General features: G+C 40.4%; 2 protein-coding genes across 3 annotated transcripts; both read left to right on the top strand.

Moving 5' to 3' along the window:
- Window positions 1-11,038: 11,038 nt before the first annotated feature.
- On the top strand, window positions 11,039-22,431 carry hepacam2 (HEPACAM family member 2). The gene is made up of 9 exons (XM_053861910.1): window positions 11,039-11,254; window positions 17,206-17,565; window positions 17,632-17,919; window positions 19,567-19,866; window positions 21,204-21,326; window positions 21,412-21,445; window positions 21,536-21,570; window positions 21,647-21,720; window positions 21,801-22,431. The coding sequence occupies exons 1-9, from the start codon at window positions 11,197-11,199 to the stop codon at window positions 21,909-21,911; spliced, it is 1,383 nt and encodes a 460-aa protein (XP_053717885.1). The 5' UTR covers window positions 11,039-11,196; the 3' UTR covers window positions 21,912-22,431.
- A 2,187-nt stretch (window positions 22,432-24,618) lies between these two features.
- On the top strand, window positions 24,619-98,349 carry vps50 (VPS50 EARP/GARPII complex subunit). 2 transcript variants are annotated; one of them, XM_053861907.1, is made up of 29 exons: window positions 24,619-24,959; window positions 26,280-26,348; window positions 31,955-32,077; window positions 33,459-33,530; window positions 38,505-38,558; window positions 46,033-46,103; window positions 46,357-46,474; window positions 46,859-46,894; window positions 47,205-47,287; window positions 53,422-53,464; window positions 54,467-54,565; window positions 56,509-56,649; window positions 60,361-60,493; window positions 64,339-64,430; window positions 64,812-64,906; window positions 65,333-65,431; window positions 66,369-66,459; window positions 67,557-67,742; window positions 70,092-70,210; window positions 71,329-71,435; window positions 72,378-72,499; window positions 73,931-74,008; window positions 74,387-74,467; window positions 86,130-86,278; window positions 89,933-90,029; window positions 90,356-90,514; window positions 91,713-91,834; window positions 95,458-95,647; window positions 96,918-98,349. In XM_053861907.1, exons 1-29 carry the CDS (start codon window positions 24,927-24,929, stop codon window positions 97,035-97,037), a joined length of 2,982 nt encoding a protein of 993 aa, XP_053717882.1. In that variant the 5' UTR covers window positions 24,619-24,926; the 3' UTR covers window positions 97,038-98,349. The 2 variants fall into 2 exon arrangements, with proteins under 2 accessions (XP_053717882.1, XP_053717884.1); XM_053861909.1 differs by lacking the exon at window positions 73,931-74,008 and having other exon boundaries at window positions 24,620-24,959.
- Window positions 98,350-116,473: the final 18,124 nt, after the last annotated feature.

The following is a 116,473-nucleotide window of genomic DNA, read 5'->3' as shown; positions in this document are numbered from 1 at the left end:
TAGGAAGCTTATGCTCTGTATGAGCAAGATGGCATAACAAACCGAACGTGGAAAGATTGTGTTAACCATGATATGAAAAGAATAGCTTTTGATTTGGCTAACATGCTCCAAAGATATTGTCAGGCTTGTGCTTTTTTTTTGTGATGAAAACATGACGTTTTCATCATTTTTTGTTTTCATAATTACAAAATAAATATCTGGATTCATTGGCAAGACTACTTTAAATTAAGACTTCAGAATGGACTCACAGCAGAGGAAAGGCATCAAGGATGAGCGACAAGAAAAAGGCCATGGGTTGGTAGGTACAAGCACTTTGCATATGAAACATCTTCATATTTAAGAGGACTACAGGAGCTGATAACAGTAGCTGAGCCATGATTGGCAAAAGATCCTTTAACTCCCTCCTTCTACACCTCACATCATGTACCGTGAGTCATGACAACAACAGAACCAGATCAAACACAGAAAAGTTGGCTTAGACATCTACACAACCGTGTGGTGAGATCAGCGTTCTGTAAAAGCAACATCTTCCTTGGCGCTAAAAAGTGAAGGCCAAAATGACCTTTGTAAATCCTTGACAAGTCGTTTAATATAACATAATCGTTACTCACCATTTATCAAATTATCCCTGTAATAGAACTTTGTCTTGACTGTCTTGAAGCTAAGATTGGATTTGGGATATATTTGTGCGCGTATGTGTGTGTGGCAGCTGCGGAACAGCTCAGCCAAGAGAGAATTACAGGCTTCCCATGTGGAACTAGAGAGGCCAACAAGGGGCAGGTGACACCCAGTTGCTCCCAGATCTGCTTACACAGACACACACACACACACAAACGTTGAACTGCAAAGATTGAGCGTGGTCCGTCCATAACCCGAGGGGACGTTTACACCACGAGGTATTAGCGAAACTGATAATAGCCACAAGCTGTCACACCTGAGGTGGAATCTGATAGCAGATGCAATGTATCGGATTCCCTTTGTGGCTCCCCGAATCTATTGTCCGAAGTTAGCAGCATCACTTAGTTCCTCTCTTTCATCTTTGCCCTTACTTAGTACTACAGTCAGCAGTTCATATTCCCCTGCTTTTTTGCTCTCATGTCCTGCTCTTCTCCCTGCCACTGGCCCCTTAGATACAATCCTCCTTCTGTTGGCGCGTTACTATGGCAATGGAGCCACTAAGTTGAGGAGGCAACATAAAAATCTGGCCTTTTTTTTTTTTTTTTTTGGTGGACACTGGAACACCTGCCACTGACAAGGATGGGGAGGGCTGCGCTGAAGCAAGGCATACAGATACAGAAGCATGTGGTCAACGAACCACCCCATCACAGAAGACTAGTCCACATGCAGGACATGGAGTCTAACACTCAAGCTTTCTTTCTAAAACACGCTTTGGCCTCAAAAAGCAAAACTGAATTCGCTTTATTTAATGCAGTGTAATGGGCATATGGCATGGCAATGGCTCGTGTTAAAAAAATAGAAAATAATATATTAATCCATGAATGAATCGATCTTTTCAATTGAAAGGGTTTTTTACTGTGCGACTGCATTTTGTACAATTGAAATTCTAATTTTATTTCATTGTTTAATATATTCTCAAATTCTTCTCATTTCTTTATTCAATTACATTTTATTTATCTTACTTACAAATATTCTTACTGAAAGATACATTTTCAATACTATGATTGTATTTTAATATGTACATTTTATTTATTAAGTTTACTTTAATGTTTTTTCAAAGTGAAAACATTTTGCAAACTTTGTTTTTCTTTTTAATTAGAAGTGAATTTTTAAAAATGTAATCTAATTTTCAATTTTTCTTTATTAACACTCCTTTCTTCCTACATTTTGCAACAATAATTTTGCAAAGTACTAAATTTCAATTGAAAAAAAAATATTACTGAATCAAACTAGTTTTAAGTTTTTTTTTTTGCTCTAGTGTGATATTACATAACAATTTTATTTCTTCTTCATTGTCATTTTTTTTCATAGTCTGACAATATCTTGCAAAAAAAATATTTTTTATTTAATTAAGTCTATTTTATATCAATCCTTCTTGGTTGATATTTCTTCTTAGTTTTCTACTCTTTTAAATAAAAAAAATGAAATCTCATTTTCAATCATTCTGCACTGGAAGACACACAGACACAGACTGAGGAGTAAGCGCTTTATCACGCACCCACATCTCCCGCCGTCTCAGTGAAGTCCACAATCTACAAGTGTCAGCTGGGGTCACGTGGCCTGCTGCTGCGGTGGTGGGCCTCCTCTGGTTGGCAGCAGAGTTTTCTGGAGCGACTGTCAAATGAACTTCTGCTGTTGATTAAGTGTATTAATGATTAACTGAGAGTGCTATTGTCCCAGCAGGCCCAGCTGTCCCTCCTCTCTTGCTGATCCATGCCTGTGGGCCACCAAACGGGCTTCATTCATGTGCTAAACTGACAGCTGCTTCTCATGTTTCTCAGAAAATTAACCCTAATCGCCGGAAACCGCTCGAGGGCTGTAATATCATTTTATTTCTTCAATTTTTCATGAAGAAAATCCTGGTTATTGGAAGGCTGACTCACAAGAGTGGCTTCCTCTGGTGCTTGAGGAGACTGAAAGAGGCGGTTGTGTCGGCGGGCCGCCTCTTAAATAACCACAATAAGAAGCTCAACGGAGGAAACACTTTATTAAGAATCACAATAGGAAGGGTTTATTTTATCACCTTACCTTGACAGTTGTTGAATGAGAGGTGTGGCTAGCCGTGTAGCATTTCAGGAAGCTCAACACTTTCTTCCAGAGATACTTTCTGCCCTTCTGATGTATGTAAGATTTGCAGGAACAAACTCCCGGATATGGATTGAAATTCAACAAGGAAAACTGCTTTACCTTAACTGGTTTTAGAAAGTAACACCAAGGATGCGTATCAACTTTTTCTATGGAATAGCACGGGCTACAGCGGATTGTTGATTTTTAACACTATTAGCAAGGCATTATTTTTACCTCTTGGCTCAGCTCAACTCAAAGGGAATAGGTGATTAAGAAATGCATTTCCAATGAGAAAAAAAAACGGAACTCATATTTGTCAACATCAAACCTGACAACTTAAACCATTAATAACCCATTTTTTTCTGAATTTTACTTGCAACTGAAACCAGATTTAAAATCTGCGACATGCTCCTACTGAGAACCGCTTGACAGGTCTGCCATCATCTTGATGAATTCTAACAAGACTCATGCAACAAAGTCAGTGCAACAACAACCCAGAGGAATACCAGCGAGCCTTTTACTGTGAAAGCTGGTTGTAATGTTTTGCAACCGCCTCCTTATCTGTTGTGGGAGAAAGCTTGAAAGGTGCCGCTGCAGTTTCACTGCTGCTCTACCTAGTCATTTATTGTTGTCTCACCTGCTAACTATTATGCATCTTCTCTGTAATGAGGGGTTTGGTTAAAGGTAAATGCCTCCACTGAAGCTGTGTGTGTGTGTATGTGTGCTATGGTAAACATCCTGGGGAGGGGGAGATAATTACGTGATGGGGGATTTTCAGCAATGCAATTGCAATTATGCATGTTTTAACACACATGAATGTTTACCATTCTTTATAGACAGTCCTGTAACTCAGAGTGAAGACTATAAAAGAAGCAAGCGCATGCTCTTCTCATGGCAGTCATACTAAAATGTAAAACTATGTGAAATTATATCAAAGTATGACTCAAATTTATTGATATTCCACATAAAAAATGTTTAATTTAGATGCCACAACACCTTTGAATTTATCCCAAACAGACATGCCAACCATAACTAGAGACATAACAGGAGAAATGTTTCAAAACGCTGAAATATGTTTCAAAGCTGCTTTTTCGTATCAATCCATCCACTCCTGGTGTCCTTGAGCCTATCCCAGCTAGTTAGGGTAGGAACCACGGGACTCCACTTTGCAGGAGTTCCCATCACAAAGGCTACCAATGGTGATCATTGCTGCCTCTGAGCAAGAAGGTTCATGGTTCAAATCCAGCTCCAGACCTTTCTGGGTGGACTGAAGATGAATGTATATATGCATGCTCGTCAGGGGTGGGAGGAAACCAGAGTGCCCTTGCACAGGAGAATATAGGAATGGAAAGAACCTGTGTTCGCATCATTTAAGCCACAATCAAACTGGGACTTCATGGTCTTCTTTCACAAGAAAACATGGGTGTTTTTCTGAAGCCATGTTGGAATTTTTACATGTGGTCAGACAACTCAGAACACCATTACAGTTCAGTTTCAAATTCATTCATGTTGTCATAAGTGTGCTTGAATGTGTGAGTGGTGTTGATAAACGTTGACTTTCAGTTGGGCTGCGATTGTGCTCTGTTCTAATTCTTCATTCACATATATTGATGGACCTTAAGACGGTTGTCTCAGGCTCAGGCAAATAGTTGCATATTCATGGGTAAAACATCGGGGAGGCTGGTATCTGGTATCTGTCCGATTCTGGGCTTGAGTACTCATACTCAAAGAATAGCCACCAATACAGTAAAACCGACAGCACACAATTTATGCATGTCATTTTATCACAATTTTATAAAATTTGTATTTGTACTGCAGTGAAACCTGTGACTGTCACCCATGTACTGTACAAACTGAAGAATGAAGAGTATATATATATATTGAAAAATATAGTAACTTTATGTGTAATGGCATAAGTACTCTGTATCGGTGAGTACTCAAATGCAACTACTAGTACACTAGTACAAAACTTGTATCTGTGCATCCCTAAATAATTGTTTTAAAATGTTATTGCAGCATAAAGCGAGCATGTTTGTTTTTTCAGCATCTTTCCCATCCAACTTATTGACTGAAGAGCATTGGAATGTTGACGTCTATACATATTAATTGTTCCTCTTGTTCTGTCCATTATCTTATCTAAGGTTGTTCACCGATAAACCAAGGTTGCATTCTCTGTATTTGCCACCCTCAAAGACACCGCTTTCACAGCTGAACACCTCCAAGCAGAGATATCAACACCACACCAGTGACTTTATTACGTAAACAACGATTTCACAGGGGTTATTAGCGTTGGGTGGCACATGTTTAGTCACCACCCAACCGTTGCCAACTAAGTATCTAAAAACAAAGTGCAGCCAGCAAGTCAGGTTAAAATATTCTCCGCAGTCGCCTTCATGTTCACACTTGAAGCGGCATTTATATCAAACCCTTTCACTCCTCTCTGCTGCACGTGCTGCGTTGTTTTCCTTCATCCCCGGCTTTACGACCACACAACGCCGAGCGGACAAGCTCAGGCTTGAGCTCGGGGAACAGTGGCTTCCAGTCTCGGATGTGGATGTTCCGTCCTCAGAAGTTCACAGTGAGGGAGGCATAGAGGAGGCTGTGTCAAGGCTGCTTCGTGTTCATGAATGCCCCCACCTGTACACACACATTCATGCTTTTCAGTTTAAAAAAAGTAACATTTTAATGAGTTTAGTTGACTTTTTTTTGTGTAATCTTTTTGGAGTATAATATTTATATATTCATTTGCGTTAACATTTTTTTTATATGAGCAGAAAAGCTGCCAAAAAGAGTATATAGTAGTACTAGTAGTAATAGTAATTGTGTGAGAGAAAACCAGCACCAGCAAAGCTGCACCATCGAGATCTGGGCTGATTTTCATGTAATTTCCAGAGACTTGCAAGATAAGGCAGAATGTATTTGATCAGTCTGTAAGCTGTAAGATAACAAAGCTTTTTTGACGATGACTCACAAGTTTCACGCAGTCTCTCCTACCACAGTTTTTGAAAGCAGTTGTTTCAGATCTTCATTTTCAGTGATAAACCTGGCCACGTCCCGGTGGTATCCGTTTGTGCTGGAGCCCGGAAGATTTTCCTGATTGTCGAGCCACCTTTCTGAGCTCATCCTTAAATCCTCTAGAAAGAAACCTCGCTCTTCCTTTCTAATGTCCAACCAAAAGTATTTTGGTTTGGGTTCTTGTGAGAATTGATGCCTGACCTGCGCCTTGGAGCCAACAAGCCCTCATGGTAATGTCAAAAACAAAACACATTTTGCATCCATATGAATTTTGATTTATTTCAGTGCTTTCGATGTTTGTTATGTTTTATGAAGTTGAATTTTCCGACATGTTTTTGCAGCAGCTGGTCACATGGCCATAGAAATGAATGGGGACACAGAAGAACATTTGAATAAAATTTCCTGACAGTTTCTGGCTGCTGGAAACATAAAATGTCTGTGCACGTGTCTGATAGAGACTGAGACGTCCTCACAACTGTGGACCCAGAACCAGACCAAAATCAAATCATGTGTACCTTGCCTCATGATCAACATTTCCTGGAAATTTCATTGAAATATGTTTATCTCATGTTCACTTATTTTGCTAACAGACAGACAGAGACAGACAGATAACACAGACGATGGCATAACTTCCTTGGCGGATGTAAATATTGCACTGAAAATGTGTTGAAATGAGCTTGAGTAACGTCATGAACTGATCGGGGTTTCTTTTGCAGTTAAGTGCAACTGAAAACTCTCGAGCTGCTCGAAGAAAGCAAACCCAGGGAGGACAACCACTGACAGCCAGGTTGAGTTATACTGTCTCTCATCAAACCCAAATGTGCATCGAGTGAAAGAGAAAAGAAAATTTCCCCTCTGATGCTAAAGCCAGCGTCTTGCTTGTGACTGCAGGCAGAAGAAGATCTGGGTCACAGGCTGTAGGAATTGACTTCGGCTCATTTCCTGTCATTGACGGTGGGTCACATGTTGGATGCGTGGGTGCGAGATGCTGGAATGCAGTTGAGGGTGAGGCCAGACACACGACTGCACACTGCAAGAGTCAATGCTTGGAGTTTAGCTCATCAAATACACAAAGAAATGACGGATATTGAGCTGGACGGAGCCTTCAAAGCTCCAGTTTTAGTTGGCCAAGAAGAAGCTAGATGGTTGTAATGTTTTGACTGGTGTTAAGCCAGCTCTCATTTTGAGTGAATGTATGTGTGCAGGCCTACACCAGGAGGCTCCACTGTAGACACATCCACACACACACGTGCCAGACCTTGATGTGGGCTGCAGTGCTGGGGAACATTTCTCCAGGAGAAGAGTGGTAGACATGGAATCCGCCATGAAACAAAAGAACGAAAATGGGCCAACATGAGAGCGATAAAGCAAGACATTCATTTTAAAGAAGCATACGCGTCACGAAACGCAAAGCCAGCGGTCATTAGTTTAAGGCGTGATGAGGAGAGAAAGTGTTTGTTTTTGGTGGAAAACCAACCTGACCAGAAACTGGAAAAATGACATCAATGTTCTGAAATGTGCCTCAGCTCAGCAAGAGGGCCCCCCTTTTGAGGTTCCCTGTGGGTGGGTGTGTGTGTGGGTGTGTCTGTCCGCCTTCATAACCTGGTTTTGGGTTGGATGCCACAAGAGGCCGCACAGCACCGTTCATTTTCATCTTCAAACAAGTCGCCTGGGTGAACAGAACGAACCCACTTCATGTTGAGATTCCAGTCACAGACGCTCGCATCACTAGCGAAAGAAGGGTCAAACTTATTTTACTGGTCTGTTTCTCTTCATTCCATATAAACCTGCCCCGCTCATCCTACCTGGTCAAAGACACCCACCATGTTGGATTATGAGGTTGAAGTTTAGATCACTGACATGTTCCAACTCAACAGAAGATTTGAACAGTGCATGTTTTATCATTGATGCACTGATGAATGAGTGTGCGGGAGTTTGGCCACACGGGGAATTGGCTCTATCTAGTGTTGATCATGAGAACTACACGATGGAAAATTACACTTTCCTTCGCATATTTCAGCCAAGATTTGAGCCCGTATTCCACACATATATGTTCGACAGGCCCCTACACGCATTATGAATTTCAATGTTTTTTTTTCACCCTGCAACGCTCTAAATTCTTGTTTAGAATTTTGACAAAAAAATCTAAACAAATAAATCATTTAACAGTAATTTAAATGTTTACCTTTAAGAAAAAAAGAAGAATGAAAACATATCATCGTGCTGTGTAAAATCAAAGCACATTTTCTTTCACAGTCAATTCACAGAATGACGCAGTCGTTGTAAGGAAAGCACAGACATATTTAAAGGATGAAACGCTGAGTCAGCTAGACACCTCATGGTGTTTTCTCCACACAAACACTACATTGATGTGTTTTTAGAAGCACAAGATTGTTTACGATTGCAAAGCTTGGTGAGAGGTTCATATTCTCTGAAGGCGCTGGCATCATTGGTAAGTGCCAACAAGCTAGCGAGCTAGTCAAAAGGCTCTGTATTCAGGTGGTTGCTTTTTCATGAGTTCTGTGAAACAGAAATAAACTATGACATCAGATAAAAGTATCGTATCGTGCTTATCATAACCTGAATTGTCATGTGCTTCTTCTGGAGTATTTCTCTGCATCGTAATTTAACAGTCCTTCTCGCTGGCCTTTGTTTTCCTGTGCTGTGTGGCGACATACTGTCTCTATACACCCTGTGTTTTGGGGTCACGAGTCAATGGTGGCCCCCGTTTTACTAGTCATCACCTCTCCAGGTGTATTTAGAAATGAACCAACACTGATGCTCTTTTTAAATTAAAAAAATATATTTTTGTATGGCACAGACTGAGAGCTGTGAAGTGCAAAGTGAATTAAAAACTGAAATATGAAAACTATATGAGAAGAATTTAAACAAGCAGAAGTTGACTTGAGGTGACTACAAGCAGACATGTTCTGATAGCACCTGAAAAAAATGTAAAAGAAGGCGCAGCCTTGAGAACATGTTAAAACAATGAAATCGACATTGGCTCTTACATTTACTTGGGAGGGATTTTTTTTTCCATTTTTTAAAAATTTCATAGTGTGCAGTGCTCTTACACTACAAAACAAAAGGCAAATCTAAAGACGGAAGTAACAAAGTTGTTGCATTTATTTGCGCAGTACAGAAACACTCAAGAAAGCTCCCCACTACTGTGAGAGCGGTGGACGTTTTAGCAACATGGATTATATTTGAGTTCAATTCTAAAGCCTGACTACTTAAGAACCACTTTACTTAAACCCTTCGTACACTGCAGACTGTTGTTTTCGCTGTGTTAATCATTCTGAGTTCATTCTGGAGTTATTTTTTAATATGGCAAAATGTATTCAAATTCAAATATTCAACAAGTACCGCAAGTGCTTGTTGAAAATGTATTTATTTGTTTTTTCATTGTATTTGTGTTTGTATATGTTACAAGTATTTATTTATTCATTTATTGTTGTGTATTTTTTTTTCATGTAGCTTTGTGTTTTTATGTTTTCTGATGATTTGTGAATGCCTTTGATGTTTGTATCTTTAATGTCATGGGCATTTTTTATGTCTTTGTTGTCTGTTACCGCTCTGGCACGTTGAATTTAACCACTGTAGGACAAATACAGTGTGTCTAATAAAATCCAAGATAATATTCAAATCCTAGCAGTCACATTATCTCATGAGGCCCCTGGGGCCAGAACATGTAATAGTTAACTCCAATAGTAATTAGCAAATGGATTGGCCCCTTAAATCATGAAAGTGTGGGTGGAACATGATAAACTTCAGTCTTCACTACAACATTTGTCACTGCGGCAAAACGTCCATGCCACTGTCGGCATGCTGCACACACACACTGACAAGTGTTTTATCAGCCACAACAACACGAGACAGGTGTTTGCAAGATGATCTACCTTTCTTTCACACAGGTGTCTGTCCACACCACACCACACCACCCCACACACTCTTCAACATCAACGGCCATGAAAAATCCCCAGGTGACTTTGTAATCCTTCAGGGCAACTAGTCTCAGATAAAGCCCCCATATAAGGCGAGACATAAAAAAAACTAGGACTGGGACTTTTTTAATGTAGTATTTTTACAAAAAAATGTTACATAAAAATGCTACATAACATTTTTTATTTTTTAATTTTTTAACTGAAATCTTCCATCCATCAATGCAACCTCATGGATGCTTTGGTTATGATATTTGTGTTGTATAATGTGGCGACTCTGGAACGGCATAATTTCAAATTCAGTCCACACATCAGAAAGAAAACCGGTCCCCAACAAGCATGTTCATTTTGGAACTGGAAAAGCAACACATACTTCCAGAACAACTCGTTGTATAAATGTCAAACAGATAATCCCAAAATGGCCAAGTAATAAATAATATTGAAGCAAATATTTGTTTTTCAATCATGGAGCCTTCTGTGTTTTTAACAGGGTCTGTTTAGATGTTTTGACACCAAACATGTAAACAAGCAATTGGTATTATATTTAACGAACAAAAAATAACTTCTTTCTGTGTACTTTCATATTCCTCACCAAAATATTGTCAGTTGTAGAATCATTGGATATTTTCTAAAGTAATTCATCAATGTGTTTTTGTGTGATAATTTTAAGTTTGCAAATATCTAGAAGAAAGCATCTTTTGTTCATTTGACATTATCTGACATCCCGAGTAAAACATTTCTAAACTAACTAAAATAAAATGAATCATCCAAGGTAAATGGTGAAGCCTAAAAGTATTTTGCGAAGTAGCTTGTTAACTCCAAGTAGCTCCCAGCTTGCTGTTATTGTTAAGTTGTTTACCGTAAAGATGTAGAGAAGCTTATGTAAATAGTCAACTTTCAAAACGTTGTTTGTGCTCAACATCTGCGCATGAGCGGTGGAATAGAAATACATGTCAGGCAAAAGTCATAGACCCGAAGTGACACAAGTGACATGGTTACTTTGGCATTGCTACATTCTACAAAGCGCGGGTAACTGATTTATGGAGGGTTTTAGCGGTTAAAAGCTCATCACCATCTGCCAGCCATCGTTGTTGCCCTTGTCGGCCCGAGGGAACGCAGCAGACAGCTGGTGTGTTACAACGTAACGAGAGCAAAAGATTCACCTCCATTCTGCTCCTCAACTGCTCTTTTACAATTCTTTGACTACATGAAACACTTGGCCTCAGGGCAAGTGTGTGTGTGTCAGGAGCACACTGTCCTGTCACTGTTGCCTGGTTGCTCCTGGTGTCACATGGGAGGGGCACTCGTGTGAGGTGGTGGTGTGCAGCCAGGACTAGCTCCTTATTTCCCTGGCAAATGCTCTAACCACGACCAGTCACATAACTCTCCTCCTCCTGCTGCTACTCCTCCTTCTCAAAGTCATTCCCTTCCACTCTTCCTATTTTCCTCAGTCCTTGTCTGAGACGTACCGCATTTTCCCGGAGGATAAGATGCCATGGACGCCACAGGAAGAATGAGACTTTACTTCTGTTCGTTTATGCTCCTCTTGACAGGTGAGTGTGTGCACTTGAGCTGTCAAAGTTGCTGCGTGTGTTTGTTCAGTTGGCGGGGAAAGCCTTAGAAGTCAGGCAAGAAGTTTTAGCTTGTTCATATATATATATATATATATATATATATATATATATATATATATATATATATATATATATATATATTATCTGACATCCAGAGTAAAACATTTCTAAACTAACTAAAATAAAATGAATCATCCAAGGTAAATGGTGAAGCCCAAAAGTATTTTGCGAAGTACCTTGTTAACTCCAAGTAGCTCCCAGCTTGCTGTTATTGTTAAGTTGTTTACCGTAAAGACGTAGCGAAGCTTTAATATATGTGTGTATATATATATATATTAAAGTCAATTTAAAGGCTGATCACGAATGAGAAACAATTTCTCAAACATCATGTATGCAGTGTGGGAGGACAGGAAGAGGACAGGTGTGACCAGGGAGGCAGATCAATACAGGTAAAGGTGGAGGAGGCTGACTTTTTAGGCAACTCCATACGTAGGAAAGATCAAAGGAAGTAGAAGATTAAAAAAGTAAGATATTAAGAGATATTGATTGATAATATGCACCGTCAATTCGCATGAATCTAAATGAATAAATTAGAAACAACCAATTTCTGATCAACTCATACTATTTTTGTCAACGTGTTACATCTGTTCAAACTCATGAGCAGCCGAACAGAGTTTGTTTTCTCTGCTGGCTTGTTCTCTGTTCGCACTTCAAGGGAAGAGGTCAGTGGAAAAGAGAAGTTGTCACACATCCGTCATGTGAGCATATATAACCGACCATGTCACACATGAACTGTGTTAATGTTTTTATCATAAACCCCACACAGAGGCGGAGAGTTGTTCCTCCGTTTGTACCACGTGACTTTATTTAACACCCAAACAGCTGAGATGTGTGTGTTGGTGATAAGAGACAGGTGCCTGTGGCACCGACAATACGTGTAATACACACATCCTCTCTCCCAAAAGCCCACTGCCCCTCTAATCTCCGTCAGAGTAAACCCTATCACCAGGACAATCTAGCCTGCTGTTTGGGGACAACAATGGAGAAGCGGGCTCGGCACACTTCTCTTAAATTTGCCTTTTCACCAGGTGTCAGGCACACTCGGCTGCCGACAACACACACAAACCGGCCTGCAGGCGACGTCCACAGCGAGACGTGTCACAGGGCGGTGACATTGCATGTATTATTTAGGACATAACAGCAGAGAGACAGTGGGTCTATTGTCATGAGCAACATGGGCTGCAGACTCCAGAAACAGGAATTGACTGGTCAGCAAGGAAAATGTGTCTTAGAGATTTAAATGACATACAGATTTGATAAAAGCTTTTAAACTTTCAAACAGTGGTTGGATTTTTTTTTTCTTTGAGGGATTTGTGAGTTTTTGAAAAGTGCAGGGAAGTTTTTATTTCATTAGCACTTCCCACTCAAATTCTGCCACCAAGCTCAACCTGGCACTCAAACAGACAGAAAAAAAAACCTCATCCAAAATGTTTGGACAACAAAGTTTCAACATTTGTTGTCACTTAAATCAGGATTGTTTTGGTTCAGTACAAGTTATTTCCGTATTAATCGCTTTGTAAGGTAACTTTATTTGGTCCAATATAAGATTTATTGAATGATGTCTCTGGTGAAGGCCATAAAGCGGGAGCTCCCAGCATGCCAGCATCTCCTTGCTGCTACCATACACTCACAGCTCAACCTCTGACCTCCTCTGGCTGTTTCCTGACCCCAAGTCTTCCAGCCTCTCTTAGAACACACATGCACAGCTCCTCTTCTAAAATCACAGAGTACCAAGAGAAAAGGTTTCATGATGAATCGACGGTAAATCAGTCATACAAAGGTGAAGGTGAATGAAGAGTGCCTTTAGACGGACCATTGATTTCCGATGTTCACTTCAACATTTGCACCTAGGTCTTAGTGGAAATCCCGTTGAGCGTCTTCCTTTCCTGAGTGGCAGTGAACCTGTTCGTTTCTTTAAGTCAACAGCCATGTCAGGTGAACCTGTTCGAAATAAGTCGAAAATTTTGACCGTAAAGTAAAATACAGTACCAGTTGTACAAAATTATTGTTTTCAATGCTGACATAAATGACTTATCGAGGGAAACTAGAAAACTGGCGGAAAGGAGAACAGAAGATCACAAAGGTGACCCACTAGTACACGTTGAGATGACGTCTCCACAGGCTTTGAGTTTATATTATGTGAGTCTAGTAGAGCACTGAAAAAAATGCTTACCGTTGAATTGGTAGCTTTTACCATTTCCTTGCTAGCGGTTCCATGCATTATCCACGTAAAAAACATCCTTTACTTTGGTGTCATGTAATTTTAACATGTGGAAATGACTTGGCTTTTATACATGCTGCAACAAGAATTCCAAGTTTTTTTGATCCTTTTCACCACTGATAAACATCACACACGTCCACATCCTAAATCTCTGTGAGCACTTAAACTAAGGCTTGATTCTGATATTTTTGAAATATCTTATATTATTTTTGATATGTTTGAAGAGTTAATTACAACAATATGTTTTGTGTAATCTCCTCCAATTTGTAGTGGAAATGCTATTTTTTTTAAAGGCTCATCCATTTAACAGCCAGCTGTTTACTTTTTAGTATGAGCCTTGAAAGGTCAAACGCTTCTGTTTCGGTCCTTATCAAGTGTTTCGACTCGGTCAGCAACCTGCTTGGCAACAGACTGGGACCTAAACAAACGACAAGTCACGGCACATGATCAGCTAGTTTCCTCAGACAACCCCTCTGTTTGTTTAGTGACACAATGGTTTAAAGAAAGACCTTCTCCCCGTCTGGCAACAGTGATGCCTACTACTCAGTCAATATTAACTGTACAGTTGCCGGACATGGATTATCTCGGATGAGGATATAGATGATATTGTTGGTGAGTTTATGTGAGCATGAAATTCTATTCTCCAATATGCCCTGTTGAATTATATATAGAAGTCTGCCATAGTTCCATAATTCCCTAAAAATGAACTCATATTTCAGTTTTACATATCATAACATAACTTTTGTCGGTAGGGTTTTCTGACGTATTCAACAAGAAACAACACACACACGCACATAAACACTGCTACATTTACACAATGTCTCAAAGACAGAGAAAGATGTTTGTTTTGATCTGGCCAGGCACATTGATGGTAAATATTTGATCTGGCCTAAGATGACTTGAGGAGAAAACAAACAGTTTGGCGAATCAAATTGGACAGGACAAACTATAAATAATTAAATATAAATAATTGAGCACCTGTTGACAGAGGGGATTGAATAAATCCAATAAAGGCTGAGTGAAATGACGGTTTGTCTAATATCTTCACACTGGAAACTGTTGATGCGGAAAACCCCATTTTAGTATGTACATCGGTTGCTCATGCTAAAATTGGCTTTCCCAAAATTGCTTTATTTGTGCCAAGTATACTGGATTCATATATGCCCAACTGACACAACTTTTTTGCAGATATTTGAAGTATTGTTTCATGACATCTATGTGGAAAACGGCTGTTCAATTTATATGAGAAAGTATTGGTTTAAAATTATGTTTACCAAAAACATTTATTTGAAATGTATTCAGCCCCTATATGTTAAATTATCATAATATTTTAGCTCAATTAAAAGACTTATCATGTACACAAAACTAGGTCATGTTGAACCAACATGACTTCTGTATGTATGTCACATATCATCATACCATGATGATCAACATGACTTTTTTATTGTACACAATTGCCATCAGTTAAAGAATTCATGGGAAGTATTTGCCATTTTATGACTTTACTTCAATATGTTCAAGTAGGTCAAGAGCTATGACGCGTCTGCATACTGTCAATACTCCTGACCATTAATTCATTCATTCACACATTCATTCCGTCATTCAAATCAAGTAGCGCAGCCAAGCCAACCAGAAAAATTGCTAACCTGATTTTCAAAACCAAAGAGACCATGAGAAAACCCTTTGTCTTAACAAGATGATTATAAATTGTGTAACGAAAAACAACTTCAACATTAAAGTCCAAACATAACATAACGTAAACTACGCAGCTGCAATTCTACCATGGCAATTATCAGAACTAACCATGGTGAACAACTTTTTCATTGTTGGCAATGGGTCACTGAAAAATGGACTCCAATTCAAATCCTTTCAGCACAATCAAAACATTATATACAATTACATTTTCCTTACAAAAGCTGCGCTTTTCTTACTTTGTTGAGTACACAAATAACAGGATGAAAAGTAACATCGTCCTGACCACTGAGAACCTGCTGGGCTTCGTGGGCATCACTCATGTCCTCTGGTTTACTGTCCTGGATTGACACTGTCTAGACTCCAACCTCCAGCCTTTTTCAGAGCAAACAATCCCTTGAAAACAATAAATAAATGTCTGCACCTTAAGCTGGAGGTCATCGGGGCACCTCACTTTCTGCCAAGACTTATACAAGTCAGAAACGTGGCGTGTCAAATAATTGAGAATCACAGTTTTAATGTTTTAAATCCTGCTGTATTTCCTGAACTCATCTTTTTAGATGATCGATTTAAATATAAAAATGAGTGAGTCAGTGTGGCACCCAGAAGCAAAAGTAGTCTCTCTTCACTGCAGGTGGAGTATAATATATAAAAAAGTGATGTTCCAGTACTCACCTCCTGGTATCGATAGATATGCTCTCTCAATAATGCATTCTCATCCTTGATCCATAGGATCAAAAAGGATAAGCAGAACAAATCAATGACAAAATTAGAATTATTTTTACTCAATAAGATACCTACACTGTCAAAGCTTCCTTTTTCCAGAATGCATTCTTACTTTAGTAGTAGAGTTATCGATATTCAGTAGCCACTGGCCCATTTCTCCAGCTGACTTTTCAACAAGTTTGTCAGATGAGAGAAATCCGTACAGCCAAAGTCAAATAAGGAGGAGGGCTGGTTTAGATGTTAGATGGACAGGATTTCAGCTGCTGAGTTACATAGAAACAGTAACATATTGCTGTGCTCCATCATTATCCATGGAATATGTTTTAAGGGCTCCTTAAATCACCATGACAGGCCCTTGTTGAATAAACATGTCTTGCTTCTTTCATGCGAAACAGTGTGTACTGGCTTCTTTCTGCCTCTCAAGTCATGCATAACCTGATGGGTTAGATTTGAACAGCCATTTCAACTAAACCTTGGATCATTCTTATGCTGAGCGCCACCTATTGAGCTCTGAGGACACTGTTTTATGGAGCCACGTCGGCCCATCACTGCCGTACTTTACACCGCATATACAATGGTGACACTCAGTGAAAGCTGTTCTTATGTACGGGAATTACCATGTCTGCAAGTGTGACTCGTGTCTGAAAGTGACGAGTCATGATATGTATATGTTCTTCTCTGGGCTTTAGCAGTCTCATGACTGAGCCACTCCAACTGTCACCTGGCCGGTCAGACGGCGGCGCTAGACTTATTAAGTTCAGTGTCTCCCACTTCTCGCTGCTTCCTGCTGAAACCATAACTTGTTGCTTTTTCTGACTTAGTTCTGGGTCTGGACCCTTTGTATTTGTAAGCACTTAGTGAAAGTCAGCGGGAATAAAAGCATTAGCTCTTGAATTTAATGTGATTTTTGGGATATATTGCTCATCTACTGGCACCACTGTTTCACTGATGTTGTCATGAACACTGTGGTTTATCTTGTGATTTAAACTAGTTAAAGCAAAAAAATATTATGGTTTTGCGTGGTTAAATGATTTACCCTATCTTAAAATCATCTGGACTGGGATTGTACACTGCTTCTGTTTTTTTTATTTTCATTTGTTTCTTTATTTTTCACAAATGATGAAGTTTCATTTACAGCACATGTGACTTCCTTTTAAGTGCTGACTTTCCATTGTTCTTCAAACTTGTTTTCTGTTTTGACGACAATCTTCACGTCTGCTTATGCACTTAGGAGTCACATCTGAGTTCATCCACATCCCGTCGCTGCTCCTCCATGGCGTCGAGGGAAAGCGCCTGCTTCTGTCTGTCTCCCTTTACTTCCCATTAGAGGAGGTTGAGATCCAGGGAACCTGGTCCCACACCACGGCAGACGGCACCAGAACCACATTAGTGACGTTCACCCAAGACTCCGCGATCACGAACATGGTTTACAGAAGCCGCCTCCTCTTTAAAGAACCCGAAGTTTCCTTGATGATTCGGAATTTAACCCGACAAGATGAGGGCGACTACCAGCTGAATCTCAACATACAGTTCCACAACAAGACAGGGAAGGTGATCAAGGAGTCAAGGACAGTGCATGTAACTGTGGATGGTGAGTGTGTCGGACTTCTTCACAACAAAAACCGTCATGACAACTAATTTCCCATTCATTCTTCAGTCCCTGTTTCTAATCCCGTCGTCTGGAAAAGTCCGGCACATGCAGTGGTTGAGGACAAGGCCAACGTGACTCTGACTTGTTCTGTGGACAAGGGAACAAGGATTGAGTATCAGTGGCTGAGGAACAACATCCCTGTTGGTCCTGGTGAAAGACACTACTTCACCAAGGACAACTCCACGTTGCTCATCAGCCCTGTAAAGAAGGGAGACAAGGGAAGTTACCGCTGTGTTGTCAGAAACCCAGTGAGCCAGCATCGCTACAGCAGGCCGGTAGAAGTCAACGTTTACTGTGAGTACAGGCCTATTTTTGTGTCTCACTGCTGGAAATTGCATAAATTGAAATCCCTAAAATGGTCAACCTGTGTTGCAGTTTAGTTTATGTGTGGTGAGGCTTAATTCCCAACATTCTCTTGGCTTTATATCGTGGCATAAAAACAATTATTGGGGGGAGTTCTAAGCAACCATGGCCACTAAATTGACACACTGCCAAACAAGTTTTGGGTTATTGTCACAGATTTATGGAGCATATAATGGCTGAACCAAAAACAGCAATTAGTCAGGTTAAAAGGTCATTTCAGTCTCATGGTACTTCAGTAACATTGATCTCAATGTTGATTAAATGTCTGTGCGTAGTAATGGCAGGAATGTACCCGAACATCTCAGTGAGTTAACCAAGTTAGTAGTTATACGTCCCTCTTTTGGTTCCCAGTGCAGCCACTGATAGGGAGCTGGAAACCTGTGCATGTTTAGTAATGACTGTGCAGGAGCCTGGAGGTGTTGACAGATAACTTCTCTGTTCCACCCAGTGAACTGCAAAAGCATGGTAGAGTTGAACGATTTGATGTGGCTCCAACACGTACAAAGCACCATCTCACCTCTAAACACAAAAGATTCATAGAAACATGAGGGAGACCTTCTTCATCACATGTTTTCAGGAACAGCAATGTGACTGCAGTGGCATAGTACATTTTGTTTCACTGTGGAAACCCTGCATAATGCTACAGTTAACTGTCCGATCTAGTACATTTAAAAAACAACAGTGATTGAAATGTTTTGGCTTTCAAAAACTATGATTCATCATCAGTAGCATTTTCATATTTGAGAAGTGAAAGGTTTGTACTGAGGAGACACACAAAATTAGGCCACACAGGCACGACACCTGATGGTGCGGACCGATCAGCCTATGGCCAAAATGTTGAACATTTGTGGGCTGAATAAGACATTCCCAAGTACACATGTAGACGCATGTACAGCCAACACCATGCACATGATCGAACATGGCTATGGATGTGCGTGAGTGTGGGTGGTGGCCAGAGGGTTGTCCAAAAGTTGCATGTTCCACATGTGCACTCCAGCTCAGCCAGTGCAGTCTTTGGCACAAATCGACATTATATAGGTGTTGCTGTGAGATTTCTCTTATGTCCTCCTGAGGCCACCATAGTCTGGAGAACTGGTGGTGGAAACAGCCAGAGCACAAGTCACTAAATATTAGTGAAGCAATGATTGTAATGATTGGCAATATTTTGTCAATATATTTTTTACTTCCACGATAAAGACATTATTTCATGTCACTGGCCAAAATTGTAGTTTGAGTAGATAAACTACCAAAGAAGAACCTAAAAAGTTGTTTGAGAAAACAAGCTCAAGAAAAAAAACACCCATAGTAAAACAGTAGTATTTAAATAGACATTTTGAAGTCAGCAAATATGTATTATATCACAAATTAAATATGACTGTATACTTACTTTATCAGTAAATATCAAGTCATATTTAAAGTGAAAACAAACTTCTCCGCTCTCTTCAGTTTACCCTCAACACCATTCATCAAAGAGTGTTCTGTACTGGCACTTGAGATTCCAATACTTCCTGTCTACTATTTTGACTGACCAACACCATAAACACACTTGTTCGACTGTTTTTTATTTTTAATTTTTAGATGGGCCATACAACCTTGAGGTCAACTCAGACCAGGGTCTTCGCACTGGGGAGGTTTTCACCATCAACCCTGGAGAGCTAGTCTTCTTTGAATGCCAGGCGGATTCTAACCCGCCCAACAGCTACATGTGGATCTCCAAGAGCCGCAACAGCACACAGGTCATCACTGAAGGTCCTCGGTTGGAGGTGCGCTCCTACAGATTGGCCCAGGCTGAGGAGTACCTGTGTCGAGCGTTCAACAACTTCACACAGAAACAAGATGAAGCTCAATTCACCCTGGTGGTGGCCAGTTTAGGAACAGGTGTGTACGAGGGAGGATCACAGCAGGAATAATGTGGGCAGGAGACTGAAACCTTGCCAAAGGCCTGCTAGATTTCTGCATTTTGATTGGAGCTGTGGGTATGTGGGCGTGTGGAGCAACGTTACGGATGTATATGGATCTCTAGGTTCCTCTTTTTATATGGTTGAGCAGCTGGGAAAGCAAACAGACGACAACAGCTGCGGCTCTGTTTACTCAGTTCATAAGAAAGATAAGAATATCGTGGGTGTGGAATTGGCAAAGGAGGGAACAGCATCAAAATATGAAATGAACAACCAGATAAAAACAAATTAAAGACTGTAAAATATCAACCATCCTTCATCATTACATCCATTTTTTGATTTAAAACCTCTCTTGCACATTGGTCACCCATTTGTTATTTGTTGAGCAACAGGTCCTCAAATGCATTTCCCTCGAGTATGTTATGGATTCATATATACTTTCAAACTGATTTCATCATAATTCTCCAGAACAACGACGTCTCTGCTCAAAAGTGCCATTTGAATAGCACATATTGTTGTTTATTTACTGATAATTATCGGTAACTATGGTGTTGTTTGGAGTGAACCTTCAGTGACTCTTCTAGTTATGCTTAACAAGACGGTAACCAGTAGTTTGTCAACAACAATAACTGGCTAATATGATTCAACTGTAATACACAAACAAATAGTAGTTTGAGTAGTTTATTTATGGTAATACTGTACATGTTCCCCAAAGTGTAATCAGTGTTGGTTGATAAGCAAGTATATTTTACGCCAGATGCAAAACAATATTGCACTTATATTAATAAATTCCTCAAAATGCTTGGTGAACAGATGAGGAGCTTTGTCAGTAATAACTTTCGCAGTTTGTAAATCAAACTATACGAGACTCATGAGGTCTTTTCTTGCTTGTTGACCCTGAACCCTGGTAGACTCTCATGTCAGTGTTATTCCTCCCAGTGTGAACTGTTATGGGAGGATAGACTGGCAGAAATCAGCTCATTGGCAAGAGGTTTAGTCGCACCAGTGACTACATTCTGGTCTCTATGCTTTCATTCTTCCCCGTCTGAGATGAGGTAGAGAACTTTTTAAGGAAAAGAAAAGGTACCAGGGTTGTTCTCTGTGGAGCCCCTTCATAGCAATTCTCCATCTGTAAACAACCTTCAGCTCATGTGATGCTTCGTACCCATGCGCTCCGCTTGTGAGAGAGTACTGTTGAGGCAGGTGATGATCTAATCCGCTCTTCATAAGTCAACAGAAAACATGACATCATTCAAAAGACAGAGAGCGGCTCACCTTTAATTTGAGTATCAAATATCCCGATGTTTTTGGTTTCAGGAAAAGAAAAACGTACACAGGAGAACAGCGCTGTATCACCAACAGTCATCGTGGTCTGCTCTCTCTTTGTCATCGGCGTGATGGTTCTCCTGTTCCTCAGGAGGACCTGTCACCCAAAAAGAGGTGAGATCATGTTAGAATTGAGGTTTGTTTATGCATTAAAATGGTAGAACAAACATTAAGCTTGTATTTCCTTTCGTCCCTTTAGCACTTGAAACTGTGTTCATGAATATTTACAAAAGGTAAGGGAGTGTGATGTTTAATTAAAACAAACTAACCAGTCTGGTTTTCGTGCAAACATTACCTCACTTTCTTTTGCCTATTTTGTGCAGGCCTCTTTCAGAGGGGAAACTGCAGCATCGTTCAGGTAAAGCTAGTTTGCTAGCAAGCAGGACTTTTTCATGTGAGTGACTGAGTACTGAATATTGGTGTTTGTTCTCCAGGTCATGAAGATGCAACAGAAGACTTCGGCATCTACGAGTTTGTTTCCGTTCCAGGGAAAATGGAGTCTGCGCAGGTACTGTTCGTCAGACAACCCACAAAGGAATTTGTGTTTATTTTAACAAGAATCGATCTTCCTACCCAACTGTCCTCCAGGCATCATGCAGATCTCTGGCTCGCCTGGAGTCAGTTCAAGACATGCACACCACCATCTACGATGTGATCCAATACGTACCTGAAACCCCCAACCACACTTTGCTTATGTAAAATGTGACATTCCAGTTAAGGCGTTACTTTCAGCTGTTCCACCATTGTAGCTTTTGTCTTCTTCATCAAAGCAATGGATTTTGTGGTTTCACTTTGAAGGATGAAGGACTTCAGTGTGAGTATATGCAACTTCGCTGTGCACTGTTTTGCAGAGACGCTTCAAAAAAGTTAATATATGATGTCTTTATTTAAATGTTAAGTGAATTTCAATTTGTGTTGTATTCTACGATCGGCCAGGGATGCAAAACATTTTCTTGTGTCTACCTGGTCTTTATCTGTGCAGACAGAACACCGTTTTGTAAGTGTTATAAAAAAAGCATTTTTTTTCTCTATTTAAAATATGTGTGTAAAATAAGTGTGTAAATATTGTAAATAATATGACTGCAAATCATGTTCTCAGCCTGTGTCTTAAATCTATTCACTTAGTTCCCACTAATGTAGCATTTTATCAGACTTCTTTTGAATGTGAAAGCAGGACCAAGGGAACTTTTAAATTATTCTTAAATTATGTCTATTTGTATTCAGATGTTTGTTTTGTACATTATTAAATTCACACTGTTTACTACTCTTGGGCGTTGTATCTTTTCTTTTTTTTTTTGGCAAGGATGCAAAATATACAGAATATATATTTTTTTTAATTCAAAGTTTAGTCTTTGGAGATCTGCTAATATACTTGAAATATGCAGTAGTGAGTCTCTGGTCCTTCACCAATCGACTCCCTTTTAGATAACTGAGAGATGGAGTTGCACTTGTTCAAATTCAGAAAGAACAAACAAAAGAACTGGAAGTGAGCAAAGATGTCAGTTGTTCTGCCACCTACCAGTTGCTCACTGATGTCTCACAGGCAGTGAAAGCAACTCTAACAATTGAGACTTCTCGCAGTTGTTATTTATTTCATTATTTTTTGCATTGGTATGTTGTGTATTGGAAGGATATGAAGCCTGGCCGGAACAGATGGATGGTTCCGTGTGTGGCAGCGAGCTCTCCACCTGCTCCTGCTTGGCAACTCGTGTCCAAAAACCCTGTTCGTGTTTTGGTGTGTTAATATCAATATATCAGTATATCAATATATATATATTTATATATTTTTTAGGAATATATATATAGATATAGATATATATAGTCCTAAAAAAATTCCTAAAACTTCTGACCTCTAGTGGTGCTTTTGGTTGCGTTCACACAAAATATTGGGTTGATGCTTTCTCGATTAAAGAACATACAAGGAATGTTTGACCAAGTTAGAACAAATTCCATGATCCTAGTATCCCTGCAGTTAACCAAATCAGATGATTTTCTCTTGTGACAGATTCAGGTTCTTAACTAACCAATATGGTGCATACAGTATTTTGTTCAGTAGGAGGTCACCATCTGTTCCTGAGTATTTTTATAGGGAGGCTCCACACTGGGACTCAATGGCAAACAACATGAAATTCGGCAGAAGAGTACAACCCCACCTTCATTTGACTGGGAAATAGCCAGAGGCCGAATTAACCAAGAACTGAAGCAGACTTTCTCTTCACTGCTGCATGTCACCTGCTTTTAAACAAGCGCTTCCCAAAAAAAGGCAATGATTATTGAGGGTGATCCGAGTGCCTGCAGTTGTTTACTGATATCAGTGCTCTGTCTATAGTCTGCCTATAGCCTATATTCATTGATGATAAGTCTAGGTTGAGTGAGCTACACTCCCTCCAGGGACATCTAGTGTTTGTGTAGTGGTAGTATCAGATCACTCATTTGTTTTACTGGAAGAGCACTGAGACTAGAAGGATGGACTGTCCAATCCCAATTCATCTCAGTGTTTGGTTTTTGGCAACAGGTCGGATCTGTCCGCAGAGGATTAGAGAGTGATAACCAGGGTGTGTCATGTCAACAATCTTACATATGAAGAGGATTCTACAAAGTAAACTACAATTGTTTGCATTTCAACTGCAGACATACATTTTTGGGATCTGTTAGCCTCATTAATCTGTGATCAATCCGTACTTAATTGTTAAATTTGGCAGAAGGTTAAAAAAATAATTGGGGAAAAATAGCAATACAATTAATTTCTGATATTATTGCGATATATGTCTTTTTTTCTTCATTTTATTGAGACATACTTTATTTTACATTTTGCATTCACTTGAAGAAAAAAACCCAAAAAAAGTATTTTGTTTATAGTGCTAATTTTGTCCACCCTGGTATTTTCTAATGATTCTCACCTCTGCCCTGCCTCCTGAGCTGCTGTCCCTCGCAATCTTTGCAGGTAAGAAAACCTCAGAGATAATAATAAAAAAAAAAGAAAAGAAAAAAAAAAACACGATATAAACTAAAACACAATAAGAAACAGAAAAAATAACTCAAAAGAACAGAAAAAATAATGAAAAAAAAAACAGCTACAGATAAATGACAGTTGTATTTGCCTAAGTGAATCCAATATGCAAATTTCGTTCCATTCTTGCTGTCAGCCAACGAATGTACCTTTACGTTATGAACTACCTTTCCCAGAATGCACTTATGTTTCGCACTAAGACACGTGACATGAGCTGTCAAAGCACCGCGGTGCTACCCAGAACAGTTACGCTTATACTAGCTTTAATGCACTGGCTACAAATCGGAAAGTGTTATGCAGTTGGCAAAAACAAATCTCGTCCAGAACTAAAGACATGGAATCAACATTTCTACTTCATCAACCCCCAAAGCCAGCGCAATCGCGAGACGCGTGCTCCTCCCACTGTCATCGGAGCGGAAGTTTTGCTCCGCATGTCCCTCGCAAAGGATTCTGGGGATTTGTAGTACAGTCCTTCACATTTTTATCCCCCGAATTTTCCCTCGAATGCGACTCTAGCTCCGTACTTGGATATATTGCTTTGTGTTGTTGAATGACGTGTTGGTCGATTTTCTTGTTTTGTTTTTCATGGTGGTTAAATATGTCATTTGAGAGAGCTTCCTCCCAGTAGTGATGGAGGCTCTTCGTTGACACCCAGATACACCAGAGACTTCAGACATTTCACTTTACAGTCGGACAGAAACACAATGCAGAAGATCAAGTCGCTGATGGGCCGCCAGGTAAGACGGAAGACTGGAGAAGACTTGTCATCCACCTTGTACCCACCTCACGAATTTACAACTAGCACCTAACTGTCTCAGACAGATGTCTTACATTTGTAATGCATTCACAGCAATTGTTTGATTTGTGGCAAGATATTGAAACTCGATCTGTGTTGCTGTCGGGCTCGTGTGTCTGTGATAATAGCTGTTTTAAGCTAGTCTCTCATGTTCTGATGTCACGTCGACGTATAAACACTGCAGCCGTAATAAGTGTTTCCAAATCTTCCAAACAGATTTACTAACACCACTAACTAGCAGTTGTTTTCCCTCTTATCTGTCGCTACATTTCTGATTCCCAATAACACAGTTTGTCAGTGGACGTTGCAAACTAGCTTAGCATCATCTGCTAGTTGCTACCTTCAAGTCAATCAGCTGGTCCGCACCAAAAGAGGGAAACAGCGACTCTGGTGGTGGCCAAGTGGAATTGGCTGGTTGTTTCATGGCAGGTGCACTACGTTTCAGTCTTTCTCTGTTTACTGGACGGATCGACCTTAACCGTTTGTATGAGTGTGGTAAACAAATCGATCTAAAGTGGTCTCACAAGTGTTCATACCAGCTTCCCATTGAACCATTGTAAAATGTTATCATGTCAAAGTAAGAGTGGTGGCACGTCCATGTAACTCCGCCCTCTGCCCACTGAATGTGTCACTTATGTTTAGCATTTTTAGCTGTATTCATTAGAGGTGGATGACAAAAATCAGTGCACTCGAATGTCATGATACTTTATTGCTCTACCTTGAGTCAACATTTTAAGTCTGCTATATCGATATTTAATACATAAATACTGGATATGCATCATTCGTGATAGACCAAACAATATTGTATGAGCATGTTTGATATTATGAACATTGTCCATCTGTGCTTTGCAGTTATTTTGTTGATGAAGGCAGCTGTTCATTCATTTAATTGAAGGCCTTTCTGCTCTGAGTTCATAGCAATGAACTCATTTTCATGTTAACATTTTTATTGCTTGATGAAAATAAATGCTCTTGTTAAAAAAAAGCAAAACACTGATTGGCAGTTAGTCACCAAATGTGTTACCTACAAAAGCTGCAAATGCTCATTGTAATTGTGAAGTGTTGTCATCAAGTGATCAAACAGGGAAGTTTTCAGTTTGCTGTCAATGTGTTTGTTCCCTGCATGCTTGTCTGGTTAATAATTTCTACAATCTTCTTTGTTTTGTTTTTTTTCCTTTTTTTTCCTCTGCGGTGACTACAAGACTGAATGTCACTGACTATATCACGACTTGCCATTCAAAAGAACGCTTTGTTTTGACAGGGTCCAAAAAGCCCCCAGGAGAGTATGACAGACCTCAGTCCAGTGGAGAAGATGAGGATTCCAAGCAAGGTACTGAAAGCTTTTCTGTTTTATTGCCGATATTTGAAGCGGTTTCTCTGTCTTTGTAACAATATCATAGAAACCAAGTTTAATTTGAGCAATCCAGCCCACTCTTTTTTTATTTTTTATTTTTAATTTAACTATTTACAGTTTGTGTTGCTGTCCTTTGCGTGTCATGTTACCTTCTTTAAACAGTTGTCGTGTGGAATAAAAACGTGTTTGCGTGTTGAAGTAACAGTGTTTAAATGCCACATTTAAATGCATGTGGCTAATATATCTTTTACCAACTGTTGCCGTTGAAAGTTGTGTGAACTCTCGCATTGACGATGAATTTGCGGAGGCTTAGTTTTGCTTGCTGCCTTCACGGCCCACTCTCAGATAACTGGAGGGGCACATGGATATTATTTTAATGATGATGATGTTGTTTAACAGAAGTCTCTCTCCGTGTTTTTCTTCATAGTATCTTCAGTGTTTCATTTCAGTGGTGATGACTGCCTGCCTCAACTTCTGCTATTAGTGCAACGGTTGCTACTGTTACTTCTAATCTTCCTCCTTTATGTGTTACTACCACCATTTATATGACCAAAACATCAACAGCTTCTATTGCTATTACTTGTCTACCTGCCACACTACTATTGGCAATGCCTCCATTTATACAAATACAAATACTTCTAACTATTGTGTGCCCTCTGAAGTGTGTTGACTTTTGTAGTCAGGCCTGTTTTCCCCACCTATCTATTGAAGATCAAAAATTGAGATATGAAGAAAGTGTCTCACTGTTGACGTGTAATTTGAGAGCGAAACAAGATATACTTCCAAAGACATGCAGGTTGTCATGGACACAGGCTGTCTTGTAGTTAGTACTGTGTTTTACAATGACGAAGCTAGACTGGATCAGCAAGGTTCTAAATCTCTCTGTGAAATGCTTCAAACATGGCTTGTACTTTCCCTGCATTACTTGGCTTCTGTGTACCATATTCTATCCCTTTTGATTCAAAGCAAAATACAGGTGTGATAAGGTCTAGCTTGTGATGGTTGTGTCGTGCTTAACTTATTTTTTTTTTTATTAACACTTTGGACATTTGTCTTTACTGTTGATGATGGTTATTATTATTATTATTATTACATTCTGAGCAGTATGTAAGGACAATAAACTCACTTGGTAAGATGTAGTAACTCTGTCATCATCCTCTCATTGTCACTGCTGATCATAATTCATTTCTTCTGTTCAGAATATCATTCTGTGATTATTGAGTAGCTCACTTACCTTCTGTGGCTGAAATTCATCCTGGCATGGTTGTGCGCAACATTTGGTGCGCTTTGGGCCATTATGTGTTTTCACACGTGCTCATCAAACTGTTATTTCACCACTGAATGTAATTCAGTTTTCAAGACTGTTGTACAAAAGATTGATATGTGAACTTTTATGGAACAGCTGCAACGCCAACCCCTACATACGACTTTTGTTGGGTTATTACTTGTAGTTCTCCAACTTATTACTTCACAATTTATAGTAGCATTTTTTGGCAACTATTTATAATTATCAAAATAAATTCTGGCCTTATAAATGTTCCTGTTTCCAATAATCATTTCGGCTTTCCCCCTGCCTTCCTTCTGGAAGGAAGTTGGGGAGCATCTAGTGTAGGACCACCAGGCTCATGGGCAGCTTCTTTGCCTCAGCTGTCAGACTGCTGAATGCTGGTCCTGCTCTGTTGGTGCAGAGCTTATTACTTATTAATTACTCTGCTAATTTTCTTAGCTGTGAAATGTCCCTCATTATTATGGTTACACTCAAGTTGTTGTGTCTCGCAATTTCATTCTTATTTTGGTTATGTTTTGCCTTGTTTTCAATGATGTCAGTTCAATTCAGAGATTCAGTTTGACCACTCATCAAACTACTCATCCTACGCATCACTTTGCTTTTCATAATGCCTATAAAATTTCAGGGTAACACTTTAGATTAGGTAACATTTATTACCCTAAATAATATGTGTGTATTCATGGCATATTACACAGTAATTTGTAATTATATTGCATTGATTAATCTCCTGTTAAGACTGAGTTGATTTACCCTGAAATAGTCAGTCAAGTTCACTCTAAACAGCACAATAACTACAGTATAAAGTGTTTTAACCCTAAATAAGCAAGTGATTACTTTATTAATATGTGTTCCCCAATCTGAAGTGTTTCAGTTTCAGTTACTACTGATCTGTCAAACAATCTGCACTGCTCTGGCCACTGCTTTCCTTACTGATACTGTAAAACACTCTAAACAAAACACACTAAAAAAAGCTTTATCTCTTCTTGTGTTGCGACTGCTTCTAGCACTTCTACTGCTGGTGCAGGTTGCAAGTTAGATTCAAAATGAATGCATGTCTTTCCATAGTTTGAAGTTTCAGGATGGGCTTCATAAATTTGTCTTGAAAAGAACAAAGAAGAATAGAATCGTGGAACTGTTTGACTGAAAATATTTAGCGTTCAGTAACGATGTAATCGCAGCTTCCACCAGACGGGGGCAGTCTTGCTCTTCCCACTACACCTCACTCGCCAGCTATGAAAATACACAACTACTACATTTGGCTACATAAGCTACTTACTTAGTACACTGTTGTGTGTAAATGCATTTGTCAATTGTTATCATTTTTGAGCTGATGATATAGATTGAATCTTGAGTTCTTGATGTTTTGCAGGACAAACTTAAAATACCTTGTCCTCTGTCATCGACAGCCACTCATTCATTTTTGTGTGAGCTGGCTGAGCTTGTTGTGACTGTAGATCAATATGTGAAGTAACAGATACAGGATCTGCAGTCAGTTAATAGCTAATGACTGCTAAGAGAGAATAATCATGTGCTGGGGAGCTCAAATCTCTAGCAGGCGACAACAGCCAGGTTGCTGCTGATGGATGCGATTGCGTCCTTCACACCAAAGAGTTAAACCCTTGCTTTAGAACTGCTGGGCCTGCATAATGATTCATGAAGGGATATGTTCTTATTGGAAACTAGAAAGGCACTTGGTTAGCACTTACCTCCACCAAGCCTCCCATTTCCATGCTGGGATTTTTGTTCCCGTCATTGTCGCCTTTGTTGATGATATCCTGAGCCTCGCATTTCTCCAAGTAGGGGGCGGCGGGGGGTTCTGTCATCTTTGTCAATATGTGGTCAAGCGTGATTTGCCGTGACAGCGCCACCATGTTGTTGGACGTAAGAGGTCAGGCTGTCCTGTGTTCTTCTGTATATCCTCCATGTCTATCTTCACTTCACACTATCTTCCCACTTCTGCGACATAAAACTTTTTAAAAGAAAAACATTTGAATTACAAATTTCTATTATCAGTATAATTTTCGACTCCCAAGTATTTAGATTAGATTAGATTGGATTCGATGGCATTTATGTGGTGAACAAAACTGAGACGCAGCATCATCGTCAATCTCCTTCATTTACACTTGTCATTCGTTTTCCCCCTCAAGTCTTGAATACAAACTGCCCTTTGATTCTTTGATGTGAAGTGGTTCACCTTCCCACCATCCATTGATAATAGATCTTATATTTGAACGACAAAATGAGATTTAGAATTTGTGTCCATCAAAGTAAAATCTGATCAAAGCCCTGCAGTAGCTGAAGTGGGGATTCACTGGTGGGGCACGGGGGCATCTGTTTTATTTTGTTCCTGCTCAGCACTTGTGTAGGAAGGGAATTAATTTAACCCAAGGTAGCCTCTCCATGAGTCATTCGCCTAAAAGATGTCTAAAGTTTTGTAGCTCACTGTAAAAAGAGAGCGAGAGAGAGGAGGGGGTGTTGAGTAACTCTTTGTGCTATGCTAGAGTGGCACATCATTCTCATTTATTTCTCACATTTTTTTTTAACCATGCGCCAACTTTTTTCCAGCGATGAGTCATCCACATCATCCCTCCCTTTCACTTTCACCTCTCATTTGAGCTGATTTCCCACCCACCTTTTTTGATGCTAGACCGTGATCTTCTCACTCTGCCCCTCCTCACTGAGCTCAACACACTCACCCACACATTTACCCTGAAGCTAACGCACTCCTTTCCCAATGCATACATTCACACTTGCTCGAAGGTCTGCAAACACAGTAGCACATATTTTAATCTTGGTTAATTTATACCCTCCCAATTACCTCTGATGAAAGTCCTTTTGTTGTGCATGAATTGAATTAGGTGATTTTACTTTACTGCAATGACTCACAGCTCACAAGTGTCTTTCAGCACAACACTCTCTCCCACACCCTTCCACTGCTCAATGGTTTTCACTTGCTGTGGGTTTGACAGGGAAGTTCCTCTGGTTCACAACATGAGGAGAAGCATATCTATCTATCTATCTATCTATCTATCTATCTATCTATCTATCTATCTATCTATCTATCCATCTATCCATCTATCCATCTATCCATCTATCCATCTATCCATCTATCCATCTATCCATCTATCCATCTGTCCATCTGTCCATCTGTCCATCTGTCCATCTATCTATCTATCTTCATTCATTCATTCATTCATTCATTTACCCGGGCATAAACCACTCACTAAGGCTTTCCAGACAAACTGCGGTGAGCCGTACATGTAATGTAATTCTAATCTATTTTGTCATGATTTTCATTATTGCCATTACAGTTTGTGCTAGAGTAGAAAAATTGCAAAACCTGGTTATGACACTTTGGCCGCAACCACATGCGCCAAAGTAAGAGTCTACCAGCTGTTTCAAATTTGTTGTAAAGCAATTGGAACACTTTTTGCATTTGCAAAGTAACTGTGACAGCGTGTTAAAATAAACTATTAATTGCAGCACAGTTTTGCTGACAACTATCCAGAGGAAATGGATGCAAATGTGGGAGGTGCTTAATCTGGTTAGAGAGCCTGGGACGCCATCTGATGATGATCACGAGTGACTGTTGACCAGCAAATCACTTTAGCTCAACCCACTGTGGGTAACTTGAGTCCTTATATGTTGTAATTCGATCCAAATTTTTCGTAATTGTATTCCATTAACTTCACTGCTCTATCAGTCTGTTATTGACCTGATACTAAATTACTGCTTATTGCAGCAGCTGGGGCAGATGTGGAGTTCAAATAAGAGGAGGCTCATCGCCACAAAGAGCCTTAATGAATACACAGCATGTTAATCGATAAGGCTCAGATGTTTCTGACATGGGGATTTTAGTTTATTCCTTCATTTCTTATCTCCTTTCCGCTCAAGCCTGCGCCCCTCTTCTGATACCCCACTTGACAGCAGTCCTGTGAAACAGGCTGCAATCGTCTCCCAAAGCCTACCGTCTTCCACCGTTTTCCCTCTTTGCATGTTTCGTTCCAGTCTTCTCTGCCAGTTTTTTTTGTCTCATTATGATTCCGTCCTCTCCTCACAATGTCCTTCACCCTTCCTCTGTATCGACACTACTCTATATGCCTTGTTTTTTTAAGCCTATCTCCTCCTTCTGTTGTTGCCCCCTTTAGCATATATCCTTTTTATTCCACATTTCCCCATTTATTTCTTCCTTTGATGCAATTTTCCCATGTTTTTACTTTTGGCTTTTTAAATGATGCAATATTCTATTTTGAACCCGTGGTTGTTGATTTATTTTCTCTCTGTGTTCTTTTAGGAGGAGTTGCGCGAGCTGAGAGAGCAACCCACTGACCCTCTGGAAGAGCAGGAGATCATCGACAGCATCGAGGACGTGTACTTCTCTAACGACTCCTTTGACATGGTCCAGCACGAACTACAGGTCAGAACTATTCCACAAGGGGCCACAGTGGGTGCAGGTTTTTTTCCCAACCAATATAGAGGACACCTTTTCACCAATCTAAGAAGTATAACAGGTTGATTATTAGTCTGATGCTGCTTGTTTCAGCTGACATCGGTTAAACGGTGTGTGATCGATTGGTTGGAACCACAACCTGCACTCCACCCACACTTGCTCCATGCCTTTCGATGCGTCCGGTTAATTGAATGAGCTGGCACTTCTTACCTGGGAACTTGAGGACGAGAAACTTTATCGATCTAACTAAAGTTCAGTAAGCGGCAAAACGGCTGCATTTCTTATGAGAGTACAAACACTTTTTTCCACTGCTTTGAGCTCCATCGTCGTGGATTCTTTTAGAGCTTCCGCCGTGCTGCATGCATACCATTGACTTCCAGATTGATGGATTGCAACTGCTGAACAGAAGAAGGGTGTGAAATCTAATTAGATTTATCAGGGTATTACTACGCCATCTGAAATGAGACTCTCAGTCAAGGGGAAAGTAATTACCTATCATCCTTAGGGGCATGGATTTGTAATATCGTCTTTGCCTCGCGGAGTTTGTTTGCTGTTTACAAAATATTGGCCCATACCTTCATGACTAATCATACTGAGTCCGATAATATTTATGGATTGAGTGAAATTCTTTTCAATTGAAGGCAATACCTTCGATGGCATCAGCAAACGTTGGTTTGAAAAGGCTACTAAGAACTCTTTTGATGTCAGCAAGCGGAAAGTTGAACTTCAAAATGATTGAAATTCTACATACGAAGGATGGTGAATGGTCCTGTGGACCCAAGGGCCGTTCAGATTGACTGATGGTTCACTGATAAAGGCAGGATCAAACAACATTCTTGGGAGATCATTAAACGGGTCATTTATCATTTGAATACATTCAAATTCAAAGTGTGAGGTTCGTGTCCCACATATATAATTTATTAGTAAAGGACAATATGAAGGGAACTCAACTGGAATATTCTTAGAACTCGCTGAACTTTCAGGTTTTCATGATGTGATTTAAAACTTGATGTTTCAGCTTAAAAGACGGGTGGTTCATCCTTAAATTTTAAGTGAATTTGACATTATTTGAATGCCCATTATGTGAATGATTAAATAGGTTCAATTCTACCGGTAGTAACTTTGCTGTAATGACATTCTGTCTTTTGATTGTGGCTGCAAAAAATGGAAGGTAACATAAAATTCTAATTCATTTTGCTTGAGTTCTTATAGTCATAATCAGAGCATTGTCCATCTGAGTGCTCAGCTGAAGATTCGACCCTGACATCTTTGGCGCCTTAACTTGTGTGGGATGCTACTTTGCTAATGGTGTGATAACATGTCTGACTATCTGCTTGTTTGATTCCAGAAACTCCCACCTGAGCTCAGTCTGCTGGAGTTGGAGGAATACAGGGACAAGCTAAAGAGGCAACAGGCAGCAGTAAGACAACACTGCACACTCACGAATACTTCTAGAATATGCATGATGGATGAAGTTAGTTACACTAAATTAGGGTTGTGAAAATATCAAAAAGCAGTACTTCAAGTTCACTACATTATTAAAATGTTTCAAATCGTCAAAATGTCTACAGTATTCACGTGTACTTCACCATTATAAAACAGGAAAATGTTCTTATAAAAGGACTTTAAGAAGAAACAGCATTTACACACAATGTCATTTCATCAATGATCACATTAATCGGATAATAAGAAACACATAAAAGACCAAGTGTTTAGTGACTTTGTGCCTTCATCTTTCCTGTTTCCAACATGGGCTTAACTTGGATTTTAGAACTCTTTATTTTCCTTTCAAAAACGTGATGCTTGGCTGAGTTAGCGTATGACTCAGACTGATCATGAAAAGGAAAAAACAAAAATAATGTACAGTACAAATGACGAGCACAGAGACCATCATACAGTAGAGCAACTCATAATGCCTTGTTACATGATGGTATTGTGGCACGACTTTAAGTGGCTGTCAACGTAATGTGACTGAGCGAGCATGAGATGATGAGCTTCTACAAGTATAGCGTGCTCCTTCGCCCTCCCTCGCAACGTGTGTTCAGGGTTCGTGTAATGTGACACAAGCGACAGTAAACTGAAGCTCACTGACTTCGGATCCGCAGTGACCTACTTCAGTAGTTTAGCCAGGTTTGATGTGTTTCCACCTTTTGCACATCAGTTTTAGTGAGTATAAAACGGCTTCACATCCTCTTCTTTGTTGTGGATTTTTCAGTGTGCTCATGTGTTTACTACCCCGTTGATGAGCAAAGAATCTGTAATAATCTGTATTATATGACCGTTGTTTCAGGTCAGACTTGTGTTGTTTTTCTTACCTTCCTGAAGACATTATGTCTGAATTCTGATTGTGGGTAATGAAAAACATCAAACCGAATTTAGTTTCTGATGTATTTTTGCCAGCATATCTCAACTTAAAACTTGCAAAATGTGGCTAAATCCTGTACTGTCAACATGCTCTATTTATAGAAAGAGGTGTTTTTTTTGCTTTATAAGTCCTTGCAACTCCATTTTTGTGACATGCTACTGCATTTCTGCACACCTAAAAATCGCTTATGCCCCTTTGGTGTGACCCCCCCTCACTCCCCCGTTTCTAGATCGCTTCCTCTGAGCTCTTATCTTGTCGTTTCGTACATGACTCATATTCCCCACGGCTCTCAGTCTAACATGTTTGGTAGCTGCCCAGTGAGCTGTCTGCTGAGCACAAATGAAGCCCCAGACTTTGTGTGGTCTGGGACTGCAGGGCTGCTGCATTTGTAATGACTGAAGGGAGAGGACACACAGAATCCTACTTTGGCTGTCCATCTCCTCAGTGACATCTGCTTTTATAGTCATCACAAGTTTTGATGATCATCCATATCATGGCAGACTATATCTTGATAAGTCAACTGTAGTGCAAGCAACTATCTCTCTAGTACAGCATGGCTTGATACCACGTCTGAGACTAGTACCAAAGCCTTTAGGATGGGGAGAAACTGATCTGATACCTTTTTTTGTCACACAAAAAGTTGTGACACTGTCATTTAAAAACACTATATATATTGGAGTTATGCTGAACCGCTTTGGCTGTGATAGAACATGAAGCTTTTGACTGTATTAGTAAGCACAACAGACCCAGCTGCTCACCTGTTTGTATTTCAGTGCACTGAGTGGATCTGAGATGGAGGGCTGATTTGGTAGTTGGTGCTGTTCCAAATGCTGCAGCAAATCTCCAAAACGTATAATTCCCACTATACAAAGTGGCTCATCATTCGGTTTATGGACGACACAGTTTTCTCCATTATCGTTTTGGCATAGGAACTTTCTGGTTTTGCACACTTCTGTAGTGTGTCCTCCAGTGATTCCCTCTGTACTTTCGACCGTAAAACAAAAACGTGTTTATTCTCATTTTCATGATGCATCTGTACATTTTCATCAAGTTATTTGTGTTAATAATTTCCAGCTCCGTTGCCACCCTTCATGAAGCCTGTTTAGCACATGCAATCCTCTGGCGTTTTATTCCTCTACTCCATCACCATAAAGTACTTCCATACGGTATACACAACTGTCATTCTGCTGGAATACAATGGCACCTGCATGGCGGCAACAGTCTGCCTGCGTTCATGGCATGTCATGAAAAGTGGAAGTGAGGACATGCAAGTTCGTTTTGGGATGTGGATCGATTGGAGCGGTTCCTTTTAAAGAAATCTGAAAACTGATCCAGTCATTTTGGCCTTGACCAAACCTGATACCGATTGGTTACCAGTGGATTCATCATGAGATTCATTATGAGACGTGTTAGAATTTACTCCCTGGAGCTTTGTCTCATCTGACAGCTTACTTCTTGTTATGACGAAAAAACAAATCTTGCGACTTCAACACTTGTACTTATTTGTAAGTTAATTGGTGTGAAAACAACACAAGAAATTATATTTGGTATTTACCGCTTGGTACTAAAGATTTCCCTGCTGACCAGCATTCTGATAAAATGGTACATCAGAGCTGACGCCGTAGTTATACGGCTGCAGCTCTAGATATACAAGTCACTGTTTTGATTTAATTATGCTCAGCATCTGATCTAAATTACATGTGTCGATGCACAGATGTTCTAAATTATTGCTTAACTATTTGAGTGTTTTCTTTTGTCCGTCGTAGCAGTCTTTGCAGCAACTTTGGCCACTCACTGTGCGGACTCATCTGTCTCTATATTCAAGCCTCTTCAGCACTTCAAGCTGTACAAAGCCAGTCCAGGTAGCTTGTGTTCCTGTGAGAACACAAGAAGTATCGAGAGGACACATTATCTTGTGTGCTGAAAACCTGTGCTGTCTTTTTGAGGTACTGACTCAACTTCTTCAGTGAGATGACACAGCAGAGGGATTCCAGAACCTTTACAATTGAATCCCCCATTTTCTTCCAGAGTCATAGGTGTTTCATTTCCATGTCGATTGTCAGCTTTGTTTAACATCACCGTAACTGCATAGTTCCTTTTTGGGGGGAAAGGAATTGATTTAAAGGGTCGTGCTCAGTTAAATAATACGGAGCTGTCGTGGACCACTGTGATGTTTCTTTTAATGAAATACTCTAACAAGGTATATGGCCAGGTAATTTGATTTAGATCCCAACCTTTCTGATTGGTCAAAAGTTGAGTCCGCTTTATTGCTCCTCTAAGATCTGCTGTGTGCTCCACTGTTACTGAATAGAAGTGAGCACGTTTGTTTTGAATTTGCTAATTTCCCTTCAAATGGAAATGGGAAGTCAGTAATGGAATGTAGTGTTACAAAAATAAAATATTCAAATATAACCTTTGCTTGATTGACACTGCAGATAATGTTTGGTGTTTTTTTTCAAGTGGTGATGTTTTCATATTTGAGTGCAAATTGTTTTCCATAATCATGTTTTGGTTGTGACTGGCATTGTATAATGTGGTGCCTCCAGAATTGGACTACCATAAGCCATTTAGTTTTCGTATCAGTACCAGCTATTAAGGCTCAGATAAAGTTGTGCATTTTGCAGTGGCATTCTAGAATGTATATGTTTGAATATATGCACCATCCATAATTTGCATTTTTAGATAATAAGAAAGTCACATGAAGTCTTCAGTATGAAACTGGGTCACTTGGACACACTCGTGTGGAAAGATTAGTTCAGCCTATGGAGGCCTGTGTGGGGGGACCTGGCAAAAGCTGAGAATATGTGTGCATGGATTAAAGTAGGAATTATCACATGTTTATTCATCATTACATTCGCTAAGGTGTCATGTTTTTGTATGCTGTTATTTAGAGATATTTTGGCAATGGTCTTGTAAACTTATCTATACATTTCAAATACTGTCTTTCTGATCACTTAGATGGGAAATCTAACTATTTGGTATAAATATCTGGTCACTATTCTGAACTAATGCATTTGCCAACTGATGTACCAGACCAGAAACACGGTGAATGCTGGATGTCTACCTTGTGTGTGTTTTCCATGTCCTCAAAGTTATGTGAATGGGATGAATCACTGCGCGTGGGTTGCATCAGTCAGATTGTTTGTCTTTAGTGTTACTGCTGAAGACTTTTCTCTCTCTCTCATCCCAGTCTGCTCTGCTCATATCGAGGAGCATTTTGTCAGTGTACTCTGAGGCATTGCGCTTTCAAAGGTTCATGCCTGTCATTGAAACTGATTGAAACTCGAGTTTTTCCCCCATGAGTGCTAGAAGTGAGCGCTTTGTGGAGATTCATTAAGATCTTTATTGCTACATGAAAACCCCACGTTATGCAGAGGGGTTTGTGCTAAAGGTGGTCCAGGAAGGATAATGGGTTTGTTCTTTGTATGTCAGCTCCAATCAGTAGAACCTGTTAGGCACTTCAGATGTACTGTAGTTTTCTAAAAAAGGGAGGTACCCTCCACTTGTAGGTTTGCTCATGAATGCTAAAATGTGTGTAGAAACACCTCCAATGATGACCAGATGAAGCCTGTAATGGTGCCATATGCACAACGTCTTTTAACTGTCCTGTCTTTTTCAGTGAAGTGTTTGCAAACCAACTCTACAGGGGTGCAGCTCTGCAACTGACCTTGTCGTCAGCTAGCTATCGTGGCTGGTGCACTCTTTCTCAGGGACCTTGTGTGTGCACTTGTATTATGCTTCTGCACCACATTTGACTCCGATCGCCCTTTCACTTTCACTTTCAGAACTTTTCCTTGATACTCATCAAGGTGTTCTTAAAATTAATGGCATGTCGCTTCACTCTGAGTCCAACTTTGGCATGATAACCAATACAACCAATATTAAATACGAACAGAAGGATGGAAATTACACAGGCACGAGATAGACAATGATATTATTTAGTGATGATATTATCTAAAGTAAAGTTATAATATGTCACTCTTGTGTTGCTTTTTATTATTTTTCTAATTTTACTCTCTGTCACTGTAGGTTTCCAAAAAAGTCGCAGATCTCATTTTGGAGAAGCAACCTTCTTATGTCAAGGTGAGAGATGGATCATCATTTCTTATATTTGTTTGATTCAACGTGTCATAAAAGGTTCTTAATATTTGAGTGTGGGACATGAGAGATGTGGTATATCAACAGAGACATTTAAATAGATTCTGTATTTAGCAACCACTAAACAAGTGTTTTGCTGTTAATGTGGAAAAATGCACAACACCACGGGCGTTTGTGGAAAAAAAAAAAAATCTCTTGCAAGTGAACATTTTGTTCTCGTATTTGATGTGTTAATAGCAATAGAAATAGGGAGGCGTAATCAGACAGTCTTTGAAGGGGGACAAAGTGTGACTGTTAGGTGGAATGCTTAGAGCATCTGTGAAATTACAGATTTGAAGTGGACTTCATGGTTCAAGTGACCACTGCACATCTATGGTCCAAGGAGCCGCCACCGATGTCTGTGTACTCTCTAAAATTCATTCACCAATTAATTCTAACTGTATGTTTTTTATGTATGATGATCGATTGAGGATTTAACTAGTCTAACTTTTTTTGTCTGGACCCAGGAGTTAGTCACAATTCTGAATTCCCTGATGGCAGCTGACTCCTTGCGTTGGAGGAAAGATGGGAGGAAAACAAACCAAAGCATTCTGGATTAAACTGGCGGCCTATGGGATGAACTGTTCAAACAAGAGCGTCTCACTTGAAATGAGGTCTTAGTGTGACCTTTAATGGTCTTGTGGAATACATGCATATTTACAGGTGATATCTGGAGTTGGTAACATGGGAAGTAGATGTGTATAAAAATGACTCTGCAATTATAATTGAATTATTCAGTTTATATAGCGGTGTTAATGTACTTTCCTTGCCTCCTAAATCAGACATTTCTAATGCCTCAAAGTCAAAATGTATAATTAATCTCAATTTAGAAATATGACATGAATCCCAAGCTTCACTTGAGCGCATCTCTTTGATCCTTTACTGATGCTGCAATGATCTGGGGAGGATGACGAATTTTTCTGGATCGTCAAAGAAGCAATGACTTACGCATTTTTTACTCTGAGCCAGCAGACACTGGCAGGTTATCAGTTTCTTTGATCCAATCTGAGCCCCTATTAACAGCTAATCTCCTGAAATAATCTGAAAACGACAGCGTTTAAAATGAGAAAGCAGATTTCTTGAGGACTTTATAAATGTTCACTAACCGTGTTGTGTTAAATCCTACCTGAAAACTTGAAAGTTTATTGGTCATCACTTGTTCTTGCTCTGTATAATTGTGCTGAGAGAACGATTCAAACAAAATTATGACAACAGAACTTTAGATCTCGGGGAGACATCAGAGAAGTGCAGAGCAATATTTGCATACCTCTCTACTAAGATGCTCCTCAGAAAGTGTCCTCTGAAACACCTTGCGCGAAGGTGAGTAATCGATTTACTCTTAAACGTCGACTGTATGGCTATATTTGCTAACTTCCTTTGACAGTGTCTTTCTGCTAAGCTTTCAATTGATTCTCTTTCAAAATCAGGGTATAAAAGGGTCTTTAACCTTGTCTACCATTGTTGTCCCCCTTTGAATAATAAACTGATCATTATTTCGATGACCTCTGGTGACTCTGCCAAGTCATAATGGCAGCAGCACATAATGGTGAACTCCTCTGGCAGGATTTCAGGGGCACTTGCGATGACCCTTCTCTGCTGCGTTTGTCCACCACTGCCCGATACAGTTCAGAGGTCATCTCATTTCCCATGTTCTCTGCATTAATTCTGGATTGAGTCAAAAAGTTTTGTCCTTCCCTCTGAACATTTCGGGCCACTAAACGGGAAACAGGATTGGTGCAGAATGTTGTCATCCTCATTGTATGTGTATGCGCCTTTGATTTTTCAACAACCTGGATGATAAAATACCATTGTGGAATACCCGAAATGGTACTTGGTTCAGGTGAGCTATGTTTCATGGATTACTCCAACGACTGTACATCATTGCTCAGTCATGTTACCCACTTTTTGGGATTTAACACACTACACTCACCATTAAGGGAAAATGCCCCCTAGCTGTCTTCTTCCAAATAGTTCATACTTACCAAACTAACCAGCCCATGTGATATAGTTGACCATCTGCAGATTCAGTGCATCATGCATTTTTCCAGGGCTGCCTACTCTCACTCACCAAAATGAGGCTTTTCCCATGATACACTTCTATGTCATAAATGCAGTCTGTGAAACTGCAGCAAGACAATAGCCGATTCAGGTCGGTCATGGCAGCACGGTGTTCCCTTCTCTCTACCATCTCATCACTCTCTTTATTCTTAGAAGCAGCTTCATGACTTTATTCCTGACTTTGTTCTGTCAGCTTTAACTACGCAGAACAGGAGCAGAAACAAGTCACCTCTCACACATGGACAACTTCACTCTTCCATCCTGCCTGTGCAGCCCCTTTCTCTCTTGTCACAGGCTCAAACTCTTTGAGGAACAGTAACACACATAGAAAAATTATGGTGCTGCTACTTCTCGTACTTTCAACTATTGTGGCTACTCCCGGAACATATTGCCCGCCTTAAAGGAGGGACTGCTGTACATCTGGATTACCCCCCGTACATTACAGTTACTCAACACAGTTTATCTCAATTCTTACATAGAGCTGCCAGGGACACACCTGTATTCATGTCCCAACCGTGGTTGCCAACTATGTGAAAAATAAACGCGGGACATCTGGTTGGCAACGCTGCCTACTGAACTATCTTTACCACCACCAGTGTGGGGAAATACCCTGATGAAATGCATCTTTTTTCAGCTCAATGTGGGACACATGACTTTGTTTAAGGAGCCAGTTGGCACCAGTTGGCTACTCTACTCGAGTCTAGTCCAGGGGCTCCCCCCAGGTTAAAAGAAACTAAAAGGAAAGTCTGAATGTCTTCACACAACTTTAGGGCTATCTTATTTTCTTTGCTTTAAATTGGATAACGATGATGCTTGGACATGCCAATCTAAGTTATTAGAACTATATAACATTTCTATCACTTTTTTAATGCTCTTTGTAAGTTAGTTAAAATGGGACAGAAAAGACCTTCAATATTGTGGTTGCCACTGTGATCATGAAAGAAATAAACTCCTTAGGTGTGTCTTTGATCACCCTTTTGTTTTTTTGTTCTTATGTAACTCCTCAATGAGTTATGTGGAGCAGACGCGAAGCCATAGCTATGGGCTTTAAATGGCTAGATATAAACCGTAGCGATGGAGTGACTAATCCTGTGAAAAGCCTGTCTGATCGCAGTCACATCCTTCTAGCGACACATGGCTTCCCTTTCCCCTGATCTGCCCATTTTGGATGTTTGGAATTTCTCAACTGATGTTTCACATTATTTACATTTTTTCCCCCTGTTTTGTGCTTAAATTCTGTTCCTGCCATCGCAAAAGGTTTATTGCCTGAGAAACAAAGGCCACACTCGTACAACCTTTGGAGAGGAAATTGTTTTCAGTCTCTAATGGATTTGTACCCGCCGACCATGAGCCATTCAGAGAAGAATATCGGACAGATTCTGACTTAATAGTCCTGCACTAGCAGTTTCTCATTACCCAACTGGCCTGTGCCTTTGGTTGTGCTTCCTTGTTACTTTCCTGAAAGAAAGCTCAGTAATTAGTTCAACCTTGATGGTAGCGCCTGCCAACTATAGCGGGTTCCAAAGGTTGTTTTATTGGGTAGATAATGAGATTGACAAGAAACACTACTGGCAGCCAGGTAATTGGTGTGAGCTGGGATGCCGCACTCATTTGCCTTGAGTTATTCTTGGTTCGTGACCTTTCACATGTCACGAAGATGTATCATGAGCAAGAAAGTTGTTTGTGATTTTTTTTGTGATGTTTTATTTATACAATCATCATTTAAATCTCTGTGACTGATGGAAAAACTGGTACCTATAAATTATACACAAGGCCCATTTAATGTTGAAACGTCCCACTTTTAAAAAGTTGAATTAAATCTGGTCCCTCACAACCTTAACTTTAAAAATATTCCTGCTCTGGACCATTTTTTCATCTCGTCGGACGCACTTGAAACGGCAGCATCATTAGAATGTATAGTTAGTGGGTAAAATGGGGCTAGTGCATATTCAATGTCCGTAAAGGTCAAACTGAAGACCTTTTTATGAATATATGAATAAATACAAAAGTCTCATGCATCCAAACATGTCTGCATCCATTCCTCACTTAACACTTAACAGTGGCTTTGGTTTTTTGGGTTTTATTATTGTCAGAAATAGCAGACTGAAATATGCATTTCAGTTTGTATGGTGGTCTTTTGTTTCTCATTGCAACATTTCCCACTCTCTCCTCTATATACAGATTTGCCACCACTGTACACAGTTTGCTTTGTCTACTGTATCAGACAGGTTCAATTGATCGAAGTTAAACAGTCCAGAACATGTAGGCAGCACAAATATTGAAGGTATCCTGAGGTGCCATGAGCCTGTGCATCAGAATTGAATAAAAAGGTAGTGAGTTCTGAGACTTTTGCTGCCCATTTTTTTTACCTTCCTGGATCCTGGTTGTTACCTATGTTTTATCCTGACTGTGATTATATTTCTAGACTCCATTTAAATTCGATTAGTTATTATGACCTCTGTCAAGGACACTTTGTTTTTGTCTGTGTTGACTGACAAAACTGTTCGTTCAAAATCATTTGAAAACGCCTGCTATTCACATCTTCTGCAATGTTCAGAACATAAATATATATAAAAAATATCACTGAAATACAGATATTTTTATGTGTAATTACAATATGTATTGTTGGTCATGTGACGTTGATAATAATGGAAACATGCCCACTGTAGGACATGCTAAACGTTCTAGGGTCACATTGAACAATTTTTTCGTTGTGATATATTCCTGTTTCTCCAGTTGAAAATTTTCTTTGAAATGGAACCTATGCTGTCACATGCTTGGAAAAACAAATTAATATGTTCGTATTGACTCTCTCCTCACTGGCATCAACAACAGATTTCTATCAAACTTCCAGCTGGTCCAGAACTCAGCAGCAGGCTGCTAACTGGCTTTAACAGACAGAGGCACATCACCCCAGTGTTGGCTTCTCTGCATTTGCTCCCTGTCCACTTTAGAATTGACTTTATTGATAATTTTAAAGCCCGTCTTGCATGGGCCTCAGACTACATTGTAGTACTGCTGACACCCTACGAGCAGGCCAGGAAACCTCAGATCCTTAAATGGGTCCTTGCTTGTTGTCCCAAAAAAAGTATACTTAAATCTAGAAATGACAGTCCCTCCACAACTCCAGAACAGATGGGCAGAAGAGAATCAAAACATGCAACGCCACCTTTAAATCCCTTTTTTAGGCTCCCATTTATGTAATATCCCCCTAACAGTTCCTTAGTTCTCTTTCACTGATGGTCTAGCTGTCTGTCTTTGTGGTATTTTATATGATTATTGTTATTATTATTATTGAAAATTAGAATAAAACAATGGGAACTTTAACCTATGCACTAGTGACTTCTGCATGTACAGTATTCCTGTCACGCTTACATTGTCCAAGATGTGTGAAAATGCTCCCTAACAGTATGTTGCTGGTCACTGACACTGATGTGTGCATCAGAGCGTGACATAAACACGACTCTTGCCCGAAGATTGCATGCATTATGTTTGGATGTGCACTTCTGTCTGTGTTTTTATGGAAAAAAAAATCTCAGCTAAACTCGCACTCACTTCACTGCCGCCATAAACAGCGTCTTTATCGACCAGCTGAGCGCTGCTGGTCTTAATCTGACATGATGTAAGTTGATCACCCTGCCTGCTCATTGTACCAGTCAGACCACTCATAAGGAAATGCCCAACTGTCTCTTGTCTTGTTTTCTAGACATTTTTTCATGAATGCTGTCATCTCCCATTTTGCTGATAATAATTACAGTGGGCAGATTGCTTTTCTCTGTCAGCATGAATAAAAATTACAGTACACATTTGCCATAGCTGAATGTAAATAATGAGAGACTAAAACGCAACATTGCTCTTCTTTATTGCGGTGGAACTCCATTTGGCTGAGCTTTTTTCCAGTGCGATGAATGGAAAGGACTTAAAACTTGATCCCTTTCTTTTTTTGCCCTTTGTTCTTTTATTGTATAAAGCACTGCAAGGGACTTAAAATGCTACATTTATATGGAGCGGAGACAAAGTATGGGGATTTAAAGTGCAATACAAATTTGCTCAGATATCAGTACACGAGGTGATAAGTTTGACAGAGAAGAATTTGATCCTTTTTTTTTTTTTTTTTTTTTTTTTTTTTTTTTCTCATTTAATCTATGCATTGAGTTTGTTTTTGCCTTTTAATTTGCTCTTCTTTTGTCAAAGCTCTTCCTTCATGCCCGTGTCAAAATATTGTGAAATGTTTTATTGTATTGTAGACCAGGTGTATGTTTATTTTAAATGTTAAAGAAAGGGCAAAAGTGAAATTGTTTTGACAGGACATTGGTGTCATGACAACATTGTTGCCTATGGTGGTGTGTAAAGTTCAAGACAGGCTTTTCTCCGATGCTGCCTTGTGAAAAATATGAAGTATTGTATCTATATTTGAAGGAATTATAAAACATCTTTGATGCACTTCAATCAATCATCTTGCATGTAATCGTTGGATTTTATTAGAAGAGCAAAAGTCAAATTTCACCATGTGTTTTTTCCATACCAGGGTGTTGGAATAGTTGGGTATGACTTATACGTTGACAATACATTTTAATTATCCTTCAGGAGTGTGACCTCAGAATGGAATAGTCTTGCATTCCTCTCATTTCTGACATTGGCCAGAGGGCATCTTTGTCAATGAGACATCTTTTGGTTGACAAGTGTTTGGATCAAGGGACAGACTTACCTCCTTTTAGCAGACAGAAATAGAAAATAAAATAGTAAATCAAGTTCTTTCATTGTGTTGTTTGCCCAGGCTAAGGTCAGTGAATTGTTGTATTGCCTGAACTCACTCAGCGAGGCAGGTATTGATCCGTCTCCAAATGTCACAGCTCCAACAGGGAAGACATCTTTCACTAGAGTTTGGTGTGCGTTTACCCTTCAGTTAATCACTGTTTGCTCTTCTAATGTGGAGCCATCTGTTAGACTTCATGAAATGCACTCAGCTGGTTATAACTCATCGCGAAGCTCCAAACAGTTCATGTGGCCGTCTCTAGTCAAGTGTGTGAGTGAATAATGAAGGGAGCGATTTGCTTGATAAATGGCACTGTTGGAGTCAGCTGCTGCCCAAATATGACACTATCTCCTTTTCCCTCCTATGGATTGCTCTCCACTCATCATTTATCATATTTGCCCATGAAAGAAATGCTGGAATTTTAAGAATTTTAAGTTGAAACTCACTTGTGTAGACATAAATCCTACATCATTATTGACCCTTTCTGTCCTGTCCTGGAATGAATCTCCCCCAAGGGACCAAAATATAACTAGAGTGTATTTTGTTCAGCTCAATTGAATGCTTGTTTGCAACATTTTCTTTCTTAATGTGTCTTTTTCTCCCTAGGAATTAGAGCGAGTGACTGCTCTACAGACCAACCTGCAACTGGCTTCTGTCATTTGCACGAATGCAAGAAGGTAATATTGCACCGACACATCACTGAAATTCACTATGAATCCGTTATATTCACAAAAATGTGACTTACATCTTGATTGGCGTAAATGTTGAACCACCTGCACTCATTCTGCCAGAATTACATGAAACCTACCATCATGGTCGGCTTGTTTGTCATATAAAATAATTGAAATTGTTTAAAGTTCTACTTTCAATTATTGGCATTTTATGTTTCATTTATTTGCATCCATATATTTTTGTTTTGTTGTTTTTAAGGCAACTGAGAGTATCCAAAGAAGGCTTCACAGAGGCCAGTCTGGGTTTGTTGGCCAACCAGAGAAGACGGCACCTTCTGACCGGCCTGCTTAAGTCCTTGAGAACCATCAAGACCCTGGTAAAATTCACTCAGAAACAACTGAGCTGCACACATTTAGACACCATTTAAAGTTGCTGACCAAGGTAGATGGTCCTAGGGCTTTTGTGTAATTATATAACTGAAAGAAAGAAGCATTGATTGTGTTTAAAAGAATGCGCCTATTTTATGTTTTTATAGTCAGTCGTATTTTTCTCACTTCTCTTCTGAGCTCATTTCTTTCTTCCATCTGTGTCTGGTCTGGTCTGATAATTCTGTAACAGGGAATTCTCTAGAAATTAAGTTGTATGAACACACATCAGTCACCCAGCATAGATACGCGAATGTTCTTTTAACTGTTTATGTTCAATAATTTTTCGAAGCTACTGTGGGCATCATTGAGAGTCTCCCCATTTTCTATTTCAGCAAAGAACAGATGTACGGCTCAGTGAGATGCTTGAGGTAGGTGCAGTCACTGTACACCAACACAACAAAGTCGCATGCACACAACATTAATATATAAAGGTCAAATGTCGGGAAGATTTCTGAAACTAGAGACGGCAAATGTATATCTGCTGTGAAGGTCAAGTGAAGCCCATTTTCCAAACAGTACATTTGAAATGTTGAGACAGATGGTAACCACATGGTGCTTTATTTGATGGATGTGTAGGAAAACATTTTTAAATGTCATTTCTACAATGCTCAGCTTAAAGTGAAGATGTCAAGAATATATTTTTACAATCAGTACGGTCGTGCTTCTCTGTTGCCTCAGGAGGAAGATTATCCTGGAGCAATCCAACTCTGTCTGGAATGTCAGAAGGCTGCCAGCACCTTCAAACACTACAGCTGCATCAGGTACTGCATCTCTGGAAGATCTGTGGAATCTAGTGCTACACATATGTATGATATGTATCAATGCTTGCCATGTTTAAGCACGCTTTATTTTCTTCTTAAACTGCTGATCGGTAATAAAGAGCAGTAATAGAGTGGGAGAAAGAGAAACAGTGACTATGACTAAAAGATCTGACTCAGGTGCGAGATATCATTTAGGCAAGTGTAAGAATTGTGCTCACCATGCTAGAAAATTCTAGAATACAAATACAGAACAGCACAAAAAGATCAGTGTATCTTTCTGATGACACATTTGGGTTTCAATGGCTCAAAACACAATGAATCAAGACAACTGAGTGAGCGAAAAATAGCCCCTTACGTAGCGTCTCGCACATCAATAAGTCCAGTCATCTCGAAAAAAAAAAAAAAAAAAGTCGACTGTTTGATGTAGTTGCTTAAATTGTCAAAAGTTTGATGTTAACTATTGGGAAAAAGATGTGTAACTTCAGTTGCAAAAAGAATTTCATGCATGGAAACAAGCTATAAACCATTTCAGGTCTGGTCTCATAAGATAAGCGTCTCATCACAGCCACCCAGCCTGCCTGCCCAAAACAAAGACAATGCTTATGTATTGTGTAGGTTTGGGTTAAGGCACGTATGTGTCTCAATGTGCCTAATAAATAGTTCCTCACATCATTGCATTTTTCATGAGGGAATCCAACCATGGAACTGGAACGCCCACAATGTAGCGAGCTCTGTGATAATGCTGCTTAAATGACAGCGTGATTGATGGAAAATAGTTACTGGATTTTCAATATTATGCACCAGGTTGTGATGTGGAAAATGCCCTTCCTTGTCTCCTTGCAGATACATTTTTTTACTGGTCGGAAAACATTATGAAGCATAGAGTTTTTGGTGGCATCGTATATTCATGTTCGTCGAGATTTATATAATGGTTCTTCAGTCATTTGTGCAGTTTGAGAGCATCTCTACAAAAATCTCTTCTCAGAGTTCACTTATATTTCTCATTTTAGCAGCCTGGGCTGCAGTTCCTCCTGGTTCTCAGCACCACGCTCTCATTGCACCACACCCCTCTCCCACCTCCGAAGAAGTAATCTTGTTCATGCTCAATAGACATAAGCTGGTTTGTGTCAAACAGCCAGCCAAGCAAAGTCCATTGGCCTATTTCACTGTCTGACAGGTTTCGTGTGAGAGCTATTTTCCCTCTGCCAGTCCACATTTAATGGTCAGAAGTTCTCACAGAAGCTGAGAGTTTTAGTCATTGCAATGCAGAAGGCATGCATCGCCAAACATGCTAGTGGCAGCTGGGTGGAAATTTGATTGCCCTTCTTGTATTTGCTGTCCTTTGCAATATGCTAATCCCACTTAAATAATTTGTTCCCAGACTCTACAGTACCACATTGATTACAAATCTGTCATGCTTTTCATCAGCATTCATGTCCTATGCAGTGACTCGAACAGCTGACAGCAGATTTGCTCAGTTTGTTGCTGCTCCGGTAAGCTCCAGTGTAACCTTGCGTCTAGGTTTTTCCTTGCTCCGCTCACTGCCCTACACGGAGGATTTTGCCTCGCCCGCTATTGTCCAGTGCCTCTTAAATGTCAGTATTGTTTTATAAGGAACTAAGTTTCACAAACTTCTCTCTTGATTTCGAGCCACAGATTTAAAGGTATTATCTCAGCCCTTTACTTGATAGAAACTCAACTTGAGTGAAACCACTTCATCTAATACTTTCAGAGTCAAACCGAGTCAAATACCTAAATATTTATTCAGGCATTGATATTGGAGCTTTTAAGTTAGGATGTCTGTTAGGCAATATTTTGTCTCAATCCAGGGTTTCTGCTCTGTGTAACCGATGGTGGCACATCAAAAAGCGATGAGATGTATGTAGTCAAGGGCAGGAATGTCAAACTCAATCTCACCAGGGGGAATTGAAACAACAGATCAAACAATCAATCAATATGTAATGTACTGTCTGTTGCTGCCAATGGTTAAACAAGAAATATGAAACTGGATAGAAGTCATCACTATGACTAATGAGGCGAGATGAATTTCATCTGGTCATTTTTAAGTGTCTCATTGGCGTATGGTTTGACGACTGTGACTGCCTCACAAAAGACACACATGTCGTGCTCCCTAAAGCCCAAATCTACATTTGATCTCCCATCTTCTCCAAAACTGCCTGTGTTTATGTACATTCACAATCTGCCAATGAAACATTCAGGTGGAAACGCAGAGACCTGGGCCAACAATTTTCCATGTGGCTCAATGAGAGATAGGTCTTGTTCAGCCTCTTCGTTGTTCTTGTAGTCACATAGACCCTCTTGCCTGCAAGGATAGGAAGTTAATATTTATATAAACATTGTTGTGTTACCGCAGGGTAATGCTTTGACTGTAGTGGATGAGTGGTGGAGAAAAACAACTTGGTTTCCTTTAATATTGGTAGCTTATGGTAGCCAGGAGGAGGGAATTTAGTGGCTGCCAAAACTCAATGTTTGTGAAGTGAAACATTGTTGTGGATTGGATATTTCTCTTGTTTTTTTAATCGTTTCCTTTTTAAAAGCAGCAGCATGTTGACCTACTTAAACTCTGCATCTTCTTTGTCTTTTGGCATTTCCCCTCAGGGGTTGCCACATTAAGTCAGCCTCCTGCGCTTTAACCTGTCTGGTGCATCCTCCCTGATCACGCTTATCCCCTTCATGTCCTCACTGCAGCCATGTATCTCATTGGTTGTCCTCCTATTCTTCTTTTGCCTGGCACTTTTTTCTTTTGCCTAGTATTTCTAATATTCTTTGGCCAATAAGTTCCCAAACCATCTCCGTAACTTAGTCTCCAGACACCAGTCTCTGTTCCTGGGCAGTAGGAAGACCAGACAGGCCTTGACACTTGTAGTCATATAACCCTTTATAAGCTTTACTGCTTCCTCCTCTGCTTCACTGTTATTGACTCACTTCTATAGGCCATTTCTAATTACAGTTCACTTATCTAAGGACCATCTTGTGTAACCACGAGTCGCTTTGACTGGATTTCATTCCCCAAATCCTGCTCTCCTCCGACTGTCCTCAACTAGCTCTGATGACTACGGTAAAACGGCACACTCTGAGCTCGCGGCGGCACCTCTGAAACCATATATTGCTTGTTTATCAAGTCAGCACGCAACTGTGGAGGGACCAGCTCAGAGGCACCATGGACAGCCCGTGCCAGTTCTAATTGAAAAGATGTTGAGGAAAAAAAAGAAAAACCCAGTGATTCCCACATAATTCTGTATCAGTCCTCACAGTCCCTGCAGGGAACAGATTGTTAATTAGCTTTTTTCTCCCCCCTCATCTGATATTTATGCATTCTGTCTGATGGTGGAAGGCTGCCAGTGTGTGGGGAGGAGATGCATCTGCACACACATGCACCGGACAATGTGATAGTAGTCCTAGAATGAGACTTAAAGGTAGGCTCCTCTTTAGCCACACACAGCTTCTCAGCATATGTAAAACACTGGCCTTCCCTACTTTCAATTACATTAGAAGAGACTCAAACTTAGCTTTCACCACCTTTCACATTTGTTTTAATTGATGACTGCATTATACTTTTTTTTTTTCTTGATTGAACTTCAATATCTATCTATGAAAATCATATTTTGTTTTTCCTCATCAATTTGCTTTTAATATTGGTGACCCAATAAATAGACCCAATGTTTAAATACCTACTTAACTTTAAATAGTTTCTGCCACTGTAATCATTCATTAAATCTTAATCTAAATCTCTGGGCTTTTTGGCCATTTCTGCACATTATTGTTGTATTTTTATTCATTTATTAATTGATGGTTCACTGATTGGTTGATTTTTAAAAATATATTTTATTATTTTTAAACCCTATTTTAGATTTTTTTTATTTATTTATTTTTTATTTATTTTCTGTGTCCAATTACATTTCTACAGTGTTGACTGTGTTGTTTCTGTGCTTTGTTGTTGCTTTCTGTATGTCTTTAGTGTTTGAAGAATTTCCAGATCAATCAATCAATCCCTGAAATTTTCAGCTTTCTTACTATAATGCAGAAAGAGAAAAATAATTTTCCTTCAGTTACTCTCGTAGCACTTTGACCAGTTTCTCATACTGAGTTTCATCAGCAGCCTTCTTCAAATGGCTTTTTCGGAAACCATCTGTTCCACCTCTGACTGGGGCCACTGACACGATGGCGCTTTAGACATCACATCACAAATCGCTCTACTTGCTTCCTGACCATGTAAAAGTCGATTTCAAACATTTAGATCAGTTTAAGGAGTTGTACTGACCTGCCTCTAAGCTATGTCTTTGAAGCTCGGATCCAACATGATTCTGCTGGACTTTTGGATCTTATGGTAGCAGCAGTTTCATGGGCCTAATTCCCAGGGTTACCAAAAGGGTGCCTTGACTTTGGAATGTGTTGCCTCCGGAAATGAGACTTGAAAATTCTGTTCCATGCTTCCCGTTTCCATCTTAGCTATAATTGTCTGCTCATTTTATCATTTTATGGATATAATTTACTTGCTCCACCAATCAATGAGTGAACTGACCACCTTCACTTAAAAAATATTGATCAGAAAGTCTGACAGAAGTGGTGATGGGGCAGAGCAACTGCATTGCACCGGTCTCTACGTAGGTAGCCAAACAAATCAGATTCCTTAACAAATCCATCCTGAGACACCATGATATTATTTGTCCTTCAAAATAATAAATCAGACTGCTACGGGTGGAAAACTTAAAGACATGGAATGCTCTCAATAAAAGCATGTATATAGCTATCGAGTCACTCTATATTTTTCAATCTACTTATGTAGATATGTTTCATGGGGACCTTTACATTTGAGTTGTAGTTGAGTTGAGTTGAATTTACTCTGAAAAGGATGAAGATGCAGATTTTATTTTGGTGCATGAACAGAAATTATGTATCCGTTAAGTAGTGCCCGTGTTGGAGTTTATGTTCTAAATGAAAACAGATCATGTGAAGCCGGTGGAGACCTGATGCTACAGATGTGGTGGTCAGTGGGTTATGGTTAGGTAGCACCTAGAGAGCCTGCAAGTCTCTCCGCAAAGCGAAAGGATGCTGAATATTGTCAACAAGTGCTCGAGTTATTCCAGGCCCATGTGTTTCGTTTAGTGTCACATAGTATCCTGCTTTTCTTTAACCAGGCATCTCAAAGCAGGTTGCTCATTTCTACATTCATAAGAAGTTGCTTAATTAACAGTCTTTTTTTAAAGAGCACTCTTTCCCCTTGGCTATCGGAGTCTCACAAGACATGATAAAAAGCGTGCTGACCTGTGAAGGAACCCAAAGTAAGCTGTGACAAATGCTCAGAAACAGAGCAACAGAGAGCTATTATAAAAGGTTGCAACACGGCAGAAACAGAGTTGAAAGCGGCCCAGCATGAGACAGTTTGCTCCGAGCATGTGTTGGTCACAGGGTAGTCATCAGGTGGCTGCAGGTATATGAGGGAAATTACGGTGCTATGGTCTATTGGTGATGGGTTTTAAAAATGTATTATTGCCCAACTCCCTCCCTTAAATGTCATGTAATTTTTAATATAGGAGTTTAATTCTGACGTCACATGTAGTTATTCTAAAATGTTATGAACAAATAGGGGAGAATTCACTCACAGCTCTGAGAACCTAAAGAATTAAAATGCAGTACTCTCATTATATATATATATATATATATATATATATATATATATTTACTCTCATATACAGGGCCGCTCTAGCAATATGATTGGATGTCCAATATTGTACATGTCCTCTTTTTGCTGGCAACCCTTTGTTCAGGGCCACCAGTTTACTGGTGCTACTACAAAAGGTCATCAATAAAAGTTTTGAATGGAACATTGCAGTTTACTGCTTACTTTGGCTGTAATGGAGAGATGTCTGAACACGCACTGGACTGCTGGCCACAGCAGAAGGTGCCCTTTCTGACTCCAGTCCTCTCCTGAAAGCTCCAACAATGGGTGTGACAATAAATTTATATTTTATATTATTAGTTTTTATTCAGACTTTCTTGTTTATTTTATGAATCATTTCTATTGGTTTGTTCTTTACAGTTTGAATCCATACTCATAAGTGTTTGATTTGATGTAATGCTGAAATGTTCTGTATTTTCTTTCTACTTTGCAGTGAATTAAATTCCAAACTACAAGACACACTGGAGCAAATAGAGGTATGAGCCACTCCTGACAATAATAACAGAATATAACAAGGTTTTTCACTTACTGTAAGCTAACAATTTCTTCCATCTCTGTTGTACCTCAGCAGACTTATCTGAAAGATGCAATTCAAACCCAGTTTAAACCTTATCACACTTTGGCTTTATAATTCTGAGCTAATATCGATAGGTTCAGCGAGTCATTATTGTCAGTGCGGCGGTTTGTAAATGATCTCACTGTCAGCTCATGGTGTTTTGTGGCTATGATAGATGGTATGCAAAGCAATTTTCTCTGCTCCGCTGTTGCTGTTCTGCAGTTGATCAATTACTTTCAGCCGTTGTCTGTGGACAAGGAAGCGCATGCGTGCATGCTACTGCTCACACTGATGTGCGTTTGTGTACCTGCCATCTTAGATTTGTGACCATGGGGAGATCTGATTTATTTAACAACTGTACAGATTCAGTACAGATAATTGAAGGTAGAGTAATGGTATAGGAATTTACATTTCAATAGGAGGTCAATGGATTCATTCATGTACAGACGTATTTATATTAAGAGGAATGATTTTAATGCATAGGTAGTTTAAATTAGATTCATCTTAAAACTTAAATTGATGCTCAGATTATTCTGTTTCACCACTGTCATGAATGCATCAAACACAGAACTCGGTCTCAACAAGATGAACCCAAATGGATCATAGACACTGCTGTAAATTGGCTTCTAGTCTTCTTGGGAACCTTTAACCCAGCGGCATCACAGGAAGTGCTGGAGAGCAACGTATTTGATCGTTTGGCCTTTGTCAGCTCCTTTGTCTTCGAGGGAGGATTAATGTGTCGGGGTCATTAGTTATCTTAAACAGCTGACTGCTACCTTTATTATACTTTCCCACCTCTCACTCCCTCTTTAGAACACAACTTTCTCCTGTATATCTTACAGCTTGTACATGTACAGCTTCACATCTGGCCTTTAGATTGATGTTGCTTGTCTTAATTCTTACCTCTTTTTATTTTCTTCAGGAGCAGCTTGATGTTGCCCTGTCAAAGACTTGTAAGCACTTTGATGTTGCCCATTACACAAAGGTCCAGCTGGCTTACACGCTCCTGGGAAAGACACAGGTTAGTCGTTTGACTCACATCAAGTCCATTGATAACCGAAGATGGTGTGGATGAATTTCAGCGTCACATGTGATGTTTTTGAACATGTGGTCCTGAATTTCTTTACGGGAATAGATTTGGCTGAGTGCTGCAATTGCTATCGAGGTTTGTTTTGTATCTGTCTTTGTTTAAGTATGTTTCATCTGAATGTTTTTGTAAATCATGGGGAGCCTAAGTCATCTACTTCCGCCTCAAGAGACGTGAGTTAAGAAAACATATGAACGGGCGTCAAAGGTCTTAGTACCTTTAGCATCTGCCTCAGCGCTGGAGCAGTTGGATTCTGCTGTGACGTCATACCTGCAATGTTTGATTTGTAGTCCAAATAAAGTATTTTAACTAGTGAATAAATCATAAATTACATGATCAACATAGTCGAAACTCACATAATTTTGATGAATGTGCTCCAGGGCATGAGGGCAAAGTGGACCAGAAAATAACTTTACTCTCCCCATAACCTTCCATTCATTTTTTTTCCGATCGGAGAAGAGATGCAACATTTTTTTGGGCTTCTATTCTGAAATTTTGGAGCTTGAATTCATCAGCCGGTCTCATTTCATCATGGGTGTTTTAGTTATGACATCACATCATTTAATATGGCGCACCTGCGACTGGTGACTGAGGTGACCCAGATGCAGAAGCACAGACGAAGAAAAGGGTAAATCCAGAACATAGCATGACATAAATAAAAACCAACAAAGACCAAAATCCAAAACGCAGTCGATCCAACAGAATCTATATGAAGAAAGTCTGGAACACAAGCACGGGGCGAGGCACATTTTGAGATGGAACTCTCACCGACAAAACAAAATAAAAACCAAAAAAAAAACTTGCATTTGAGAGCTAAAAGAGGTGATAATGTCAGTAGCAATTCAAGGCCAGTTCAACAATAGGTCACAGTGCAAACGGGAAGCCCTCATTAAAATATTGATAATGTATTTCTTGATTTCCGTAGTTTAAGATCATAGCAGGTTAACAATGAGGCTAACTTGGTTGACATGCGCAGCAGTTGGCAGGACTTGTCTCACACTCAACATGCTGTAAGAAATGACTGACCTTGTAGAAAACAGCAGTTAAATTTTTTGGTTGCGCCTGAAAGAGTTCTCTGAAACATTTCGATAACTTCAACTCTTGCATCAGCCTCTGTGGATCACACCAAGGGTGATGAAGTTTTTGACGTCTCTCTTTGTAATGCTGTTAAGTTTAATCCGAATGTGCCATTTGGAAAATCGGGATGCTAGATGAGTCTTTTTTTTAAATCAGCCTCCCTGAGCTGGCGGGTTCATTTCGTCCCAGAGTAACATGGCTGTGTGATGCAACAAGCGGACCGCTCCAATTTGTCCAGAAAAGTAAAAGCAATTACAGTGGTCTATTTTACTTGTGTTTTCTTGTGTGATTTGAAGTGTGTGTCATTACATCATTGTCCCAGAGCGAACTGCTAATGCTCATAAAATCTGATGTATTGTCACTTGGATGATAAATAACATTGGCCAGTTTAGTCTCCACTGAAGCCAGAAGAAAATTGAGTTATGAATCGATGTTTTGATGTTTGCTATTAGCTTGATTTTTAATCTACGCCTCATCCCAAGTGAGGCATTTGTGTATCCTCAAGTCACTTCAGACCTACTGCAAAGTGAAGCAAAGCTAGTGAACATTTGATGAAATTGTCAAGAAGGAGATTTGGGGACAGAAGTCGGATTTAAAAGGCCAAACTCTAAATTTATTTAGCTTCGCTTGGTGGGTTTCCTATTAAACAGTTTAGGGCCAGTTCTATAATTCATTCATCGTCCACAGTGACACAATTGATGGTGTTTGGATGCCATTTGTACATGTTGGCTTCATTTTTGGGCTTTGCATTTCCCTTTTTGGAGAAGATTGACATGAAATTTTCATGGCTGTGTTGACAGACTGCCATGGACCAGCTGCACATGCACTTCACCCAGGCCATCCACAACACTGTCTTCCAAGTAGTTCTGGGATATGTGGAACTCTGCGCTGGCAATGCCGACACCAAATTTCAGAAAATGCAATACAGGGACCTTTGCACGGTAAGATTTGTCATTTCATTTTTTCAAATGTTTTGGGTTTACTTAAGGATTGGTTTCACCAGTGATCATCTGCAGGGGTTAATACCTCTTTATAAATCAATATCAGAATAGAAATAGAAATGTTTTTTTATGTCAGGCCTATTATTATTATTATTATTGGCAAGGTACTACAATGACACACATTAAATGTGAGGGGGTGCATCATCCTTGGCACATTCAAAGACTTAAGAGATTCTGAAGCAGCAGAACCTCGTGCTTGAATTGAATTGAATTTCAATACCATCACTGTCATGTCATTTATTTGTTTGATTGAAAAACAATTACATTAATAATTTAATACATGGAACATGAAATGAGGTGCCCATCTGGACCTAGAATGGGTTCCCTCCTTGTTTTGCAATATTGCTGGAGCGACAACAGTAGTGTCTGACGAAAAAAAAATAGATATAGTGGATAGCACCACTAAACTAGACAGGCTGGTGATTTGTGCCTTTTATCAGTGCAGGAATGTAAAGTACCACAGAAAAGTGAAGGGAAGTAATGGTGCACATCTTCTTTATATTCCAGGGTAATCAGCCTCACTCTCTAAGTCTGAGTTAGAGCCTGGAAAAACTGATGATCATTTTCACCTCTCCTGCTATCATTTTGAAATTGATTATAAGGGAGCAGGGTTGAGAGGTATTTAGAAGTTGGAGCTCCTACTCAGAGGGAAATTTTCAAGGTTATCTTGTGAAGAAAATAAAAGGATAAACTTCGGTCATTCTCCTCTGAGATTTGATCTGCAATGCATTTTACATGCTAAAAATAGAAGTCTCCTGATGTGGACTTACACCCGCTTGTCTCTGGGCATGAACACCCACCACTCATGCCTTTAATAATGTGTGCAGTGTCATTTTTATGATGTATGTTAGCAGTACCACCCACAAAAACAAATGCATGACTTTGTCTATGAAGCTGATGTATATATTTGGACTGAATTATATGGGGATGTAAATCAACTGTTGAGAATCTTGTTCTCGACCCATACACATCACATAGACCCAGTTGTTTACCTGAACTTATCATTCTGAAAAATTCATGAATGTTTCCACCCACACAGTCTTCAGTAGTGTGTGCATTTTAACCCTTCTGCCTTGGCTACAAGTAACATTCTTGTCCACCCACACATTAAGCATTGTTTTTGAAGTGCAAAAATAGTCATAATCAGCGTCTATGTATCTGTTCAAGGTCAAGTTACCATAGTGAACCAAGGTAATCGTAAAATTGGCATAAATCTAAGAAATTACGAGCGTACTTCATATTTGGGGGGATTTGTGTTGAAGAACTAGGTGACATTCCGGGCTCACTGGAGAGCATTCGAATCTGCCTTTTAGTCATGCATCTTTAAATTCCACAGCAAGAAAAAAAATCTGGCAAAGGTCAGTTCTGATTGTGAAAGGGTCCTATTAATTTTGCATCAACATCTCATTGAAATTGGCGACACTGACTTTTTTCTAGTACCCCCGACTATAACTATTTGATCCCGGTTTAATTCCAGCCAGCAACTTCTATCTCCCCGTTTTGTTCTTTAATGGTGTTAGTCGGCAAATTATCCTGCCTTGGTTTCTGTTTAAAATGGCTTCATTTTCTTTTGAAAAATTACATTAAAAAAGTCATCACCCCCATTTTTGCATCTTCATTGAACATTAAGCAAGTTTATGTCTCTATGTAATTACAAAGACATATTTCCAATTTTAATATCTAATGCACCATCAGTTGCTAGTTTTTTTTCGGTCTGTGTTGCATATTAATACTATGTGGGGTATTTTATCCTTCATTAAAATCTTTTGCATACGGTGAATGATTATGTCCTCCACTTTTTAATTTCTGCTCTGTGCATATATACATTAAACTATTTTGTCTTACACGACCTCAAGGAACAGGTAAAATACTAGTCACCTGGATGTAACTCCAGTTCTATGAGCACATGCAAAGCCCTATAACTGATTTCACTGTTGGTTTATAAACCATCCTTGATTTGATTTATGAATAGCATTGCAAATCCGATTGGTGAAATGCTGGGATGACACGCCAGCACCCACATTCTTACCCCAATGGTAGACAAACAAGCTTCTGGTCTTCCAACAATTGGTGATACGGTGTTCCTGCACTGTATGCCACCACCTGGCATATCCTCATGAAGCAGCGGATGGAGGTTGGAAAGAAGGATTGGGACACAACCTGACCGATTCCTCCCCACTACCAAAAGAACAACAGGTGGAGTCAACGGAAAAGGCATTTCGCTTTGGTTACAAACCTAGAGGAAAGTCCATTAGAGGGCGGAGCATGTACAAAATAGAAGTCCTAAGTATTAGGACAAACTTTTTTCCCGTTTCACTGTATATCCTTTGTAAAATTGCTGTTTAGAAACTGTTACATATTATTGAATGTAAACCTGAGATCCATTGAATGGATCAAGGTTTAAAATGGTATCAACAGCAGACTAATGGACCGATAGCCAAGTTACATGGAACAATAGCAGGATGTATACTTGAAGCATTGATTGAGCATACATACATGCATGCTTGTACTGTATGCATGTTTATTTTTTGAGAGATGAAAATGGAAGCAACATCATCTTCTGTTCTCCAAAATGTCCAAACACTCATTATAGTTTCCTGATGGCCTTGTAAAAAAGCGCACACACACACACACACACACACACACACACACACACACACACACACACACACACACACACACACACACACACAGACGTAAGCTGTAGTTGTGTGGGCAAAGCTGAGGTTGCTTTTTCTCATTATACCAGCTAAAGATCTAAACCCACACACATCTTACCCCCACATTGTTCCCTGCACCCCAGTTGCTTGGCAACATGCTGCTCTGGTACACTTGACAGAGGAAGAGCATGGAGTGTATAATATTGAAATCTGTTCTTTCGACTTCACATTTGTTGGCTTACCTGTCACATGTGAGCGTGAAATAGATTTACTGTTTTTTTTTTGGACAAATCCCAGTTTGGTTTATGATCAAAAACACAGGGGAAAAAACAGAGCTGGATACCGTCTTGCAACAGGTTTTAGCACTATGAATCACTGATACCACACACTTGCAATCCATTACGGTTTTTCCTCTAAACAAAACTAGATCCAGTGCACATTACCCCAAAATATATCTTTATATTTTGTTCTCCTGGTATTAAATCCAAATCCAAATCTGGATTGATTTTTTTCCCTTAACATTCACAAAAAAATCATGAAAAAAATCACAACATATTATTTATTATATATGCTGTATATGACTATTACTGTTTACTGACCAGCCATTGTTGACCAATTTAACTTCATTTAAGTGTGTTTTTATTAGCAAAGCACGTCACCAAGATCTTAATTCAAATGAGTGTTAGAGCAATTGCCACTTGCATAAGATGAAAGAGTTAATACTGGCACGCCCATGTTGGACACCATAGCTGGAGGCTACAATGAAGATGAATTAATTAGATTAGATGTAAGGGACACATGTGGAGCTCTTAGTCTCTGCTGAATTATATAATTTTGTTTAAAGTAGTCCACATTGTATAATAGTTGTAATTTATCCCTCTGAGAGAGATATGTTCACAATAAAAGCTGTGCTGTATGTTGTATCTCGATAAGAGCCTCAGTAACCTTGTTGTCATCACATTCCTGCTTGTGTGTGTCTGTGTGTGCGCAGCACATCACTCTGGACAGCTACATTCCCTGCCTGACTGATCTGTGTAAGGCTTTGTGGGAGGTCATGCTGAGCTATCACTGCACCATGCAGTGGCACGAGGAGCACGACAAGCAGGAAACCACGCCCACTTCAGGTAAAGTTAAACCAGAGTGCACATCATAAAGTTAAAAAACACTGAAGCAGCCGGACACTTTCAATCTACACTCGATCGTACGCTCACATTTCAAAGTGATTTTTGTAATGGACAACTCAAGGGTTTTGCATTTGTTTCTTATGGTGCTAGTTTCCAACTGTGCGTCTTCTTTTATATTTTCACATATTATGCACCTAAATAGGCAGTTTTTAACTTATATTGAAAATCTGTTCCATTGTTTACTGAAAGGGGATGATCACATTGTGCATTACTATCAAGTTTAGGGTGTAGATTTTTACTTCGGACTAAACGATCTGAACTCGCTCAGTTGTTATGTCTAACCTGCAAACACATGCTACTTTCTTCAGCCTGTGTGATTGTTGTCTATAACCTAACCCTAACATCTCTATATTTTATGCAAATATTGTGAATATTGCTACTTTTTCAAGTTCCGATGTATGTTAGTGTATTTCATTTATTCGCCTGTTTCATTGCAACCTGCATTTTCCTGCATAGCTTATTCTGCTTCCAAGTGAGGTACAAAAAATCCCTCCACCAGTCCTTATTTTGGTCTCTATGCCACAACCACCTTCACATTTCATCTGAGAGAAATGGTGGTGAAAGTCTGGAACTGTAGATGAGCACCTTGCTTCAATGCTCAGGGATACCAACCACCCATCAGGAGGCGCTTCAGACCTTAATCTCTGTTGCCTCCTCCAGAAAACACGAGCCAAAAACACTGAAGCCTTTTATCATGCCGTTTCTGACTGGTGTACATCAGTTCTGGGTTTTTGAAGCCTTTTAATCAGCCATTTGCCTCCCACAAAAAGTTAGTCAAACCTGCAAACCCTCTCCATTAAAGCAATGAAAAGTAGTGGCTGGTTCTGTTAAGAACAGTATTGAATCAATGCTTGTTCATGTTAAAACTGAATTTGCACTCATGCTAGACCTTGGGATTTGACTTGGTCTGAAGACTTCTATGATGTGTGGTTCACCTCTGCTTTTTCTCTGGGTGTCCCCTGTCTACCTCCACACTGGTCCTATTCGCTGTTACCAAGCATTAAGATGGATTATTTTCTGCTGCTGTTCTGTACTCCATCCATCACACAACTTAACCATGTCCTACACACTGAGCGAATGTACATTGGTTAAGTCAGCTCTCTTCATTAGATACAGGGAAAGGACAAACGCCTCGTTCCCTGTCGCAAGTCTCATCGATCTTCTTGCTATTTGATTGGCTGTCACCTCTGTGCTCTCGTGTGAAGCTGTTTCTGACCCTCGCATCAAATCTGTTTTGACCTTTCAACTTCTCAATGTGTGTGAGGGTCAACCTCATGGAGATGTAGTGCACAGGCATTTGAAACGGCAGTGACCTCTGTCTCGCACTAAGAGGTCACTGTTGAACTCCTGTGAAGGTTGGACAAGGTAAAGATTACTTTCGTCCACATGCAATTTCCTGTATTGAGTTGATATATTTTGTCCAACACATGGGTAATTAATCTTGTCGCATGATGAAAGTAAAGGTTATCTGAGTAATGAAGAGAGGCCAGGGTCAACCTTAACCTGGCAGAAGGAATTTGCTGTGGTAGCACGTGCTCTGACAGGTTTCAATGACAGTACATTCTGTCAGACACATTTGTGGAAGTGTGCATGAGCTCATGTTGGTGTCTGCGCTCCCATGATAAAGAAAACCCAGCACATTCGACTAATTATCTCCGTCTCCAGGGATCGGTAACACATTTAGAGCTGGAGCAACATTTCTACAATATTCATGGAGTCAGTCGTGTTTGTGAAAACCTGATTAAAAGTCATGCAGTTGTTGTGGAATGACTCATCGCCGAAAACAGTGGGCATCTTTCACTCCTGCCGATGCTTGCCCTGCAACAGTCCCACTAAAGGTCATATACAACTTGCCACCCACAGGCAGGAAAACTTGAGGGTGTCCTTATAATTGACCTTAAGATTTTTATTTTTGGGCACACTGTCTCCTAATAGTGTACCCCACTGAGTAAACCAACTTTCCCCCCTTTTTGCTTTTCTTAAGGTCACTGAGAACCTTATTTTTTGATGTCTAAGAGGACATGGAATTTATAAAAAACAAAAATTTGAAACACATTATTAAGTGGGATATTAAAAGTAGGATATCATGGATGTGATGCAACTACTAGATGAAACATAATTCCAAATGATAATTCTCAATTTTACATGCTAGATCCAAAGATGAATACCTGATTAAATCTGTCAGTGGCAAGAGATTAGATGTTCTGATCTTCCATCTGAATCAGTAGTTCTTTATTTTGACATGCCACAATTGCAACACTTTATATCAGGGTTATATCAGGGTTCCTTTTTGATTATTGTATTATCTTTTTTGCTGTTTACATTTCGCTGCGCCAACTCGAATGTAACTGCTATAATATACAGTACAGGCCAAAACTTTGGACACGCCTTCTGATTCAGGGTTGTTTTTTTTTAATACTTTCTGCACTGTAGATACAGACTATGTAGTCATTTCAACATTGTCATCCAAATGGTTTAACTCCTACAATTGAAGCTCTCATGGCATAGAAGGTGACAACTAGACCAATGCAAGAACGACAAATCAGTAGAATATATACAGTTAATTTGATGTTCTTGCCTTGACACAGCTGAAATGGCACTGTAAAAAACAGCAATTGACTAAGTTTAAGTTTCCCATTTGAATGACAGCATGTCAGGTACCAATCAAAACACAAGTGAGTTGCAAAAAGTAGTACACGTCGCCAGAGAGTTTGGGATAGTTCCTTACCACACTGTAAAAGCTTGCTTCGCCCTGAAAACTACTTGATGCACTTATGACTTCATGACTTAATGAAAAAAGTCCGAGAAAAGACAACAGTTTTGTTGATCAATGATCAGACGAACTAGAACAGCATGCCAGTATTTTTGTTGAATCAGTGACAAGCAGTTTAGTTTCTAGGTGCTCAGCCCTCGGTTCTTCTTCCATGCCCCCATTCTCGAATTTGAATTAATAAAGTTTAGATCCAAGTGTTATTGTTTCCTACAAAGTCATTTTTTGGAAGCATCTAGGGGTGGCATCAGTTTTTTCCTCATTTTCTTAACATTTTTTTTATTCATAATGAGTTGTCAAAGTTAACTGGCAGCTGTCTTCTTCTGCTTCTTCTCACCTTTTTGTCAACTAAATGAAAATAGTGGGTGGTGGATAAAAATGAGCATCATGCAGCCCTCATGGCCCACAGGTGTCTGATTTATTTATTTATTCATTTATGTTTAGGATGTGCCCCAAAGTTAAGAATCACTGCTCTAATTGCATCCAATGTGTCTTTTCGGAACTTGCACCGGCGTTTTGAAAAGTTTTTGTGGCTTGACACAGTGGAGAAGTCTTTGTCAGCATCCTGACAGCTCAGAGGACACACTCCTAATTTAACTGTCATTGGTTGTCCATCTGAGCCACAGGAGCTTGACGGACCCTGTGTCCTACACTTTTGTCTGATGCTAAGACTGTTGTAAAAAATGCTTAATGATCAACCCTCAAACTCCTTCAGAAATTGTACATGACTCTGTGCATCATCCTCATCAGTTGCTTGTCTTTGCAGAGATCTCACTTAAGGATCTAAGACTCGTAGAATTAATAGTGATAGTGTCTTTGTTACGTGCTTACTAACAGTAATAATAAGAAACTATAAACATTTTGAGACTGAAGTTCTTTGACATTGGAGAAGTGTTTAAATATGCAAGAGTGGTTTGCTGATTTTTAAAAAATAATATAAAATTCATTTGAAATCTTTTACTTGTACCATCAAGTGTGTTATTTTTCTTTGTACTGCGTTTGATTAAATGTCTAGATGATCCAGCCGCAGCAGAGAGAGACAAGTCAGTGGTGGACCGCAGTTACGTGAAGAAGAAGCTGGAGCACGGATTGACAAGAATTTGGCAGGTCGGATACTATTGTAGACTGCAGAACAATGTACGATTGAAGTACTATTATAAACTATAGGATAATGAATGTCACATTTGTGAGCTCACGCTGTTGCGGACGTGCACTGTCTCTGTGTACAATCGATTGTTTATGCTGTACATTTAAAGAAACTCAGTACGTAGTTTCTACAGCTCAGGTATATGTTGTACAAGTCTATAATCATGTACTGTATAAACACTTTTTTGAGGTGTGCCTCAAGTTTGGATCCCAATGATTTCAATCTGGTATCAAGAAAATTCATGTTTACTTTTTCCTTATATTAGTTATGCAAATCATATGATTTTGGTTTGGTATTGTTTCAAACTCTTCAACAATATGGCTTCTCTTTGCTCTTGCCAGGACGTCCAGTTAAAAGTGAAGGCCTACATCCTGGGCACAGATATGTCCAACTTCAAATATGATGATTTTATTGTGGTGTTGGACGTTATCAGCAGGTGATGGCTTTTGGTTGTATCTCTCCTTGTTGTGTTTCAGTCGTATGTTTGTTTAATGGTGAAATCTTAACTTGCATATATCCATTTTCCATTCAACACACAAGTACGTTCACTTCATTGTCAGTTTGTTTCGGAGATGTTTAATGCATGAATGACATTAATTCCGCTGTCCAGGCTGTAGTCATTTCCTAAGTCTCAATAATACCATATGAAAAAGTAATATTTTTCTAGAATCGGGTGAGCCTCAAGTAAATACCTGCATTTGTTTCTTTTTTTAATTAAACATAGGATTGTAAAATGAAACTGTATGTTAGTCGTAGCAATTCTATTTGTTTGTTTCCTTCCCGATTGTGAGTAAACATTTTAAGATTTTAAAGTGTTTCATGAATGGTTGTTGTGTCCTCATTCGCTCATTATCTATTCTAGGTTGATGCAGGTGGGTGAGGAGTTCTGCAACAGCAGGTCAGAGGTCCTGCAGGAGTCCATCAAACGCCAGAGCGTCAACTACTTCAAAAATTATCACAGGTAGGAATCTGTGAAATTATCACAGTTCAAGAGCTAAATACCAGACATGCCAGCCTGGTGTTTTGCCTGTTTGTGATGTCACAGTTTAGTTTTATTTTATAAATGCGGTACACTTTTTTTTTTTTTTCTTTTTTAACCTTCTGTGGTTGACAACAGAAAGCGTGGCCACTGACAGATAAAGAGCATGGGATGTGACATCAAGGGTCTCAGTCCTCGCATTAAAGCTTTATTGAATGGCTTCAGACAAGATAAGATTTCTCATCTATGTGGATGAAAGCATAGAGCGAATCAATCTTTCCATTCAGTGACAAGTGAATGTCAGTCAAGATTGTTTCTTTATGTCAACCGCCCTGCACATGGTTAAGGATCACAGCATCACCTCTGTGAGTGAACTCTGGTCCCATCATGACACTATTATCAGTGAACACTTGCTGAGAGGATCTTGATTACATGTTGATAATGGCATGAATATGTATACTTTGACGCAAAGTTCTATCATCAACGGTAATTTGCCAAGTCATTGATTTACATGAATGAATATGATAATGACAATTACCTTCCTGCTGTACCTGGGGTCGCTTGTCAGTCAGGATTTTAAAGAGTGTGAAAGGTGACCTGACCACAGAGAGAGAGGAGGAGATTGGGCTGCGCACCAAGGGTCACCGAGCTATGATTTGATCAGCACCCATCTCCACCCCCATGAACATAGCCAACAGCAATGTGAAGGGCATCTTCTATGTCCATGCAAGCTCGCAGCAAACACAACGCTTTTTCTCCTAACTAACCCAACCTACGTAGAGCTCTGCCACAAAGACTATTGTATGATTTGAAACATTTAAATATGCTGTTTGTGTGAAGAAATATACAATGTATCAATCTTTTGTTAACTGCCTCCTGATAGACCTTTGAAATTATCTTTTGTCTCCTGCGGCTCCAGGGCACGACTGGAAGAACTGAGAATGTTTCTGGAAAACGAGACATGGGAACTCTGCCCTGTCAAGTCTAACTTCAACATCTCTCAACTCCATGTGAGTGTGACTGCCATTACTGTAGCAAGAATCATGTTTGTCACTTCAATTCACATTTATCTGACTCATCTAAATAACAATGGGGGTGGTACACAATTTCATTTAAAATTTAGTTTCATTTAATTTGGGTTTTTATGAATCAATATAAATATCACATTGTTGGCTGGTGAACAAAAACAAATTATCCTGAGATTTTTTTGTGACATGTTACACTCATGCATGTGTTGATTTATATGACTGAAAAATATTTTATGATGATCAGAGTCATTATGTACAGTTCAGTCTAGGTTTAAAGTCAGCAAGGTCTTGTCAGAAGGTGATGTATAAATAACAAGCTCCGTCGCTTTCTCTCTGCTTAGCGTCTAAAACAATATGACGATGAATGATTGCATGGAGTTCAGACACGGAGAGGCGCATCTTCAGCTGATGTGGAACACTCATTACCACCGACAGTACATCTCTTTTTATAGGTTCTAGTGTCATCAATTATGAGTCACAAAAGGCATTCTCACTTCACACCACATTATGTCATGCATTTGCGTATTTCTTCCCAAGATGTGTAATGATGGACCATGATGGACTGCGTTGATTTCAAAAATTACTTTTTCGGCTGTTGGTGATATAACACACTTTTATGACGGATTTTTTGCATAATGTAGGAAGATGGATGGACAGGTTGATGCAAAGTGGGAGGATGGATGGATGTATTTGAAAATTGGAAAATGATTGTATTAAAAATGCAAGAATGAATCTAACGCTGAACCGATGCTTAGATACATTGGAAGGATGACAGACAGGCACAAAAAGATTCTCTGAGGGATGGATTGGTGAAAGCATGGGATGAAGCAAGGATGGATGCCAAGAAAGATTAATGATGAATGCATATATGAATGATAAATGAATTTGAAAAGGTACTGATGGGGAAAAAAAAGGGTGGCTTGTGCAAAAATGGATACATTTAGTTTCATTCTTTGTGAAGGGACACACACAGCATTCCTAAAAACAATGAAAGTAAAAATTTAATTTCAGCTGCAATACAAAACCAGTCCTTTTTAAGTTTTTTATTTTAAATCTTCTTGTCATCTCTCTGACTCCAGGAGTTTAATTTCATGGCCCAGTGTCGCTCCCCATCCATCTCGCCGAGTAGGCAGGCCTCATCGTCGAGCAGCCAGACACAGGAGAACCCGTCCCTGTTCCAACAGTTCCTCCAAGATGGAAACCCCTTTGAGATGCACATCGAGCAGAATGAGGAGGAGACGGAGGATGTTTTGGCCTCGAATGGGGTAAGAAATTGTCTTATTCTTATTGTCGTGGATTATATAATAATCTTGCCATTGTGTTTTTGAATTGTTTTTCTTAATATTCATGCACTGAGTTTAACCCCTTGGTCAGTGTTGGCAAACAATGCCAGTCAAATATTTTGGTTGCCATGTACACCTGGTATACACGTCAAATACTGCATTATATGTTCTTTGGAGGACTTTTTTGGTGGAACAAACTTCCACAGCGACTAAAAACCACATACTTTTCTTGGTCATTTCCAATGCAGAATGTCCTGCTGTATGCCTCTTACGCCACTTAAACCACTGCCAAAACAACAAGATAATAACTGTTATTCACTTCGCCAGCCATAGGCTTTATTATGAAGATTATTTGAAAATCACATCTCCTTTTTAAAGTGGCAAACGTGTGCTCAGAACGAATGAAAAGTAAGGGAGGGAGAGTTAAGGCAAACTTGTTATCAACAGTGTTGATGAAGCAGCGTATAAATCTCTGGAAAGTGAAAGTTTACCAGTCTTTGACTATAATCTTATTTCAGCACTAGCAGTTATGTGGTTGCCCTTTTTTCTACAACACAAATCTTTCAAATAACATCCTTATGCATGTAGTTAGTCTGCTATTTTTATGATGCTGAGTAACTCCCACTTATTAGTGTCTGTTCCATTGTTAAACTTTAGCAGGACAGATCCCTAGATCCCTATGTGTGTGCTTTTTGCTCTCTTGTTAAAAGTGGCAGTGCTTCACCATATAGGAACTCATCCAGGTAGGTGCTGAAGGGGTTTGTGGTGAAGTAAAACTACTGGATGCGCCACTTTGGCTTCATATATAATTGAAATGGAGAAGCGTTGTTCTCCTCTTCTAACAGCTTATTCCACTCCACATCGGATGCTGACAGATGATGAGGTGCTTTTTAAACCACCAGCTGAGCGTGATCAGGCTCTTAAGTTCTGAAATCATATTTGCCATAAGTCCATGTACTATGAGTGTGTACCATAGGAGCATGTTACTTATCAAAGGGCATCTTGCATATTGTTGTGGAAGGTCAATAGTGTGTGCCTGAACTGGTCGAGTATCTGGAATGAAGAGCAAAATATCAAAGAATGCCCATCTTCCTCCCTGCTGGTCAAACTGTCAGGACTTCTAGCTTGCTGTGAAGCCATATGTGTAAGGAAACCACATGAGAAATTCATCACTGCGCAAGGCTCTCTTGGGTGGAAGTAGGGTCACTGATGCAGTGATTTGCCTCATGTTCAGGAATGAAGTGTACATACTGTATGTTGTACAGAATTCACATTCAGATGGAAGGAAATAAGAGACTAACTCATGAACTTTGACCTTTTTTCTTTCTTATTTTTTATGAATTGACAGTGAATCTCACAGAGGTCAAATAACATGTGGTACATTCAGTGTGTATTTTGCTGGCTGGATCTGCTTTGGACTCTGCCCCATGGGGGAACCTCATACTGGTGCAAAATTCTTTTAGAAATGGAAAGTTAGTTTAGCTTGTTGAAACCATGACAGAATACATGTATGGAAATGAGAGAGAGGATGGAGAACTTGTGAAATGAGTAGAGGAAGTGAAAACACATGAGTTCAAGTGTTGAGCATCAATTATACACAACAATGGACAGCGAGTAAAAGAGATGAAGAGGAGACTGTAGACTGGGTAGAACGGATAGAGACGACTGTCAGGGTTGATCTATGACAGAAGAGTGGCAGCATAGGAGCAGAAGGTGATCCGGTTTTCTTTGGGAGTGACTAGGAAGGATAAGATTAGAAATGAGTAGATCAGAGGGACGTGCAGAGGAGTTTGGAGGAGAAGTTTGGGAAGTGAGATTCAGGTGGTTCAGACGTAGAGTGGAGAGACAAGGAACGTGTTGGAGGAATGTTAGTGATAGAATTGCTGAGCTTGAGGAATAAGCTAACTACTGAGGTTGAAAAGCCGTTCAGCAAGTCAATTCTGCTTTACAGTCATAAGTGGCCCGAGGGTTGTTATAAGGACAAAAAAAAACTCAATGAAATCTTTTTTTATTACTCGAGGTGTTTTTCAGTTCAATACAAAGTTAATTTGATCTTTTATATTATAACATTTTCTTTTTTTCATTTGACTTTTTTTATTGCTCTCTGTGGATTATCAGTTGTGCCAAAACTGAATAAGGAAAATTAAACTGAAATAAATACTGATACGTGAACGGAGATGCATTCACATGTATTCAAATCCATTTCATTTTCTCAGAAACTACCCAGTATACATTTACTTACATCTGATAGTTGCAGTTTTTTTTCATGCTCTTGATTTTTCATTGGCTTTGTATTTTTCTTGATTGTTTTCCCCTGATTCTGTGTGCCAGTATGAGTCAGATGAGCTGGAGAAGAATGTGTATCAAGATTATGACAGTGACAGCGACGTCCCGGAGGAGCTGAAGCAGGACTACATTGACGAACAGACGGGCGACGCCCCCTTGAAAAGGTCAGTCATATTGCTTCCTGTGACACACAACTCTGGGGACTACAGGGGACTCGCACAACATACCATGTGGAAATCATTCCCCCCTGCAGCTATTAAAAAAGAGAGAGAAGAAAGGACAGACAATGAATTTAATTAACTAGGAATGCTCTTTTATGTGTCTTTTTCTGTATGCACCGCCCGTGCCTTTTCACCCTCATGTGCAGGCAATATGCTCGAATACAGCTTTTTGCTGTGAATTTAAAATACAGATGATGCTGACTAGAGGATTCGGAAAGAGGCATTTTTGCTCTGGAGGAAGATTCTCATGAGTTTGTGTTGAAATGTCAAACGTAAGCAAGATATTCGTAAATATGCATAAAGTTTGCTGCATTTTCCAACGTAAAAAACGCACATCTGGTTCTGTTCTGTTCACCACCTTGCAGCATTACAGATTAGATTCAATGGTTCCATGGAGAAAATGGCAAACCTTGCAACATGTACTGCTATTCTGGGAGTGGATTGATTTCTCCTTTCAGGCGAACGTACCGTCGAGATGATGACTTATCTTACACATATCACTTTCAGTTTGACTAATCTTCTGTAGCGACGCGTTAGCAATTATGCCATTTGTTCCTCATAATCGTGTACCGTGGAACAGACTAAAAACATCAGCATTACTTTTTCAGAGGCTGCCAGAAAGAAACACGGTCTGCCTTGTAATAAACTGTGGCTTGCGCATGCTGTTTGTAGCCAGAGTTCATTTATTCATGGCTCTGACACGGCTGGTATTTTTGCCCGTTCTGAGTCGTTTCCCCTGCGCTCATTAACCTCTTGTAAGCTGGTGCCACTAACAGTTAATAATGAAACGGGTCGCATAAGCACATCCTGGCATTAGGCCGTCCATGTAATGATTAGAGGCTAATAAATCTCATAATGAATGTCAGGGGTCCGGATCTCCAGATCCAGACACTTGGCCACGAGGTCCTTCTATGTCACACACTCTGTCTAATGGCTTCTGATTGAGCAATTATAAGACATGAACCCACACATGATCGACTCATTCTTTTAGTGCATGAATCACAGAATCATAATGTCTTTTGGAACTTACACGGTGAACCGTCTTTTGCGCTTCTCATCAGTGTTTCCCGAGAGACGATAAGAAGCAAGAAAAGGTCTGATTATAACCTGAATAAGTCGAACGCACCAATACTGACCAACACAACCCTCAACGTCATCCGGCTGGTCGGTGAGTGCTCCATGCGCACGCATACTCTTATCGATATAGCACGTCATTTGGTTCGTCATCCAGTTCCTGTTGTGATGTGACTTGGCTGCTGTTAAGAGGGTTAGCCTTCGCCCTCTGCTCTGACCTTCAATACTAAAGCACTTATCATGTGGCTTGCAGACATTCCGACTCTTGCTTCACCAAGTTTAACATCCTGCTAAATTACCTTATATAGAATGGACTTCAGTTCAGTTGTAACAGAGTGATCCAATATCAGTAGTGCTCGGAGAAATGTTTAGTATCTACTGATGCGACTATAATTCAAATCACTGGTCTATGACAAGAGTTTTTGTCATTTTGACAGTAGGTTGAATGTCCATTTAATTTCTGCATATAGATTGTACATTTTCTTATCATTTATTTTAATGACTGAATAGCTTTTTGTTTTGAATTCAATGAATCGTCCACGTAAACATTTTCTTTTGGAAGAGAAAATACATAAAGCCAGATTTGGCTCCTCTTGAGACACGAGTTGCAGATCACCAATATCACAGTTTTGAAGTGAGATTAAAGTTTGCAAACTGTGATTGTAATTCATTTCTGCTTTTCAATAGATAAGGTCGATAAAAGTAGCATCAACATAGATGAGGAAGGAAATATTGCCTGTTTTTTTATTTCTCTGAGCAGCAGAAATAACTACAGAGGAGCATCGCAGCTGAAGAAAATACTTTATTTTTCCTCCGCAATATATCAGGAAAACTATTAGTATTATTATTTGTAGGAGTAGTAGTAATAGCATTAGTAGTAGTAGTAGCAGCAGCAGCAGTATCATCATCAAAAATGAAAACAAAATGAAACTGTTTCATTTTTTGTTTTGATGTCATCCTGTCATGTGACTCTTCTGTGTCATCATACATGAGGATATCTCACTCATGACCTGTAATGGCTACTGTGTCTCTTCAGGCAAGTACATGCAGATGATGAACATCCTGAAGCCGATTGCTTTCGATGTAATCCACTGTGTGTCCCAGCTTTTTGACTACTACCTTTATGCTGTCTACACCTTCTTTGGACGCAACGATATGGTAATACATTTTCATTGGTATATTTCTCTTAGTAGGTATTATTTCTATTTAGGAGTGCTCCATTCTCCATCCCTGCTCCCTCAGAGCTAAAATGTCTCCAGTTCAAATCCACCTTCAGGCTGCTTAAACACAACCCTCGTGGTTATTTCTCTGTGGCATTTGTATGTGCATACATGGGTTTTGTCCAGCCACTCTTGTTTCCTCTGACAGCGCAAAAACCATCAAATCATGAGTCATAAATACCAAAGTTACTTGGTAAAGGTAGACAATCTACAGTCTCTGGTAAAAGGAAGAGATAAAAGACAGTCTTGCCCTCTAGTCAGTGGCGGACTATGGTGACTAAATTTGACCTCATGCTCAAGTCAATACAACTCATCTATTTATTCATTTATCCCCGTTTTGTAATAACAGTCTGAGCAATCACTGCTTGACCTGCTTTCTTTTGTTTTGCTTATATTTGTCTTGTAAATACTTTGAGGCATCTCTTTCTTCCTCTGTATTATTTAATAATCTCAGGTGTATCTACATATGTGACTTGCTGTAAACCTTCCAAGTGAATTGTAGTTACAGTTACATCATTCAATGCCCCCACCTCCCCCCACTCTCCATTGAAACACTGTAATTTCTCACAAAGGAGGACCGCAAAACAAAACAAAACAAAAAAAAAGCACATTTGCGTAAGTGCTAGCCTGAGGGAAGTGGTAATGATCACCACCAAACGCGTTCATATCCCATCAAAGTCGATGAGATTCTCTGTAGGGGTTAGCCCAGCATACATTAGTAATTTGCGTCTTTATGTTTCTCCTGCAATGTCACAAGTTCCAGCTCGCGATGCCTGCATTTTATTACTCACTTTGTCGCTCATCTGCAATTCGCACAATGTTCTTTTCTTCAGGACCTTGTGTTCTAATTAAGTGTCATTTTTCTAAACTCACACATTTTACAGGTCTCTCCCACAGTGAAATACTAATGACTTCATAAATCTTTCAGCGGTTTGGGAAATTGTCATGCACATATGCAGCCATTTTGACCTAGGCACTGCTCTTCATACGCCTGTGGAATAGAAAATTAAATGCTGCATTTTTGAAAATGCAATTAGTTAGATGTATAAATTTCTATTACCTGACAGTGTGACTGTAACTGCATAAACTCAATGCACTTTACCTGCACATTATTTGCCTTTTGGATGCTATTAAAGGATTAAACAGTGTTGATGAAATAGTTGCGGATTACAATTTGAAATATTGCATTTATATTGTTAGAATTTTTTTTCATATTGTATTTATTCAAAGGCTCCTACACATCATCACTGTTTGTTTTTTAAAATGTTTTTTTTAGCCCATATTGTTTATTTTTTTTATTTTTTTGTTCTTGCTTCTCTGTTCTTAAGTTTTTTTTCCCCCTTTCTATTGTGCTTCCGGGCATCTTTAGCCTGTCCCAAGCCCGTCTTTGCCAACCAACGGTGGCAGGGATGGGGGCTCTACCAGAATGGTGGGGCCAGCTTGCTTGGTAAGACTTGGGATTAGACTAGCATCCCCCTCATCCTTTCATTGGAAGTAGTTCCCCTCAGTGAGCCCTCAGGTTTGTGTGTGTGAAGTGCTGTCTGGAATTGTTTTCAAAAGTGTTTGGTTGCTGATTCTGCTCTCACCAACCTCTTTTATCCTTTAAGTAGTAGATTTTGTTGCAAATATCTTTCCTCTTTTTGTTGGACTCAAGTTGGTGTGAAGTGGCCCTGAAGTAAAGATGCTCTTGTCTCCTTCGTGAGGAGAAACCAGAGCAATGTTTTGAGGCATGCCATCACACAGTGAAATGTTTGTGCTCATTGATGGAACTGTTTATGCCGTTTAACTGACAAAAACTATGAATATTTGTGTGTATTTCCGACAGTATGAGTCATCAGGTGTGGGTCTTATCAGCAGCAGACTGAGAACCACACTGAACCGAATCCAGGAAAGCCTCATTGACATGGTAAGTCTGTAGCACAATCCCTTTTTCTGTCTTTTCCCTTCATTCCTCATTTCCCTCTCACTCGCTTTTTCTTTTTACCTGTCTCCTTTTTTGACACAAACATGCTCTCGACTGTCTGGTCTCTCTGTCCTCATGCGGCTCTGCTGGCTTTCTTTCTTTTTTTCGACAATTCTCTCTGACCGTATGTGCAATTTTACTGTTAAAAGGAACCCCGCTGTCATAAAATGCATTATGGCTTGCTATTATGTGGCCTGTGGTCACTTAAATACCTGCACCTTTCTGTCTTTAACTGACCAAATCTCAACAGATGTGTATTTTGTGCGAGTCCATTAGGGCTTTCCATCCCTGTCCTCCACACTGGTATTTAGTAGTAACAATTAGGTTAATGCTGTTCGCTGTCTGGAACACAGTGATGCCTGGTGAGCATTTTGGGCGAATTCTGCTTGTCACATATCCAGTGTGAAAACAATTGCAATCCATTGAAGAATGAAGTAACAATGACATTAGGGCTCCCAGCTGACAGTGGACGGTATCGGCAACAAAAAGGCACTCCTTTCGACACTTCTTCTGCATTCACACCATCTAAAGATTTTGCTGGTAGCTTGGCGGCTCCTTGAGATGGTAGATAGCCAAAGACACTGCAACGACCACTGTCCTTAAGCCCTCTAATGAACGAGGCCTCTTACACGAACTATCTTGAACACCACAAGTTTTTTTTTTTTTGTGTGTATTTTGTTTTGTTCCGGGCAAGGGGAACCCCGGAGGAGGCCTTAAAATGCCCCTGTTCACAAACAAGAAGAGTATGTGATGCCCCTGACAAACTTAAGCTCAAAGATCTTCCCTATGTCAAACAAGTCCACGTTTTCAACAATTGCCATGAGTTTATTACCCACCTAGGTGTTTTGCTTTAGTTGCCAAACTTATTAAATACAGATAAGAAGCTGAAAGACATCTGGAGAAAGTACAGCAACAGTGGTACCATGACTCTGCACTGTTAGTAGTGACTACGTGTGACGCATGGTTTTGAACTGACTTATTCAAAGTCATGCCACGTTTCGAACCATAACTTCTCCTTCACAACACGGAACTGCCTGATGATAAGCTTTAGTGGCTGCAATCGAGCCATGCTCAGCTTTAATCTGCATCCTGGCAGGATGTTTCATAAGATGAAGCTATTGAATTGTTCTCAAGCCTGAATCTCATTTGCATGTAGATATCATCAGCAGTTTTCAGGCTATATCAACGCATTTATTTGCTGCTGCGTCTTAGCAAAGCATTGATAACTACTCTATTAATAAGTTAATGATACTCCGCGAAGCTGAGGCTTGAATTGAAAGTAAGAAAGCATAAATCTAATAATTAAGTGGCCCTGCCATCATTTACATATCATTTGTTCACCGGTCAGACTGTGAGACATTTTCAAATGTCAAACTGCTGCTTTCATACACCGTCTGTGGAGAAAGTGCTCGTCCTCTGTGCTCCAGCACAGATGGACAAATGGACGGGACGAGGAGAGAGTAATACTCTGAGCTGTGCAGATTTCCACTTGTACAAATGAACACTCCCAAGAGAGGAAAAGTGTCCAGCCCTTTGACTCGTGAATGCATGTGCTTGCAGTTTAAATGAGCATGATGGTATCACTCTGGGGCCATTACTGGCCCTATGATTAAGAGCTGTTTGAATCAAAATGAGAAGGGCTCAGTTGGGGTTTGCAACTACATTTGTCGTCTCTGATGTATTGGAAAATGCTTTTAGCTGGCCGTTCCTCATATGAAAAAGCATTTTAGCCTCTCTGTAAATCATTCATTGTTGGAATAAGCTGGAAGTTTCCTAGGAACCCGATGCTCCCGAGCTTTGTGTGTATCGAATGTCATCTCCCTCACAACTAATGGTTTTCTTTTGTTTCACTTCATGATTTGAAGATGAAATCCTTTCAATAGTTTTGTTAATGTTGTCATTTAATTCTGTTTTCTATTCAAGACGATGGAATGTGAAATCTAAACGTCTGTGCGGTAGTGTTCTTTTCAGTGTTGCAATGGCCTCAGCAGAAAGTAACTCTGACAGTGACGTAACATGTAGTCTTGCACCTGAATACTCATCACTCACACTCTCTCCTGAGATCAAGGGAGGGTAGACCTCATTTGTAAACAGATTATAAAGTTAATTGCACACTGCATTGCAATTGCGCAGTCAAATCCTCATGGTTTTCTTCCCTTCATTTGTTGATGCAACAGTCTGATTCTAAAAACCAATGTACTGTAATGACTCCGCGTCCCATGTGATCGACGGAGCGATTCCATCTCATCTTGTCTCGGGGACAGAGGTGAGCCGATATAAATTGGGAGCTCTGCAAGGAAAAAAGAAAAACACCATCAGCTACTTTATACTTTTTTTTTCCCGTTGGCCCTTTTCTTAATTACTTTTTCCTTTTTCTTGGTTTCTTAGTTTGCCGTATGCACAAAAAAAACAGTTGACATATTAATTGAATAAAAATGCCAATTAATTGCGTTAAATGCGTTAATACTGAATTTTTTGTTTTATGTGTATGAAACTCTCTGTAACATGGAGTATGTCAATGTGCTGTGTGTTGTTTGAACATTTGTTCACAACAATGTACTCAGCAATATATTATCCTACAATAAGAAGAATGGAAGGGAAAACAAAATTTATCTGAAGCAAGCTTGAACTTATTTATAGATTAGCGTCAGGAATCTTCCGGGGAATATGTCGCTTGGTCATTGTCTGTGAAACAGCCTGAAAAAATGTGATGTTGTCCGACAGATGAAATTACGTAAGAGACAAGCCAACGTAAATGAATGATTCAAAACACAGTGTGTGGTGAAGCATATTTATCCTGATGCAATGGCACGCTAACTCCCTGATGACTTAGCTGAAGTTCAATGAATCATTTATTTTCTTTGCCCCCTGCATTCCAGTCTGAAATTTATAAACAGCCATACGCAAACAAAAAGGACATGCTGTCAAGCTTAAGCCAGTTATTATCGCTGTATCCCTCATGAGGCCATGTCACTGTCCAATCTCATCTCTCTATTGTTGCCTTGTCTCTCACTACAAAAGTGCAGAAAGCTTGAGGGAACAGCCATTTGACAAGGATTATAGATCATAATTACTTTCACTGATGTTGGTGGAAATCTAATAGTGTCTATGGTCCAGATTCTGCTGATCTTTATGTACTGCACTCATGTGCAATTTGGGTTTCAAGTTGTCATTAGATCACATTCTATTAATGATCACAGATGCGACTTTCTCAGCTGCAGTGTCATGACTTGTTGATGTGTTTGCCTGTAAGCTCTAACTAGACCTCTGTGCACCCCAGTCATCTGCCTCATGCTGCGGTATGGCTTCGACACGCTTCATCAGAGTATTCTGTCTTGCTGCTCGCTGCCTCCTTTGGACCACATCACGCCTTTGCTTGTTCACAATCTGCGCACAGAAGAGTAGATGCACAACTTTGAGGCTGTCCCTCATTTTATGGAGGACACATCTATGAGGCGTCTCACTTGGAAACTTCTGGTAACTGGGTCAAACAGGCTTGTACTGAACAGTAAGTCAACATTGCGTTCAATTTTGTTCATCATTGAGGGTGATTGCAGTTAATCCAAGTATACCAACAACTGACCAGTTCATTGGTGAGTGCAATGTTCTCATGTTCACATCCTGTATCATGGAGCTGGTGTTCCATCAGCTTTTGAAATGAGAAACATCTCACACCTTAGTATAAGCTAAGCTGTGACTGTTAACAGCTGAATAATAAAAGAAATGAATAAATACACATTGCAAAAGTACAAAAGACATACCTTTCGAAGGATAGTGGAAAGTGTAACATACCACTTCAACTATTATGGTCATGCATGATGAAACATTGCTTTAACATATACTGAAGTGTGAAACAACAGTGTTCGGCCTTTTCTGTGAAGTGCACTTCTATGTACTTGACACCTACAAAATTGTTCACATTCCTTTTGCCTACGGCTCCAACAATCTGATCAGAACTGAGAACTGACTGGTGTGTGATGTCAACTAAAACTGCTCGATCAGTTGAAACCGTAACATAGTCACTAGCATCGTGCATCTCCCATTTTTATAGTCCTTGTCAGTCATTCAATGTAAACGGAACATTTTGAGCCATTTCGGTCATTTTGTAAACTTTAACTAGATATACATTTGAATTACAAATGGTATATAAAGCGATGGGGGGCCTTTAATATGTAAAAATGTCTTTACAACAAATGAGAAAAATGGAAACAGTTGGTCAGTAGTCTTTGAGCTCAATAAATTTCAACTGAGAGTTGCTACTTACTGAAACACTATGAAAGAAACAAAGTCCTTTCATGTCATTCTTCAAAGATCCAATACTCACTAACAACCTTGAAGGAGCTCCTGCTTTCTTCCCTGAAGAATTTACTTCTCTTCTATTTCATTGTAGCTAGCGAATAAATTAGTAATTATAAAGCATTTGATGACCGTGTGTTGCTAACATGGATTTGAAACCAATATATACTATGGATGGGGACTACAGAGTCGATGTTGTTTAGTTGTTCATTATTGAGCTCAAATGTGAATTACATACAATGACAATATGGTTGTTTGTATGACATCTGGTATGACATTGATATGTGTAATTACAAGTAATGATTGATTAAATAGTCTGGTAAACAGTTTCACTGACAAAATCTAATAATTATTCAGTTCTTCTGCGTGAGAAAAGAACAAAGATTCATAAAACACAAGTTCTATATTGCTTGTCAAAATTGCTAAAATATGTTGCAGCTTGAGGAAGATTTACATGAGCGTTATAAGTGTGTACTACACTTTTGGGTAGCGCTTGAAAAGTGTTTTAAATGTGATATAGCTCAAAGTTATAGGATTCTTACAGTAATTGTGTTCGCTTATACCATTCATAGACCACCCTGAACTAGCAGCGGACACAGGAAGACAAGAATTTTAATTTAGTGAAGACAATGGATCACAAATGTAAAATGGGAAGTGACTTGAATTAAAATATGGGAACGCCAAAGTGTCTTTTTACTCAGTTATAATTACATTTTAATAATTCCAAAGATGTTGGAAAACTACATTACTGCAGCTACAGCTACAGTAGCTGAAGTGAAAATGTAATGCAAGTTTTGTGTGTATGGAGCACTGTGTGAGAGCAGATCATTACGCTTGGCCGTGAACTGGGTTCTTTAAGTTAAAAGTTTGAATCGAAGGTAAGCAATTGGCCATTTTGTGAGCTGTGCAGCTCAGATTTTACTACTGTAGAAGTGACAAATCTGTCCAGTTATTACTATCGAGTGTGGATAAGTGGCACACTTACACCTCCTAGCAATTTCCTTCTCATTAGACAAATGTCAGAGGAAATTACAACTTGTATTGATTTCTGCGAGGGCCGCCTTCGTCTGTGTGCTTCAGTGTGCCTCCATCTCCACCAGAAGGACGTCAAAACAGACAGGATACTTTTCATATTAACAGGATGCATTACATTTTAACACATTCTTTTAATCACAAGGGCAACGGTTAATGAAAAGTACATATATATCATATCTAATGTTCTTTCAAGTCTTTTCTTTTCTATTTTCTTTTTATGGAACATTCAAAATCAAGTGAAGATCTCAGAATTTATTTTACATTTGTCGTTGCACCATTAAATTGAGTGTCTGTGTAAATTGTTTTAGTAGTATTTTAGTGGTATTTCCTCCTCAAATACTGCATCCTGCACAGTTATAGATTTTTCCTGATTTATATTCTTTTTAAATAAAGGAAACATTGGCTGACATGTTGATGACAAAACTTTTTCTGTTCACTTGCTTTTTATGTTTTTAGACAAGCCCTAATAGATACAGTATATTTCTTATCCAAGGGTTTGTATTAAAGTACGTCTTTTGTCCTCAAATGTATGGCATATGGCTTTGAAGTATATTCATAAAACATTATACAATCTGATTTGGATGATGCTGTATTTATGGACCTGATAAGTTATGACATAATAAAAACATTTATTGCCATTTTGGATACATCATTCCAGCTATCTCTAATATTTCGTCAAAACTATGTTTCATAATTATACAACAATTTTCTTTTCTGTCATGAATGCTTTGTCCTCTCATCTTTTGTGTATGCGTATGCATGCGTGTGTGGGCTTGTTTATCCTACTTTGTGGGGACCAATCCTTGACAAAACACTATCCTTGTGAGATTGTGGGGACATTTGGCTGGACCCCACAAGGTTAAGCCTCAATTTGAAGATGAAGACTTCAAAATAATTGTGTCATTAGAATAATAAGTTTCCGTTAGGTTCAGAGTCCTGGTTAAGGCTAGCCATTTGTTTTGGATGGTTAGGTTTAGGGGAAGAGGCTGGGGAAAGCATTATGGCAATGAGACTTCCTGACAATGTCCCCACAAGGATAGAAAAACAATCAGCCTGACAAAACTGGCTCCTTGTGAGGACCATTTGGCATGTGTGCGTTTTTGAGCGTGTCTGTGTGTGCACATTCTACGCTGCGATAAAGTCATTCAGTACACTAATAATAATAGCTCGTGGAGTTCACTGCAAGTGTGAATGTAGCCCTTCTGGGTGTATCAGAAAAAAGAAAGTCATTGAGTGGGAGTCGGGCAGTTCCGGAGGATCGAAATTAAAGTAACATACTAGGGCCAAAAAAGCAGGACAGGCGGGAGATAACTACTCTTCTTCAGTCCTCTGTGATTCAGCTGTCTGCTTGCCACGCGAGGGGAAGTACACTTCAAGTGTTGAATGAAGATAATCATGAGAGAAATAGTATGACTGGCAGAATTAAGTGTTATTCTAACCTTGTCCATTCAGGACCCGATTTGAAATGTCCTCTGGTTCTTATTCAAATGGATTATTTTCTGTCTAATTTAAAAGGCTCCTGTGAGCATGATAATTCTTTTTTTTTCATATGGAGAGTGTTCGGCAGGGTTCGGCAGATGATTAGGCTTCCATGAATATGAAACGATGAACTTTCTCTCAGTGGAGTCTGTACGGGAGTGTGTTCTGAGTAGCTTCCTCAGCCACAGTTTTGCCTTGACACTCTTCCTGGGTCTCGTCTCCATCCATCCCATCTGCTATTTCTTTGTGAATTCATGACTGATTTAAAGAGATGCGGCCTCACTGACAGACTTACAATATTACAGTATGTTTTTATCTGCCCCTGCGTAGTGATGCACATGATTTCAGGGGAAAAACTACATGTTATTGTATTGAGTAAATTGTAATTTAGCAGGATGCTAACTCACATGATTATTTTTAATGCGTTGTCATTTTCATAAAGAAAATAAAAACCTTGCTGTAATTGAAATAATGCCGTTGTTGCGCAAGTTCATAAAATTAAATTACATTGCTAACAAGATCATCCCAATTAGATTAGATAGGGTAATTACCAAGGCAGATGTAATTATTGTTTGTTTGATTCATCATATTCTTGTTTTCTCTTTAGTCGTTACATTTTGGAACCTTCTGTTTGCATAAAATGCCTCCAAATGTAAGGCGTTGTGTTGAACACTGCCAACATCTGTCCTCTGTGACTCCTGCGTGATCCATGACAAATCTGTGTGTAGTTGCATGCAGCACTTGTTCTGTTGAAACTATGACCTCAGGAGTTTAAATTCACTCCTTAAAATGTTCTGCAGCTGGGGAGATAAATAACAAAGTATGACCTTTTCAGTATCAATCATGGAACATGGACTGGTCTGCTGTACTTTCACTCTATTTCACAAACTGTCTGAACATGTGTAGTAGAGCATTCTTTTGCTTGAACTTGGCAGCTAGTGTTTTTTTATTTATTTATTTGCATTTCCCATTTGTCCCCACACGCATCTTGACCAACTGTCAGTGGCATTATTTCATAGTAGTATTTCATAACATTGGCCTGTTCACCACTGAAGTGCTTCTAGCATATGCTCAGCCGGCTGCAAACCTGAGGAGTAAACTTACTTTTTTAGTTTCACTACAACAACAAAGTCAGCTATTTTTCATTTAAAAATTGTTTTTTGCCACAATACTTGTCTGTGTTTTCTTGCGGACTACTGTAATGGGACCTGGCTCCACAGGCTTCCTACAGGAGGACTGACCTTTCAGGAGAACCACCATTTCTCTTTGTAGCGACAAGCTGCTTCTTCTATGAAGCTATTCACATCTGAGGAAAAATAAATAAATACATGTTGTACTCAGCAAGGTGCTAGAATCTTGTCATCCTGATTTATGTGTGCAAGAATTTTTCATATGTTCAAAGATTCAAGTCAGACATGGCTTTAATCTTTAATTTTACTTTGACCTTTTGAGGATTTGAGTTAAAAATAATGGAGATGGCACTTATTCATTAAGTTGCTTATTCACAACACATTTACTTAACCTTCGTATTTAGCGGAGGTAAAGGGAAAACAATGCACAAATATCTTTGTACTGTAACTATTTAAGTGCAGTTTTGGTTTAGTGTAAAATGTAGTCTAGTAGTCTAGTGTTGGGATGTCTTCAAGGATAATCCCTGTTTTTTGACCACACACCTGTTTCAGTTAATGGAAATCATTGGTCCATCACACTTGGAGCCACACATCATTTCCTGAATTGAATGAGCATCCAGTCATGTCCTACAAGACAGGAAGAAGTTGTCTTGGACCCAAAAACAGTGAAACAAACTGAGATTCACTTTAAAGTGTTTATTCGTCTTGTTTTTTGCTGCAACGTAATTCGTTTATTTTGTTTTAATCCTGCTAGTGTGCCACGTTGACTTCTATTGTTCAACCAAATGACCAGCACTGTGCAACATGCTTCACTTTTCATACAATGTCCATGACTTTTATCACAAGGTAAAAATAACCAATCTGTTTAATACTTTATCTCAGTTATCATATAATTGTTGTTATACAATCTTCTTTTTTTTTTTATTCATTCGAGTTCACAAAGCTTTTGTTGTTCTGAAAGCTGTCCAGGGATTCAAATGAATCATTGCCTTTGGATCATAAGCAGAGGAGATATCTGCATCACCGGTAAGAATGTGGCACGACTCAATCAAAACAGGCGTAAAATTCAATTTCCCTCAACTTCATTATCTGCTGTTGTTTACAATCACTTCTGTGTGTGTGTGTGTGTGTGTCCGTGGGTTTTGTGCAGACAGTTGTTGGTTTGGCACCTCACATCAAATGGCTGCCAGCTGCTGCCTCATTTTTGCATCACTTTATCGCCGTTCCGCAATCATCAATCATGTGTTGCTGTTGGAGCTGCCCACTAATGTTCTATCTGGGTTAACTCCATAACCACTGTGATTTGACTTCATGTTCTGTGAAGTGGCTGAAAAATGTGTCTCAAACGGTGGAACCGGAGGGTGAGCCGACAGCGTGGCCTCAAATAAACTCGATTACACATGGCTGGGGTTCAAACATTCAGACCGCGAACATGGGGACTGTGGAATAAGGTGCAGTGGCTGTGAATCTTTGAAACTCCTTTTCTGGGTCAACCTGCTTTTACATGCTACATTAGGATACTGATGGTTCCAGTGGTCATATTATTGTGTGGTTTAATTCTGACGTGAGGTGTTTGTTTTGCTGAGCTCACAACACTGCTGTGTGTGTTGGGAGTTACAAACAGAAATGAAGACACCTCAGCATTACAGAGTGGAAAATGCATCTGAATTGTTAAGCAGTCATCACATAAGCAGATGAGTAATTTAATATGATTATGAGTGGCTTTGTTCTACAAATGAATCATGAATTATGTGTTGAGGATCGGAATACAGGACACGATCTTGCACAATGGTTCTCCTCCCGTGTTACTTCACTTATGCCGAGGTAGCGCTGAGGGGACAAATGGAAGAACAACACTGGTTTAATGGCGTTCAGTTTGAAATCTCACCATCCTCAACTGGTGGTTATTTGCTTTGCTTTAATGCCAAGTGTTGACAGTGAAGCAGTAACATTGGTATGTGTTTCTTGATTGACTATTTGACAAAGTGAATGAATCAATCAGGGGTTGAGGGAGTGCAGTGTCCTTCCACACCCTGTTTCCCCATCAGTCTGCTGTTGTAAAAAAAAACCTGTGGTGCAACATAGGGGATAAATAGCTTCCCTTCTTAGCAGACCGTTGCTAGTAAAAGAAATATGGTGATATCAAGCAACAACCCAGGAATATGTATGTAATATGAATGTAATTATACAAAAATAGAGAAAGCTTTTGCTAGTTTTAAATTGGTGAATTGTTTTTGGTGCCACATTGTTCCCACAGGTAGCTATATTATTATTTTTAATATTATTATTATTATCTTTCCTCCGCTTATATAGTTCATCTTCTTTGTCTTGCCTCCATCTTTTTTTTTATCTTGAACATCCCTCCCACTCTCACCTGTCCTCTTCATGTTCTCCTTGATCTCCTCAATGACCCTCAATGGTTCATGACCTCTTCTTCTTTTTCCTGGTACCTCAATTTCCAACATTCTTGGTTCGATGTGTTTCCTGTCTCTTTCCCTCTTGTGTCCAAACCAATGACGTGGCCTCCTAAGCTTTTCCTTCAAACCTCTCTACATGAGCCATCCCTGTGATATACTTGTTTACATTCTTGTCCTTGCTAGTCACATTCATCTCTTTGATCCTCCTCTTTTGTCACAGAGCACCCTCGACAATTATTTCTCCTCGTTCCAACCTGCTGCGTCACCTGATGCCAAATACTTGGTCTCATCTGTTTTCGCTAACTGCTCCCCAGTCCTACCACACACCTCACTACTGTCTCACTGTCCTCATACATGTCGTGCATAGCACTCACATGCCACACTTCCTTTCTTGGAACTTTGTCCTAAGCATTCTCTACATCCACAAAGACACTGTGCAACTCCTTGTGACCTCTGCACAGTATTCCTCTATCAACGTCCTCAGAGAAAGCGACACCTCTACATGCTCTTTCTTGACATGAAACCATACTGCTTCTCCTCTAAGCCTGCACTCAACAACTCTTTCCTGCACCTTCAAGGTGTAGCACTAACCTTGTGTCTGTATGCTGTAGTCAACAATCGTAAAACAACAGTTGACCATTAGTGCTGCTCTGGTAAAGTATGATTCTTTGTTGTGTAAGGGGCAAAGTGGTGTTTTTCTGATTTGTTGAATGCATGTGATCATAATAGAGGACAGATATTTCCCACCATTTGATTTCCTTACACGAAAAGCCCAGAGCCTCAACATTACTCCTGCATATTTTATCATATCAATATAGACTACATATGGTTCAGTCTGGCTGATGGCTTTTACATAGACGATGGTGATTGATGGTGGATTGATGTTTGAAATCCCTCTCTCAAGTGAATGGATGGTGGGGTCACCGGTTGGTGAGGTAGCTGAATATATCAAAAGGAAGATAAATGCCCGCCTTTATTGTGTGTTTGCTCAGCAGAATTTTAGAGCCTCCGTTTGAGTTTCAGAGAACTGATTGAATTTTAGATTATGCTCACCCCCTGGTCCTGCTCTGCATTGTGTCTTTATTCTGCAGGTTTGTTGGAGCAGGGGAACTGCACTCCAGAGGGCAGTTATACAGCTCCAAACTGGCCCAGTTTATTCACTCTTGGCCATTTTTAACCAAAATATGTTGAGTTAATTAAACTGAAATGTGTTTTGAGTTTGGACAACTTTATCTCTGTGTCTCTCAGGAGTCGGGTGGTGAAAACGTTGGAGTCCATGGGCCTGTGGAGGACAGGAAGGAGAAAGTGCCGAGCCCCCATCTGAGCCAAATGGTGGTACTGACCAACAGTGGGACCCTCTATGGGCTGGCACAGAGAGTGGTTGCCACTGAGTCCCTGTAAGTATCATCCAAAACCTTTTTGAAGTACACAATCTTCGACTGCAATAATACTACTGCAGTGATATTTCTAAAGTTAGAAAGTTTTTACCACAATAAATTGTTCCGTCAACAACTGTAGCCATTCAAGGTGACTGAATTGCTCATTTTGCATTAATAATTTCATGTCATTTGTAAAATGTTACGACTATCTCAAGCTTCAGTCTCCATCTATCTTGACTGCGTCATACTTTCACTGTAACAAGAATTTTTGCATTGAGGTAAACACTGTCTCCTGAAGAATGCAAAGGGGGACTTTGGAGAATTATGGTAAAGGACAGGATAAAAAGGTGCCGTAAAGATGATATTCATGATATTTTTTTAATCTTTGATTAATATATAGATTTTTTTCCTTTAGATGTGCTTTTTCCTTCTTGGCATTTAACCACCTTGCACATTGTATCAGGGTCATCTGATGGGCTGTCGACCACAGCTCTTCCCGGGTATCTCATCCATTTTAATAGAATCTCTCTGTCGGGGTCCTCTGGTGAGGCTTCATTTCTCAGGATTCTCGTCTTCTTTCTCCTTAGCCCAGGAGTGATAGTCACTTTTTTTACACACCAAATCAACCGTATGACTGTTTTGAAAAGGCTGAATTGCAGAATGTTGAAGATAAAAGTCTTGTGCATGTACTGCCGTTCAATTAGTCTAATTAATGGCCTTTTCATTCCGTCCCGTGTAGGTGGTAGGTGGCGGGTGTGGGGTCACGCTCAGGGGGGCAAAAACACGAGGAGACGTTCAGAAGCTCTCTTCACTGAATCATGTTGAATATCAGTTGCTATTTATAACCCCTAACATGGCTCCGAAAAGTCACTTTGACAGAAACTTACAACCGTTTTAGGGCCTTTAAATAGCAATTGTCATGTTGGACCGCTACCACATGGCTTACCTAACCCCGTCAACATGCAACACTGAAGGCTGCTGTCGGGGTCAGCATGGGACGCAAAAGTCCACTTTCCCAATGTCAATATATTATGCACTGGGAGCGAGGATCTGTTGGATAACTGCTTGTTGGAGGTGTTCCAAAATCCAAAGATGATTTGGAAGTGGATATGTACTGACGCTCACACTCAATATTTGAATGTGGCGGATAAACCAAGCTCTCCTTGTGCCTTTCAACACGCTGCCAAGACTGCTGGAGGGGGGCTGAAGTATAGAAGTTTTTTTTCTCATTGAAATTGTCTGAAGATACTTGCAACATGACATCAAAGCTTTCTATGTCAGAACTACAGAAATATATTTGCGTCCCAGCCACAAGTACCTGCCCAAAGAGGGTTTTCGTCACAGGTGAAAATATTGTCACCTCGTCACTTTCTCTAAAAGTAAAGCAGTGTGAACAGGCTGATGTTAAATTATTCTTATTTATATTTTAGACATTCAAAATTCAAAAATCATTTTTGCCGTAATCGTCCACCCCTATGTGCCTAGGGTATTCATTCTTCACTGTACCATTCTGCAACTTTAAAAAATAGTTTAAGTGGTTTGTCGTTCTCGAGAGAAAATTATCTGCTCTACAAAACTGACAAGGAGGTCAAGGATGTTGTCAAGAAAAATGTTTGTATGCCCTTTTGACCACACATCTTAAAGTGTTTCCTGAGGCGGAAAAAAAGTACCTGTTCATTGAAAGTTAGACATTCAGCTTATAGGACATCAGGTTGAAGTCATGAGTTGTTCAGCATCAGAGTGTACAACCCACTCAAGCATGAGAGACCTCAGAGTAGCAGTGGAAGCACTGAGGAGACACTCGACAAGGTTGGGGCTGTGACACTCAGTCACAACAGATCACAAAAGTAAGACTTTGTCTCTTTGTTGTTGTTTTCCCTGAACTTGCCAGTTTGACTAGAGTTAGTTCTTTGTTCTATTAGCCATCACCTAAGATCGATACTAAGGCCGGTCAGCACAACTGCTGGAAACTAAATTTAACAAAACACAGCAGTATTTTTGGTTACATTCAAGCTTTTTGTCAAGTTGAAGATCCATTTTTTCAGTTAATGTATCAACCATCTGTTTGGTTCTTGTTGTTTTCCTTTGGTGTAATAATAATAATAACTCCATTGACGCAGTAACTTGCTGCACTACGCATAGGAGTGAGATTTTCCCAAGCCCTGTTTATGATGATGAAATTTCTTGTGATCTCATTAATTCTTTCCCTGACATGCCTATAATAGCATTAATGTTTGTCCCGAAATGCTTTAGTTCAGTGATCAAGTCTAAGATGAGATATCATTGCATATATCTCCTTCTTGTTCCATCTCTCAAAGATGAATAATTGCCTGATTCAACAAAATAAATGTGTATATGTGCTTATTGACTGCAAGGATGTGTTTTGTTTTTGTTTGTTTTTTTATTGTCTAAAGCCATTTCTGCAGCGCAGCAGCCAGAGACCTTTCTGGTGTCAGTGCCTGGCCATTTATTGCATGCCTCTCTGTCGGTTACCAAGATAACAATGCTGCAACCTTTCTGCGTAAATATGAGTCGACAAAATATTTGAGAATTAGATTTGGCTTGTATCATATCCCCCCGAATACAACCGAGTATTATTTGAAGATGCTATGTAAAATCAGACTTTTCAATTGCTGTTGACAAAGCTGGTGAGGTTTATTTAATTTTCCCCCTCATATAGTGATCAAATGAAGTAATCAGACGGTTTGTACTTTCTGCTCATCTGAAGGTGTCCATTGAATGAAAGCCTCGGTGAAAAGAGGCGGCAAATGGAGAACCTTGAACATTATTTTCACCTTCCTCCACTCGAACTAAAACACACCCACACAAGTCATCCTCATGTTTGTTGGGTTTAAAACATGCAGTGGAATGGCAGCGTAGGTGTTTCTTAAGAAATTATATTCGTAAACATTTGACAATTTCATGTTGCCATGTATTGTCCTCTTTGATACTAAGCTGTTATTTTACATGCATGGGTTAACATGTGAGAGACACTTTGGCTGGAAATAAATAGTCTCTGTTGTTTATGCACACAATGTTGCTTTAAAATAAAATGGACACCTCCTGTTCGGAGCTCAGGAACACTTTTCAATGACATTGTCAGGAAGTGTTGATGACAAGAAACATATCCACACAGCGAGTCCACTCAGTGATGCCATTGGCTTTGGCCGTACGAGTCGTGTGTCAGATTGGCAGTTTATCCACCTGAAACCAACTTTGTGAAAGCTGGTGACGGAGTGAATGAAGCGAGAGATTTTCCAACTCTTGGCTTGCACCGAACTCAAAACCGCACTCTAAGTGCTTTTGTCATTAAATATGTTCTCATTGGATTTGAAAAGTGTTTACGAAGTGTTTTAATATGCATCCAAACTTGTATTAATTATTAAACTAAGCTCAGTGGTTATTTAAGACATATGAATAAATGACTGCTAAAACCACCTCTGGTGACCACTTCTTATTTTGTTTGGATTTCAGTACCATCTAAAGCTTCATCTGCGCCCACTAAATTAATCAAATATTTGCCTCATGAGGTTTTTAAGAGCTATGTCATGTTATATCATGTAAATATTAAAAAGCAAAACAGTACTTGGTCATCATGTTGTTACACATGCGACATAAAAACAAGCCACTCTTGTAAATTAGGTACATCTAAAGCATCTTCTTTTTTTCCAGGGTGTTTTTGGCGGAACAATTTGAGTCTCTCCAGTCCCACTTGGACATGATGATGCCGGCTGCCAAGAAGCCTTTCCTGCAGCAGTTCTATTCCCAGGTAATCTCAACTTGAATGGCATCGCTTTAAAAACTTTCCCCCCTCTGAGACAAGCAGTTGTGTTGCAGTAGCCCAACATTTATTCATATTCCTGCCTTTTTAAATGGAAAAAATGTAAGTGACACTCTCGCAAGCTGCATTTGAGAGTATGTTTTTCCTATTTCGCTCCGATTCAAAGCGCCCTCGGGAATACGAGTGTAATATGTTTCTTGTGAAATCAATAATCCAACCAAACCCTGGCTTCACCACCGTCTTCATTTCCTGCCTCTGTTTTAATGGAAAACATGTTATGGATGATTGATACACCTGGACTCTCTCTCCATCAGACTGTTTCTACTGCGAGTGAACTGCGTAAACCCATTTACTGGATTGTGGCTGCTAAGGCCATCGACTACGAACAAATGTTACTGCTGATGGCTGGCGTCAAGTGGGACATCAGAGATATCATGTCGCAGCACAACGTGTATGTGGACGTCCTACTCAAGGTAGAGTTTCAAACCACGCTTTGGATGCACCTTCGTTAAAAAAAAAAGTCTTTTACAGTTGAAGCTTTGTGACCATCTAAAGGTTTTGGTATTATTCCTGACTAGGGTGGTTATAATGGTCATTATTAATCGCGATCATTCAAGTTGTTACAGATAGTTTAACGTTTATTGCTTAAAAAATGTTTCAACAGCTTTCAGTTTCAGGTGAAACTTTAAATTTGGATAATTTTGAATAATTTTAATAATTTAAAAAATACCCCAGAATTTTGGATTTTCCAAGGACTTACAAAAGAAATATGCTATTACAGAATGCTACTTGATGTAACACCCTGCGATATTTCCCCGATATTTGACACTTGCATGGCTTATTTGGTTCCAGAAATGTGTTCTTTTCGTCACCATCTGGAGCCCTGTCAATGCACATAGCACCAATGATCAGTATGGCTGAATTATGGCTGCCATAATTGTCAACATTCATGCTAAAAATTCAATTAATTGAGCGGCCCTTTTTCATTTGCTCACCTATGTGGTCAACCTCATCATAAGTCAAACATGCTCTAAATGGGTTACATATTATATCTTGACCACACGACTTCACCAGGTACAGCATGAGCTTGTCAGACGCACATCGTCTCTGGGGGTTGTGTGATGTGCGTGGATTGAAATGAGTGAGCTACTTTTTTTTGTTGTTGTTGAGCTGCACACAGCTGGATCTTTTATTCATGAATTCTCGTTGATCGCCAACATTCAACAATGCCATCGATTTGCATATAAAGTGGTGAGGAAATTCTTGCTGCCTCAGAATTACTTCATTGACAATATGCTCAGGTCGGAAACCATTGTGAGGCTGTTGATGAACATTTCATCCCTGTCTGCTGAATGAAAAGCATCCATTAGCTCAATTTATGTATACGTGGCTGTTTCCCAATTATACGGCTTAATAAATATTTGCTAATCCTCCTGATGGGCACAATTGTGTTCATTATGTTTCGATACAGCAATGCTAACATGTTGTTAACCCATGAACGTTTTTGTTGCACATGTAAGACACTGAGGTGCAGTTGAAATCAGACAGATGTGGAACCTATGTGAGATATTTCTGCTTTTGTATTTCACTGCTCAATGATTCATGGATGATGCTGATGTACCAGATAGTTGTGGTCATATTGAATATGATCTATTTCTTTTTATTTCCCAGGAGTTTGAGCTGTTTAACAAACGTATGGGTGATGTCTCCAGAATCGTGCGCATTCCGCTGCCTGTCTCCAATGTCCTGTGGGAACATTGCATCCGCTTAGCTAACAGAACGCTAGTAGAAGGGTGAGTAAATCATGAAACAGTATTTGTTGGTGTTCCGTAGGCTGTTCTTGCAGGATTTAAAATAGTTACCGGATTGCTGTTTTAAACTGAGGAAGCCTTTTGGACTAAAGGTGCACCTCTTAAATTCTCTGATCAAAGAGATTAAGAGTGTATTTTATAAATTCTGCAATTTACAGTCTCTTGGTTATTCACTGTGAATTGTGAATACTGGGTCACTGCAGGTCATGGCTGTCACAGTATTTCATACTAAACGTTGTGTTAGCACTTCATTTGAAAAGGTTTTCTTCATTTAATCCATTAATTCAAAGAATGTATTCCCTGAATTCTGTTTATCTTGATGTGAACTTGTTTCTTCAACCATCACGTTTATTTGTTTCACTGGAAACACACTGTCACAGCGAAAGGTGTCCTCTGAAGCGTAAATATTAAGAACGTCCAGACCTTTTCCAGCCTTTTTCAAAACCACTAGCGACAAATGTCCTTCAACTCCCAAGACATGCTTCAGCCGATGTGGAGATGTAACACAGATATTTCTCTCTCAGCTCAGTGGTCTCCATCTAACTCAGGAGTCCAGCCTTTATTAACATGGGATCAGCGTTTGATGTTTCTGCGCTATCAAGTTCTACCAGTTTGCCTCGTCATCAGAAGCCTTTCAGTGACTTGAGTCACGACACACTCACAACCTGCTGTAGCCACAATATTTCAGTTGCTTAAATATGAAAACTAATGCATTTGTAGCATCAACGGTGGCTAAAATTAAACCTTTGTCAAGTGAGAAAGGTGAGAAAGGTAAAAAATGTTTTAGCGTTCTCTTTGTCAGTAGTCTGTGTTCCACAATTTCTGACGCTGAATACAGTCTCAGGCTGAATGCAGCTGTAAAAGTTGCCTGACTGCAGGTGAACAGTTCATGTCTGTGCTGGATTCAGCAATTTCTAATGCTAACATGTGGTTTGGGAAAAGAGCATATGGGCTCTTGAGACATTTTAAGGGCAAGTGAAGAGGTTGATGGCCCTGCGTTTGGAAATTTGAAAGTGAAATGAACAAGGCTCTTCATCTGTAAGTAACTCTTTAAAAAGATGGAGAACGGAACTGGGAATAACTCTCGAGCCCCTCACTTTTTCTAAATGCATTCAGCCTAGGCCTCCTGCGCACACTGGGAAACACTCTTGACACATCACTTGTGATGCATTTCATCACTTGCACTGTTGCAAGTGCGAGATATGGTTTATGATGGATGACAGGGCGCCAGAGTGGCTTTTGTTTGCACCGTTTTTCCGTCGGTGTGACTGTACGTGTGAAGATCAGAGGTGTGATAAATCCCTCCGATCAGTCTGATGACTTGTTACACAACAATAATGCTGTGTGGACCAATAGTTGTGCGGCGAACAGTAAGTCTTCCTGGAATTGTAAGCCAACTGAAGCCAGAGAACATTAAGGTTTCCCAGTGAAAAATCCACCGAGTGAAGGCCGCTTGTTTTTACCTCCTTGTTCTCCTAATTTTATTCCCATAGAGGTGGAGAACTTTTGAACCCTTTCCAGGGAACTAATGGCTCATTACGATTTCTATGGTTCGCCTGCTTCTCCTTTCACACCACTGTAAACACACAGACCCTCTGGCAAAACATCTCGTAGTGGTCAGATTTCTTTGTTTGTACTCGCTTGGGCTTTTATTCAATTTCTCTATCCTGCACCGACTGCTGCTTCCAGAACTGCTCTATTAGCATGCTTAGCCAAGCACTCGTCATCAGACTCGGATAGGAAAAATAGACACAAGAAAAAAAAAACGTGGACAAAAGATTGAAGTGGTGGAATGTTGAAGTGCTAGACTATTTTCTTTTAGCGAGTGTGCTGGGGCACGTGCGTGTGTGAGTGAGGGTGCCGCAGAGGTTGTACAAAATCAAGTAAGACCAAAGATCTATAACCTTGAATATAACTTGTTAATCTCGATTTAATTTTAAGAAACACTTTGTGGTAATAGCTGTTAAAAACATGTCAGTCACAGGATGTCTTCAGTCACCGTGGGGTATGTCTCTTCGTGCACATCTGAATTTTACCTTTGGCGTTCCACAAGGTTCAATTATAGGTCCCTTTTTATTTCCCATCTATATGCTAACCCTAACCCATCTATTGTCAAATAAATGGTGTAATCTGTCAAAGACAGAAGTCTTTGTCTTTGCCTCACTTAAGCGGTAACCATCCTAATAGCACCCTTAACCCCAAAATCTGTGTTTTATTTGACTCATCATTTTCCTTTGACCGTGACATGAAAAAACAGTAGTAGTCCTGTTTCTTGGGAAAAATAATCCATGTGTATATTCTCCCGACTGGACTACCACAACTCTCTTCGCGTGTCAACTGGTTCAGAACTCGGTACAAAGTCTTCAAACTGGTTCTCACAAATGGCAGCACATCACCCAGTTAGAGTTAACCTTTATAGCCTATGTTGTAGATCTATTGAGTAAATTGTGGTCGCCCCAAAGTCAAGACCTGACACTTTGACTTTCATTTACAGTATGACATATTGTCCTTTCATCCTACGTCCTTCTGCTTTCACTGATATGCTATTAACCGGTCAAATACGTTTTATGAAACCAGGCGAGAGGGTGGTGTTCCCTTGGTGTGAAGTGAAATGTTGATCCACCTTGACAGCCTCTTGAGAAGAAAACAACAGAAAATATTGACACAAGACACTTCCGACATAATAAGATTTCTCGTCCATGTTTCTGAAATGTTGTGACATGTTTCATTGGAAAGTTGAAGGACATTTTAGTTGCCATGTGACAAATTAAAATCACATCCAAGCATGTCTTCAAAAGCGCCGCTCTGCCATATGACACTCATTAATAAAGGAACACGTTCCCTTGCCATGTCAGCCCTGATACGTGTTTCGCAGTAATTCCTGAAATTGCCCCAACGTCACATCATTAGTGCACTGTGTTTTCCTGCGTGGGCGGAGGAGAGTTCATCTGGTTTGACACACACATCAGGTCAGTTCATGGCACCTAGAGAGCCGACTTGATTTTCATTAACGCGTCACTGTCGATGACACAGCTGGTGTTCCAGCAACAAGCCGAGTGATATTTGAACCAACGTCCTGGATGAAATCACACTTTCACATTGTCTGTAGTCAAACCTCAGCTAGTCCTAGTCGAACCTGAGCAGTGGTATGACTCCCTCATTGTGGCAAATTGATGCGTCCAGCCTTTGAACTCTCACTATAAGAAGATAAATGAACCAATCAAATGCAGCGCCTTTTCCTGGCCTACGTGTTATTCAAGATTTTCAAGTGTCGATGTTGATGCGGAGAATATCGCAGTGGGTTTTTGTTAATGTTCTCTGTCCTGATAAATGAAATGAGGTCCTGTTTTGACGTGAGCCTCCAAACACCCAAGCTGCCCCTGTGATTTGCTTCCTCCATCTGGCTACTGCCAAGTTTGGCAGAACAGCAAAAATGAGTCGTTTCATAATGGAAAATGTGAATTATTCCCCATCGTCCAGACACATATGATCGACACCTGTGATGATTCTCCTGGCTCTGAAAGAAAAGAATAATGAGCAAATTCTCTGGCGTCGCGATGGCAGCCAGGTTTTCTTTGACACTCTGGTCTCGGTCTTCGCTTTAGCTACGCCAACGTGAAGAAATGCAGCAACGAAGGCCGGGCACTCATGCAGCTGGACTTCCAGCAGTTTCTGATGAAGCTGGAGAAGCTGACCGACCTGCGACCAATCCCAGACAAGGAGTTCGTGGAGACTTACATCAAGGCCTACTACCTGACGGAGAACGACATGGAGCAGTTCATCAAGAATCACAGGGTGAGGCTTTTGAAACGCTTCATTACTTTTTTGGTTGGCGCACAACACAGACTCTTCGCCCTTCCAAAGGTAACTTAATGCAGAAGCCAAGGCTGTATGTTCTCTTTAAATCCTCTTCTTCTCAGTGCAGATTTTGACTCCCTCCACTCCAGTGTGGGACTCAAAGACGCTGCATTTAGTTGGCTTCAGTCATATTTTTTGACAGGATGATCACCACTACTTTGGTGACTTTTAATCACCCACAGCTGAATTTACTGGTGGCGTTCCGCAGGGTCCTATTTTAGATCCCATCTACTTTTGTTCACTTTTATGGCCCTTCTTGGTCTGGCTCAGGTGGGTCCTGCTGGTGGCCCAGAAACTAAGATGTAATCTAAGGGTGATTTTACAATTTTACAACTGTAAGTAAGAGTAAGTTTTGTTTAAAAAAAAATCATTAATATTATCACACAAGTAATACAGTGTTGTTGGGAAGTTGGAACTTTCAGTGACTGTTATAGGGTCAAATATAGTCACGTGTAACAGGGTGTAATTTCTGCACTATAAGGCACTAGTTTTTTTGTCTGAACCCTGTAGCTGATACAACAACATGGCTAATGTCTGGATTTTTACGGGCTAAGCAGCGTCATGCTGCCGAAATATTTAGCCTTGACACATAAAACCGATGAATCACTGGTGTTTTATTGACCTTAAAGCGTTGACATTGTCTGAAATGTGTCTGCGCTGATCTCCTGGAGGACAACAAATGAGAAGAAGCAGCTGATGCCAGCTGTGGTGTTGGAACTTCAGACGTGTGAAAATCAAAACGGCACGTTTTGAGCGCTTTAATGTGAATAAAAGATGTGAGGAGTTCATGATTCAAGTTCAGAAGATTGACCAGTTTGTTTCATGAGTCAGTCTTGATGCTGGGCCCTGTTTTAGTCCAGAAATGATCCTCATGCATTTTAAAGCCAGCGCCACGACCTTTTGATGCGACTCATGTATGAACAAGATCTATTTTCCTTCTTGAATTGAGTGGGTGCAGCTCATAGTCCGGTGCACTCTATAGTCAGGACATGGTAATTTCTTGCTAATATAATGCTCATACACATTACAGACACGTGGTAAACACACTAGTGAAGACTTAAGCTCATGCAGGGAGAATGACTGACCACAGAACCTGAGCCTCTTGCCTGCACGTCAGTTGTGATTGATGATCCACAAATACTAGTTTACTAAACTACACGAGAGAGGAAACTTGAGCGTTTCTCCTAAATTGTTTTTGTCGGCGCAGGAGTACTCCATGAAGCAGTTGGCCAACTTGGTGAACGTTTGCCTGGGTTCACACATAAACAAGAAGGCCCGTCAGAAACTTCTGGCAGCCATTGATGACATCGACAGACCGAGGAGATAGAGTGAGGGGGAGAGCTCCGCACACGCGCACACGCACACGCACACGCACACGCACACGCACACGCACACGCACACACACACACACACACACACACACACACACACACACACACACTCTTCAGCGCTGATGGACACTTCGACAGAGGAACTCCCAAAACAGCACTTGCGGTGGAGCACTGTGTAGAATGTCTTGAAAATAGAACTGGCTGTGTGTGAGAGGTGAGCGCCTCAAAGTCTTTTACCTTATGTGACAGCTTAGCTTTTAGCTTTGCACAACCGTGAGCTTATAAACTCTTCAGCATGACGCACCAGGTCACCACAACAACACTCTTGAAGTAAAACTCATCACTCAATACCAACTGATACAAACAAAAGAGATATCCAACTAGGTTTTTTAAATTACTAAAAAAAAAAACGCTGTCTGTTGTTTTTTTATCTGTAAATATTTTTTTGTCTCACAAGTCGATCTGTTATGAAGGTTAGTCTGCTGTTTTGAGAAGTAAATGTGAATTTGTGGTGCATTCCATTTCAAACCAAATTCAGCTCAAAGATGAACAATATCATGAGTCTTTCACCAGAATTCAACGCAGCTGAATTAATGGTGTGCTTTCCACCAGGTGTGCTAATATGAGATGTTGTGTGTCGCCACTTTCGCACCTGGTCTGATATGAAAATGATTTGTTTGTGTAAATGGTGAGAGGACTAGTACTGTAGTACTGACTGTCTTTTCACTTCTGTCTTAGAACGATCACAAAGCTAATGTAAGTAGCTAACACCTGATTGTATCTGCACCAGCCAACGCTGGAGAGTTTTACAAGTTTAAATCAAAAATACTTTCCTCCACTAAAAAAGTAGAAATATCGGCATCGGCTTTTTTCCATTTCACAGGTTTGTGCCGCCGTGGACTGATGATGTGATTTCTGATGAGGTAATAGGTGAAGTGTGTCGAGTGTGTGAGCTTTTCTTCAAGGCTTTAAGGTTCCCCTCTTCTGTAAACTCTATTAGTTTCACTTGACCGGTCCTGCGGAGAGAAGGAAGATTGATTCACCATCGGAGGAGAGATGGAGGGCGAAAAAAACAGAGCAGGTTTTGGTTGTGCTTCATTTTTGTGTGCAGCTGTTCCTCAGACTGTAAATGTGAATGTGTTTTGAACAATGTCTGTATTTATATTCTTCATATCAGAGCATAACAGGTGTGTCATGACTTGATATTGTGTGACAGTGAAGTTAAGTCTTACTAATTGAAATCATGCACTCATGTGATTCAGAATAAATAAACACATCGACTGGAAAGACCACCGTCTGCTGTGCTACTTTTACAACATTCAACAATCCAATGAAGAAGGAGATGAGAGAGAATCCAACTCTTCCTCCTCCACTCAAAAAAATCATATTTAAAAATCTGTTTGATTCATTTTTCAATAGTAACTGTTACAATCCAGTCGACTATTAATTTCTTGGATTGTTTAATATTCGTTTATTTTATTCACACAAAATTCCACTATCATCTTTGTCTCTATTTTTCGTGTAAATATTTTTGCAACATGAGCTGCCCTCAGCTGTAAGAACTTCCATTTTTATTTTCTGTGGGTAAAGAATAACATCAATTTGAGTTCTCTTGAAAATAACTTTCAATTTCCCAGGAAATATTCCAATTTTTTTTTTTTTTTGAGAAGTAGCCAAGGTCCTCTAGACATGTCGTGAGTGGGTTACTGTCCAGGACAAGATGGAGTCAATACGTCTCCACTGTCTTGAGAACATCTTGATATTCTTCCGTTTAGATCAGGGGTCTCAAACCACAGAGCTGCAGCTCTGGGCACAGGTCTGTGAGGACAGTAATCCGTCTGCTGTTGCTGGTTTGGTGGGACCTCAAACCTGGATTTCAGCCATGATGAAGCGCTTACGCTTTACTTCTATTCTAATATTTAACTTTTTGTGCAAGGATTCAACTTTTTTGTGACCAATCTGGTGATGCTCTAATTTGTCCAACAGATGGCCTTTTGAAGAGCGGCGTGCCTTCAACAGGTGAAGAAGAGAGTGCAGGCGTGGCAGTAGTGTGTCCTGCCATGATGTTTGGTTTAGAGGCAGTAGCTCTGACACAAAGTCACGGAGCAGAGTTACAAGAGTCAGACTTGGAGATGCTCTTGTTGGGAGTGACTAGGAAGGTTCAGTTTATCAGAATATGATGTGGGGGAAAAAGCAAGTCACACTCTTCATGATGATCATTTAAAATAACGGTGAGTGAATTTCACCCACAGTTACACAACAAATGACAGATGACAGCACCAGCTGTGGTTATGGGCTGTGTGTGTCGACAAGATGATGACACGTGATGTCATCTCGTGTTTGATCAAGGAGAAAGTCTGGCGCCGTCCGAGCGAGTCTCTCCCAGCTGGTTCTATTTCTGGGCGGCAGGTTGCTACAGACAGATTTAAGTGGACTCGCCTCAGGTGGTGCTGTGGTCTAATGGCCTGGAGCCTTCCTTCAGGGATGATGAGTCCGACTGGAGCTGGTCTGTGTCTGCTGCACTTGATCAGGGGACTGGAGAGACGGTTTCCAGCGTCATGTCTCTGAGCCAGATCCTTTCTTTTCAACCGTTACATTCATCTGTCAGCATTCAGAATGTGGAAAGGTGTGAGGCTGGACAGCCCCTTCACTGTTGTTGCCAGAGCCTTGTGTAGCTGTGGCATCCATGCTACCTGTGTTCGAGTCATGTTTCGATGATGGGAAATGTGTCGGACACCTGGCATCCTCCGCTGGATAGTGGTGAACGGCACCGTTGTAATTGATGTGCCAACACTGACAGCATCATAATGTGAGTTGTGCTTTGAGAAATGTCTGCTTTTTCATGTCGTTTTATCAGACATCAGAGTCCTGGAGTGTGTCCCAGCCACACCGGCTACTCACACAAACGGACAATTTAGAGACATCCGTAATCGGTGGGAGGAAATCAGAGTGCCTCGAGGAATTTGTGTCAGCTAATGTCTGATGTTGGTTGCAGCAAAAGACGCTGGTTGCTGTGCTCAGCAGCTGCATTTTGAAATCGTGTTATCAAAGAAATAATCAGATTCATGTGAAACACTTATGTATGTACTCAGTGACTCCTGCCACCAGCAGCAGCGCTCATTTTTCTTCCTTTGTCCTTTCAAAGCCGTAAACATCTCTTTACTTTATTGATTCCCACCAGCTCCATAGGTGTGAAGACTGTTTCTGGCAGCCAGTTAAAAGATGTTCCACTGCTCATTCATCTGTGCTTCCCACAGTCTCTGCTACAGTGTTCACGACACACCCAGCCCAGGCCACACAACAACACGTCGCACCGGATCAATATTACCTCGGAGAACAGCTTCCAGTTTGACCTTGTCCAATTTGCTGTTTGCACAGTTTGTGACATTTACACTTTTGAGAAGTCTCTGAAGTGAACCCGTCTCCTCCCTGCCAGAGGAATTTTGATTGATGACGCTCCATAAAGAACTTGCTCCCTCTGTTCTGGTCCAACACATTCTGGAGGCCAGCTGGATTGAAAGGCTCATGTGATACTGTGGCCCAGTTACAGATAAAAGAAACCCCTGACTGCTCCTGCATGTTTGTCCGCACGCCAGAATTGATGAGTCAGTCCTTCACAGATTCGCTGTACGTTGTTGTGTATCTGTCACTCTAATGTCCGATGGATCTCAGTCTTGTTCATACTCATCAGTGAGCACTCTGTGAGTTCTTCCACTTTACTGTGCTGCATATGAATTCCTTTGATTCTATACATATCAAAAATCCACTGAAATCAATTGAAGAGCGAAGGCAGCGCCATGAAGTGTCACACACTGGACGGTCCTGACTAGTTGTTGTGGCCAGGGCTCAAACTAATGACTATTTCGATGGCCTTCTTGTTACTGTATCTTCAGCATGAGTGTACTACACTGCCTGTGACAAACCTGCCCCTCACATCTGACTTTTGTGTCCAAGTACAGTGGAACTTCGGTTCCCGACCACAATCCGCTCCAGATGGCCGTTCGAGAAGCGATTTGTTTGAAATCCGAATCAGTTTTTCCCATTACAATGAATGGAAAAATAAATGATGCGTTGCAAGCCTTAAAATAGTCTTTTGTAGGAGTGAATGTCGAGTGTCTGCTGCAGGTGCGCTGTTCGTCTATGTGTGTGGCCGCTGCATGTGGGAGGGGTTGCCGAGTGAGTGACGTCTCTCCAGAAGTGCAGAGGTGCCCGGTGCGTGTCCAGCTCTGAATGTGCGCTTCTGTGCAGTTTGGCTGTGACAAAGTCATAAACCAAGTCACGCTCTGTCCCAGACTCGCCTCATCCCTCCAGCCGACAACAGGACATCAAACCCTGGAGTGTTACGCTCCAGCCTCGGAGGTGTGGAGAGCGAGCACCTCCCCTGTGACACTCTACCACGGTCCAGTGTGGAGACAGGAAAGGTTTTACACCTCAATATGAAGAATAAACAGTCAGTAAATGTAGCTAACGGGACACGTCTGCATACAGAGGCTGCGTTATACACAATAACAAAGCGCGTCGTGGGTCAGATGATCGGTCCGCGCACGTTATGTTTTTTCCGGCTTTGCGATTTTCGTTCGAAATCCGAAGCAAAAAAATCTCAAAATTTTTGTTCGAACTCCGATTTGTTTGAAGTTTGGGACGTTCGAAAACCGAAGTTCCACTGTAATTTAGAAAAGATAAAATACATCTGAAAACTGTAAACACTTTCATTGGGCTAAATGTTGTTTTTATATTTGATTGTGAAAGTGTCCTGTACTTTCAATATTGTGGTTTGCACATTTTCTCCACTGATGACGTGGCACAAAATGGACGCATGAATATTCAGTTATTCATTGCAACCCTTCAAACAGCACATGGTTCATTTGTTTTGGCACCTCACATAAATACATGAGCCATGAGGCTCTTCACTCTGTAGTTTTCCAATGAATGCTTTTGAAGTTGCATTTTATTTTAGTTTTGAATGTATTTTTTTGTTGGTGTCTATATATATATATATATTTATATATACTTTTGTTTTTATTTTTTCTTTCTTTCTTTCGTCAAACAAGACTCCAACACTGTCTACCTTTGTTGCTTCCCCTTTCCCCCAGCAAGGACACGTAACATTTAGTGTCTCATCCCACAGTTGCACATATCATCCTATGCGTTGTCAACCCTATAAACTAAAGATATCTGTAACAGTACACACTGGTACACTGGTAATATCAATGGTCATTTTGAAAGTTGGTATTCTCATCCCATTGTTCTCCTGAGCACTCCAGTACTTGTCAGGATCATCCCATACTGTCAACAATGCTTGTCTTCTGTCAGTCATCATTTAGGTTTTTTTTTTTTCTTTTAATATTCTTTGTATTCATTGGATTTATTTAATTTATAATTTGGTATAATGCTGAGTCAATTCCGTTTTTTTGCCTGTGACTATTTTTCATTAAGGAGAAAGAAAGAAGAAGCATTTTAAGTACTTGCCAATAAATGATTTGCCTTCATTGTATTATCCATATTTATTTGTCATTTATGAACAGTCGATCACATCAAAGACCGAGGCGTCATGGAACTTGTGTTAGGTCGTTCAACCTGGTGATGACATCCCATTGATTCACCACGGTGGTCCGCCGACCTCTGGACCGCAGAGCATTCCGCTTAGCACTCACTGGCTAGAAACAGGGTGTGTTTCAGTGGCCGTGCGACTCATCCTCAGCAGCCTGTCTAATCTCAGTGTCTCACTCTGGAAGAGCAGAAAATTGAAAAGTGTGAGATAGAGAGATGGCGGAAACCCTCCCACCTCCCGCTGCTTCCTCACTCTGAATGTCAACTTTGTGTGTTCACTCACTCAGAGCTACTGATGAAACCCTGTCGGCAGACGAACCTGTCAGGAAATAGGCGTCTCCATTTCTGAACGATGGCAAAGGAGTCAATACTGAGCATTAGCTCATGTTCCTCTGCTCTGGTCAGGTTTGACAACGTTATTAACCTGTAGTAAGGATCTTTTAGAATACCTGTGTTTTTATGTCTCTTTGCTGTAAAATGACAAGAAAAAGTGCTTCAAAGATGTTTTGTTGATCTTTTCATGAGGAACAGATGATACATTTTTGGTGATGCTCTGGATTGGTATCTGGACCCACAAGTCTTTTGAGGGATCCGTCACCATTGAGAGAGAGCAACACCAAAGTTCTTCAATTTAATTTAACACTTACCGATTCGTACGACGACTTCATTGGCTAAATATGAATGTCATTTTACTCATGAAATAAATGAAGGGTGATAACCTTTGGTGAAAATCACAACAGCTTGGCGGAGGTCTTCTCACTGTCAGTCCATCAGGGGGCTCCTGCGTCATGTCTGGCAGGTTCCAATCCACACTTGAAGCAAAGACAAAGTGTCTGGTGTCCATTTCACCGTAACGGAGCCACCGTAATCATCGACTAGTCTTCACTTGTTACATCAGGATCTCAATTCTACATCCCTCAGTTCGTAAACCGCACCCTCGCCAATTTCACTCAGGACTCTACTGCATTTCCAACACCACCAAACTTATTTGAATCCTCACTCACAAGTTCCGAGGTGGCGTTGATGATGACACTGGTCTGTGGTCCTTCTCCATATACAGTACAAGTCCCTCTGGACTATCTGAGTGTTCAGACCAGACACAATACTTACACTTGCATTCCAATCGTGGCTGCAGTCTCAAGCAACTTCCCCCAACTCTCAAGACGCATTCAGAAAAAAATGCAGTCTGCTGGTGGCAGTGGGTGTCAAAATGCAGGCTGGAAGATGCAGAACTGTAGCTCTTCCACTTCATGAATTCTCCGATGATCAGCTTCTCTTCCATTTCACTTCATCTTGCTTCCATCTCTGCAGATATCACTGTAGAATCTAGTCACAGCTCAGACACTTGTTGCCAGAATTCCGATTTTTCAACTTCATTGTTGAGAACAACAAATCTCAGCTGAACCTTTCGCGAAACACAGCAACTGTGTCACCGCAAACATGTCAGTTTGTATCACGTGATTGCGGTTCTACATTGACTTTACGTGTAAATATCCAGGTCCCAGTGGACTCTGCAGAGTAACATATTTGCTGATTTACTGCGTTTGAAGTTGTTTTTGGAAATCACTGCAGACAGGGTCCCCATTATCGGAAGTCCAGAGGGCCCATTTAGACAGACAATCTCCTGTCACACCAGTTCAGCTCTGTATGTTCTTGGTCGGAGGGAGGAAACCTGAGTACCGTGGGGAGAACAAACTCCACACAGCAAGAACCCCGGTCCTCTCACTAGCCAGATTCATAAGTGGAAATCCTTGAGCAAACCAGTAACAGGATGTGTGGAGGCCAACTCACACTATGGAAAGTCCTCGGAAACCTGCTCTCGGCGGAGTCGATGTTGTTGCCAGATGGAGAGGCATTTGGGTGTTTCAGGAAGTGCTGATCTACGCAACTGCGCTGCACAGCCATCTGAGTCAGGAATACAGAACACACCCGGTGAGTCGCCGTCTTTATGCCTGTGGAAGAAAAACTGTTTGATGGAGAGTGGGGGGAAGAATCATAAACAAAATCAGACAGTGTTGGATTTCACTGGACCCGCATCAGAACAGCTGAGGCAGGAGTCGGACGTTGGAAGACACAAACTCCATATTCTGACGGCTGCCTGACATTCTGATGCTGGGAAGAATCTACCGGAGCCCGATAATAATGATATTTGTGAAGGCTATCTTTTGCTGCTGCCCTTTTATCGGCTGTCTTTACAGATAATATCGGATAATCGGCTGCACGCTGCCGCTGCTGCCCTCAGAGAATCTTTCTCTTTCAGGCGCTGCAGATTTTTTGCATGAATAGCAAGATGAAAAACAAATCTTGCTGTGTGTGATTGTGAAACAGGAGCTCTTTGCTCAGGGCAACAGCAGGAGGAACACTCTCGTTTCCTGCTGAAACGTTCACTCTTCATGGAGTTTCAAGTCTAATTGCTCCATTTGAAATGGCAAATTAGGAATTCAGTCTCCAGTACTGCATTATTTTCATGACACAGCTCACGCTGTAGATCAGCATTTCTATTCATTATACTTCTTCACTGGCTCCTGATGACTTTTCAGCCACGTTCCTAGATATCCATCAGAATCAAACTGCTCCCCGGCGTAAAACATAAAGTCAATACTGTCTTGTCTTTTGAGGAGAGGCCATTGATTTTACTCGGCTCCTGTGTTTGGGTGTAAATTGCCAGCTTCACACGGTCTTTGACGAATGTTTACCTGGAGGTGGAGGTCTGTTTTTCCCACCTACAGAAAAGCTCTTCATGCTGGATGAAAATGAAAAGACAGCATTTTAAATTTGGTATTTTCATGTCTGCTTCCTTTGGTGATTAAGAAACAAAGTGCAAACATTTTCATGTGCCATTTTTACGCTCTCTATTTCTGGGCTCTGTCAGGCGTTGCTATATTCTAAAGGTAGTGCTCCTCACACAGCGAAACAATTCACTAGTGGCTTTTACTAGAGTGTGTAAAATACCATGAGCTGGTCAAGCTCTCCATCACTTTACTCTCACTGGCCTCCTCCCAAGGTCCCTACCCACCTTATGCATGGCTTAAAAAAAGTTAGCAGACACCAAGATGTCATTTCCCTTTAAATGTGGCTTTAGGTTTTTGTGTTAAATAATAAATGTACAGACGTATGTATAAAGGTACTGATGCTTGTCATGTTTGGGAAATCATCCATCCATCCATTGGTCCATCCTTACTGGGGCACTAGCAAGAGAACAGAGGTCCATATTTTCCTTTCCCGAGTCACGTCCTCCAGCTGTGCAGCAGGAATACTGAGTGAAGTCAACGCATGTGGCTTTGTGAACATCGTATGAACACTTGCGTGTGCATCTTGGCAGCAGACGTATGCTGGAGTAGAGTTGTTTGTCAAAGCTATGTGAGAGGGCTGACTGCAAAAGATTGCAGATCATGGGTGAATTCCAATTCCTTCCTTCATCCTCAACCTCAGTCCTCCATCTTTAACTCTCAACCTCGTTCCTCAAAACCAAACGATTTTGTTCCTTAGAAATGGGACTCTTGGTTGGGGGCGGCATTACACCAAAGTGCCATTCTGTATGTCAATTTAGAAGAAGAAGAAGAAGAAGAAGAAGGGGTGGAGGAGCAAGAAGCTTTTACAGGATCAGAGACAATGCCTTCTGCAGCTGTGTCTATGTCTTTTGTATCCTCATTCCTCAAGAAAATACATTCATTTGTAGCTTGGTGTCTTTGTTTTTGATGCCATCTTTGACACCACTTTACGCAAAGGATTCTGGGTATTCCCAATTCCTCAAGATTGAGGAAGCTACGCTCCTCAATGACTAACTGACAGATGAAAAATGGATCCCAGTGTGAGTGCGTGGAGGATGGTGGCAAGTGGCCAAATATAACAACTTTAGTCCACAGACAGAATACGGGTCCTGACAACCAACCAGACATCAGGACCGAAAACCTTTGCTTTTCCAACAGACGTTTGCTTACAGGTCTATGTAGATAGCACCTTTTTGGAAGCAAAGACCTGACTTTGCTACTAATTCTTTCTTGGAAAGTTGTTATCAAGGCATGAAGGAGTTATAGTGAAATCAATATCTTCACTTTCGTTTAGTCTCTAAATGTTTGTTATAAGGAAGCTCAGTCACATATTTATTACCCTAGATAAGATACTTAAACATACCTGTATCCACCACATATTAGCTAGTAATAAATCATAAAGTATGGACCAGTGTCTTGTCAAGACTGACTGGAATAGTCACCAATTTACCAAGTATTAACCGTAAATCAACAAGTTTATTAATGGTTAATATGTGGGGCCCAGTCTAAAGTGATATGGAAGGTCTGTGAAGGTGTTCGCCCCAGACCAGACAGGAGTGCCACCACTACTTATGGGTAAGACAGATCACCAGCTCAATGACTGCAGAGGCTTCACTTGTTTCACATTTATTCCTTGTAAGGCAGAAGGTTGTGTCGGTGTGTTTCAGTTTTTACATTTTTGTCCCAACACTGCAAGCACATACAGGTCGACAAATCAGCTGTGAGCTTAAACAAATCGCGCCAGACTGTGAATTGACTGACTTACAGCCTTCAGACAGTGGATCGGTGAGATGGCCTGGACACACTGCAACCCTTTCAGGGCCGGTTTAACACCCCTGGTCTAGAAGAACCAGGGCCTTATTAGAAGTGTGACCTTGTTTCCTTGACTCCATGTTGTCTCGCTCTCACTGGCTTGACTATGCTGGAGCAAATCACATTTGTCACCCATATCGAGATCTCAAGACGTCTTTTTTTTGTTTGAAACATGGGCTGTCTATCCATTCTGTCCTCACTGGATAACTCGCTGATGCAGCAAAATCAAACCGATGAATAAGGCATTTGGAATAAAGCCAGATCTTGGTAATAACAGTGAGCTGCAGCGCATTTAAAGTGCGTATTAATATGCAGTAAACTGCAACTTCTGGTGATTTTCCTCCTCTTCCACCTGCTCTCACAGTGCTCCCTCTGGATCTGCAGTGGCAGGGAAACCTGCTGTCGCACCGACAACTGTCACTTTCAAAGACACTTTGATCCCTTTTCTCACTAGTTTTGAACTTTGGCAGGTTATTCTGGCCCTTATTAACGCAACCTGGTGATTGGCAGATAAAATAATGGCATTGATTGGTAACTGAACCAGTGTTTTTGTTGGCATTAGCTCTGCTGTTTACACAAAACTGTCAGGAGTTGCCCAAAATACAGACTTGTTATGTGCAATTACAGTGAAATGCTAAATATGAAATGAAAATGTATCCAATGTAAACACGCTTTAAAATGTGTACAGCAGTTGGATAACTTTTAAAACCAGAACAAGCAGCTGTTTCTTCCCACACAGATCACAAACACCCTTCTCTCTCTCGATTAGATCAGGTGTTGCATGAGATGTGACTCATAGACCAGCGAGAGGAGCGTGAAGATCCTGCCATGTCTGACTGAAATTTAGCTGAGCTATTACTTATCATGTCTCCTTCAGAGATTGAACTGGAGAATTAGTAGTGGAGCAACAACTGAATCATCCGTTTGGAGGGATTGTGCTTCATGTTGCGCCCGTTTGATCCCTCTGTGAAATAAGACGCACATCATGTAAGACGTGGTTGATCTTGAACTTGGCTTCCTCTCGATCAACAAAGACTCCTCTGACCTTCTCTGTCAAAATCCTCAAGACAAACGGCGCATCTGTGCTGCTCTGCCTTGACATGAACCGGCGATGGCGACCTCTCCTCGTAGCCAGGTCTCAACAACGCTTTCCCTTCTTGGGCTGCATCGTCGGCAATGATCTGGGACAAAGTTATGTCATAAGGTAAATTTAAAATAATTTTAAAAAAAGTTGAATACTTGAATCGGATTATTGATGGTTTACATATAGATGTGCCAGAGGATAAGCCACTACCTTTTCTCGTGGTATAAACCGAGGAGCTTATACAACAAAGCAGCTAATGTATGGATTTTTACAGGCTGAAGAGCGTCACGCTGGCAAAATGTTGAGCCTGGTCTGATCAAACCGATGAATCACAGGCGCTTCTTAAAGTGCTCAAAATGTGTCCACAGCACCACCAACAGAGCCGGATACGGGAAGTAGCAGCTCAGACCGGCTGTGGTGTCGGAACTTCAGACACGTGGGCAAAAACATTTTGAGCCCTTTAATGTCAATAAAAGATGTGAGAAGTTCATGACTCACGCTTAGAACATTGGCCAGTTTGTTTCATGAGTCAGTCTCCATGCTGGACCCTGTTTTCAAAACTAGTTTAGAAGTGATCCTCATGCATTTTAAGCCGGTGCACCAGTGATCTTTCAACGATGCAGACAGCACCACTGCACCCGCGGCCTATAGACTGGTGTAGCTTATGCATGAACAGGATCTATTTTCCTTCTTAAATTTAGTGGGTTTTTTCGGTGCAGTCTATAGTCTGGAATTTGGAGCTCTTTTTTTTCATCGGACGCATCGAAGAAGCGACAGGGACCCAGGTTTAACAAGATTATCATTATGGCTGGACTCTCACACGGACCAGTGCTCAGCTGTGGTTTATTATTTGGACTGGATTGGTAACATATTTTATTTATATGGCTCAGTAAATACTTTTAGTTTAGCTTAGTTTTATATGAGGGAACATCTTTTATTCAGCACTGCTATGAGAATATTGTGACAATGAATGGGAGAAAAAACTTGGCTGAAGTTTGGCAAATGAAACATTGTTAAAATGCAGCAAATGAAATCTTGAATTCTGGTGTTTTATGGAAGTGTTTTAGCTCAAATGTCCTTTTGCCCTCATCCTGAAGCGTCTAAAAAAAGATGCCAATGTTTCTCTCAACTGCTTTCAGACAGTGACCCCTGGGTCTTTCTCTGTATCCCCCTTAACCAGGTGCCATCTCTGGGCTTCCTGGGGCCAAAGAGTGTTGATAAAATTTACAATCTCCTGCAGAGAAGAGCGGCTGGAGAAACGGTATAAAAAGACTCAAGCCGCCTGCTCTAGAAAGTTGACTTGTGTGACCCACCTCCCACGACAGCAGTCGGTGACGTGCCGTGCGCATTCAGACTCGCTGCAAAAGAAGCTCTGCTTTTCATTAAATGTGCCGGTAAACACACGTCTGACAAGGTTTTGGGTGACAATTCTGCACAGTCACTTTAGAGATGGACGCACCAGGTGTAACAGGAAGGAAACCAGTGAGTCAGACTCTCATCAGGAGTGGGCCACTGAATGTGCCCAGGGGCCACATTATACACTGTGATTTTTGCTAGGGGCCTGCCAAACCAAAAGACAGTTTGAATGAGTTTTACATTGAACTTAACTTTTATTTTTGCTGGTGAAGCATTAGAGAAAATACTTCACCAAAAAAAGGAGAAAGTGTAAATAGTGATATGATTTTAATATATATTTTTTCATGTTATACATATATAAATGCCAAATACCGGATGATCTTGTCAGCAGAGCTATGGATAAAATTTAAGTGATTTTTTTTCAGTGTCTCTTATTCATTTTGAGGGACAAATATTATACATATATTAAAATGAACAGTTCAGTTCTACTTAGTTACAGTGAATGAAAAAACAAGTGGATAGAAAATACAAGAGTTCAGAGTAATGTTTTTAATTGAAATTGTAAATAGCATTAAAAAAATCTTTCCTCATAAGGGCCACGGGCCGCATGTGGCCCCCGGACATGTCTTTTTTTCAGTCTTTCAACTGTCAGCACAGATGATGTGACGTTTGTCGTCTTTACACGAGTGTGAGTCTTGATCGCTGCTCGGGCCGCGGTCCAAACACCATGATCTGTCAGTGAGTTTCTACTTTACAGCGAGGCAATGCATCACACAAGGTGAGTTGTTGCTCTGTGGGAAGGCAGCATTACCATATAGAGCAATATGTCAAAGTCTCCACACATTGCCTTTAGTAATGCCATCACTACTGTAGCTTGCATTTCAATCAGCAGCTTATCATTCTGCTCAGCGTGCGCCTTCACGCCTTCCCTCTTTTTCTCATTACCTCAGAGGGAGCTGGGTGGTCGCGGTTAAAGAACTTAGAAGGGACACGGACCGGACCTGAGCGCGACCCAGCCGCGTCTTTATTTCCCCTTCATACTGACAGTTGTGCGCTGACACGCTGTGAGGTGGAATACAAGGCTTTTTTTCCCTCACATGAGTCCAAGAGATTGGAATCAAGCTTTATTGAAAAAGATATTTCATACGCGGATGTCAAGATTTATTGTCCTGAAGAGGACGTTTGGTTGAGCAGGTTGTTATATTTCTTTAGCCGTGGCAGCTTTAGCAGCAATATTGGACAAGTGTCAGTAAATAAAAGACAAATCTTGTCAACGATTTGCATTCAGTCCACAAAGTGAAGAAGGATCAACAGAACCTGAAGCATCAGTGCATCAGTAGTGATACAGGAGCATGGAGTCTGTCGCTCCAGATAAAGTCTGCTAGCTTGGGTTTGGTCATGAAATCAAACAGACATTACTGTCACGCGTCATCATGATACAGGAGCTAAAATGTGTGTGTTCTGTCGCCGAGTGTCGACCCCTCCATGTTCTGGAGGTCATGTTTGTACAGTATAAGTAGGTTAGCAGTTTCAACCTCAACCAAATAATGTTTTTCTGTCGAATTTCTTCAGCTTATTATGGGATAGGTCTGGAGAGCAAGGGAACACCCTGAACAGCTCTCCCCAGCCGCTCAATGGACTATGGAAAAACATTCAAACGCTCACATTTGCCCAAAAATATTGCTGTCAAGGGCTGTGATTCGCCCGTGAAAGATTCCAAATAGATTAATAAATGTCCACATTCCGATTACTTAAATGTATAATAGACAGAAGTGAAGAGCACACCGTCACTGAAACACTACAGAGAGGACGTAAACAAACATGGCTGACCGCCAGATCCACCACGCTCTCTACTCCGGCCCTGTGTAACATATTTGGTTAAAACCTTTGGTGCCTGGAGCTTGTTTTGGGCTAAAAAGTGACACTAGTTTTGTTACAAGCTAATTTACAAAGGTCCATATCATTTTGTTCCATGACCATAAAATGATCAGAACTTTCACTGCATTTTTAAAAAAAATAATCTGCTGCAAATGCAAGTATATTTTGGTGTGAAAAAAAAAAAGTCTGTGAATTCCTGGAAGGACTCCACACATGAAAAGGAAGACCATACGAACTCACACATTTTAAGTTACAAAAGCGACAAAGTCAATGCATAGACACATTGAAACAAAATGTCGGGCTATATGGGGGGAATGCAACATGCTAGGAGCGTCCCAACAAGCATCAGTGTTTTTCGAGCGACAAGTTGCCAACCATTCAGAGCCCAGATTTTGAGACAAAGTGACGGTAGCGTCGCAGCAGTTGCTGGAACTGTCTGAGCTGTAGCGCCTCAGAAGGGTCAATTGAAACCAGAGACAATGGGGGTCCTTTTCTTTATTTATTGCTTGTATTATTCATCCACAGTAGACAAATTACAACAATTCTTCCACTTTGTTCTGCCATGCTGACGTTCCACCAACCACAGCAGACCGACCTACTTTTCTAACTTGACTTGAGTGGCTTTGGAGGCTGGATAACTGCCGACTAGTGTCGACATGCTGCATTGGGAATGAGCGTGTTGAATGCCTCAAGCTGGACATGGTATAATCTGCCTTGTCCTAGTAGGCGAGCCAGCTACCACGCTTCTGTGATCTACCGACCTGCGAGCGACCTAACATTGTGGTGGGTTGAATGTGGGAATGAGGCTGAATCAGTTGCTGGCCAAAGCTGTGTACTGGTTGTAAGTAGCTCACTCCTTTGTCTGCGCTTGAATGAATGAATGAAGGTTGAACGTTGCTTCTCGGGTCATTGCTTCCTCACGTAACTGCTGGGGACACTCAAAAACTTCCAGGATAATTGTGCTCAAGGGCTTTAAATCTTCATCTGGACGATCCGAACAAACACAAAGTGTGTGTTTGTTTTCTCAAGTTAAACACTGTACAGAAGGAGTGTCAAAGCTGCCTTGGATAAAGGCGCCCCGCACGCTCCACCTGGGACTCCCACAGCTGCATTCACATATGCAGATGAACCCCAGGTCCAACTCCGGATTTGCATCTTTGACTCACCAAAGCTGAATGCATTCCTGATACACATGTGGCGGAGTTTTCCCAAATTATTAGAGCATGTGCTCCACTGGCAGCCGGCAAGACGCTTTGAAGTGAAAGATATATTGAGCGAGAGAGAGAGATCAGGGATAAAATGTGACATCCTGACTTCTGATGCTTTTGGTGTCCTTCACTTTATTTGAGAATCATCTATTTCACACGCACTGATGGCATGGTAAAGTAAAGCTGAAACTGAAGCACAAAGGTGAAGAAGAAAACCACCCTTCTTCCTGTAAGTAAGAACCTTGAGCTTCATGTCTTTCAGTGTTGCTCCTGTACGTGTAAACAGGTTCTGCTGTCACTGGAACTGAAACAGAACATTGTTCAAATCTCATGTGTAATGAATTCCTCCTCCAGTTTTCCACGCAGATCACACTCGTGCAACTGACCATAATGAATTACCATCGTGGAAACGGTTTTCGACGGGTATTGTTCATGTCAAATCAGTTCTTGGACCTGGAACCCTGTCCATCAGTGGTGCGTGTGTTTTGTGGATTGGGAAAAGGTGTACGATCAGTTCCTGGTAAGAAGTGGTGGAGGATGCTGTGGGTGTCGTTCAACAGCAGTCAGGAGCGTGAAAGACTTGTCAACATATGAAGTATGTGTGAACTACTGTGGTTTTATGAACAGAATCTAAGTCTTGTGAAAAGTCGTCTTTTATCAGAGATTCTGGGACTTTGCCACAGATGATGGTGCTCTCACTGTCTTCACAAGTTGGCCCCTTGAGTTGACTGGAGTAATTCCTTCATGGAATTTCAATTTGAGGACGTTGCAAGTGGAAAAGGTTGAACCGTATTTTCCGGACTATAAGCCGCTACTTTTTTCTTGCGGTCTGAACCCTGCGGCTAATACAGCGACTCGGCTAATATATGGATTGTTACGAGGGATGCTCCAATCGATCAGCCACCGTTTATGAAAGGCTGATCTCGGCGTGATCGGTGAATGCCGATCACTGCCTGTCATTCCCGATCACAAAATCATGACAGCCAGCACTCTGATGAAGCACCACCTGCAGTTTGTGATGCGTCCGCTCCTTCCTTCCTCCCTGCCGACTCGCTGCTCACTTGACAACAGTGTGACTAGCGTGGAGGATTTTTTTCAGTCTGTCTTGTAAAGTTTCCGTCGGGTGTCGTTTTAAGACGGAATCGACCGAATCCGCTGCTGTTTTGTGTGTGTCAGATGCAGCCTTCTTTGGCCACCTGAATTTGAAACTTTTGCAAGCGTCCAGAGTGGGAACTTTCATAAAAGTGGTTGAAGACAGCTGCTTCTGCTGAGTGCTCTCCCTGTCTCTCGGAGCAGTCTAAAGAGCGTCATGCTGGCAAAAATATTGAGCCTCGTCACATCAAACCAAGGCGTTTTATTTACCTTTAAAGAGCTCAAATTGCACTGTTTACGGCCGTGTGTCCGGAGCTGGATCTACTGTAGGGTGAAAACGGTGCATTTTGAACACATTAAAAGTAAATAAGATGTGAGGAGTTCATGATTCAAGTTCAGAATATTGCTTCAATATTGCCCCGTTTTCTGAACTAGAACTAGAGGATCGCTAAAAGGGATCCTCATGCATTTTGTGCGGCGCAGATGGCACCAGTGCACCCGCGGCTTGTGTATGAAAAAGATTTCTTTTTCGTTTCCTTAATTTCGTGGGTACAGCTAATATTCCGGTGCGCTCTATAGTCCAGAAAATGTGGTACTAGTCGCACAGTTTGTGACAAAGGTGATAAACCGATGATTTTAAGTAAAGTCTGGAAGGAATCAGAATCAGGTTTATTTGACTCGCTATGACTCACTAGTCAATCTGCTGTAAGGTTGGTTCTGGTTCGGAGGGATCTCATGGGAGATCTCATCATGTTGCTCCCCATCCTCTTCCGTGTGCTGGAGCAGTTTGAGTCCTGGATGAAGGGCAGAAGGGCTCAGATGAGGCGCTCAGTGCTCTGATTCTGTCTTCAGCTTCCAAACACTCAGTGATGGAGGAGCATCGGACAGACTCTGCGAAGCCTTGGCCCCGCTCACTTCAGATCCTGGAAGATAGTCGTAACCAGGAATCTGTGGGTGCCTCAGTGGATACAGGGCTACTGAAGACTGGAAGAACAGAGGGGCGTTTCCTGAAGACCACAGTCTTGAGCGGCGGTCCAATGGAGGGGCAGTCTTTACTGTGGAGGCAGAAGAGTGGGGAAAGGACACATCCCTGAGGTGCACCTGTGCTGTGCTGAGGTCCCAGCCTGATCTCCTCAGCATCACCTGCAGGGACAGGCACCGTTGTGTTCCTGAGGCCCACCTATGACTGGAGACCACCAACAAGCATGAACGTGCAGGGAGATCAGCAGACGAATAGAAACATAAAACTGCTTTCATTGATGCAGCAAAACCTCCAGACACCCGCCAAATGGTTCACGACTGGGAAATAACAAAGATCTTGGAGTAGTTTATTTGATGTTCTGACGTGTTTGGCTTCTGCTGCTTCACATGCCTCCAAACAAAAGAGCTCCGTGAGACAACGTCCTCTCTTTTCTGACTCTGAGCTGCAGGTGAAAGTAAAACAAAATGTAAGTTAGTGCTTCCCCTGCTGTGCCGGGACTCCTCATAAAACGCTCGGAGCACCGTGGAAAATCCAAGGCTTGGGATGGAAGGCAGACTTTGGCCGAGTCCCCCCGTGTTTAACAAGGCTCTGCGGGCCCTTAACTTTAAGCACTTTGGTTTCTCGCCCGTGTCGTTGTAATCTGAACGTGTCGACAGTGGATGTTGAAAGTTGTGGCTCCAGAGTAATGGATACTCGCATTTCAGCCGCGAGGGATCAGAGGTTTTTATAGACTGCGAGTGCTCACTGCGAGCCGTCTGACTGCTTGTTGTGTAACAATCGGCTCCGTCATTCATCCGTCGGTGATGCAGATTTCAAGGGACAACTCGCCCTCGGCACAACTTTTGTCGCTTCTTACCCAGTCAGCAGGAAGTCTGATTATAGAGAGCAAAGCCTTTCAGTTCAGATTCAAGTCAAATTTTAATGATCGTAATCCCATAAGCACGGTGATTGATGTTAGTACCAAAATACGCATCGCATTTTTTAGCAGCATAAAGGTGGTACACGATTCATTAACTTGCACATTTTTGACTGGTGAAACTTAAAATAATCCTTAAAACAAGATCTTCTAAAATGGTTATTTTTAGAGCTGGATTGTTGCATTTCTTGTTGAGTTGCCTGGGAAACATTAAGGAGAAGTAGTGATGGAATTTTTTTAAAAGATTTTTATTTTAGAACTACTTACTTACTACCTACTTTACTTGACTAACCATCCATGTATTTGTACTGAGTCTAATGGCAACACTGCAGAATATACAAGACAAAATAGCTCTGCAAAAGGAAATAAAAAGAAAAAAACGTGCGCTGAGTGCATTGCTCCTGCATTTCCAAAAGCTGTGAATAGAACTAAAAGTGACAGTCAGACAATGACCAGCATCAGCTAGGAAGTTTGTTTTGCTCCACCAATATAGTAAAAGCCTTGCCGAGTTTTTCCATTAAAAGGTGGGAGAAGCAGCGTTGTTTATTCCTATGTAATGACCTTGGCAATGGGAATTATTTTGCTGCTAATGCTCCTAAAAGTCTGGCAGACACAAGGTCCACATCAACGCAGCGCCGGCACATTTCTCCAAATGTGTTTGTGAGAAGCAAATGTTACCACACAAACTGTAGCCGGAGGTTTGCTTTGATTATGAACAAGCTAGTGCTTGACACTTATATGTCAACTGTGTTTGGGATGATCGTTCATGTCAGTTACCTCATT

Source organism: Synchiropus splendidus, chromosome 4, assembly GCF_027744825.2.
Source record: "Synchiropus splendidus isolate RoL2022-P1 chromosome 4, RoL_Sspl_1.0, whole genome shotgun sequence".
Lineage (NCBI taxonomy): Eukaryota > Metazoa > Chordata > Actinopteri > Syngnathiformes > Callionymidae > Synchiropus > Synchiropus splendidus.
The sequence above is the reverse complement of the archived record's forward strand: the minus strand, read 5'-3'. Positions and strand labels throughout refer to the sequence as shown.

Excerpts from the sequence above, each read along its gene's own strand:
- vps50 (XM_053861907.1), top strand. The coding sequence starts at position 24,927 with ATGCAGAAGATCAAGTCGCTGATGGGCCGCCAG. Across the intron at positions 26,349-31,954 it reads AGATGAGGATTCCAAGCAAG|GAGGAGTTGCGCGAGCTGAG; the intron begins GTACTGAAAGCT and ends GTGTTCTTTTAG. Across the intron at positions 65,432-66,368 it reads TACTTCAAAAATTATCACAG|GGCACGACTGGAAGAACTGA; the intron begins GTAGGAATCTGT and ends CTGCGGCTCCAG.
- hepacam2 (XM_053861910.1), top strand. The coding sequence starts at position 11,197 with ATGGACGCCACAGGAAGAATGAGACTTTACTTCTGTTCGTTTATGCTC. Across the intron at positions 21,571-21,646 it reads GAAACTGCAGCATCGTTCAG|GTCATGAAGATGCAACAGAA; the intron begins GTAAAGCTAGTT and ends TTTGTTCTCCAG. Across the intron at positions 21,721-21,800 it reads GGAAAATGGAGTCTGCGCAG|GCATCATGCAGATCTCTGGC; the intron begins GTACTGTTCGTC and ends ACTGTCCTCCAG.